The 144,179-nt window shown below is 42.6% G+C and overlaps 2 protein-coding genes and 1 pseudogene across 3 annotated transcripts; 1 reads left to right on the top strand and 2 right to left on the bottom strand.

The window, feature by feature from the left end:
- The first annotated feature begins 17,163 nt into the window (after window positions 1–17,163).
- On the top strand, window positions 17,164–21,269 carry Hey1 (hes related family bHLH transcription factor with YRPW motif 1). 2 transcript variants are annotated; one of them, XM_090338984.1, is made up of 5 exons: window positions 17,164–17,470; window positions 17,693–17,768; window positions 17,907–17,990; window positions 18,263–18,344; window positions 19,474–21,269. In XM_090338984.1, the coding sequence occupies exons 1-5, from the start codon at window positions 17,382–17,384 to the stop codon at window positions 20,082–20,084; spliced, it is 942 nt and encodes a 313-aa protein (XP_090195110.1). In that variant the 5' UTR covers window positions 17,164–17,381; the 3' UTR covers window positions 20,085–21,269. The 2 variants fall into 2 exon arrangements, with proteins under 2 accessions (XP_090195110.1, XP_090195109.1); XM_090338983.1 differs by having other exon boundaries at window positions 17,907–18,002.
- Window positions 21,270–39,852: 18,583 nt separating this feature from the next.
- On the bottom strand, window positions 39,853–98,599 carry LOC150058916 (small ribosomal subunit protein uS5-like; annotated as a pseudogene).
- A 437-nt stretch (window positions 98,600–99,036) lies between these two features.
- Window positions 99,037–141,205, bottom strand: Stmn2 (stathmin 2). Its single transcript, XM_090338981.1, has 5 exons — window positions 140,899–141,205; window positions 117,731–117,826; window positions 115,081–115,253; window positions 104,236–104,427; window positions 99,037–100,443 (listed from the first exon to the last, which is right to left on the bottom strand). Exons 1-5 carry the CDS (start codon window positions 140,915–140,917, stop codon window positions 100,384–100,386), a joined length of 540 nt encoding a protein of 179 aa, XP_090195107.1. The 5' UTR covers window positions 140,918–141,205; the 3' UTR covers window positions 99,037–100,383.
- Window positions 141,206–144,179: the final 2,974 nt, after the last annotated feature.

The raw sequence follows: 144,179 nt of genomic DNA, 5'->3' as shown, positions 1-144,179 counted from the left end.
AGTGGATTAAGAGTGGTAAGGGGGATGGAGAGAGGTGCAAGGGTTTTGAAACATTTAGGAAGCAAATAGACTGGATGTGATTTGAATGTGCTACATGTTTTATGGAGGAGGCTTTGTATTACAAATACTCTTTCTTTTCCCCCATGTTGACAAATCCAAAGGATATAGGTTATGAGAAGTAACAGAGGACTTAGAGTTGGAATTTGCATTAGTGTTTGCATGGATAGCAGTCCCACATTCTTGTCTATCTGTTCTGCCATAGCACTGGCTTCATCCTAAGGCTGGTTTTCCATCAAACCAAGTGATGGCAACCTCTACTCAGCTATTTACTTATACGAATGGGAAGAAAGTATTGCCTTCTTTCTCTGACAAGTCTGGGGCAAGGCTCTTCTTTGATTTCATTGGCTAGACTGACATAGACCTGCCCTCCACTGAGCCTATTACTGTCAAGGGAGATGAGATTACCACGGTGGATAATCATAAAGTGTGGGAAAAGTTTCAGGTGGGATAGATACTAGAGGACCAACTACAAGGTTCACTTACTAAGGCAACTAGGTAGCAAACTGCACATTTGCTGACTCATGAAAAAAAAACCTAAAAGGAACTGATCTTGGAAAAAGAGTTCCACTATGATGTTCATTTTTACTTTTTTTTTTTTTTTTTGCCAGTCCTGGGCCTTGAACTCAGGGCCTGAGCACTGTCCTTGGGTTTTCTCAGGGTTAGAGCTCCACCACTTGAGCCACAGCACCATTTCTGGCTTTTTTCTATGTATGTGGTACCAAGGAATAGAACCTAAGTCTTTGTGCATGCTAGGCAAGCACTCTACCACAAGGTCAAACTCCTGACCCCTGTTCATTTTTACTTTACATAAGAGTTCAAAGGATATTTTGTGCACGGAAATTTTCCAAGGACACATTCTTTCTTAGCTAATATCATGAGCAGAGAGGCTATACTGGCTCTTAGGAGCTTTTAATCCCATCACTAACTCAGATTCCAGCCTAAGCAAAGGTGGTCTTGCTATATATATATTGTGACAAAGTCACTGTGGGAACATTTTTTTTCTGCTTCCAAAGAAATACTCAATTTCTCCTTACTAACTCATTTCAATATTGTGCTAGAAGCTCACACAGAAGAACAGATAAATAAAGCATTGGTGGCGTCTATGACCACTTGGTAGTTTTCAATTTCCTGATTCAATCCTTAATGGGCTTTCTTATCTACCCAATGCTGTTATCGTGCAATTTTAGGAGACAGGAGTGCAGTGCAGACATTTGCTACACACACAAGGTTTAGCCTACGTTCCATGTGAGATTCACAAAAGTAAACCATCATCTTTGAGTGTCTTTTGAGTGTCCAATATGCGGCAGTTACGAGAATGGATGGTTGTGGTCACTATGTGGGCTCAAGTTTGAGCTCTACCTGTACAAACCATGTAACTCCAAATCAATTACTTACTGCCATTCTGAACTTCAGTTTTCTCATCAGGGAAGTGGGTTGATCCATGATGTTAACAACAGACTTTCCATCATGGTCTCCCTGGCAAGATAGTTTATACTTGAAAGACTTACTAAACTGCCTGGCACAGAGAAATGCTCTTTACTTCCTTAGCTGCTGGTTGATTTTCATAGAAATAAATTCTTGCTAAGAGTCAGTGGCTCACACCTATCATCCTAGCTATTCAGGAGGCTGAGATCTGAGGACCACAGTTCAAAGCCAGCCCAGGCAAAAAAAGTCTACAAAACTCTCATCTCCAATTAACAGGCAAAATGATGGAAGTAGAGCTGTGGCTCAGTAGTAAAGCTGGGAGCAAAAAAGCTCAGGGACAATGCCTGGGATCTGAATTCAATCCCCAGAACACACACCAAAACACACACACACACACACACCACACACACACACACACACACACACACACACACACACACACACACACACAAAACAAACAAAAACAAAACAAAACAAAACAAAAAAAACCCCAAACCGAAAACAAAGCCTAACCCATGGGGCGATGTTGACCTTTAGGACTGTCATTAGCGAAGCAACCATCTCAGCCTCTCTATCTCAGCCACAGGTACCCTTCACCTTGCTTAACCCATTACAGCTAATTATAGAGCCACCTTCATTTGTCTTTCCAGAATAAGCTAACGTACTTGATGTCATTTCCTGAAGCTACATTCTCTGGCTTCCTCTTTTCTACACCGGAAAAGCAAAAAGAAACAAATATTCATATGGAAGATTTTTTTCCACTCTTTTAAATGTTTTTCTGGAAGTTAATGTGGTTTGATATATTTGGAGATCACTAATTTAACAGTCATACTAGGGAAGCTGTTGGTGCTTTGCATTAGATACAAATATATAATACTGGGAAAACTTGCTGAGAGTTCAAATGCATTGTTTTAAGTTTATTTTTAATTCAAGACCTCACACATGTTGGGTACGAAGTCAGGTAGAAAAAGATAGGGTAATTCAAATGACTCCCCAGAAACAGGTTATGATTTGAGTGGTCACTCTGTGATGTAACAAAATTGTGCAGGTCTGTGTGAATGTTACCATCCTATTGGCCCCTATATATGGTCAACTAGCGCCATATGGTCAATGTGTTATAAAAACCCTAGAAACATAAAATGAGTCGGGGCTCTCAACTCTGACCCGCTGCATTGGCAATGCTTGTGAGTCCAGGCTCGAGCTTGCAATAAAAGACTCCCATGCGCTTACATTGGATTCGACTCCTTGGTGGTCTTTGAGGACCTCAAATTTAGGTGTTACAGCCTGTCTCCCTAGCCTACACTTCACTGGTAGTATCTTACATCTTTTACTGTTGGACTGCTGCAATTCTCAATCTTCTTTCCATTCCTCTAACCTAAATTTCAATCTTCCACACTACTGCCAAAATAATCTTTCTTAAAAGCCAGTCCAAATCCTCGCTACTCAGAGGGCTGAGATTTGAGGAATGTGCTTCAAAGTCAACCTGCAAGTAAGTGTGAGAATTCCATTTCCAAACCACCACCAAAAAAACCCAGGAAGTGAAGCTGTAGCTCAAGTGGTAGAGTAATTGCCTTGAACAAAAAAAGAAAACAAAAGCCTAGAAACAGCACGCAGGTTCATGGTTCAAGACCTAGGATAGGCACAAAAATAAAAATAAAGCCAGTGCAATTATTGTACTCTTTGCTTAACATTATCTGGGCCTTTAGGATAAAACCTAAACTCTTCCATAGCACTCTTAATTCTTGTGTACCCAGTTTCCCCCAGCCTATATCACTAGAGGCCCATGTCACCAGGTATGTTTGTACTTGCTCTTACCTCTTTTCATCACACCCTTTCTACCCCTGGCTAACAGCTACTTGTCATTTAAGTGTGGGTGGAACCATCCTGTATCCTATATCTTGTCTGTATCATTGTCCCTCCTTTAGCCCCACCATTTTCCCTACCAAGATTTCCAATTGTCATCCTTAATTGTTGGAGACTTTCTCCTTCACTGAATTTATAAGCTACTTAAAGACAGGCTTTCGCGATTTCATTTTCTGCATATCCAGCTGAGTTCAGGAGCGTAGAAGATGCTCAGAACACCTTTGCTAAATTGCTGACCTTATTCTTCATTCCTCTACTACTCTGCCACTTTTCAAAGAAAAATCTCCTCTTTGCTACTACTACATAAAAGGTGTTGTTGTTTTCAGCGAGACCTGATTTCTAGGAAGAAGTATGGAGAAGCAGAAACTTCCATTGTGAGAACCAGAAAGCTCTTAAATCTTTGAATGCAATTAAAAAAAAACAAAAAGCCAAGAACCAGCAAGCACCTTGTCTTTTCGTTGAGCCTCATTCACTGCGGTCTTCAGTCCTCACTGCTCCTCCCACCCCGCCCCAAGAAAGACCCTGCGCACTGCTGAACCGAGCTCGGAGGACACCTCACTGAGTCCCAGGTCGTGACTCTCCCCATCGCGGAGCGGCGCATGGGTTCGTTTTATTCGGTTTTTAAACGAGTCGACTAAAATACCCCTCCCCTCACTGGCTGAACACCACCCAAGGAAGGTGGTGAGCCAGGCGATCTAAGGCCAGTTTCTCCTTGACTCCAGCGCCTGCCACAGTCCCGGGTCCCCCGCGCGCCCCCTCCGCCCCCTCCCGCCACCCGGGAGGCGCCGGGGACAGGAGCCTCCGGGGCCGCCCGCCGGCCTGGCTGCCTGCAGGAAGTGATGGCGGGGCTTGGGGCCGGCCACTCGCCTCCCCGCCCGCCAGCGGCTCTAACTAATTAGCACACGTGACCAGAATTGGAAACAAAGTCGCCAACAATAGGAGCGTGGGAACCGGGGCCGCCGGGCAATTACAGCGCCTCCCCCCCATCCCTTCCCCGCCCCGCTCGGCCCCCGGGCTCCGCGGCCGTGTGACCCGCCTGACCCGCGCGCACGCGCGCACGCGCGCCCCTCCGGTTAGGGACCCCGGGGCTCCGGCCAGGGCCCTTGGGAGGTCAGGAACCTCTCTGTTCAGGGACAGCCTGGAGGAAAGAGGGTCACCAAGTGTTCTCTTGGTAAAATTTAGGGGCAGGGTGTGGACCCTCCGAGGGGTAACCCCCCCCCCCGTCCCTTCTCCTCCCCACTCCAGAGGGGGGTGATGAGAAACTGCGTCTGAAGACCTCATCACGGAGAACCTGCGTGACTGCGAACGGCTTGAGGATAAAATTCCTATACGGTTCTGCTTATGGGAAGCATATGATTTGATGGGTTTTTTTTTTAGTGCGTTACAGACACACACAACTGCCACAAACAAGGTCGATGTTAGCATAAACAAAAAAAAAAAAGGAAGAAAGCCAACAAGCCTGCGCTCCCCTCCCCCGCCCGCCCGCACCCCACCCCCGGCAAAACCACCGGGGTGCCCTCGGCCTCCTTTCCTGGCCCTGTGCGCCACACTGCCTCTTAGGACTGGTTTCTTTCCCTGAGCAAAGTCTTCCATAGATTGCATCACATTTCTGCCTTTCCTCTCTTTTCATGCCCAAATACATCTCCACTGCAGGGGCATCACCGCGTTTCCTTCACAGACACTGAGATTTTTTTTTTTGCCCTGTTTGGCCATTATGAATAATGCTGCTATGAAAATTCATATGCAAGGATCCATGTGAATATGATTTTATTCCTCTTAGACACAGGAGCTGAATTACACAGTTGAAGGCCAATTTCCACTTAACATATAAGAAAACGGCCTGGTTACGAATGGGTATAAATTCGCAACTGGTACCTGGGGTGTGGAGAGAGAGTTCCTTCTCCAGATTTTCACCAGTACGTGCTATTATATTGTCTTTTTTTCTTTCTTTTTTTTTTTGGCTGGAATCACTCTCCTGTACAATTAAAAGATTTGATGAACTCCTAAGGTCTTTTCTAGTGCTAAATTGCGGAAGCCTTTCTGAGCATAAGAATGGGACCTTGCATACAATATTCTAGAAGGGTCACAAATAGCAATTTGCTAAATCCGTTGCTAAAACACAATAGCATCACTGTTTTCCCGGTGAACGCCAAAGCTGAAATTATTTACAAACATGTATCTAACTGATAAGGGAGTTGCACAAGAATGCCCGGGTGAAGGACTGAGGGGGTGTGAGCCTCTCCTCCATGTCCCCAAATCTCAGCTTTTACTGCCTGAGCAGACAAGTCATTCCCATGCTGAATCCCACAGATTCAAAAACATCAACTAGCAGGAAAAGCATTACTTTGAATTGCGATGTCCAAACCCCAACTTATTTTCCCGGAGCCAGAGTGTTTGATCAGGTTTCAAGTTTATTTAGATATAAGCATGAATTCTCATTTATAGGAAACTGCCTTTATAATGACAGTTATAATGTTTCTGTTTACAGGACTGACTGCCGATCACCAAAGGGGTGGAGTACTATGTTACATTATTATTTTTTGTTTTTGTAGGCAGTATGCTGTATTTATAGCAATGAAAGAGGAGGGGAGAATCCCCTCCTGGCTTAACCTAGTTATTTCTCAAATTCAAAAATGACTGTCATAATCTTACATTTATTTCAATGTAGTATTTTTCTTCAACGAAGATACCCATTGCATATAATGATTAAAATACATTCCAGTTGGAAGAGGTTGTGTTTAGCTCAAATGAGAGACACGTAATCGATCCAGTTACTGCATCACCTCATTTGGTTTTGCACTGATTCTCAGTCCTAGCTGCACATTAGAATTACTTGGGAGGCTTCAAATACATTGTTTTGCCAGTCCCCAACCCAAACTAATTAAATCCCAATCCTAGTTTTTTGTTTTGTTTTGTTTTTTTGGCCAGTCCTGGGACTTGAACTCAGGGCCTGAGCACTGTCCTTGGGCTTTCTCAAGTCTAGAACTCTACCACTTGAGACACAACATCACTTCTGGCTTTTTTCATATATGTGGTACTATGGATGCTAGGCAAGCACTCTACCATTAGGCCAGACTCCCGATCCCCAATCCCAGTTTTTGTGTGTGTGTGTCTCTACTGAGGCTTGAATTCATAGCTTGAGTGCTGTTCCTTAGATTTATTTATGTATTTATGTATTTATTTATTTTGCTGTAGCGAGTCCTCTACCACTTGAACTATAGCTTTATATCAGGCTTTAAACTTTTAAAAAATTAGACATAAAAAAAATTAGACATAAGAGTCTCCATGCAGACTTTCATGGCCAGGCTGGCTTTGAACTCTCCAAATCTCAGCCTTCTGAGTAGCTAGGATTACAGGCATAAGTGCCTGGCCCAATCCCAGTTCTTTTTGGGGGGAAGGGTGGTGGTGGTAGTAAAAGGGCGGTGAGTGTGTGTGTGTGTGTGTGTGTGTGTGTGTGTGTGTGTGTGTAGGGGGGTGACATGGAGTTAACTGGAGTTGTATTTTCTGCAAGACCATCAATAGTTTCCAAGTGCAGCCAGGATGGGAATTAACCCTACCCAGTGGTCCTCAAGATGCAACTGAGGAGTTCCAGTCTAGATTAAAATGCAGATTCTCACGTCCAACTCAGACTTCCAGAGTTGGAAGCTTCAGAAGAATGGTGCCTCCCAATCTATACTGTAATGAAGCCTCATGGGCACTAAATGCTGAGAGCTACTGATGCTCTAGGTATAAATTCTCCACTTTTGGCTACACATTGACTCAAAGGAGAACTTCAGAGATTCAGAGATACTAATACTCAGATTCCAATCCCAGATATACTGATTTTAAATCAGATTTTTTTTTTTTGCCAGTCCTGGGGCTTGAACTCAGATCCTGAGCACTGTTCTTGAGCTTTCTCAAGGCTAGAGATCTACCACTTGAGCCACAGCACCACTTCCAGCTTTTTTTTTTTAAGGTATGTGGTTAAATTAGATTTTTTTTTTTTAAAGATCCTCTTTCCACCCATAAGATTCTAGTATATGAACCAAAGAGCAAAACCAGCAATTCCTTAACCAGCAGCTTTATATCAGCAAGGTGTGTGTCTGACATACATATTCTTGAGTTTAACCCAGATCCACTGAACCACATGCTGTGATGGCTAGGTTACCAAACCAGTGTTATATTATTTTTTATTCCATGTTATCCTAATCCTCTCCATTTAAGAATCACTGGTCTAGATGGCATACTTAAGTAGGATTTAAAATTGGAACAGAACTGGATGCTGGTGGCTCATGCCTGTCATATATTCAGGAAGATGAGATCTAAGAATGACTATTCTAAGGTAGCCTGGGCAGGAAAGTGTGTAAGACTCTTGTCTTCAGGGAGTGGAGCTGTGGTACAGCACTAGCCTTAAGTACAAAAGGTTCAGGGATAGCACCCAGGCTCAGAGTTCAAGCTCCAGGAAGAGATACTGTATAAACGGATATGTAGGGGCTGGGAGCTTAGCCTAGTGCTAGAGTGCTCGCCAAGCATGCAGAAAGCTCTGGGTCTGATTCCTTGGTATCACATACACTGAAAAGGGTGGAAAAGTGGGGCTGTGGTTCAAGTAGCAGAGCACCAGCCTTGAGCAAAACGTGTCCCAGGACAGTGCCCAGGCCCTGAGTTCAAGCCCCAGGACTGGGAAGCAAAAACAAAAACAAAAATCAAAAACCCTGTATATGTATATTATAGTCTTTGGGTACAACATGGTTTCTTGCAAAGCCATACACTGCAAGCCTGAGAGGAACATAACTTCTTGGTTTATATATTAATAAGTATTATTAAATTCTATTATTACTATTATACAATGTACTTTGTTTTGAATATTTTTGCCTTTGTAGAGTTGAATGATGTGCTCAGCGGCAGTTTTATCTTTTATTTGTTCATTTATTTGGAGCTCAGAGGCCTAAGCATTTCATTAACATAGGGAAAACAATGGCTTCCTTTCTTCTTTGTGGAGCTCTTCCCATGGGAAACAGATTTTGAGAGTCCATGCTTTAGTGAGATAGGCAGCAAGTTCCTCAGACATCCAACTCTTACCACCACCAACAAATTACCACCACGTTCAGTCCCTCAATTTAAGAATTTAACAGTAGTAAATTATAAAGTTCTTACTGTTTCAACAAACTTGGTTGATTTCAAAGAGACCTTGCTGAATACTGTGTATTTCATCTTGGTTTTTTGAAGGATGGACTTGAAGCTAAGCAACTTTGTTTCCTCCTTAACTATCCCATGGTGAGAACCTGGGATAGTAGAAATGAGCTTTGACTTGCTAGCAGCAGAGCAAGATTTTTCTTACTCAATGACATGCCAAGTCTGTTACTTGATGTTCTTTCATACTCCTTTCCCTGATTCTTTCCATCCCTTAATCCAGGTTCATTCCTAGCAGATTTAAACTCTAGACCTTCTTCTGTGTGGCTTGTTTGTATATTGTCTCAACTATGTGTGAAAACTCAAAATTCTCTCCCTCTCTCCTTCCCTCCCTCTCTCCTTCCATCCTTCCTACCTTCCTTTCTCCCCCTCCCTTCCTTCCTTTCTCTGTGTGCTGGTACTAGGACTTGAAATTAGGGCATTTACACTGTTCTTTATCTTTCTCAGCTCAAGGATGGCATCCTATTATTTGAGCCACATGTTTACTTCTGGCTTTTTGCTGGCTCTTTAAAGATAAGAGGCTCATGGATTTTCTGCCTGTGTTGGCTTGGAACTGTGATAGTCAGATCTAATTCTTTGGAGTAGCTAGGATTACGGTCATGAGATTACTGGCATCTTGTCTTCTGTTTCTGAACCTGAGTATATTGTCTTATCCCAGTTCACTCTCATTTGAAAGAACTCAAAGCTGAGCATGAAAATTTAGGAAGAAGAATATCTTTTGTCAGAAACAAAAAACTTTTCAACTCAAAGCTGTTTATGTTTTTAGGTTGGGTACTTCAGATATAAACTTGTAAAAAGTGCTCTTAACATTTGTTGTGCTTAGGGACCGAGGCAATGATGTAATGGCATGTATAAGCAAAGACAAATCAAACTATCTTCAAGACAAATCTATTTTGCTTTTCCAAAATCATGGCATGTATGTAAATCTTATGAAAAATCCTGCCAACTCATCTTTCTGGCTCTATTACATTTTTTTCTGTTGGCATAAAAATACATAATTTTATTTCCAAAGTACACTATTGACCTAGAGACCTTTTAGCCCTCCCCCACAAAGTACCTATCATCTTCCCTAAATATGACATTTGGGGAACAGCCTTAATATCTAGGCTTTGCATGGCTAGCAGAGTGGCTCCACAGAAGTGTGCTGGGCCCATACTATATGGGCCTTAGGAGGACATTCTAGGTCAAACTGCAGCAGACACTAAGTTTCTCCAAGCATACTCTCAAAAAGATCAAAGGAAGTGAGTTGTCTCCCAGTGGACTTGAGCAATTGGCTGAACTTGCAAAGGCTGCTTGTGTAGGGATCGTCACACTTGTAAAACTGGAGAAAGAGACACTGGCAACTGTGAATCTGGGGACATGGTGGGATAAGTTGAGGGAATAGAGAGGCTAAAAGAAGAATCTTGGGTTTATTTTTCTTATGTACCAATAAGAGGATCAGGAGGAGCGGTTTCATGGAAGTTGCGGGAGAGAGAAAGCAAGTATTTCACTGTCATTTCATAAGTGGCTCAAGAAGCAGGAGAAAAACTTGCAGACTGAAAGCCCAAGGTCTTCTTAAATGGTGAAGCTCACCAGAAAAGCTGGGCCCTGTCATTTGGAAAGGAACCTGTCCTACTTCATTTGTTTGTAATCTATAAGGGGTTTGAAAGAGCTGTGAAAAACAGGAAAGACAATCTCAATCTAAAGTTTTAAGGTTTTTTTTTTTTTGGTTGGGCTTTTTCTTTTAATTGTATTTTTTTTTTTTTTTGCCTTTTCTTTTTTAGTACTGGGGATTGAACCCAGGATGTTGTATTTGCTAGGCAAGCCCCTTGCCACTGAGCTATATCCCAGCCCAAGGGCTTTTAAAATGGGAAACATTTGTATCTTTAACTTAGGCCTTCCAATTACTGACTAGTAGAAATAAAGTACATTTTAAAAGTGTGGAAATAGGACCCTGAGCTATAGCAAAAAGGCCAGCTTGTAAAGATGCATTAAGATACATTTTCAGAAGTATTGAAATAGGAATTACCCTACCCCTGATTTCCATAACAAAATAGCATAGATGGAGTGACTTAAGTGACAGAATTTTATTTTTAATTTGGAGAGTCCCAGTCCGAGGAGAGAATGCCAATGTGTCAGATACTAGCCTGTTCATGGCTGCTTTGAGTATGTTCTCAAATGGCAGAGGGGAAAGAGAGAAAAAGGAGAGGGAGAGGGGGAGAACAAGAAACAGAGGGCCATTTGGGGCTTTTCTTCTTATAAGTGTATTAATCCCATTATGATCCAAACCTAAATATCTCCTGACTATCCTATGTCTAATACTTTGGGTTTTTTTTTGTGTGTGTGTGAGGGGACATAATTCAACAATGATTCTCAAACACCTTTATTTCTTTTTTCCTCTTATAACTAGATTACCTGGCTCCAGTAGACTTCAAGTACAAATGAGGTCACATTAATGCTCAAATTACAATTTCTTTTAACTCTGCCTGATTGGAGGGTTTTGGTCTCTAAGCTCTTAGTCTTCACTAGGGAGAACCTCACTATGTTCAGAACAAAGTTCACTGCTGCTCCTTAACTGTGTCCTCTGCAGGAAGTTTTCCTCCTGCCTCCAAACCAATCCCTTCTTAGGTTTGCCACTTTGTCCTGGCACTGGTGGCTATGCTTGTAATCCCAGCTATTTGAAGATTATGGGTCAAAGCATGTGTAGACAGGATCCTCAAACTCTTATCTCCAATTAACCACCAAGAAGGCAGAAGTGGAGCTATGGCTCAAGTGGTAGTGTGCTCGCCTTGTGCAAAAAGCTCAGGGACAGAACTCAAGTCCTGAGGTTCAACCCCACTTCCTACCACTAAGGCTGCTATCTTGCCATTTCTCATCTCACTGGTGTATCACCATAATCTCTCAGGAAACTATGAGAGACGTATGAGTCAATGGGTATATGGGTATGTGTCCCTTAGCCTGGATGCTCAAGGCTGGTGCTGTGCCACTTGAGTCACAGTACCCCTTTTTGGCATGTGTGTGCGTGGGTAACTGGAGACTTTTCTGCCTAGGCTGGCTCTGAACCATGATTCTCAGATCTCAGCCTCCCTCAGCTAGGATTACAGATGTGAGCAACTGAATTAACCTTCAAAGCAAACACCACTTGCCCATCTTGGGGAGTTCATTGTAAAGGTGAATTTGATGGTGACTAATCAATGGTCCATCTAGTGTTTGAGGCAGGGCTTCTGGAGAAAGCAGCAATGCGAGTTCTTAGGAGATGGGTGCTTACTCACGATTGCGGAATAAATTTTGGGTCACTTGCCTTGTGGTTTCTGATTTGAGATGTGTACATCAAGGATTCATTCTGAACTCTCAATGTATACCTTATTTATACACTATACCACTGCATACTCGGGCATACTAATAATGAATAACATGGAGAAGAATCTGATGCTGTAAATAAGTGGTGCTGATTGCTTCTCATGATATTCAAGGCCCTTACTTACTTAGAGATGCTGGTCAAACTTCAGTGTTGTCAGAAGACAACATTGGGCCAGCCCAATGCTCATAGTTCATGAACAGAACAGGCACATAGATAACTTATAACAGTTACTGTTTAGTTAATGTCTACTAATGACCATACTGGGATGTGCTTTATACAATTGATACTATTTACTTAAGACCTTGGAAGATAACTATTATTCATATACTCATTTTACAGATAAGATAGCCGAGGCTTAGGGAAGTTAAGTAAATGGCCCATCATCTAGGAAGCTTTTTTTTTTTTTTTTTTGGTGGGTCATGGGGCTTGAACTCAGCCTGGGAACTATCTCTAATCTCTTCAGGTCAAGGCTACCACCCTACCCTTGAGCCAAGCCCCACTTCCCATTTTCTAGAGGTTAATTGGAGACAAGAGTCTCAGGTCCTTTTGTGCCCAGGCTGGCTTTGAACCTTAATCCTCAGATCTCAGCCTCCTGAGTTGCTGACATTACAGGCATGAGCCACTGCGCCCAGCTAGGAAGTTCTTGTAAACATGCACTTTTAGGAAAATGAAGGGAAAACAGGATGGGAGTCATTCCTTCATGTACTTTTTATTATGAAGATCAAAACTGGTGGCTCACGCCTGTGGTCCTAGCTACTCAAGAAGGCTTAGATCTGAGGATCTTGGTTCAAAGCCAGCCCTGTCAGGAAAGTCTGTGAGATGCTTATCTCCCATTAACCACCACAAAACTGAAAGTGGCACTGTGGACCCAAGTGGTGGAGTGCTAGTCCTGAGCAAAAAAGAACTCAGGGACAGCAGCCAGGCCCCACATTCAAGCCCCAGGACCACCAACAAAAAACTAAAATTGAACTAAAATTTTATAACTAGAAAGTAGAATATGTGGTAGTATATTTCAACAGTCAATACATATGTATTCCCCACCTTTGTAACACATGCGACAATACAACTTATTTTCCATTTTTCAGGTGCTCTGTAGCTTTTGATAAAACCAGAAGGGAAGGGGGTAGGAAGACATTGAAAAGACATGGGCTTTTCTGCCTCATTGCTTCAGGTCTGGCTCAATGCCCAGCACACAGTAGGGGCTTTCTACAAGTTTATTGTGTGAATATGTAAACAAATAGGCCCTAAATGTTTCCAGTACAAACTGGCTTTACTTAAGTTGTTTGGAGAAAGACTTTTTGCTTCAGAATACACACAGTGATTTGTTTGGGAGCTTGGAGAGAGCCTGCCCTTTTCTGTCTTTGCCCCTGGAACACCATTCTCAGTGCCCCTTTGGAGATCACCTACACACACCTAGCACACTGACAGAGTGAAGACTTGTTGCAGTCTCAGGCTTTGATGAATAGAGGTTCTTCATTGTCTATTGTGTGTGCCTTCCACCTAGTTTGTGCTCCAGTAGCCTCTTTGCTGGGGTGTGGTGGGAGGATAAACTCCTTCCTGCTGTAGGTTCACCCCGAGTGAGACTCCCACTTAGGCCTGGAGAAAGGGATTCCCTTAATCTGGAGGATCTCTATCACAGGATCCTCTCCATTAGCACAGAGAAAGGCAGCCTGCTTCCCACTTTGCACAAGCAGAGGAAAGGTAAATACAAAAAGCATCACCTTCCCCTTTTCCTCTGTTGAGAAAATGATCCTTTCTCCAGGGGCTTAGCAGCCCTGTTCAAATGGGCCTTGAACTCAGGGGACTTCAAAGCAATTTTTAAGGCAATGATTTGCCAAAAGCCTCCTGGTCTCAATGCTCCTACTTAGCAAGTGCTGGGAAATTGGGCCCTATGCCTTTGGCTACTCTCTCTGGTCCCACTACCCAAGGGATGAGCCACTACTCCTTCCTGGTGATAACAGAACCTTCATCTCATCTGGAGCTGAAGTCCTGCTGGAATTCACAAAAGGCCTCCACAAGTTCAGAGAACCTTGCTTCTCCTTATCAGAGAGAAGGTGCTTATGAAGTGTTGAGGCACATACAGACATTTTAATTGAGTATTGTCTGACTTCCTCTTAAGGTTGTGAGTTCTAGAAGGGTGGGGCCTGTAGGCATCAAGGACCCTCTCAGTCCATTCCTTTTATGTATCTAAACTATGGAATATGAAGGACTGAGTCCCACATTATTCCTCAGGGGCAAGTAAAGCTCACGTGCTTGTCTGAAGGCTGTTCATTTTGATCTTGGTCTTCAGGGGATTATGGCCTCCACACCCCAGGGCGAGCATTCCACTGTGGGCCAGGCCAAGGACACACCCTAGGCCCCCAAGAGACCATTACCTATTTTTAAAAAATTGCTCCTTTGTTAAGCCCTATATAAACCTACATCCAAACCCAGTGTCCCCGACACAACCTCCAATCCCAAGGGCAGGTCTGGGCTCATCTCTGTTCCTCAATAAACAGTCCTTGTCTGATGACCATCAAGTCTAGCCTATCTTTCTCCATTTTCCTCTATTTTTCTAACAGTGACTTTGGGTTTCCTTTGCCTTCTCATGTGCTAGCTTAATGCCAAACACATAGGGGGCATCAAATAAGTATTTGTTAGATGAGTTAAAAAGAATGTGAGTCAATGTTAGAGGAGGTAGGATCACCTCGTTTTTGACCTTACACATGCACTGGTGATAAACAGTGGTACCTAAACCAACATGGAGTCAAGCAAGCATCCTTAACCGCACTCTGGCTTTCCATCTGACCCACTAATTTTCAGTTCTGCACAGCAGCCAAAATGGGCCACTGCAGAAAAGATTGACTAGCTGTACATTCAAAGATAGAAATTTTTACAGACTCTGGGACAGGGTGGCCTGTCACTCAGGGGAGGAAATGGAATGAATGTTCCAGGGACTTGGGGAAGGCAAAGGCTTGGGTTAGTTTCCTATGATAGCAACCTAACAGTATGATGTGCCTTGACTAAAAAATGGAAAGGACCCTGGGAGGGGAAACTGTAGCTCTGGAATACAAGGATCAGAACGCTCTGTCAGCTGGGAAGAAAGGCAGATAAAACAGGCACTGACATTGATCTTGGGGTAAGGAACAGGCAACATGTGGACTCTTAGGAAAGGGGTTTAATGCAGGAGGCGTGGCTAGTCCTGGCCTACCAAGCTTCAGACCAGCAGTTTAAACCCCAGGGGAGCTGGAGGCCAGGCCCCAGAAGACGCGGCAGGGAAGGTGAAGAACAATGAGCGCTTAAGTGGGAGCAGGTTGCGTAACAAGTGTGAGGAGATGGGGGGTGGGAGATGAGAATGGTGGATTAGGGTCAGGCCGCGTCCCCAAGTGTGCTCAGGTGGCCTTAAGATCAATAATTACCAAGGCATTCACACACAGTAGTAAAACCAAGGGAGGATATTCTTCGGAGAGGAACGCAGGGCACAGGGCCTATGTGCTTCTGATCATACAAAATATTTATAGAAATGAACTCCAGGAAATGAAAACAAGTTTGTTTTTAATTCACCGATGTTTTCTTTTTGTCATGTTTGTTCATGTCTTTGGGCGGGGAAAGGAGGGGAACAGAAATGGGGAGGGGGAGGGACAAAGGGTCAAGAAATACAGCCGGTCCTCACTACACAACTTGTGGGTGGCGCAGGAGAGAAAAAATGGGCGAAGGCAGGAATGACGTTGTCCAAAAGGAAATGTACTACTTACCTGACGTATGTAACCCCTTTGTACGTCACCTTTACAACAATAAAAAATAAAGATCAATAATTAATGAGGTCTAATCGCAAAGGTGAGACATTTCTTTCATTACCCTGGACGTTTATTAAACTTTCCCTCACTAACAGAACTGCAAACGACAGCGGTCGACCTGAGACAAATTGTGCTGGGCCTTTGATAGATAATTACACACAAAAAAGACTGCGATTTAGATTAAAAAAAAAACACAACTATTGTGTCTCCAAATCCTGGAATCATTAAAGCTTGAAGATTTAGAGCGATCTCTCTTTTGAAGGCCCTGCAGAATTTCCTAGAGCATTCGGTACCTGCCACAACCGAAGCCAGGAGGAGGAGGAGGTCTGTGTGTGGGTGTATGTGTGCGTGTGTCTGCTAGTGAGAAACGTGCGTTCCCGCAGAGAGGTCGGCCTCAGCTGCAGACGCCCGCCCGCCACCCAGTCGCCCGCTGAGAGGATCTGGCAGCCAAGTGCTGGGGGAAAAAAAACAAAAAAAACCCCAACATAATGAATATCTCCAGGGATTTCCTCCCCACCTCCCAACTTAGCTAAAAAAACAAAACAAAACAAAAAAAACAAAACCCAAAAAACAAGCGCTCTACTTTCCCGGAGCTGAAAAGTCCTGTACAAAAAGACTCTGGCTTCGTGGGAGAACAAGATCCCAGGAAAGAACATCCCCGAGCCCATGTCCGGTCCCTCCCGGAGGCGGGGGCCCTGGGATGACGGCCTCCGTGAAGGCATCGGGCGCTCCACTCTCCCGATTCCTTGCAGGATCCGGGGAGCCGCCGGCGAACGGCCCGGGAAGGTGCCGACCCCGGGCGCCTGCACAGCGCGCCTCCCGCCGCCAGGCACCGGCGGCCACGCAGCCGAGATTTACAGTGGTCCGGGTGGCGGCATCCGGAGCCCGCCGGCGCCCAGGCTCCGATTACAGGTTCACACGGACAGCCCGGCCCGCAGCCGCCCAGCTCCGGCCGGCGCGCCCTCGCGCAGCCCCGCTCCCCCGCCTGGCTATTCTTCTCCATTCATGCGGACGCCCAGGGCCGCCGCCGCCGCCGCCAGCGCGGCCGCCGTCGCCGTCGCCAGCCGCCCGGATTGGCTGGCGGCCGGGGCGCCGGCACTTTCCCACGGCCCGCGGCGCGTGCGGCTCACCGGCGGCTCTGCAGGCGCGGCCCTGGCGCGCGGCCAGGCCAATCCGGGCGCGCGGGGCGGGGAGGGGCCGCGGCCGACAACGGGCTGGTGTCCCGGCACGGCCTTCCGCGCCTCCCCGCCGCCGGCCCACCGCCGCCTGGGCCTCCCCCTCCAGCCTGCCCCCCCGCCCCCCGCTCCCCCCCGCGGAGGCCCGGCGGAGCCCCTGCGGAGTCGACGCACCGCCGCGGGGCAAGGGCGGGCACAGGGGGCGGAGGCGAAACCCGCCCTCTCCCTCAGCCGCGGCCCCGCCTCCCCCTTGAGCAGCTGTCAATCATCCGGAGGGGAAGTGGGATTGGCCAGAGGGAGGCTGTTGCCTAGGAGCCGCGGCCCCGCCTCCCCGCCTCCCGGTCCGCCTCCCCGCCTCCTCCGCCCTCCCCAGGGCCCAGGGAAGGGGCTCAGCGTGGGAAAGGGATGGTTGAGTTTTAACCCGAGGCAGAGCGCGAGCGCCAGCAGAGTGTGCGGAACGCCGGCAGCCGAGCGCGGAGAGGCGCCGCGGCTGTGAACTCCCCCCTGCCCGCCGCGCCGACCCTTCCCCGGAGACGCCCCCCCCCCCCCCGCCCCCCGTCCCCAGCCGCCAGCATGAAGCGAGCTCACCCCGACTACAGCTCCTCCGACAGCGAGCTGGATGAGACCATCGAGGTGGAGAAGGAGAGCGCGGACGAGAATGGGTGAGTCGGCGGCGGCGGAGCCCAGCGGGCGCGGGAGCACCGCGCGGGCGGCGGCGGCGGTGACAGCGGGCGCGGCGGGCTGCACGCCGCCCGCGGTGAGGGGCCCCAGGGCACTTTCCAGCCCGAGTCGTCCGCGCGGCACGCGTGCGGGCAGGGCTGGGGGGGGGGTGACCTCTCCCGTCACCTCCCTCTCTCAACAGCGATTTTTCTCTCTCTCTTCAGAAACTTGAGTTCAGCTCTGGGTTCCATGTCCCCAACGACGTCTTCCCAGATCTTAGCCCGGAAAAGACGGAGAGGCGTGAGTGCTCTTTTTACAGGGTTCCTTTATTCCCTTTTTATTTTCTGAGGGTGTTAATTAACGTTAAGACTCACGTTTCTTTTTGGAATGGACAGACCTAATGGGAATGTTCGCCTTTGTTGTGCCTGCTTCCCCTAGATCATTGAGAAGCGCCGACGAGACCGGATCAATAACAGTTTGTCTGAGCTGAGGCGGCTGGTTCCCAGTGCTTTTGAGAAGCAGGTAATGGAGAAAGTAGGTAGAGCTCTCCGTGTGGTTATCTCCACCTTCCGAATCCCTCCCTGCCCCCACCTCCCACCTGAACCCCACTCGTGTCTTGGAAAATAAGCCATATTGGGAGTGACGAACTCATACATAGCTACCAAACGGCTCTTGTGAAGGCAACTGACCTTGCTTTCAGTCTCACTTCTGGATGTACATACAGATCCTGGGCATATGGGTCTCTGTGTGTGTGCATACTTTAATCCTCCGCGTTGCTGTTCCTCTTCTTCTAGGGGTCTGCTAAGCTAGAAAAGGCTGAGATCCTGCAGATGACCGTTGATCACCTGAAAATGCTTCACACTGCAGGAGGGAAAGGTACAGCCCATTCGTCGTGGTGGGGGCTCTGCGTGGTCGGGGTGGAGGGAGCAGCAGGCGCTGGCCAGGATTGGTGCAGTGACGGCCTGCTTTTGCTCTGGGGGTGGGGAGAGAGCAGTGTGTGGTTGCCTGTCAGCTGCGCAGATTTTCTCGGGTGAATCCCTCACCCTAGCCCAGCCCGCTGCAAATTGAGCTAATTAATGCATCTTTCAGAACATGCCAGTTACCTGTGAGATACTCCAAAGTTGTGATGACCCTGATTCTAATCGGGTAGCCTTCACATGGGTCCACTGCTATTTTGAGGAAAAGCTTGAGAAATAGATGATGACTATTTTGAAGTATACGGATGAGTCCTGATTTCATAATACAAAGGTTTTGAAAATGAGCAGCCACATGACTCTGAAGAATAGAAACCTGTTGTGGTTTGAAGAAAACCCTAACAGAAGGAAGGAGAGTAAAGTCTAAGCGTCTTGTCTCCAGCGGGAGAATGAAGGCTGTGTTGAGGACCGCAGTGCCTAGAGAGTTCCAGCATGATAACTTACATCTGTGTGTCTAATGAATTTCACTGCTCTGCGGTTTCTCTGTCCTTGATGTATTTTTTTTTTTTGTTGTTGTTGAGTGAAAACATTAAAGGATGAACATAGTTTCATCTGCTGGGAGAGTACAATTCCAGTTTCTGCTCAGCAGCTTCTAATTGAGCTTTGAACTTGCGTTAGCAATGTTGATGAAGGCAGAGTTTGGTCAGCTCCAAAAGATGAATTTCCAGGAGGAGCCCCCCTCCCCCCAGTGCCATTTTTGTCTGTGTGAGGGTTCTGTCTCTTAGCTTCTTCACCCGACTCTGTCAGGATACCGCCTGAGCCACAGCTCCACTTGGGACTTTTTTTTCTTCTTCTTCTTCTTCTTTTTGTTGGCTAATTAGAGATGAGTCTCACAGACTTTCCTGCCCCGGGCTGGCTTTGAACCACGATCCTCGGATCGAGGCCGTGTCGGTGGCTAGGTTTCCTGGGTAGAGGCGCCGAGGCCTGTCGGAAGGCATACATGCGGTTCCCGCGCCGTGGGTGCCCTCGGGGTGAAGGGGGTGCGGGAGGGGATCCCAGCCCCGAGGTTTTGCTTTTGTTCGGCCCTCCAGGCTACTTCGACGCACACGCCCTCGCCATGGACTACCGGAGTTTGGGGTTTCGGGAGTGCCTGGCGGAAGTGGCCCGCTACCTGAGCATCATCGAAGGACTGGACGCCTCGGACCCCCTCCGCGTCAGGCTGGTGTCGCACCTCAACAACTACGCCTCGCAGCGGGAAGCGGCGAGCGGCGCCCACGCGGGCCTGGGACACATCCCCTGGGGAAGCGCCTTCGGACACCACCCGCACCTCGCGCACCCGCTGCTGCTGCCGCCCCCCCCTCCGCCGCCGCCGTCCCAGAACGGCCACGGGAACGCAGGCACCACCGCGCCGTCCACCGAAGCTCACCACCAGGGCCGGGCGGCCTCGGCGCATGCGGAGGCGCCCGCCTTGAGGGCGCCCCCTAGCGGCGGCCTGGGACCGGTGCTGCCCGTGGTCACCGCGGCCTCCAAACTCTCCCCGCCTCTGCTCTCCTCGGTGGCCTCGCTGTCCGCCGCCTTCCCCTTCTCCTTCGGCTCCTTCCATCTACTCTCCCCCAATGCACTGAGCCCCTCGGCGCCCACGCAGGCCGCAAACCTTGGCAAGCCCTATAGACCTTGGGGGACGGAGATCGGAGCTTTTTAAAAAGAACTTGTAGAACGAGGCGAGGGGAGGGGAAAGTTTAAAAGAATCTCCAGCTGAGCTGGACTATTGCCAACATCACCTTAAAGTCGCCAGTAAAAGTAAAAAAAAAAAAAAAAAAAGAAAAAGGTACATTTTCAGATACTTTTGTTTTTTTAAAGACTGAAGGTTTGTTGGTTTACTTCTTTCTTTTTACGTTTTTGTCATGTCATGTATTAGCAGTTTTTAAAGACTAGTTAATTTTTGCTTAAAACATGAAATTGAGGTAGTGAATATACATGCCGCCACAGTGTGATAGGTGTGTATTGTGCTTGATAATTCTTTGTAAGTCTGTCTGTCTAAAAATGATTCCATTTTGCCTGAGTTTTGGGAATCTTAACATTTAATGCTTTGCCCCCGTTTTTCTTGTATAGTTGTGGTCTGTTTTTAGGATTAATTTTTCCAAACCACTATGCTCAACGTTAACATGATTCTGTTTGTTAATATTTTGACAGATTAAAGTGTTCTATAAATAATATTCTTTGGGGGAGGGGAACTATATTGAATTTTATATTTCCAAACAAAGCGTTGACAAATCAGATGATGAGCTTTATCCAAGAAAGAAGACTTCGAAGAGTCTCTGCCTCCTACAGCACTCAGGTGAATGTACAAACTAGCAGAGTCCTGAATCCATAGGACAGAGTGCTGCTGTCTGCAAGGCTTGCCATTCTGGCAATTTCACTCTTAGGAAAGCATCACAAAGAATCACTGGTTGGTGAGTGTTGGCAGGGAAGACACAGAAGTCAGTTGCATAGAACATGCCTGCATTTACCAGTCCTAAGCAACGCAATGAATGTTTAATCTCACCGATCTCAAATTCACCAGTGTTCATCCTGGATAAGTGATCACGGCATGCAGGTGGGCAATTGGATAGTGCAGTGGAAGCTGTTAAATGTGTCACCTCGCTTTTCTGGAACTGCCACATTTCTTTAAACTGGAAAAGTTTATGTTGTTTCCCTGTGGGTGCATGAAAATGTGGTGGTTGAGATGTTGCAAAGGGCCTTGCTGCCAGCTTCGCTTTGATTTATTGAATTCGGTCTATGAAAGTGTCCTTTTTACGGGTTTGTTCCTTTAGCAGGTGTAGTGTCAACAGCCTGCACTGAACTGGGTTTGACATCTGTTGTACCATGTGTTATGACTAAATAAAAAGGAAACAAAAGTATTCTGCTGTTTGGATATGGCTCACATTGGCCTCCACTGGATTAGCAAAGTTATATCTTTTATTTTGTCTACTGATTTGTTTTCGTGTGTTTACCAATTTCATTCTTGGGCTTGTAGGTGGTCTGAGTATGTGCTATTAAATAAGGTGGCTTCGTTATGATGCAGAACTTTGAGCAGTGGTGTGGTAGAGGATGTGGCATTTCCATTGTGAAGTCAGATTACCTGGCCCTACTTTGGCCACTTGTGGACAAAGAAGACTGACATCAGGCTTGGAATTGCAGGGGTAAGAAAGAAGTCTGCTAAAAAGTCTTTTAAAATGGAGTTGACCATTTGACTACTGTTTTCTGAGAGCACTTACTGTGGTACTTGCACAATTTCACTCACTTGTGCAGAAACCCGAATGTATCTGAGTGCACTCCCCCTCTGCTGTGCAAAGGCTTGGAATTGGTGGCTTGATGAGCAATGGCAGGCTGTAATTTCGCACCTGCACAGCTCCAGGAAACTTCCCTTCTTTCCTCCTGTTTCCAAGGAATTTGCTTAACTCTTCAGTTGCACCATTCTCCTGAGCTACATCTGAAGAAGCTGGCTGCATCTGAGGAAGCTGACATATGCTTTAGTTTAGGGCAAAATGCTGCCAGAACAGAGGCAGTAATGTGGGCCCCCAGGGAGAAAAGTGCCTTCTCATTACCTTAAAAGTACTCTCCCTGCCTCTTAGCTCTGGAGGGGCTTGTCTTGATCCTGGGGGTGGTAAAAGCAGAAGGAGAAAACATCCTGGCAGACGACAAAATAGTCTTTCTTTCCCTCTGCTCACAGAGACAGAAGGCAAAGAGAAGTCTGAACTTGGGTAATGACTGCTGTGTTCTTGGGAAGGGGGGATGGAAGAGAGATTGGCATTTGGATTTCAAATGCTACATCCCACTCAAGCTTTTTGCTGGGTAGCCTCAGCACAGACCCATTCTCAACACTGCCTGTGTCATGTAGACACTGTCTATCATAAGGCTGTGTGGAAAGTGTTATGATCGTTTCTGCCAAGTGTCAGTTTAATTTTAGCAACTGCAGTTTTCAATGCACCACAGCATTCAGCTGTGTAGACTGATGAGCTTTGCAGGCTCTGAGAAAAGAGGTGTGGAGAAGGAAGACGTACAGCCTGCCCCACTGGTGATATTGGCAACGGCTGTCTCATCTGGGTGTGCAATACATTACATTGCTTCTTTCTGGGGAGGGGAGAGGAGAGAGTTCTTTTTGAGGTCACATACAAAAACATTTTGGCTTCTTTTTAAACCCCTTTCCAGGTGATAGATTCTTGGCCATAGTGTAGGTGGGATTGGGTGCTCCTTGGAAAGAATGAAATGACTTAAGACAGCAATTCCCAGACAAATCCCACTTCTATTGTGAATGCCTTAGAGGCATTAGTGTTAGTGGACTTGTGTATTATGGATGTTTATAGTTCCTTTATTTGTGGACACAACAATTTTTAGAAAACCTAAATATTGGCCTTGTGGGTAAAATAATATTAGTCATGAAGAGTACTAAAGGCCTTAATAATAACCACTTATTTTTTATTCTCCATATTACCATACATGAACAAAATAGAGGAAATAGGGAAGAGTTCGTGTATAAACAGCTGTATATTAGAAAAATCTCCCTAAGAAATATAATTTTAATATATTCAGTATAGTTAAATTAGGATATGATTTTTACTCAATTTTTTATTCCTTTCCCCATTCTGTTGCACACTGAAATCATAATATCTTAAATATAGATTACTTTAGGTTAAAATCCCCCAGAAAATGTTTTATCTTCTGGTTTATATACTCATCAGCCCGTCTGGTCTATGTCAGTACCTCAGCTTTGATGCCCTTATTAGTTCCCAGTGATGATATATAATTAAAATAACTTCAGAGCCCATCATGATCTGAGATACTGCTTCAAATGTGGCCTGATTTCTTTCACAGCCAGAGTTCCAGGGAAGAGGACATCTCCAGAAGGAGGCTGAAAGTACCAGCTCTCCCTTGAGTCTCATTTAAAGGCCAAGTCTACCTTTATCTAATTGGGTGGCTTTGCATAAGTCATAAGATTGTCTGATCACTACTTTTGTCATCTGCCAAGTGTAGTGGTTGGGCTAGATGGTGGTGGTGGTCCTGGGTGCTAGGGGACAGGGACAGGTTTAATGGGAAGAATGCCACAGTGTTAGGCCAGGTGAGTGGTAATCACAGAAGTCTGAATGACTTGCTCCCACACAGGAAGTCTGTTTTATTGTTGCCAGATCTTTCAAGTTTTTAAAAGCATCATCAGTCTTGATTTTTTTATATGGAATTATCCAATTTTATTGGTTGGCAACTCATTCACCAAGATTTATCTCTGTCTGACAGCAAGACAGAGTCACCGGGCAACAGCCATTTCTGTTTCTAGGGGTCTGACCTGAATGGCTCTCCAAAGGGCCAGGATTCTCTGATGTTCTTGTCAAGCATGTCCTTTGAGTTTGCTTAGCAAGCAATCACAAGCCTCAAACAGACAATGCAGTAAAGCCAATGGTGCATGTTTAAAATTCTAGCTGTATAGGAGATTGAGATCTGTAGATCACGGTTTGAAACCAGCCCGGGCAGGAAAGTCTGTGAGATGCTTATCCCCAATTAATCAGAAAAAGCCTTAAAAGGAGAAACAGCACACATAGTAGAGCACCAGCCTTGAATGGAAAAAGCCAAGTAAGAGTTATTTTACACCAATAAAATAAAAATAAACAATACTGTAATTAGGTAATTAGCAGTTCCAGGTGATAGCACACAAAGGGTAGAGAATTTGCTTCTTTTTAATTAATTTTTTCTGGGCTGTTTCATTTCCTGTAGATAAACTAAAGATTTTTTAAAAAGTATCCTTTTTTTTTGTTGTTCTGTCTTGATACTTCACAGAAATCTTTCAGCCACATGGTCCCTGTATGCACCTTGATATGGAGGTTGTCTGTCTGGTGGCCTCAGATGACAGAATCAGTAGGTTCTGAGGCTTGTGACTCAGCACACTGAAGTACTCACAGGCGCCCGCCGTCTGGGTTCAGGAAGTAAGAAGTCAGAGCAAAAAGCAAGCCATTTTGAACTTCATCTTGAAATATAATCCCTGTCATGCTTTTGATGAGCTGCAGGGCTTTTTTCTCAGATGCTGAAGAGTTCTGCGTGGGGTGGAGGCTGGAAGAAGGGAGGGGAAAAGCCCAGGGGAAAGAAACCCAGGCCTTTCTTTTTAGGCAGTCTGTAGGTTTTGACCATAGCTTGGTTCCCTGGAGTCTGTAAATCCCAGCAAAATCCCAAAGTAAACAAATGTCCTAGAGAGATGGCTCTGGGGAAGCTAGCAGGTCTCCAGATCCACTCTTCACTAGCTGCAATATCAAGCTTCTTTACAGTTTGGTTTTAAAAGTTTCCATTGTATTTGCTATTTATGCAAACATTCTTCAGTAAGTGTTTTCTGTTGGATCTTTAATATATCCTCAGGTGAAATGAGCATGCCTGAATTTGGAAGCTCTTGACTAAATTTTTGCATTCCTTTGTTTAAATATGTGATGGGTTTATTGGGATATAATACCCATGTCAGTAACTGAACATCTGTGAGGGTAGAAGTTTTAAGGTAAATGTTTAGCATGATTATTTGAAGTACATAAACAGAAGTGATGAAAGCCAACAGCTAATGAGAGCTCAGAGTAAGTCATGGCTGACAGTCCTCCATTCCTTTGTGTATGTGGGGTCATTTGTTGCTGCTGGTTTGATTTTTTTTTTTTTTTGGTATGGGTGCTGACATGGTTACTTGAACTTAAGACCTGGGTACTTGCTGTCCTTGAGCTTTTGTGCTCAAGGTTAGCATTCTACCACTTGAGCCCCAGCTCTATTTCTGGCTTTTTTGGGGAAGTGGGAGGGGTCTAATTCAGAGAAGACTGTCATGGATTTTCCTTCTTGCCCAGGCTGGCTTTGAACTGTGGTCCTCAGATCTCAGCTTCCTGAGTAGCTAAGATTTCAGGCATGAGCTACTGGTGTTCAGCCCTCCATTCCATTTAAAAAGGGTGATTCTGCTGCTGAAAATTTCAATTTTGCAAGCTAAATCCATTTGTTCAGAACCTCCAATTGCTAAAAAGCAAAGCTAAGATTTGGTCCACACTCCATACTTACACACACACACACACACACACACACACACACACACACACACACACACACACAATCTCATTGATTTCAACGTGGTAAGGGGTGTCCTGTGCTCTTTTTGGAGCTGGGGCTCTCCCCAGCTCCAGCGCTTCCTATGATACTTTTTAATGGTTCAATGGCATGAAAATATAGCAGATTCTTGGGGAGAAGATGAGTTTCCTGGGACAGATGCCATGAAACAGAGCTCATTCCACTTTGTGTTGTGAACGGTATTCTCCAGAGTTCCTAAGTCCTTACAAGGATGATGAATACATGGATACAGATATTATAAAGACATTCGTCTGCAGGAGCCAAAATATTCCAGGTATGCATCTCGAACTGCAAATCCAGCCCTCTGACCTCTGTGTTCAAAGTAAGCTATCCCAAGTTTTGAGACATGCAAACCTAGAGGGCACTGGACAAAGGTGAAAAACACTACTAATCTTGGGTTCCAGAAATTAGAATTTCCTGCTTTTAAGATGTAAATAAGCTGGATGCTGGTAGCTCCCACCTGTAATCCTGGCTACTTAAAAAGCTGAGATCTGAAGATCACAGTTCAAAGTCAGCAGGGCAAAAAGTATGGAAGATTCTGATCTCGAATTAACCATCAAAAAGCCAAAAGCAAGGTTGTGGCTCAAGTGGTAAAGTAGCTAGCCTTGAGTAGAAAGGTCTGTGACAGTCCTAGATGCTGACGTCAAGCCCCAAGACCATGTGTGTGTGTGTGCACATGTGCATGTGCACGCACACACACACACACACACACACATGAGTGAATAATATATAGATATCAATGTCATCCTTAACACATTCATAAATGAATGGGAATTTGGGTTCCCATCTTTGCTAATGCCAAAATGCTGCAGTGAACCTGCAAGTGTGGACTTCTCATAATATTCTGGTTTCATTTCCTTTGCACATTCTCCCAGAAGTGAACCTGTTGGATCACATAGTTGTCCTTCTTTGAAATGTCTTTGAGAAGCCTGTAGACTGTTCTTCCATTACTGGCTATTCTCCTTGGTGTCCATTCCCACCAACAGTGTGCAAGGGGTTTCCTTTCCTCTACTTCCTCACCAACACTTATTATCTTGTGTCTTTGATAAATAGCCATTCTGAGAAGTGTGATGTGATAGCTCTTTGTGTTATTACTATTATTTTTTGCCAATCCTGGGGCTTGAACTTTGGGGCACTATCCTGAGCTTTCTCAAGACCAGCACTACTTGAGCCACAGTCCACTTCTGCCTTTTTCTGAGTGATTTATTGGCGATAAAGACTCTCATGCACGGGCTGGGAGTTTGGCCTATTGAGTGCTTGCCTAGCATGCACGAAGACCAGGTTTTAATTCCTTAGTACCACATATATAGAAAAAGTCAGAAATGGTGCTATGGCTCAAGTGGTAGAGCTCTAGCCTTGAGAAAGCCCAAGGACAGCGCTCATGACCTGAGTTCAAGCCCCAGGACTGGCAAAAAGAAAAAAAAGTCTCATGCACTTTTCTACCCAGACTGGTTTTAAACTGCAATCTTTAGCTGTCAGGCTCCTGAGTAACAAGAATTACAGATGTGAGACACCTGTGCCTGGCTTAGAATTGTTTATTATATATATATATAAATATACAATATTTGTATTATGTATATTGCCAGTCATGGGCTTGAACCCAGGGCCTGAGCACTGTCCTTGGACTTTCTTGAGGCTAGAACTCTACCACTTGAATCACAGCATCACTTCCAGCTTTTTTCTATATATACAGTACCAAGGAATTGAACCTGGGCATGCTCGTGCATGCTAGGCAAGCATTCTACCACTAGGCCAAACTCCCGGCCCATAATCATATATTTTACAAAGAAAGCTAGTGAGATTTTTGGGGGTGTGTGTATGGACATTTTAACAATATGAAGTCTTTTAATCCATGATCTGATTATTTGTATCTTCTTTGATTCCTTTCACTAGGAAAGGAACTATAACTTTAGTGTATAAGACTTTCCTCTTTGATTAAGTTTATTAGTACTTTATTTTTCTGTTGTTATTATGAAAGGATTGTTTTAAAATTTTTTTCTTTGTAGATACTTTTTTTTTCTTTTTTTTTAGTTGAGAGGCTTGAACACAGACAGCATCGGGGAGCTGTCCCTGAGCTCTTCAGCTCAGGGCTACCACCCTGCTCTTGAGCCAAGCCCCGCTTCCTGATTAGGAGTCTCAGGTCGTTTTGTTCCCAGGCTGGCTTTGAACCTTGATCCTCAGATCTCAGCCTCCTGAGTAGCTGGGATTACAGGCATGAGCCACTGTGCCCAGCTACAATAAACGTTTTTAACTAGATCTTAGAGGAGGTTTTCTAATTTTTTTTATTTTTTATTTTTTTGCCAGTCCACGAGCTTGAACTCAGGACCTGAGCATTGTCCTTGGACGCTTTTTGCTCAAGGCTAGCATTTCGTCACTTGAGCCACTGTGCTACTTCTGCTCTTTCTGTGTATGTGGACCCAGGAATCGAACCCAGGGCTTTGTGCATGCTAGGGGAGCAGTCTTACCACTAGGCTATGTTCCTGGCACCTACATAAACTCTTCATAGCTTGGACTGGAAGTCAGCACCTTTTCTCTGTCTGCTTACCCTCTTTTTGATTTAGTAACACCCAGAAAGTTATGTTCTGTACTAGGTCTGGGCTGGGGTGAAGGGATAAAGTGAAGGGTGAGAAGGGAATAGAAACCACTAGGACATCTGAGGATGGTAATTCCTCTTGTGGGAATGCTGAGAGGCAGAAGGTTTGCTGTGTTTTCCTGTCCTATCTCTCCTCATGTGTCAGAAGAAAAGGTTACCAGTTTACCCAGAGTTCCTGGAATTGCTGCTGCATTTCCAGAAGCTTAGCTGGCCAGTGTGCAGAATAGTCCCTATTAATATTTTAGCTGGACCATCACACGACTTTCAGGTAAATTGTCTTTTGGAGCACACAGTTGGGTCTATGTATCCACACCCGATCAATTGCAGAGAACACCTAGGCCATTTCATTCCATTGACAGTGCCTCGTTACTGCAGCTTTCTGAGTTACATTACAGAAGAAGTGCCAGAGTTGGGTGCAGGAGTCCAAGAGTAGGGGAAACAATGGTTTTCAGGGGAGTAGATGGGATTGTAGGGTACAATTAAGTTGTAGCTGCTGTTAATCTCTCTTCAGCCAGAAAGAAGTTCCCAATGGAGAGGTCAGAATAAGGAATTATTATTATTATTTAAGATGGAAGTACATAAGACTAATTTCAAGCCTTTTCTTTTTCATTTATTGCCTTTGCAACCCTCAGAGCTTTAGTGAAAAGCATAATAACTTCCTGTTAATGTTGTTCCAGACAGTGGATCTGCATTTAGCTACATATCGAAGTGATTTGAGGAAATTCAAACAATACTGACATCATGTTCACACTCCAAATCAACTAAACTGGAAGATGGAGAGTCACTTCAAAACATCTCCCAGGTGATTGAGAGCAGTGTGTACCGAGGGTGGTCATTGAAATAGGGAGTTGATCTACAGCAACACAGAAGAGGCCAGCTGCCTAGACCCAGGCTGCTTTTGAAGGCAATCATGAACGCAGACAAGCAGGCCCCTTTACCTTGTTACCCCCTCATAGTGATTGGAGGATAAACTCTGGTCTTGATGGTCAGTCCCTTGAGATAATCTGTCATATTTCTGCGGATCTTGGAGTCTTACTTCTAAAGACAATGAACTATCAACTAGTCTCACCAGTTGTGATATTTTCCATTTGCCATCTCTGGCCTAGGGTTTCTAGACCTCTGCTGAGGAGACGGTAAGTCAGTTCCTGGGAGACACACAACTGTGAAACTTGCTGGGGAGAATGGCCGTTAGGACAAGAGAGTACACTGGTCAGATAATGAACAGCTGAAGATAGGTTCATGAAGGACTAATCAACCCTTGGAAAAAGATCCATTTAGCCCAGCCTAGAAGAATCTCCTCCTTTGTTACTTCTGGCCCAGCAACTTCGCCTGGCTCTGCATTCCTGTGGCACTGTTACCCAGGTCATCCTCTAGGTCACTTGGCTGGACACAGGAATGTGTGGCTTCAAGCAAATGCATTTTGTTTCGTAACTAGACTGCAAGTCTGATTTTTCTTCCACTATCTTTTTTTTTTTCTGGTCCTGTCACTTGAACTCTAGTCTTGGACACTGTCTCTGAGCTGGTTTTGCTCAAGGCTAGTGTTCTATTACTTGAGCCATACCACTACTTCCAGGTTGGGGGGAGTAGTTTATGGGAGATAAGAGTCTCACTGACTTTTCTGCCCAGGTTGGCTTTGAACTGTGATCCTCAGATCTCAGTTTTCTGAATAGCTGAGTTTATAGGCATGAGCCGCCAGTGCCGGGCTCACCATCTTTTCCTTTACATGAGATAGGAACTACACCTTGTTTAAGATATTATTTTTAAGTTTTCCTGTTTTATGCCTCTAATTTTTGATGTAGAAAGGTAAATTCGAATCCGTTGTTGGACAAAGAGAATCAGAGCAGCATTAGAAATATCTCTCTCTCTCTCTCTCTCTCTCTCTCTCTCTCTCTCTCTCTCTCTCTCTCTCTCTCTATGTATATGGTCTCATTTATCAGGGAGACAATCAGAGCCAGAGATCCCACGGGGCTTACTTCAAATCACCCCACTGAGAAAATAATTATTGAGCATGTCCTACACGGAAAGTCCTTTGCCAGGATTTAGGGCACAAAGGTAAAGCAGTATATGATTCTAGCCATCCCGTTTCCCCAAAATGGAGCGAAGTGAACAGGTTTCTTTCTTCCCACACTGTGAACTCCGTAGCCCCTGGGGTGGACTTTATGGTAGGTTCTGTACAGTGACCCCAAGCCAAAGATGGGAATGTTACCTTTGGGGAAAAAATTGGATATGGGACAAAAGGAGGAAGGGACTGATCACTTGGGAGAAAGGACAGAAGTTATTGTATTTACCTTTGTTATATCCTAGAGAAAAATGTATAAAATGTACACAAGAAACCCCACTGACTCTCACCTCTCCTGTGCCACACACACCAGGAGTATCAGTGCACATAGGACAAACTTCTGTGCTCACTTCTACCCAGGAAATCTTTGCAGGATGTATCCTCTGTGGCTTTAAAAATACCTTGTGTGTTTGCAGGCCTGTTTATATGGTTTCTGTGGGATGGGGGTGGGGGCAATAAAACAATACAGTCTCTGGGGGCCTCTGGGGAGAATCTCTGAATCCCCTGGATAGGAAGTTCCCTAAGAAATCAGGAGCCACTTAAATTCCCACCAAACAACAAAGTAGGTACAGCCAAGATAAAAGGAGAGTGGGGGTGGAGAGGGAAAACTAAACAAAACACCTCACCCTGGTTTAGGGAAGCAGGTGCACACAAATACAAACAATATCATTTCTTCTATTATTTGTAGAATTTAGGAACAAAACAAAGCAAAACAAAACAATACTCCTCCCCTCTGGGGTGGGGGTGGACCTCCGAGGATGTGCCAAGCAATGAGATTAAAAAAAAAAAAATAAGGTTGTTTCTCAGCCTATGGAACTGCAAAGAAAATAAAATTAAAATGGACAAATAGACATTGAGGTGATTGGGACCCCAATCATGTGACAGTGCCACTGAGTTTTATCTTTGGATAGGCTTGTGGATGGGCTTCTCTTCTCAGCATCAGTGAAGCACCTGAAGGGAGGGCTGCCTTTCCCTTCTCCTTTCCCTGCTCTGTTGGCTTTGAGGCAGCCTGCTGCAGGGCTGAGACCTTTCTGGGTGTTTGTACTGTGGGTGCAGCAAGGAGGCGAAGGGCTGGGTTGGGTGGCAGGATCAAGGGAAAAGCAGAGGCAGCTGTGTGGTGGACAGGACTGCAGGGACTTCAGGATTCTGGGACTGCTTCAACGCGGTCACAAGTTCCTATCAACTGAAATTGTTTTTTAAATTTTCACAACTTGTTATTGTAGGGGCTGGGAGTTGGGCCTAGTGGTAGTATGCTTGCCTAACATTCATGAAGACCAGGGTCAATTCCTCGGTACCACATACATAGAAAAAGCCTGCAGTGATGCTGTGGCTCAAGTGGTAGCATTCTAGCCTTGAGAAAGCCCAAGGCCAGTACTCAGGCCCTGAGTTCAAGTCCCAGGACTAGCAAAGAACAATGTTATTGTAAAGGTGATGGACAGAGGGGTTTCCAGATAAGTCAGGTAAGAGGATTTTCTTTGTGGACCATGTCATCCCTTCTCTTATTTCCTCTCTCCATTAACTTTGTAAAGGCAAATGAAACTGTAGAAGCTTCTGAGTTTACAAAATCTGAATTTATCCTTTATAGAAATGTTTCTGAAAAGTCTTCCTATTTTGTAAGTCCCAGTTGTTTTAAGTGCAGGATTATAATGACACACACATTTTATGTGGCTAAGATGAAATGAGCATGTGACAAATCTTCCCTGGGGGCAAAGGTTGGGGAATGAGTAGTTGGAGCTGTGACTCTTGGAATCTGGTCAGAGGTCCCATTGAATAAGGATAATAATGGTGCAGGGCCAGCCATTCCATTCCTTAAACCCTCAGAGACCCTGCAGGGATCTGGGAAGGCTGCTGGTATTTTATCACATAGTATTTTAAGGCTAGTTTGATCAGATAGCATGAAGAATTGCTCTTCATTTCTGCTGTAGGTCAGGTGAGGGTAAGAGGCCTGAGTGACAGTCCCCAGGCTGCCTCTGCCCCAGGATGCAGGCAGGTTTGTACTTGTCCTGGGGACAGTAGCTCACTGATGGGATGACTCCAGGCCCTTCCACAAAGCACCCAAGGGAAGAGCAAACTGAGAGAAACAAGGACAACCAGCCTAGAAAGACGAGAAGTAGTTCTGAATATAACGTGCTGTTAGTCACTTAGATTTTCTTCCATCTCCATCTCCAAGGATCTTAATGATAATGACAGCTCCACACTAGGACGGGGTGGCACTGCGCGCCTGTGGCAAAACTACAGCCCAGTGTGTTTTCTCTATAGATCACTATCAAAGCTGGGTAGAGAACAGAATTTTAATTTTATTTATTTATTATTGGTTGCAGGGCTTGGACTCAGGGCCTGGGTGCTGTCCCTGAGCATCTTTGTACCCAAGGCTACTGCTCTATCACTTGAGCCACCACTTTACTTCCAGTTTTTTGAGTGGTTAATTGGAGATAGGAGTTTCACCGAGAGGGGGGAAGGGGGAGAGGAATGTGGCTTAGTGGTAGAGTGCTTGCCTAGCATGCATGAAGCCCTGGGTTGATTCCTCAGTACCACAGAAAAAGCTGGAAGTGGTATTGTGGCTCTACTGGTAGAGTGCTACCCTTGACTAGAAGAAACTCAAGAACAGTGCCCAGGCCCTGAGTTAAAGCCCCAGGATTGGGATGGTGGTGGTGGTGGGGAAAATCTCACAAGACTTTTCTGCCTGGCCAGTTTGAATTACTATCCTCAGATCTCAGCCTCCTGAGTATTGAGGATAGATAACAGGTGTGAGCCACCAGTGCCTGAGTGCCTGGCTAAAAGACAACTAACTTCCCTCCCTCCCTCCCTCCCTCCCTCCCTCCCTCCCTCCCTCCCTCCCTCCTTCCCTCCCTCCCTTCCTTCTTTCCTCCTTCCTTCCTTCCTTCCTTCCTTCCTTCCTTCCTTCCTTCCTTCCTTCCTTCCTCCCTCCCTCCCTCCCTCCCTCCCTTCCTCTCTCCTTTCCCTCTCTTCCTCCCTCCTTCCCTCTCCATTCCTCCCTCTCTCTTCCTCTCTCCCCTCCACCTCTCTCTCAGCCAGTCCTAGGGCTTGAACGCAGGGCCTGGGCATTGTCTTTGGGCTTTCTCAAGGCTAGCACTCTACCACTTGAGCCACAGCACCACTTCTGCCTTTTTCTGTGTATATGGTATGGATGAATCGAGCCCAGGGCTTCATGCATGTCAGGCAAGCACTCTACTACTAGGCCATACTCTTGGCCAAGATGCCTTTCTTATAAGCACAGGCCATCTAGAACAGATGTACTGAGGACACAATGCTCATGTCATCTCAGCAGCTCTGAGGAGGCATAGGCAATTTGAGTATTACCTATTAACTAGGAGAGAAAATGTCATCTTGAGACCAGAAGAACAAGTGATCTATCCTGGAGTCACTCACAGAACCTGATCAGGAGAAACCGAGCTTGAGTGTGAGCACCACTGCGGAACAAGAACCATTGCATGTGGTGATGCTAGCTGTGCTGCAATAATTGATCATATCCATAGCAACTGTAGCATTGTCACAGCCAGGCTTGAGGGTTAGCTCTCTACATCCTTTATAATACAGTGTCCATTGTTATAGTTGCTCAGTAGATGAGGGAATTGAGTCTTCTGAGAAAGTAAGTAATTTGCTCAGGACGAGGACTCAGTTGTAAGCATGGGGTTTCAGCTTCAACCCAGTCTCTGCCTTTTGAGCCCTCTCCATAACTTCTATGTACATGGACATGGTCAAATAGCGGGAACAAATGCAACTAGAAAGATTGTCTTTCTGTTGCTCTTACTCTGATGGTTATTCTAACCATCAGATTGTTTGTATGACTTGCAACACAGATTACTATGAATGTTAACTTAATCTTCAGTCTTTATTTTTTATTCAAAAAGGTCTAGAGCTAAGCTCTGGGATATGCTTTACGAAGTTGTCATGTTAAAATTCTACAAGGAGCTTTTAGATGGAACTCTCAGATGTTTTCCAGGACTCTACTACTTTGTTGTGCCTCTCCATCTCTTGGCATTTTTCTTTTGCAAAGCCACAGCTTTTGCATAATTCGGCCTAATTGTAAGAATCACTCTCTCCATGGGGCACATTTAAGTAATTGGACAAAAGAAGAAGTTGAGTTTATTTCTGGAAAGTCAGGCCAGATTGTGAAGGTTGAACTGGGCCTCTCTGACTGAAAGGAGGAAATTGGAGAAATGTTCTGCCAGAACATGCTTACTTATGCACTGCCCTTGTATATACAATAGTCAGGGTTTATTGTTGGCTTAGCGAACCCAACCACACAGAGCCAAAGGACACAGGCCTCTTCAGGTAAGTTGAGCAGAGGTATTGGTATATACGCCATTGCTCAAACAGGAAAGAAGGTACTTCAAGTTCACGTGTCTGAAGGATTCTCTCACATATCATTTTTTTTGTTGTTGTTCAGAAGAATCCATTGAATAGGTTAGGAGTGAACTAGAATTTCCACAATTCAAAACTGGATGACTGGTAAAGGTTTCCTTGCTGAGCACATAGTTTGGCATTCCAATCTGCTCATTGTTTATAACTTATTTCATGGAAACGTTGACTGTGCAAAGGTACAAGTTGTGATTCTGGACTATGTATAAAACGGGATGGGGGAGGGGATCCGTAAGTTTAGGGGAGAACCTATTCTGTTTTGGATAAAAATAGTTCCACTCCATCTATTGCTTTGCAAGGAAAACATCAATTACATGGAACAATGTTCTCTGCTGAACATAGATGCCTCCTTGTCTCTGGAAACCTCCTTTGAATTTGCTTTGGACTGCGTTATGTCTTCTGTTAGGAGGAAATTATCAACAACAAGAGGAAATCCTGTACTAGTATTGAATAGTCCTTATTTTAAAGGTACTTCCCTTCTTGTGGGAATTGTATGTAATCAGAACAACACTATAAAATGTCTGAGTTGCTTTACAAGGTTTGACTTTCAGCCCCATTTTTTTTTTTTAAGACTGACTTATTGTGCTTAAGATATGGTCAATTGTTGGCCTACAGAGCATTCTTCTCTGGTTGCATGAACCTTGCTAAGGTGAGGCAGAGGTTAAAGCATTGGGTCGCAGGAAGCCAGAGGTCCTTAGAGACACTCGTGTATTCTAGAACACACAATGACAAATAAAGGCTAAAATTACTCTGGAAAGAGCCACTTGAGTCACACACTGGTTTCTTTCTGACCAGAGCTGACATGTCTTCAAGGTAAGGGAAACTGTGGTAAGCAGCCAAGATTCTCTATCCATAGCCATAAGATGGGAGGGGTTGGGACAACCTGGTTTGGAAGACCAGAAGTGAAAGAAAATTCCAAAACTTATTATTTTTCTGCTTTTAAAAGTAGCTAATTATTACCTGGGGCCTAGGTATTCTATGGAAGCAGGAGCAGCCCAAGAGAGCCCTGCTGTTGCTCCTCTGGCCATGAGTCTGATAAAGTCTATAATGTGTGATTGATGTTAGGCTCCTGGTCTGACCCACTAATATACAGCTTCTTAGACTTCCTGGGTGAGGTGTTTCCAACAAGGTAGAAGACAAACTGGAGCTCCCAAAGGGCCGGGGGGGGGGGGGGTGTCTTAGTTCAAAGTGGCTAGATGCAACGCAAAAGTTCTTTGAGATGTTGTACCTTAAAAATGTGTGAGGCACACATTACCCCAACAATAAAATACAATAAAAAAATAAGACCAAAAATGTGTGAGGCACTAGCCTTCCACTTCAGTATAGTATCAGTTAGTTCAAGCAACTGGTGGAAATCATTTTTCTTGGTGGGGGAGAGGGGTTCCACTGTCTGATAGGACAGTCACCAGCCACATGTGACCACTGAGCACTTGCAAATGTGGCCAGAGTGCCTGAGGATGAGAAATGTATCTCATTACATCTCATTTTCATTCTTTCAACTTTGAAAAGATTCAACCAGGACCTGTCGGTGGGTGGAGCTGAAAATCTGCCAGGTAGCTGTGGTGCTGACTGGCCACCATTTCCCTCGGGACTCATGATAGTGTTGGTAATTGCAAGACTTTGCTTCCCACTTGTTCCCGTGGGGGTGGGGTCCGAAGGAGGGAACCCTGCTCAGGCCCCAGTCCCTGGCGCTCCCGAAGCAGGTTTCCCAGAATGGCAGTGCATTGTGATTCCAGAAGGGAGCCCTGAAGAATAGTTGCCGCTGCCATTGTCCTCTGCAGAGAGCATCCTGCAGCTCCCGTTGCCGACAGCAGCTTGCACTCAGCATTTGCCAGCATTCTTCTGGCTTCCGCCCCATTCCTTGCACTGGTACTGACATTTCCTTCACATCTTTTTGCTAATGGAACTTGACAGTCACAGCACCACATATCTTTAGACAGCTCCATTTCCAGTTTCAGTAATGCCGCATCTCCCTCCCTCCCTCCCTCCCTCCATCCTTCCCTCCCTCCCTCCCTCCTTCCCTTTCTCCCTTCCATCTTTTCTCCCTTCCTTCCTTCCTTCCTTCCTTCCTTCCTTCCTTCCTTCCTTCCTTCCTTCCTTCCTTCCTTCCTTCCTTCCTTCCTTCCTTCCTTCCTTCCTTCCTTCCTTCCTTCCTACCTTCTTTCTGTTGTTTGCCTTTTGTACTTTCAGTTACCCACAATCAAGGTCTGAAAATGTTAAATAGAAACTTCTAGAAATAAACTTTATAGGCTGGGAGTGTAGCCTCGTGGTAGAGTGTTTGCCTAGCATACATGAAGCCCTGGGTTCAATTCCTTGGTACCACATACACAGAAAAAGCTGGAAGTGGTGCTGAGGCTCCAGTGGTAGAATGCTAGCCTTGAGAAAGCCCAAAGACAGTGCCCAGGCCCCAAGTTCAAGCTTCAGGACTGGCAAACAAACAAACAAAAACTCCCCCAAACCTTTACCGCTGTTTTTTGTAGTATAGCTGTTTTGGTAGTACCAGTCCTGAGGCTTGAAATCAAGACCTAGGCACTGCCCCTGTGCACTTCTGCTCAAGGCTAGTGCTCTACCACTGGAGCCGTAGCTCCACCTTCAGCTTTTTGGTGATTAATTACAGGTAAGAGTCTCATGTACTTTCCTGCCCTGCAAGATTTGAACCAAGATTCTCAGAGCTCAGCTTCCTAAGTAGGTAGGATTACAGGCATAAAGCACTGGCACCCAGCTTTGTTCCTAAGTCTTAAATTGTTCATTCTTCTAAATACTGCAATGAATTCTCCAGCCAAGTTTATGAATCATCCTTTGACCAGCATAGTAGCACTGTATGTATGTTACCTGCATAGAGTCACTTAGTAGTTGACTCAGTTTCCAGATCAACTGTCTTGGCATTGTGGATGTATTCAAATAAGCCCCATTTTATTTAATAATGACCCTGAAGCAAAATAGCAATAATGCTCGTAATTCTGCTATGTTGAAGAGGTGTGATGTGATTTCTTTAAGTAAACAGGTAAAAATTCTAGACTTAATAAAGACAAGTCATATGCAGAGGGTGCTAAGATATACACCCCAGAAACTATTTTGAAAGAGCCTGCACTCATACAACTTTTATTGCAGTAAGTTGATACAGTTGCTCTATTTTATTTTTTGTTATTATTATTCATTTTTTACTCTGCATGAATTGTAAATTAAGCCCCAGTGTAGGCATATGTGTCTAAGAAAGACAAAAATATAGTATGTGTAGAGTTTGTTACTATTTGCGATTGAAATTTTCCATTAGGGTCTTAGAATACATACCCATAAATAAAGGGATCCAGTCTACTATAGAGATTTCTTTCTCTTTCAACCAGACCCAAAAGTATTTTTTTTATTTCTTTGACTCCCAAGTCATTACAGTAAGCTTGGGGAAAGAAAGGCCAGAAACCTTTCGTGTTCCCCACTGGCTGAATAATTCCGATGACAGATGCACTCAGTTTGTTCAAAGCATCAAGGAAATCAGGTTATTCTGATTACTAGACAATTTTAGCTTCCTGAAACTAGCTATACCTTACCTGCCAAACGTAGGCTCACCAGTTTCTAGAGAATTTACCCAATAAGCAGTCTTTACTACATAGCTCTTCTAAATGGAATGTATACTTTCTTTGGCAGTTGTGAAGGCATTTCAGGGTCCTGCAATGCCTTTGAGTCATCATTATAAACAGTAATTACACCTCAATTGTCCAGCATGAAGTAATTATGTTTGCCTTTGTTTTCCAGCAGGTTGAGTTGAAGATAGACATTTGCTGCAAATAAAGTAATTTATAATTATATTTGTAATAATGGTTGCACTTTAATTTTTGGTCTGTATTTGAGTTAAACTTATTATTCTATATTCTTTTTTTTTTTTTTTTTGCCAGTCTGGGCTTGAGCTCAGGGCCTGAGCACTGTCCTTGGACTTTCTCAAGGCTAGAGCTCTACCACTTGAGCCTCAGCACCATTTCTGGCTTTTTTCTATGTATGTGGTACTGAGGAATCGAACCCGTGTCTTCATGCATGCTAGGCAAGCACTTTTCCACTAGGCCAAACTCCCGGCCCCTATTCTATATTCTTAAATGAAATAACATTGCTTACTTGGAATATCTTAAAATTTGCTTATCAGTGATTACACCAAAACTCAGAAAAACATTCCCTTTAGACATGAAAATAATTTTGGTACAACAGGTATAATACAGGTTGAGTACAAATCAGATTTGGAAGAATGAATCCTACATAAGAAAATGTGTTATTATAGAAATAATGTCCTCATCATAATAAATACAGAATCACAGAAGAATTATACCAGATTATCTGTGACCTTGTCACAATAAATGACAACTATGCTTTTCTTCCCATTTGTATATATGTATATATACACACATATATGTATATATGTCTGTGTGTATATGTACATTTATATGTATATATACATAAAATAGAATTATAGAGAATATAGCTATACATCAGGCTTCTCTTCCAAAATGGAAGAGTTGGTACATGGCGCAAAGAAAATCTGTCATTAATATGGACCCATATCTAACCCATTCAGGGTGACACTAAAGGATGAGGAAGTGAATTTCATCTTCTACTTTTTGACTTAGATTGACTGAGTCTTGATCCACTGGACTGCATGATTTAGAACAGCCACTGCCCCATCTCAGGCCTTCAGTTTTAGACTGAGAGTTACACTACTGACTTCTTTGTTTCTTAGGGTTTGGACTAATGGAATTACATAACCCTTTGTTCCGATTTTTTGGCTTGCTGATGATAGATCCCAGGATTTGTGTGTGCCAGTTCCTCTTGCCTATCTATATATCCTATTGATTTTATTTTTCTGGAATCATGACTAATGTAATGCTTGATATATGTTAATGGAGTTATTGGCAATTAAAGGATTTATAATTTTAATGGACAAAATAGTATGTTATTTAAAATGATTAAACTCAGTCCTAGAAAACTGGGAAAATGTAAATAAGGAAAAGTGAGGGAAAATTTTAAGCCCAACAATTGCAACCTTGTGATGTAGTTAGTAGTGTGTGTGTGTGTGTGTGTGTGTGTGTGTGTGTGTGTGTGTGTATACTACATAATGTATTTGGAAGGTATGTTATTTTTTTGGCAGATTTCATAACTTATTCCTTGGTGGTATTCCTTTTTCTTTTCCTTTTCTTACTCTTTCTTCCCCTTCCTTCCTTCCTTCCTTCCTTCCTTCCTTCCTTCCTTCCTTCCTTCCTTCCTTCCTTCCTTTCTTTCTTTCTTTCTTTCTTTTCTTTCCCCATGCTTGATTCACTTTATTATTATTTTTGTATAAAAATCTTAGGTTGTGGCCACAGCTGGAGCTTGGATCCTCTGCATGGAGAGGTTTTTCCACATCTTGGAAAAACCTGGTGTGGGTTTTCACAAGATGGTCAGTGGATTTCTGGGAAGGAGATTTGGTGAAGACGGTCTTTTTCCAGGGTGGGAGTCAGGTAACTGGAGGTCTTGGAGATGGCATCAGAGGTGGCCTTGGCAAAGTTTCCCAAGGTGGCAGCACAGCCCCTGGCTGAGGTGTAGCCGTCGTGGATACCAGCCATCACTCACAGCTTCTTGGGGACAGGAGCGGAAGTGCCTCTGGGGACAGGGAGGAGACGCAGCAGCAGGGAGCCACAGCGGCCTGTCACCTTGCATGGGTCCTGTGGGGCTTGCCTGTGGTGCTCCCCGGTGGCCTCTCCGCAAGGGGACAGTGGAGGGCGTGGCCTTGATGATGGTCCCTCTGTGGCAGTGGCAACCTCCTCAGAGCACTTCACACCAGGCCGTCAGAGCCACGGTAGTGGCCACAAACGCCTTGATCGTGGTGCGCTGGCCAGCGCGGGTGTGCTGGTCTTCCACACCTCGTCGTGGAGGGACGCCCGGGAAGACGTCGACCATGGCGGACCCCTCGAGGGGCAGGGAGGAAGGACGGATCCCCTCCAAGACTGCATCTTCATGTCCCCAACCAGGCGGCCCAGTTTGGTGACGGGAATCCATCCATTCCTTGTCTTTGGCCTTGCCTCCACGAGCCCCGTGGCTGCGACCCCCCACCACCTCGCCTCCAAGGCCTCCCAAGCCTGGGCCCCCTGGGCCCCCTGGGAGGCCCCTCCCGCTGCACCACCATTTGGTGTCTTCCTGGAGAAGAAGAAGAGGGTGTGTGTGTGTGTGTGTGTGTGTGTGTGTGTGTGTGTGTGTGTGTGTGTGTGTGTGTGTGTGTGTGTGTGTGTGTGTGTGAAGTTAGGACTTCAACTCATGGCCTGGGCATTGTCCTGGATTTTTTTTTTTTTTACTTTCCTGCCCCTGCTGGCTTCAAACTGTGGTCCTGAGATCTCAGTCTGCTGAGTAGCTGAGACTACAGGTGTGAGCCACTGAAACCTGGCTTCCATCTTTTTTTTTTTTTTAATTGTGATTTGTTCCTGCACAGGTACTTTTAAAGGTTTTAAAGGTTTGCTTGGCATAACCTCCCCAGATTTAAAGAACAGGCATCTACTTTATTTATTCTTTATCGTCTATTTATTTATCTATTCATCTATTTATTTTTATGACAGTCTTGAAGCTTGTGTGCTATTCCTGAACATTTTTGCTCAAGACTAGCACTCTACTACTTGAGCTACAGCTCTGCTTTTTGGTGGTTCATTGTAGTTATGAGCCTCTTTTATTTTCCTGCCTCGGCTGCTTTCGAACTAGGAAACTGAGCTTTTAGCCTCCTGAATAGCTAGGATGAGAAGCATAAGCCATGGGTCCCTGGGTAGGCATGGCATTTTTAAATCCTACATTAATTGTGCTTTTACTTGTGTCAGGTACTGTTCTAAATGTTTTTAACTAACCAACTAACTAACTTTTGGCTTCCCAGCTATCCAGAAGATTGGTTGTACAGTTACTTCCCTCTCTTGAATGACAATGTCATAAAGGCACAGGGAGGCCGAAGTGGAGCCGATGACAGGGGAAGGCTCAGTGTTTTCATGCAGGTGGCATCTACCCCAGACTCCCTCATTCTTCACTATTCTAAGATGCTATCTCAGGCACAGAAAATGCCTCTGGTGCCAGACAGTCAACTGAGCAAGCACAAAGTTTAAAGGTGACTGACACTTGCTTCAGGGTTCTGAGCCTGGTGGGAGGGAAGTGTGTATGTGTGTGTGTGTGTGTGTGTGGTGATTAGAGGGTTCACAAACAGACTAGATACTACCAAATGAAAATGCTTATGTATAGCACCAAAGTTTTCAAATTTGAAAGAATCTGGAAATTCAGACTTCCGTTTAAAATTTTTTGATAATTAAATGATGGCTCCTGTGACTTAGAAATAACGTTGCATAAAAGACCATTTGTAGAGAAATAATAGGTGGTGTCACAAGTTGTAAATGAGCCTGTGTTTTCCTTTAATTCTTTGCCAGTTCTCCTTTCATTTCTTTAATTTAGCTTTCTGCTTCTTTTGTTGAATTCCAGTTCTACAAGGTGATAAAAATCATTACATTTGTTATGAAAGATGCTTGATTTTTTTTTTTATACAACACAAACATGATTAGGAGTTGTTTCACACTTTCAGGCTGTACAGTGGTGAGTGTTTGAAGGTACTATTATTATGCTACCAAGTGTGAAAGGGGTGTGATTCAGAAAGTTCTCTTAAAATTATTTTCTTATTTCCAATTAAAAACAAAAATCAGACCCCTTAAAAATAATCTTCATTTTTCCATTTTGGAATGCATCATGATACATGCTGCTGCTCAATCAGAAAACCTCATATTCCAATTCTCTTTCCTGGCTTCTTTTTTTCTGGTTCATGCTGAATATCCAGTCTCGCTCACTGAATATCTAGGATTACAAGTACAAGCCATGGGTCTCTGGCTAGAAATAGAGTTTTTGTTTTCTCCAGTGCTTGGCTTTATCTCAGGGCCTGAGCACTGTCCTTGGATTTTCCTCAAGGCTAGCACTCTACCACTTGAGCCACAACACCATGTCCAGCTATTCTATGTATGTGGTACCGAGGAATCAAACCTGGGTGCATGCTAGGCAAGCACTCTACCACTAGGCCAAACTCTTGGCCTTAGACATAGAGTTTTAAGTCTTACATTAATGTGCTTTTACTTATGTCAGGTACTATTTTAAGCTCTTTAAAAAAAACTTTTGGCTTTATAGAGAAGCAAATAATTTTTAAAATTCTTTTTATCATATGAATGATATGAACCAACTAATATACTTCAAATTTAGTGCTTGTTAATTTTTTGTGGTACCAACTACTTTATTTTATTTTTAAAATTTTATCTATTTTTATTGTAAAGGTGACAGAGGGGTTATAGTCACATAAGTCAGGTATTGATCACATTTCATTTTGAACAGTATCACCACTTTCTGAATTTTCTCCTAGTATTTTTTTCCCTCCTGGACTGCACCCCCCTCATCCTGCAAGTTGTATAGTTCATTTTCAACATAGAGTCTAGTGAGTATCAGTGTCGAATTAGTTCATTAGAGATGGTGGGACAAAGGGTGAGTTTATTTAGTGTTCGTTATATACAAAGTCTTAGATTCCAGGTTATGAGAATGTGTGTTTTATTTGTCTATGTAACTTTTTCCCTAATGAAGTGAATCACCTTGGGTATAAACTAGATCTCGAGATCTAGCACCAGTGTCTCCAACTCTTACAGCTGTTATTTCTTATGTTTAATTTTAATATATTGCCATCACCATTCTGCAAAACACTTAATGTGACAGCCCAATAAGATACCTTTTTGAACTGGACTTGGTCTACAGGCCATTCATCAGTAGTTATCCCTATATGAGGGATGAGCTGGTCAGTTTACAAGGCACCAAAGTGGTCCAGGTAAAAGGTAAAGAGGTGTGAGTCTACATCCCAGGTGTGAGAAATGAGAAAAGCCTCAGTGTATGTAATGAACGGCCCAGGGCACCCTGAGGCTGGTTCCTTGTGAGGTAAGGGTTTTCTGTCACCTTCAAACACTGAGAAAATCTTTTTCCCTGTCAGCTGCTGTATTTATCCAGCTATCCACAGATGGGGCAGGGCTACCTGCAAGATGAGCATGGTATCAGCTAGTGCTGGGAGCATCTGCATTTAGCTACATGTTTAGATGATCCAGAGAACAGGAACTTGGATCAGTAATTGTACCTATGGAATTTTCTTTTTTTTGGGGCGGGGGGTTAGGGGGTGGAGAGAGGAGGAGTGTGGGCTTGAACTCAGAACCTGAGCACTATCCTTTTGTGCTCAAAGGGTAGCATTCTATGACTTTGAGTCACAATTCCACTTCTGTTTTTTGGGTAGTTAATTGGAGATAAGAGTCTCATAGAGACTTTTCTTCCGTGGGCTGGCTTGGAACTATGATCCTCAGATCTCAGCCTCCTGAGTAGCTAGGAATACAGGCTGAGGCTAATGACATTAAAATTAGATTTTTGTTACCCTTTTCAAGAGAGAACATGACCACCTGAAGGGCCAGGTAAAGCTGTGGGGGGAATGCTGATTCTTTCCTGAAGCTTCTGTTACAAGGTTATTATCATTATTACAAGTCTGTTATCTTGGAATGAGCTACTTATAGGAAGACAGCCTTTTCCTGTATTCCCTCAAATGTCAAAATACCATAAAGCACAGAAAATAAAAAAAAAATATGACTCATAGAGTGCTCTGTACTTCTAGGTTTGCATTTCTGATAGAAGTGTGAATTGATCAAAGTGATAGATTCTTGTATTGTCTTTTTCCTAGGTCTTGTTTCATTTAGATTAGATAATGAGAATAGACCAGTTCTTGTGCAATTTGAAGCCAGCTTCATTTCCTGGTTCTCACACACCAGCCTGACATTGTTGTGTTTGAATTTACAACATGGCAAAGGGATGTTTATGTCCCCGCCCAGACAGCTGCACTCATTGAAATAGAAGAAATGATGATGATGTTTATTTCCCGAATGGCAAAACCCTGAAACCCTTGGTCTCTAAAAATAGGTCAGTGTTTTACTTAGAGGTGCACTGGAAGTGTTTATCTAAACTCAGAACTGTCTCACAATAGTTCTCCAGAGTGGGTCTTGCACGGTTGTGTTTTTTTTTTTTCTTTTTTAAAACTAGGTCTTTGGAATTCTGCAGATTTTTTTTTGTTTTGTTAATCTTGGGGCTTGAACTCCAGGCCTGGGCACTGCCCCTGAACTTTTTCAAGGCTAGTGTTCTACCACTTGAGCCACAGCACCATTTTCAGCTTTTTCTGTGTATGTGATACCGAGGAATCAAACACAGGAATTTGTGTATGCTAGGCATGTGTTCTACCACTAGGCCACGCTCCTGGCCCCCCAGATTCTTTTTGAAACATTGGAAGATGTGGAATCATAATTACAAGAGTATTTTCATGTATTTGAAGAACACATTTTGTGGAGCTGTGGCTCAAAGGGTAGAGTGCAATCCTTCAACACAAAAAGCTCAGGGACAGTGCCCAGGTGCTGAGTTCAAGCCCCACAACTGAAAAAAAAGGACAAATTCTGAGAAATAATGGATTTATATGATCATTTCTCATGAATTCTCTAAATCTGAATTGATTGGATGATGCCCAAACTCTGAGTTAAGAGTTTCTATGGCTGCCTCAATTCCAAATTGCATTTAGGAATAAAACAGAGGGCATAGGGGAGTGAGACAATCAATATTCTTTAGTTTTGATTTTAAAAACATTCTACAACTTTCACTCTGTAAATCCAAAAATAAACACAGTTCTTTGGACAGGCTGAGCTGTCATGGAAAGGTTTTAAGCTGGTAATTATTTGCATAAGAGACAACTTTTCACTGTTTAGTAGTCTCTAGATCTAGTACCAGTATTGCCAATTCCTAAAAGCTCTATTTTTCATATTTAATATTCCAGGAGCTATTAGAATGTAAAAGAGAAGAAACTGGCAGGTCTTGATAAAGTCAGTAGATTCACTAGCCTTTTCCCCAATACATCTGAATTGGCTATTAGTTGTTCTCACTTTGAATTCTGTCTGAGCGAGCATATGCAGGATTCCCAAGTCAGTCTAAGAAGGTTCCCCTCGTTTCAATTCCAAGGACTTGTATAAAAGGCACTAAAAGTCCTGACCATTGTCTCTGTCCTTAGCATCATGCTAGCACTTCAAAACTTAAACCATCTATCTGGGCACGGATGGCTCATGCCTATAATACTAGCTACTCAGGAGGCTGAGATCTCAGGATTGAGGTTTGAAGTCGGCCTGGGCAGAACAGTCCCTCTGAAGCTCTTCAATTAACTACTCAAAAGCAGAAGTGGTGCTGTGGCTCAAGTGGTAGAGCAGGACCCTTGAGCACAGAGACTCAGGGACAGTGCCCAGGCCTTGAGGTCAAGCCCATAACCTCTAAAACAAAGTAAAACTAAACAACCCTACCCAAACCAAACAAAAAACGTAAACCATCTGTTCTGAGTGTCTTCACTCTGTTCTTAGATCTTGCCATTTCCCTTCCTATCTGGTGTGCTGGCCAATTCTATGTCCTGATGGATCTTCAAAGAGAATTCAGAGCATCTCTAGTCCTTCCTGCTTTCCTGCCCATGAAGCACACAATTCAATCATTAATTGTGTTTGCATTATTTTCAGAAGTAATGAGAATAATAAACGGTGTTTTCTTTCCAAATGTCTGGCTTCATTTGTATTTTATTTTTTTGCCAGTCCTAGGGCTTGAACTCAGGGCCTAAGCACTGTCCTTGGGCTTTTTCAAGGCTAGAGCTTTTTCACTTGAGCCACAGCACCACTTTCAGCTTTTTTCTATGCATGTGTTACCGAAGAATGGAACTTGGGTCTTTGTGTATGTTAGGCAAGCACTCTACCACTAGGCCAAACTCCTGGCCCCTTCATTTGTATTTGTGTATAGAGCCTAGTAAGGTCTTCTATGCTGCCTGGTAGAGGGATTTCCTGCAGTGTAAAGCCAAACACTTTGTCACAAGGACTCACAATGCCAATCTCCCACTTTTTTTTGTTGTTGTTGTTCTTGTTGTTGCCCATGGGTATTGAATTTACTGCTTGGATGCTGTCCCTGAGCTTTTTCTGCTCAAGGCTAGTGCTCTACTACTTTGAACTCCAGTGCCACTTCCAGTTTTCTAGTGGCTAATTGGATTAAGTCTATAAGACTTATGGGTAGGTGTGGTGGCTCACGTCTGTAATCCTAGCTACTTAGGAGGCTGAGATCTGAGGACTGTGATTCAAAGCCAGCCCGGGCACTAAAGAACGGGAGACTCTCATCTCTAATTAATCACTAGAAAATGGGAAGTGGGGCTGTGGCTCAAGGGGTAGGGCAGTAGCCTTGAACGAGCTCAGGGACAGCATCCAGGCTCAGAGTTCAAGCCCTCAGCTTCCCTTGGTAATTAGGATTATAGGCATGAGCCACTGATGCCTGTCTACCACTAAAAACTTTATGTCTGTATGTGCCATTCCTGGGCTTTGAACTCTGGGACTGGGTGTTTTTCCTAAGCTCCTTTTGTTCAGGGCTAGAACTCTAGGGCTGGGAATGTGGCTTAGTGGTAGAGTGCTTACCTTGCATGCATGAAGCCTTGGGTTTAATTTCTCAGTACCACATTAACAGAAAAAGCCAGAACTGGCACTGTGACTCATGCTAACCTTGAGCAAAAGAATCTCTGGGACAGTGGCCAGGTCCTGAGTTCAAGCCCCAGGACTGGCCAAAAAAAAAAAAAAGGCTAGCATTCTACCACTTGAGCTATAGCATCACTTCTGGCATTTTCTGTGATTAATTGGAGATAAGAGTCTCACAGACTATACCATCCAGGCTGGCTCTGAATCACAGTCGTCAGATGTCAGCCTCCTGAGTAGCTAGGATTACAGGCCCGAGCCACCTGGTCCCACTATTTTTCAGGAAATGTTGGTGGTTTACCATGGCACTTACTTTTTCATTTCATTCAATTTCTCAGAAACATAAGTTTACCTGAATGTTTGTTACTTCTGGCGCTTGAAAAGGGTGGGCATGGAAGGATAGAGAGTGGGGAAAGATAAGTTGGATTTGGCCAACAAATGCCATGTGCATGCATGGAAATGTCACACTGCACCCCACTGAATACATGCTGATGAGAAATTAAAAAGAGCTGACTTGAAAAGTACCCAAGTCAGAGCATCATAACCCAGGACATGATAAGGACACTTGCTCAGCCATGTTCATCTCTGCACTATTCACAATAGCCAAACAATGGAAACAACCCAGATGCCCTACTGCGGATGAATGAATACAAAAAATGTGGCGTGTGTGTGCGCGCGCGCACACACATACACACACACACACAATGGGATTCTACATAGCCAACAAATAAGATAAAATAATGGCATTTGCTGGAAAGTGGATGAAACTGGAGCAAATCATGTTGAGTGAGATAAGTCAAGACCAAAGGAACAAAAGGCACATGGTATTCTTTTTTTTTTTTTTTTTGCCAGTCCTGGGCTTGAGCTCAGGGCCTGAGCACTGTCCTTGGACTTTCTCAAGGCTAGAGCTCTATCACTTGAGCCTCAGCACCATTTTCTGCTTTTTTCTATGTATGTGGTACCGAGGAATGGAACCCAGGTCTTCGTGCATGTGAGGCAAGCACGCTACCACTAGGCCAAACTCCCGGCCCTACATGGTATTCTTAATAGGTGGATATTAGATCCAAACAGTACAAGAGCAATGACTCAATATTTGGGTACTCAAGGTCAATCACATGAACGTGGAGCTATAACTATATAAACATAAATAGTTATGAATCTCTGATGGGATATATACTCTATAGACATAATGATATATTATTTAGGTCAGTATGTATCTATGACATACAAACTCTCAGCTTAATTTTAAGTTTGTTCTTAAATTTATGTGCCAATGATGGTATATAGATTCCATTCTTAAATACTTATTTGTTAAACTTGACATTTGAAACATGTTGTAAAAAATCAGTGTTAATAAAAAAATTACTGGGCCGGGAGTTTGGCCTAGTGGTAGAATGCCTGCCTAGCATACACGAAGACCTGGGTTCTATTCCTGTGTACCACATACATACAAAAAAGCTGGAAGTGGTGCTGAGGCTCAAGTGGTAGAGCCCTAGCCTTGAGACAGCCCAAAGACAGTGCTCAGGCCCTGAGTTCAAGCCCAGGACTGGCAAAAAAAAAAAAAAGTACTCAAGTCATTAATAAATTAAGTCAAGTGGGGGCAGCAGCTGAGAGGACTAGAGTCAATTTCTTGATTCCTGGCTGATGTGCTCTTTCTCTATGAGTGTGTGGGGACCACACTCCTCTTGTCTCATGGGCTCTGCATGCCCCTGGGACCTCAGGAACCTTGAGCTTAGAACAGAACACCCATTCCTCTTGATGTCTGGATGGTTACTGCTCTCATGTTGTGGCTGGTTGACCAGCCCTACTATGATTCCAGCCCACAATGCATGCAGCTGGGCTAACAGGTTTTTTTTTTTTTTTTTTTTTTTTTTTTGCCAGTCTTGAGGCTTGAACTTGGGGCCTGGGCACCATCCCTGAGCTGCTTTTCCTCAAGGCTAGCACTCTACCACTTGAGCCACAGCACCACTTCTGGCTTTTTCTGTTCATGTGGCACTGAGGGATCGAACCTAGGGCTTCATGAATGCTAAGCAAATATTCTACCACTAAGCCATGTTCCCAGCCCTGGGATAAGTCTATTTACAGTGATTTGGCCTACTTTCCCAGATACCAATTTTATGTTATCTTAATCCTTCCTTTTTAATATCATGTATTTATCATGGTATTATTTAAAGTTATGGAACCAGTCTGGTGCTTATCAATAGATGGACCAATGAAATACATATATATGTACATATGTAAGCATGTATATAAGTATATATGTGTACATATATGCATGTGTGATATATGCATACATGTATGTATGTGCATATGTGTATGTATGTTATGTACACATAAAAGGCTGTCATATATATATGTTATATCTTGCATATGAAACGCATAATACAACCAATTACTTCATAAAATCAATATATGCTAATAAAAATTTAAAAAGTATTCATATGGGTAGCTTTCTAAAGCATTATGACAACAAATGGAGGGACAAAGGGTAAACAAATGCAGCAGTGGTAGTCACTGAACACTAGGTTGAAAATGAACTATACAACTTGTGAGTGGGCATGGGAGGGAAAAACTGGGAGAGAGTGGGGAAGGGGTAACATTGTCCAAACAGCAGTGTATGTTTTTTCTGTTTTTGCTAGTCCTGAGGACTGAACTCAGGGACCGAGCACTGTCCTTGGGCTTTTCTCAAGGCTAGTGCTCTACCACTTGAGCCATAGCACCAGTTCTGGCTTTTCTATGTATGTGGTACCAAAAAGTCAAACCTGAGTCTTCAGGCATGTTAGGCAAGCACTATATTACTGGGACAAACTCCTGGCCCCAAAGCAATATACTTTTGTCTGGTGCTGGTTTTTAGGCTCATGCCCATAATCCTAGCTGCACAGGAGGCTGAGATCTGAGGATTTCAGTTTGAAGTCAGTCTGTGAGACTCTTACCTCCAATTAACCACCAGAAAGCCGGAAGTGGCACTGTGGCTCAAAGTGGTATAGTACTAGCCTTGAGCACTAAAACTCAGGGAAAGCACCCATGCCCTAAGAGACAAACAAGCAAAAACAAACAACCCCCCGCCCCCAAAAGTATTCTTTACCTGATATATGTGTCTGCAACCTGTCTGGATATCACCTTTATAGTAATAATTTAAAAAAGAAAAAAATAATGACAATAGCAAGATGTGCTGCTATGGCATCCTGCCTCCTTAGGAGAACATAGAATGTTTAAGTAATATTTGCCACTGGATGGCCTGATGGCAGAGATTCAGGAGAATGCTCTGAAGACAGTTACCTTTCCTATGAAAATTTAAAAAAGTAATGAACGTTTCTTAAGTTGTCAGTCAATCCTAAACATGAGCAAAAACAGGTAAATTCTTTTTTTTTTTTTTGCCAGTCCTGGGGCTTGAACTCAGGGCCTGAGCACTGTCCTTGGGCTTTCTCAAGGATAGAACTCTACTACTTGAACCACAGCTGCCTTCTCCTCCTCTTCCTCCTCCTCCTCCTTCTTTTCCCTAGTTCAAGGGACTGAACTCAGGGTCTGAGCACCATCTTTGGGCTTTCCTCAAGGCTCATGCTCTACCACTTGAGCTATAGCACCACTTCCGGCTTTTCTATGTATGTGGTGCCGAGGAATCGAACTTGGGTTTTTGTGAATGCTAGACAAGCACTCTATCAGTAGGCTAAAATCCTGCTTTATTGTTGCTTATCCTCTCCTTTCTTTTTCTTTTCTTTTCTTTTCTTTTTTTTTTTGGTTTGGTCATGGGACTTGAACTCTGGGCCTGAGGGCTGTCCCTGAACTCTTCAGCTCAAGGCTACTCCTAGAACCGCAGTGCCACTTCTGGTTTTCTGGTGGTTAATTGGAGGTAAGAGTCTTTAGTGCCTGGGCTGGCTTTGAACCTTGATCCTCAGATCTCAGTCTCCTGAGTAGCTAGGATAACAAGGCATGAGCCACCAGTGCCCAGCTCTAACTTCTTCTTTCTATGCACGAAGATCGAAAAGACAGGTCAAAGATGAAGGAGCTCCAGGCACCTATTCTGGATCACTACATTGGAGCTCATCTCTTGGGGGAAAGATGAGGCAGCAATATCTGCAATATAAGATACCTATATCTATAAGAAATAGAAGGGCTGGGAGTTTGGCCTAGTGGTAGAGTACTTGCCTAGCATGTGTGAAGACCTGGGTTTGATATCTCAGCACTGTATACATAGAAAAAGCTACAAGTGGTACTGTGGCTCAAAAGGCAGACCACTAACCTTGAGAAAGCCCAAGGACTGTGCCCATGCCTCCCACAAAAAATATACATATATAAGCAACATAAGCAATGTCTGCAATGTAAGAAAGAATATAAGAAATGAGTTTTCAGTGGTTGGTGTGGAATGGTTAGGCAACTTTGAAAGAAGGCAAGAAAGATGGGCGCAGTGGCTCATGCCTATAATCCTAGCTACCCAGGAGGCTGAGATCTGAGGATCGTGGTTCAAAGCCAGTCTGGGCACTGAAGACTCTGAGACTCTTATCTCCAATTAACCATTAGGAAGCTAGAAGTGGTGCTGTGGCTCAAGGGGTAGGGTGGTAGCCTTGAGTTGAAGAGCTCAGAGACAGCGCCCAGGCCCAGAGTTCAAGCCCCATGACTCACAAAAAAAAAAAAAAAAAAAAAAAAAAGAAGGGAAGTTTGTGGCTCAGCCTCAGTTCTAGTTAGAAAGACAGCACTAGTGAAATCTCTTTGGCTGGGCCTGGTGTCTGCATGGCCTCTGTGGGAGAGTTAGCACGCTGCTCTTTCCTTATTGTTTCAAACAGGACATGACCTGCAGTCATTTAAAAGCTGTTTTGATTTCTTCCTCCTTCAGACAGTTCATCCTGCCTTTAGCTGATTTGCCTGTAAGGGATGAGAAAGGAAGGAAACTAAGGCAAGAAGGAAGGAAGTTTCTTCCATACAGTCAGTGACCTGTCTCCTTCTCAGGACCCAGGACACACAAGTATTCATTGGGTGTGTCTCCCCCCTCCCCCGTCCCTCTCTACTTCCCCTACCTCCCTCCCCCCAGCTCCTCTCAGCTGGCCACACAGCAATCCCACCTGCAGCCCAGGCCCTGTCTCCTTTCCAGGCCAAGCTGGACTGGTGGCAGGAAGCAATGAAGCAGACCTAGCAAGAGACCCAGCAGTCTCTTCTCTGATCCAGACATCTTGTCTTCTGCCTGTGTGTCCATCCCTCTGCTGAGGGCAGAGCTGCTGCAGTGCGCCTGTGGGCCGGGGCACCCTCAGCTTGCCCCTTCCCCACAGTGCATCCTGGTTCCTAAATCTGCTGCTCTGATTAGGGGAAGGGATGAGCCCAGAAAATGCTAAAATCCAAAAACATCTCAAATTTTCAGGGTTGGGGTGGCCTGCAGGGCGAATTTCAAGGGGCATGAGTTTGATCCCCAAACCCCTATACCACCCTAATTGTTTTGGGATAAAGGTGATTGATATACTCTGGATATTTTTTTGCGGGGGAGGGGGGTCGGTTGTGGGGCTTGAACTCTGAGCCTTGCTGCTATCCCTGAGCTCTTCAGCTCTTCAGCTACCACCCTACCTCTTGAGCCACAGTGCCACTTTCTGGGTGGTTAGGTGGAGATAAGTGTCTCACGGACTTTTGTGCCTTGGATGGCTTTGAACCTCGATCCTCAGATCTCAGCCTCCCAGCTAGGATTACAGGCGTGAGCCAGGCTGACATCTTTTTAAATGAGTTCTCTGACTCTTCTCCTGTCACTGGCTTGGCTGCCAGGCCTTGGGCTATAGTGACTGCCACCGCTGCTAATTAGCAGACTCCAGTTGTCTCCTGAGTTGCCAGAGTTGTCTCCATGGCATTCAGTAGCAATTGTCTATATGTTGGTACCAATCCAAGTCGGGGGTGAGGACCAAGAGAAGGTCACCAATTTGGCACCCTTCAAATGGATAACTTTTATTCTGTGCATTCATTTAGTGGGGCAGGGGCAGATGTGGGAAGAACTTTTTCCACTTAGCACTCAAGAACTTTGTCTCTTTTGTGGAAAAGGAACAAGTCTGCATTTTGATCATTTCTATAACCAGTCCTAGGTGATGATCTAATTTAAACTGGGTTACAGTTTTAAGAGTCATTGTGAATTCTGTGTAGATTGAAGCTTCTGACAGTCGATGGGGCTCCGGGCAGCTCCAAGCATTGCTGGCAGCGGGAACTGTGTGATGCACAGTCTTCGTCTATGACTCCAACAAGCTCAGTTTTCCCATGTAAAAATACCTTGCCAAACCTTTAGCCATGAGATGCAGCCAGCACATCATGAAATCTAGCTGTTAACAATAAGAGAACATTTAAGCAGCATTCTGGTTTCTGGAGATCAGGAGAGTTTCTTGGAGGACCTTCTCCAGCACAGATTAAAATGACCTTTCAAATGTGCCTTCCATCTTATCCCTCAGGACATGTTCCTACTCTCATAAATTCTGCTATAAAGATAATTTTAGGATAAAAATGTCATTTTTTATTTCATCTCCAGAAAATTGATTTTGACATTTCCATCCTTATATGAAGATGTTGCTAGAAGACTGGCTGGGCAGATGGGTGACTCATAGATGTGTGTGTGTGTGTGTGTGTGTGTGTGTGTGTGTGGTCTAAAGAAAATAAAATGATGTGGCGAAAGCCTTTACAGGAAGGATCTATCTTATGATCTAGGTTTTGAAAGGGTACAATGGGATCACAAAAGGTGGCCAAGTGAATTTGGAATTTTCCCAGTTCGAATGCAAGGTTGGGAGCCAGACCTGCCATGTGTCCTGGAGCCACGCCTGTAGGGTATGATGCTGGAGACCGGAGATGACTTGTCTATCAGGAAGAGGTGTCTTGTCCTGTGCCTCCCAGAGCCACTGTCCAACCTCAGCTAGGGCAGCACTGCATTGTATTTTATATATTATTGTTGTTGCCATTGGCATTCTCATCATTGTTGTTGCCCTCCTCCTCCTCTTCTTCCTCCTCCTCCTCCTCCTCCTCTTCCTCCTCTTCCTCCTCCTCTCTTCCTCCTCCTCTTCCTCTCCTCCTCCTCCTCCTCCTCCTCCTCCTCCTCCCTCCTCCCTCTCCCTCCCTCCTCCTCCTCCTCCTCCTCCTCCTCCTCCTCCTCCTCCTCCTCCTCCTCCTCCTCCTCCTCCTCCTCCTCCTCCTCCTCCTTCTTCTTCTTCTTCTTCTTCTTCTTCTTCTTCTTCTTCTTCTTCTTCTTCTCTTTTTGCCAGTCCTGGGGGCTTGAACTCAGGGCCTGAGCACTGACGTTGGGCTTTCTCAAGGCTAGAGCTCTATTGAGCCACAGCACCACTTCCAGCTTTTTCTAAGTATGTGGTATTGAGGGATTGAGCCCAGGTCTCCGTGTGTGCTAGGTAAGCACTCTACCACTAGGCCAAACTCCCTGCCCTTCTTGTTTTTTTAATCCTCCCTTGGCAGGTGCTGGGGACTTGAATTCAGAATTACACTTGATTTTTTTTTCAGATAGAGGCATAGTTTTAAGCCATTCTGGAAAGACAAATATGAGACTCCTTCTCTAATTAACCAGCAAAAAGATGGAAGTGGAGCTGTGGCTCTAGTGGTAGAGCATCATCCTTAAGTGGAAAAAGCTAAGGCCCTGAATTCAAGCCCTAGTTCTTGGTCTCTTTCTCTCTGTTTCTTTATGTCTCTCTGTCTCTCTCTCTCTGTCTCACACACACACAGAGCTTTCAAAGAAACATGGCAATTTTGACCTCTGTGGGAAAATGTGATCTGGCTTGTAGTCAACATCTTTTATGGGCTCTAAGGGCTGTTAACTTGGGAGGCAGCAGGGGCTATGGTTCTGCTGCTGGTAAAGCCAGGCCCAAGTGGTAATTAAACATGACCTTATTGCTTCCAGACCATCAGGGACAGCTGGGTGGGATCTCATTAATGGGATCTTGTTATTCTGAGTTTTGGGAGAACAGTATGGCTGGGAGCTGGAGTGGTGGGTAACAGCACTAGTTACATACCCTTTTCGTTAATGAGTTCTAAAGATTACAAATACATTGGCTTTGTGTGCTGACACAGCCTGAGGGAGGTGTGGAAAAATCATCACTGCTCAGCAACTGGATTTTCAGAGGTAGAATGAGACACGGGAGTCTGCAGACTCGAATCCCCATAGATCTGGAGCTGAACGATGTGGCCAAGACAAAGCAGGCTGGGTGTGCGTATAGTCTACAGTCCTCTTGGGAGATCCATTTGGGAAACCTGCCACCTACTTAGTGAGTCCAGCACTTGTCACCATGTAATCCATTAAAATTATGTTAATATGATCTGATGGATTTACCTGCTTTCTCCAGCACAGAAAGCTCACAGGTTCCATCCAGCTGTGGAAAGTTCTGGGAGAGGAAAGTGCAACCAGGAAGCTCAGTTTATCTCTGAAGAAAATAACACAAATTTGCCTGGGCAAATGTGTGAAGATTTTAGTCCCAGAGCTACTAAGTTAAAACACCTGTGTAATACACACATACATACATTTACAACCTAACCCAAATGCCATATGAAGAAGTCTGAAACTATGTTCTCTTTTTTTTTTTTTTTTTTTTTTTTTGCCAGTCCTGGGCTTGAGCACAGGGCCTGAGCACTGTCCTTGGACTTTCTCAAGGCTAGCACTCTACCACTTGAGCCTCAGTACCACTTCTGGCTTTTTGCTATGTATGTGGGGTACTGAGGAATCAAACTTGGGTCTTCGTGCATGCTAAGCAAGCACTCTACCACTAGGCCAAACTCCCGACATTTTTTTTTTTTTAGCAGTTTAGTTTTTCTTTTATTTATTTATTTATTTATTTATTTATTTATTTATTTATTGCCAGTCCTGGGCTTGGGCTCAGGGCTTGAGCACTGTCCCTGGATTTTCTCAAGGCTAGGGCTCTACCACTTGAGCCACACCACCACTTCTGGCTTTTTGCTATGTATGTGGTACCGAGGAATCGATCCCAGGTCTTCGTGTATGCTAGGCAAGCACTCTACCACTAGGCCAAACTCCCAGCCCCTATGTATTTTTTTTTTTTTTACAATAATTCACTCACAACTCAAATGTTGCTCAAGAAATTTATCTTATTTTTACTTGATTTTTTTTCTTCCGGTTGTGGGACTTGTACTCACAGCCTGGGCCCTGAACCTGAGCTGTTTTACTCAAGGCTAGTTTTCTACCACTTTGAGCCACACAGGTGCACTTCCAGTTTTCAGGTTGTTCATTGGAGATAAGAATCTCACAGATTTTCCTTCTCTTGGCTTCACACTGTGATTTCAGCCTCCTGAGGAGCTTAGATTACAGGGGTGAGCCACCAGTGTCTGATCTTGACTTGAGGTTGTTTTTTTTTTTTTGCCAGTCCTGGGCTTGAGCTCAGGGCTTGAGCACTGTCCTTGGACTTTCTCAAGGCTAGCACCCTACCACTTGTGCCTCAGCACCACTTCCGGCTTTTTGCTATGTATGTGGGGTACCGAGGAATTGAACCCGGGTCTTCGTGCATGCTAGGCAAGCACTCTACCACTAGACCAAACTCCCGGCCCCCCTTGACTTGAGTTTTATTGCTGCTCTGCTAGTATAGATTAGCTATTTGCTAGCTGGTCCTAGGAGTTGGTTTTATTTTTTATTTAATGGAAACCATGAGCTGTTTAACCAATTGTTTTAAATATTTACTGAACATGGGGTGCTCCAGAGACTTGTGGTTCACATCTCTGAGAGTTAGTTGTTGTCTTCCCTGTCTTAAGAGAAAGGGAAAAAGGCTTGGAAGGCTCAATGATTTTCATTCAAGTCTACCATCTGGCTAGAGCTACAATTCACATGGAGGGCTTGTGAATGAGAGGTCCACAGAGATACTAGTGGCCTTTCCTAACTCAATATCTTCTTTTTTATTGTTACCAGGCTGCAAAAGCCAAACACATAGTCTATTTTTAGAAAATACACTGAGTATAATGTAGGGTGTTAAAAGGGATTGAATATTGAATTCAGTAATAGCTTCTTTTTGTTTTCATTACTTTTAATTCTTCATTTCCAAGATTTAGTTACTCTTCTATCTTTATCTTCTAGAATGATCTATTTGTTTATATTCATTTACTTATCCAATAAATTATCACACACACACACACACACACACACACACACACACATACATCTACACACATGTATTTGAGACAGGGTCTTAAACTGTAGCCCAGCTGGCTTCAAACCGATGATCCTTTTACTTTAGCTTTTCTAGTGTTGGGATTACAGATATCTGCTACTACACTTTCAAATAACTTTCTGACGAAACATTTAGAGAATGTGATAGTAAATGGGAAGGAAATGCCTATGCAAAGAAATTATTATATAGACTCAGTAATTTCTAAAGCTTTCTATAGAGTCATAAAACTTTAGAAGTGGTGTCATTTCTTATTTCTGCCTTCCTTATGTCTCTCTTTCCTTTATTTCCTCTTCCTCATCTTCATTGTTCTTCCTTCTTTTCTTTTAGGTATAAAAGTCTAACCTTCATGCCAAATTTTTGGAATCTATGCAAATTTATTTTTAAATTAATGAACTCAGTTCAACATATTGTAAAGAAAGGTTTTGGAGGATTTTTCCATTCTTTAGTCTGATGTCATTGAACTTCAGCTGGCTTTGGTTATAAGAGATGCAATAGTTTTATAACAGATCATATTTCCAGACACAGTGGCAAATGAAAAGTGCTATAGGAAATTTGTAAACAATATAATTTTGACTCCTTGTCAGGACAACATAAAATGACCATGTTGGTCACTGTTTTTCAGTCGCACACATTCTCTGAGCCTAGGAGATGGGTTAAATCTTTCAAGTTGAAGAGTTAGCCCCAATTTCTCCTTGGCAATCAAACAGTTATGTCTGTCATCTTTGGAAGCTCAGTAGCAGAAACAGAAGGTCTTCTAGGCAGACCTGGGAATGAATTTACCTAGAGTGAAAGGGAAGTGTTTGTTTAAAAATTCATTATGAAAGCTTAAGGCTTGTTGTTTAGGGACACAATTCTGTAGTGTAAATCTAACACTTAAAGAAATGAATTGGAGCCGGGCGCGGTGGCTCACACTTGTAATCCTAACTATTCATGAGGCTGAGATCTGAGGATCACAATTCAAAGACAGCGCTGGCACTAAAGAACGTGAGAGTTATATCTCCAATTAATCACTAGAAAGTGAGAAGTGGGGCTGTGGCTTGAGGGGTAGGGCAGTAGCCTTGAGCTGAAGAGCTCAGGGACAACCCGCAGGCCCAGAGTTCACACATAGAAAAAAGAAAAAAAATGAGAAATATGGGATAAAGAAGCCACACTGATGGACCCTCAGAAGTTCTGAAGCCATCCAGATTATCTCATTGGAAGGTCCTAGTGCCTTTTTGACCTTACTCAGCTCTTAAAAGTTTGCTAAAAGTGACCCCTCTTGGACTAAATAAAGGTTACTTTGATTTTTCATTGTCATTGTAGCATTGATGAATATATGCTTATTAGTTTCTCTATATTGTAACAAATTCCCTTTACACCTTTTTTAGGCCCTATTTTTTTTTAATTTTTATTTTTTACCAGTCCTGGGGCTTGAACTCAGGGTCTGAGCACTGTCCTTGGGCTTTTTCCTCAAGGCTAGAGCTCTGCCACTTGAGCCGTAGCACCACTTCTGACTTTTTCTATGTATGTGATACTGAGGAATTGAATCCAGGTCTTCGTGCATGCTAGGCAAGCACTCTACCACTAGGTCAAACTGCCGGCCCAGACCCTATTTTTATTTTATTTTTAAAAAAATCATACACATGACAATAAAACATTTTGCTTGCATATCTCTGAAATGAATTTTGAACACTAACCATCTAAACCAAGTACTGATGGCTCACGCCTGCAATCCTAGCTACTCAGGAGGCTGAGATCAGAGGATTGCAGTTCAAAACCAGCCTAGGTAGGAAGATCTGTGGGACTCTTACCTCCAATTATCCACCAAAAACCCAGAAGCAGTTAAAGTAGTAGAGTTCTAGCCTTGAGCAAGAAAGCTCAGAAAGGGCCTAGTTTGGACTAGTGGTAAGGGTGCTTGCCTAGCATGCATGAAGACCCAGGTTCAATTCCTTGGTACCACATACGTAGAAAAAGCCAGAAGTGGTGTTGTGGCTCAAGGGGTAGAGCACTAAACTTGGGAAAACCCAAGGATAGTGCTCAGGCCCTGAGTTCAAGCTCTAGGACTGGCCAAAAAAAAAAAAAAAAAGCTCAGGGACAGCACCTAGGCTCTGAATTCAAGTCCAGAACCAGCACAATAAAAACTATCTAATATTGTCACTAAAATTTTGAATAATTATCAAAGATTTGTTGAATACTACTATTTCATATATATTGATATTTAAAATGAATGATACTCCTTATTTTAATGAATCTTATAACATGTAATCCAATGAAATTATGACCTGTTTAAAAATGTATGAGCAGGTTTTGCTATAGCAGTAATTTTTTTTTTCTGATACATGAGCACTAGTGTTTTATACCTGTTATTCTAGCTACTCAGGTTGGTGAGATGTGAAGAGTGTGGTTCAAAGGTAGCCGGGTTAGAAAAGTCCATGACAGTCTTTTCTCAAATTAACTACTAAAAAGCCAAAAGTGGAGCTGTGACTCAAGTGTCAGAGAACTAGCCTTGAGCAGAGAAGCCCAGGGACAGTGCTCAGACCCTGAGTTCCAGCCCAAGGACTGGCACACACACAGATACAAACAGACAGACAAACAGACAGACACACAATATACTGATTTAAAATTTCTTTATTTTCTGCTTTCTAGACCTTGTATCTCTTTTCCTTCTCTTAGAATTTTAGGTTAATATTATATGCTTTTGTGCTGGAAGGTTTTCTGTTGATCACCCTGGTAATGTTTTGAACAACGCATGTATATGTTGGTTTTTTTTTTTTTTTGCCAGTCCTGGGCCATGAACTCAGGGCCTGAGCACTGTCCTTGGACTTTCTCAAGGCTAGAGCTCTACCACTTGAGCCACAGCACCACTTCTGGCTTTTTTCTGTGTATGTGGTACCAAGGAATTGAACCCGGGTCCTTGTGCATGCTAGGCAAGTACTCTACCACTAGGCTAAACTCCAGGCCCTATATGTTGTTTTATATGAACAAAAAGTTGTATTTTAAAAGTGTTTATATTGGATTATGGTGGCTATTATTGCAATTAAACCAAAGCAATAGATTATGGTGGCTATTACTACAATTAAACCAAAGCAATACAAAATTCTGATGAAAAACAATAGAGAAATACAATTCTCAAAATATTATAATTGTTAGCACACACTAATAGTGCAAACAGGTGAGTTTCACTGGGAAAAGAGCTTAATAGTGAGCTAGTGAGTCGACTGTGGATTCATATTTGTGACACTGTGATTAAATGTGTCTTTTTAGGAACTCTTTTGGTTTATAACCCATTGCAGGATTCTGGATGAGCAAGAGCTAAGCCTTTGCTCTGAAGCAAGCAGAAAAGTGACCATGGGAGGCAAGTTGAGGAAGGACTGCCCCTTTTCCCAGTATGACAGAACAGCTTTGGCAGAATGGAAGTGAGGTTCTGAAGCTGAATCCCTTTTGAAGTAGCCATGGCTACCACACTGAACAGAGGGAGTGGTTTGGAGTCACCTCCCATAGATGAGGTCAATCAGTGTCTTGGGTCTAACTTTACAGGTGCAGCATGGATGGATTCTGGTTGGAAGCCAGTCCATGCAGAAAAGTCTGTGAGGCTCTTAAGTCCAATAAGACAGCAAAAAGCCAGACATGGAGCTGTGGCTCAAGTGATAAGAGTATTAGCCTTGAATGAAAAAGCAAAGCCAGAGTACAAGCTTTGAGTTCAAGTCCCCAATCTAGCACACACACAAAAGATTCCATTGAAATGGGGCACCAGTGGCTCATGCCTATAATCCTACATACTCAGGAGGCTGAGACCCGAGAATTCTGGTTTGAAGCCAGCTGGGACAGGAAATCCTGTGAGATTTATTGGTAATTAATCACCCTCCCATCTCCAAAAAAAAAAAAAAAAAAAAAAAAGAAGAAGAAAAAGAAAAAAGCTAGAAGTGTAGAAGTGGAGGTATAGCTCAAGGTATAGAGCACTAGCCTGGAGGACAAAAGTTCAGGAACAGCATCCAGGCTCTGAGTTCAAGCCCCAGGACCAGCACACACACACACACACACACACACACACACACACACACACACACACACACACATTTTATTAAGGACAAATCCATTAGTTAGGTTGATCTTGTTTTTAAATAACTGTTTTGCATCTCAACTTCGATCCTGTACGTATCATGAATTCCCAAGGTTGCCTTTTTTGATTACCAGTGCACCATCTGGTAACGTGTGCACATATGTCTTATATTGTATTTCATGGATTTAGGGAAGACAGGGATTTGTTTATTAAGCCCATGGTAACTGTGAACTAAGAAAATTTAGGAGAGAACACATAAAATGACTTCTTAGAGAAATGTTTATTTTGTTGTCGTGTTTTGTCATAAGAATAGAACTCCTCTTACATACAGAGGAGTTAGTGGTAGGAAAAACAATGTAGCTGATGGTTCTAAGCACAAAGATGACATGCTGGATACTTGCCAAGAACAGAAGTTACAAGGTAGTGCATCACTCTGGGAGCATCTTGTTACCACTCTACCTTTGGTGAGGATCACAGGAGAAAACAAAACAAAACAAAACAAAACAAATTCTGCAGTCCAGAAAGACTGCACCCAGTTTTAAAAAATAAGAACCCATGTTTACCTTTGATCTTCTTATCTATTATCATCGTGGAAAGCTTACTATTACAGAATTGGGATGGGTGCCCCCTCTCCTGGGAACATCTGCAGTTTTTGCTCTGGTAAATGGGTCATACAATTAATTTTTCCAAAAAAGCCACACATAAAGCTTAATTCAATTTAGCCACAAAGTCTGGCTTCCAGGCAGACTCTTGTGTGTGACTCCCACAGGTTTTCTGGAGTTGACTTGGAGCGTGCTTGAAGGGGATTGCATCAACTCACAATGGCTGTGCATAGAAAATTAAGTGTCACCTTACTCTTCATGAGGCTACATGCCTTGGTGCAAATCTCTGTGGCGAAGCTGCTTCTCATGAGATATTTCTGGTAGAATATCCTGCCAGTTTCATGACACTGGAGAGAGAGTGGAAAACTCATGAGGAAAGGAAAGTGCACTTGGGCTCCATGGGCTTTAGTATCTGCCGAGTGGTCATGCCCTCCTCTTTCCCAAGCCATAAGCTTTTGCTGCAAGAAAAAGCCTTCTTCTTCGGTTGCTCAGCAACCACTGCACCTTGGCCAGGAGGACATCTCCTGCTGGGTTCCAAGAAAATCCTGAAAGTAAGGGAAGGCACACTTAAGAACCTTCTGTTTCGTGGGTGTATTTAGGTTAGAAGTTTCAAGCTGACTTGGTTGCCTGGGAAGTCTAAAGCCAAAGTAGGCTGCCATTTTGAATATGCTGTTTTGTTAACCTTGTATAATGTAAAAACAAAGCAAAACAACAAACTCTAACTGGTGTGGGTACCCAACCAATGTCTCTGGCCATTGCATGGGATTGTGATGGAATGTTTTAGCGCTGTGCTGTGTGACTACTCTCAAGTCTTCTCAGTGGTTCCCATGATGAGGTGGGTTTTGAGAATCTGGGCAGTCAGAAGAGGGTGAGATTTTCTTCACTGACTGAGGGAATGCTCAATTTTATGCCTGGTTTCCTGGCCAAGCTCTGTTTCCTTTGGTTCTATGTATCAACTCTGCCTGGAGAAGGACTTCCTGCTGACCTCAGTGTCTGAGGGTGTGGCTGTGGGAAACAACTTAGCTAGAGGATTCTTAAGTCTGTTTCATAGAAAAGTCACCGAGCACACAGGTTAGAGCTGGCATGGGTTCTCTGCTTTGTGTAGTTCTCAGAGGCCCAAGATTCTTCCAGAACAACACTCTAGCACCTCCGGGGCAGAGCCCTTGTCCTTAATATCAAAGGTGGGAGCTGGTGGCTCACACTTCTGATCCTAGCTACAAAGAAGACTGAGATCTGAGGATCTCAGTTCAAAGCCAGCCAAGGGCACAAAAAGTCCGTGAGACTCTTATCTCCAGTTCACCACCAGAAAGCAGGAAATGGTGGCGATGTGGTTTAATGTGGTAGAGTGCTAGCCTTGAGCTGAAGAGCTCAGGGTCAGCGCCTAGGCCCAGAGTTCAAGCCCCAAGACTGACAAAAGGGCCCACAGTGAGGCTTGGCTTAAGTGATAGAGCACTAGGCTTGACCAGAAAAGCTCAGGGACAGTGTCCAGGCCCCTGAGTTTAAGCCTAGGACTGACACACTCAAAAGAAAGATGATGGCAGCACTGGTCTTAAGGAGTGTGTTGAAAGGGGTGAACTTGATTGGAAAACAATGTTAAAATATATGGAGATGTCATATTGTTACAGTATCTCACTTTGTTATCTGATATATTGAATTTATTTGTATTTGGTTATTTGAAATTTGATAGGGAAAGGGGGAAAACCAAGATGGGGGGTGGGTGGTGGGTGGGGGGAGGGTGATGGGTACCAAGACATGTGAAAGGGTATCAATGTATGTGAATTAATGCACCTTCTATCTGGCAAATATCATGTAACCCTTTTATTAATTACAATAAAAAATATATGGAGATGTAACAATGATTCCCCACCCCCACTCTTGTCTAACTGATATAAGCTAATAAAAAAGGATGCATTTTATTCACAGTAGATACCTGTGACTCATGCCTGTAACATTAGCTACTCAGGAGGCTGAGATCTGAGGATCATGGTTCAATGTCAGCCCAGGCAGGAAAGTCTGTGAGACACCTGTCTTTAGCCACCGGAAAACCAAAAGTGGTGTGGTAGCTCAAAGTGATAGAGGGTTAGCCTTGAGTGAAAAAGTCCAGGGACAGTGCCCATGCACTGAGTTCAAGCCCAGTTACGAAAGAAAAAAGAAAAGAAAAGATAATGGCACAGGTCTTACAGATAGCTGGAAGAGTAAAGTGTAAAAAAGAAAGTGAACGACATTTATCTGTCTCAGGATTTTATGCCCACTAGTGCTTGCATCTTATTGATTAAGACAGTATGAGGGAGGCTGGGCAAAGTAGCTTATATTCTGGGCAGCATGTAATAATTAGGAATTATTTGTTGATAGGCTATCAGGGTCAATTCAGTCTCTGACATAGTAAAGTAATAAGCTTTCATACTATTTAAAGTGAGTTTATATTAGAGTAAGTAGGAAGGGATTTGTTAGTCTTACCCTTTTCCTTTCTCTACCCTCCCTCCCGCTCTCCCTCCCTCTCCCCTCTCTCTTGTTTTCTGAAGACAAAGTCATACTGTACAGTCCAAGTTGGCCCTGAAGTTGTGATCTTCCTGCTTCTTCTCCCAAGTATGCTGGGATTACAGACATGTATCACCACTCCCAACCAATACACCTTTCTAACACAAAAACAAGAGAACCCTTCTTTCACTGTTCTGTTCATCCAGACACTGAAGTCCTGGAAACCTCAAATGAACCATCCATCAGGATAGTTGTGCCTGTTTTCCATCTCTCTCACCTTACGTCTTCCAAAGGTCAGAATGTAATGGCACAGGGGTAGTCTAAGTTAGTGATGAAATACATTATTTTCATTAGATGCCTACCTTTTTGTAGGACTAAAAAGGATGAGACTTACTTGCCCTCCGAAGGAACAGGAATATGTGTTATATGATTTGCTGCTACATCCCAACTCATGATATGAGGTCTGCTGTATGGTAGGTATTCAATAAACACTTGTTGAATAAACCAATGCCTTGATGAATGGGAAGCTATGTGGAGGACTCCAGGGCTGACATGTGCTGTGTGCTCAGCCTGGGGAAGGCCAGCTTATTTGCTTAGTAGTTTTGGGGTAATGCCTCCATTGAGTTATTATAGCAAGGACATGCTCTTACACATTTTACGCACTTTTTTGCAGTGCCGGGGATTGAACTCAGGGCCATGTGAATTCTAGGTAAGTGCTCTTATCACTGACTTTCACATTCCTGCCTTGCACATTCCATACAGATTTGTATAATTAACCTCCATCTTGTCCCATAAAATTGCGCTCCTCCCCCCCACATAAGAAGCCTGCTACAGTAAATTTCACGTGGTAGCAACCACTCGGTCTTTTCTGAGTCTTAGTTATGTTTTCCCAAAGCAGTGTACTGCACTCTATGGGCAATTAATTAAACGACCAGATGTGTTTTAATGAAATATGTCTACATATGTCTTCATGGGTATTTGCCCCAATTAACACCTTTTAAATCTAAAAAAAAAGAGACAGAGAAATACAATCAGTACCCCACAACTTGTGGGTAATGTTTAATTGAAGAACTAGCAAATATTTGAGAAATGTTCCAACCAATGTAAAGTGTGTGTGGAATACAGTTGGGCTTTTTTAAAGGGAAATACTTAATATCTATTAAGTATCTAGGAGCAATGAGAAGAAGAGGAATGTCAGAGTAGTCATGGTGATAATGGGACACTAATGAGACCCATGTGTGCAGCATGCTCTCTCAGTGGGAAAGGGCACAGGCTATTCTAGATGGAATGTCTTCTGGGGGAGGGGTGACAGTCCTTTAAGAAGCTTTTAGACGCCACTTCATAGAAGAACATCAGGTCCCGCCAGTAGGAATAGCAGGGACCACAGAGAGTATCGGGGTGGCTATTTTTAGAACACATTATCTACCTGTATGAAAATACCTACAAAACGCACTACTATCCTTCTAACTACCATTATTATTATTTTGTCATATGTGGGGCTTGAACTTAGGGCCTGGGTGCTATCTCTGAGCTCTTTTTCTCAAGGCTAATGCGCAACTACTTTGAGCCATAGCCCCACTTCCAGTTTTTGAGAGGTTAAGCAGAAATGTGAGGCTCATGGAGACTTTTCTTCCCTGGGCTGGTGTTCAACTGCAATCCTCAGATCTCAGCCTCCTCACTAGCTAGGATTATAGGCATGAGCCACAGGTGCCTGGCAAAACTGATTATTTTGTACAATTAACACACATTAATGAAATGAAAGAAAAGAGGATAAGATGGGAAGCCATTACAAGTTATTTTCTTTTAGTGAAATATGTTCAATTTTTCTAAATTCCTTAGGCCATGTAGACCCTAGCTTTATGTATCAACCTTAAAGGGCATAGTGATGTACCAGGTAGTGGCTCAAGCCCGTAATCCCAGCTACTCAGGAGGCTGAGATCTGAGGATGGAAGATTGAAGTCAGTCGGCAGAAAAGTCCCTGTGAGACTATTATCTCCAATTAACCACTCAAAAACTGGAAGTGAGGCTGTGGTTCAAAGTGGTAGAGCTCTAGACTTGAACAAAACGACTTAGAGACAGCACCTAGGCCATGAGTCAAGCCATACAACAACACTGTCAGTGAGGACTTTAGAGGTTAGGTCTTGTGTGTTTTGCAGGAGTGAAACTGAGTGGGAAATTTTGGTGTCTGTCAATCTCCATATGGCCCCTACTGCATTAGAAATCTTAGACAAGTCTTACACACAGTTTCTTAATTCTACTCTGCTTTTTATAAGGAAAGCATCATCATTCCTTTATCTCCTACTAGGGTGCTAGAGATTGTAATGTGTGTCACAAAGATGACCACAGTTCAAGTTCTTTAAGGAGGCAGAACCAAGGAACTCTATTATTAAGATCAAATAAAGTTTGTTGTTTTCTCTCAATTTATATTGGAAGAATATATTTCTATTTTCTATTCCACACCTATCTACCATTATTAAAAAGTTTATTAAGGAAAAAAAAGGACAGGTCCCAAGCTAAGAATTAGTTCAGTAGTAAAGTCCTTACCTAGCTAGGAGAGGGGAAGGGGGAAAGGATAGGGAGAGGGAAAGCCATTTTTAGACTCATTTGGAGGAATGTGAAAATGGAGTTCCATTTTTAGACTCATTTATCTCTATCTTCAAAGGAGAAAAGTGACTTACACTTTCAATTAGCTTGTTCTACTACTCGAGCCACATCTCTAGGCTGGCTTCTTGCTGGTTAATTAAGATGGAGTGTCACAGACTTTTCTGCTAGGCTAGTTTTGAATTGTGATCCTTTAATCTCAGCCTTTTAGTGTCTAGGATTCCAGGTGTGAGCTACTCAGGCCAGGTGAAAGACAGCGTTTTGAGGGTAGTAAGGTAATTGGACTGTTTTTTAGGGTGTTTCCCTTTGGAGGTGCAAGGCTGAATTGGTTAGGGAAGATGGCATGGGTAGCCAGAGTGTGTGATGAATTTATGTTCAGTAACCATCACATATAGGATAGTAAATGGTAGAAGAGAGGTAAGCAGAAGGAACTCCTATAGATTATACACCTTTAGGATATGTCTCTAGCTTGGGACAGGTTTTTGTTTCTTCCTAGACATCATCTCTTCTTATCATCTATGATTTATTCCCAAGAAAGTGTCAGATCACATGCTGTGAGCAGAACTGGGGAAATGAAATATCTTAAACAGTTGCACTTTTGTCTCTTCTACTGTGATTTTTGTGGTCTGTACATTAAGGACACTGAAGGTTATAGGAGGGTTGTCTGGAAGTTAACATCCGTAATGGACAAACAGGAGAGAAGAAGCAGCAGAAAGAGCCATCCAAGTACCTACTTGAAACTAGCTGCTTTCAACACCCGGACTCCCTGTGATGAATCAGCCTCCTGCCCACCAACTTCCTGGAGACTCAGGAACTAGGAATCTAGTTTCCCAGCTTACTTTTAGTGCTGAAGTGGCTAAATTTTCAGCAAACTGTTCTATACAGCCTCAGAGCTCAGCCAGATTTCTAAGATTAAAAACCTGGCCTGGAGCCTGTGACACAGACATAGAGGTGAGAGTTCCGGTGGAAAGCAGCATCTTCAGGAAGAAGCCAAGGGCAGAGGAAGACTAGCAAGCTTGGCAGTTGGGAGCTCCTGTGGCAAGATCGTGCAAGGAACTGGGAACTCTGGAAAGTCAACCCCAGTTCCCTGGGATGACCCAGGGACTCATTCCTGCTGAATCATAAGGAGATTTTTACTTTGCAAACCAGTAGTAAACTTCGTGATGAAGAAACTATACTTAGTATGACATTCGCATTTAACTTCAAGGTTCACATCATAAAGTGCAACATTTGTCCCCATGTGTGGCCACAGAGAAAGTAGATTCTGCTGATTTTAGTTGATAAATCGTATTTATAAAATATATTAAGAATGTTTCTTCAACCAAAGCTACATGGCAGATTGGGAAACAGGCCATTGTGCTGGGTGTGGTGGCTCACACCTGTAATCCTAGCTACTCAGGAGGCTGAGGTCTGAGGATCAAGGTTCAAAGCCAGTCCGAGGAACTAAATGGCCATGAGACTCTTATCTTCAACTGATCACCAGGAAACCGGAAGTGGTGCTGTGGCTCAAAGGGTAGGGCGGTAGCCTTGAGCTGAAGAGTTCAGGGACAGCGCCTAGGCCAAGGGATAGGGCGGTAGCCTTCAACTGAAGAGCTCACGGACAGTGCTGAGGCCCAGAGTTCAAATCCCATGATGGACACACACACAAAAAAGCCCATTGTTCTATATTAAAATGCATGTAATTATGCAATTCCAAGAAAAATAGGAGAACCAAACAAAAAGTAATGTGATACTTAACGGAAATAAAAAATAATCAGTATTTAATATTAATTAAGCATATGACCTGTGTTTAATCTATTTTTTGTTGTTGTACCAGGATTTGAACTCAAGGTGTCACTCTCACTTGATTTGCATGCTTGTTCTCCCTTGGTTTGCTTGCATTGCTGGCAATCTATCAGTTGAACCATGCCTCCAACCCTACTTTTCACTGGTTATTTTGAAGATCGTCTCCTGAGAATTCCCTTCCCAGGCTGGCTTTGAACTGTCATGACCCAGGTCTTAAGATAACTGAACAGTTAGAATAACAGGTGTGAGGTGCCAGTGACATGCTGTATATTGCTTACTTTGGGGGACTTTGCTACTTGTGGCTTCTGTTGATTTACTTAGGTTGAGTTGTGGATATCTTTTCTGTTCAGTTACCATAAATTTAGTCTCTGTAGCCCCTGGTAGAATTTAGTCTCTAATACAAGATTTTAAGGAATTTTCTCAGGCCTCAAAACTCATTTATCTTCTTTCTTCCTGTTCCCATGCCTCCCCACTCCCTCTCTTCTTCTTTCTTTCTTTTCTTCTTGTTCTATTTATTACTTCCTAATGTAAAGAATTCAGGTAAAGTCATTAATTTATTCAGTGGTGCTAAGGCTCAAACCCAGGTTGTCATGGCACATTCTCCAGCCAGCAATTAGGTTTAAACAAAGGCAACAGCTAAAACTATAGTACATGTTTTGTGCTGGGTAAGTAATGGGAGGATTGAGTTTTAGGTACAGAACACTTTCTGGATTATTTTTGAGCCTTTGTATAAATAGATCAATAAAAGACTATTAGGGAATATGTACGTGTACATACATACATACATATTGGGTATGCCTTTAGCCATCTGAATATGTCCTAACAACTTGGGTAGTATTTAGCCACGATCTCATGTTTCAGAATTTAATAGCTAGCAATTGTTAACTTTTCACTGTGGAGTACTCTGGAATCTTTCATCTGGGAGTACTAAGTATCTGGACAGGAGCATTGAATGGGCTTCAGGGTGCAATCCCTGTGTCAAACACTGCATGTGAGCAGTGAGAAGGGAGGAAGAAGAGCAGGCACCAAGTTGACCATGAAGATGAGTGTTTTTCGGAACTTTCCCTCTTGCTGAGTGAGGAGATAATGCAGGCAAGCACATGTCTTTCAGCACCTGTGTTGTTTATGGCCATTTATTTCTGCTTAACTCTTCAGTAACCTCCAGGAGCTGTTGCATGGCTAATAGTTCTGAAGCAAAGATAGAGAAATGAGCCTTTCCCCACATGGAGCCGGCATCTTCATCCTTGGTTTGCATGATTGCATCTTACCCTCTTTCCCTCCCTTTCTTCCTCTCTTCAACTCTCCCTCTCTTTTTCCTCCCCCTCCCTCCCTTTCCTTCCTCTTTCTCCCTCCCTCCTTCCCTCCACTGATTTTCCTTTGGTTAGAGTGGGCCCCCTTTAGAGCTCATCTTGGTTTGTCACATTCTTTCACATAGTGACTCCTAAAGATATCAGGTCCCCCCTCCTTTTTTCCCCCTAGCAGCTTCTGGCAGCCAGCAGCTATCATCAGATGCATTTCAATTTATATTTAGTGTCTTTGACACCCTTAGCAGGTTTTTCTCACCATGAGGTGAACGAGGGTAGAATGATCAAGCTAGAAATCATTTTCCTGAACACTTCACAAGGAGTTGCTCCTACTGGAGCATGCTCCTGCGTCTGAGTAGCACTTCTGACAAAACATTCAAAGCTATCTTGGACAAAGGCCTATTGATCTCAGCATGTTCCTTGGAGGCTACCACTTCCCTGAGGTTGCTGAGAGCTTGTGGCAGACAGCAGTGAAAGCCTCCTGGAAGATGTCTCCTTGACAGTCTCCTGCCTCAGCTTGGGTATAGGAAAGCTAATTTTGGTTCAGATTGGGTTTTCCTGGTTGCCCTCTTCTCTAACAATGAGAGTAAATGTTCTTTACTTTGGCCTTGGAGTTTCCCTTGGAGTTGGGGAAAAATGTTTACATTCCTAGCAACATGTATGGCTTCAAATAGGCAAGTTGACTGCCAGGCTAAGGTGCTTATGGGAAAGTCATGTTTCTAGCTGAAATCAAGTTTCCTTACATGTGACGTGTGGGTGCAATGTCGATGACAGGACAAAGTGATAATACAGCAGAATGTGTTTAGAATAAAAAAATATTAAGGCTAGAGGCTTGACTCAAGTGGCTTAGCAAAACCCTGAAGCCATGAGTTCAAACCTCAGGACCCCCCCCACCCCTCGCAAAATGACTGAATTGTGGTTTGAAAAGTATAAAAAAAGAAAAGTTCTGAAAGTAAAAATATCACTGGGTGACAGTAGTTCATGCCTGTAATTCTCTCTACTTAGGAGGCTGAGATCTGAGGATGGCCATTCTAAGTCAACCATGGCAGGTAAGTCTGGGAGACTCTTATCTCTAATTAACTCCCGGTTAATTGGAAGTAGGGCTGTGACTCAAAGTGGTAGAGCAGTGGCCTTGAGCAAAAAAGCTCCAGGACAGTGCCCAAGACTTGAGTTCAAGCCCCATGACTGACAAAAAGAAAAAAAAGATATGAAATATCCAACCTCCATGAAATTTCCAGGTCTCTGTAAGAATCTAGTTATCTAATGCTCACTTTCTCTGGAGTTTCCTGAAAGCAAGTTTCTTCTTGTATCTTCCACTGCTCCCACTGTTATGTTGTCATATCTAGTGGCTTGGCCACGCATGTTCATTCTTCTTCTGCAAGAGTAGAAGATATCATAATCTTCATGATGATATGCTGTTTGGATTACAGTCCCACGTTGGACTAGAGGTGTGGTTCAAGAGGCTAAGAGCCTGCCTAGCAAGCCCAAGGCACAGAGTTCAATCCCTAGAACTGCCAAAGTAAATAGATGAATACAGTAATGACAGTCTTGATGTGTCATCAAGCCTGTGGCTTCATGGATGGCATGAGTGCTTTAGACAAGAGAGTGTAGGGGGTTGTGCCCTGGGTTTACCTTGTAAAGACACTGAAAAGATGCCATCTGTCAGGGACAGACCCACACCAGACACTGTGGGTGCTACAACTCTTAGACCTGGTCTCCCCCTGCCTCCAGACCATCAGCAGTGAAGTTCTGTTGTTTGTAAATGACTCAAAGGTATTGTATGATAGCAGCCCACATTGACTAAAGAGTTTCCCCCCCCCCTTTTTTTTCTTTTTTTCCCAGTCTTGGGCTTGAACGCAGGGCCTGAACACTGTCCTTGGATTTTCTCAAGGCTAGAGCCCTACGACTTCTGGCTTTTTTCTATGTATATGGTTTCGAGGAATCGATACCAGGTCTTCATGCATGCCAGGCAAGCATTCTACCACTAGGCCAAACTGCTGGCCCAAGACAGTTTCTTCTAGTCTGTTGATGGTCTTCTAATTTTCCTTATGACATGTTTTACCTAATTGGCAATCTTTGAATCACTTAATCTCATTGCAGAAATGTTCCTTTGGTGATGGGTGGTTTTCTACTCTGTGCTAGTCCTTTTGTCATTTACTGTCTTTTCTTTTCTTACTTTTCCTCTCATCATGTTCAGAATACTTATCAATCCCGTCATTTCTGACCTTTACGCTAATGATATCCACAATCTCTCTCTGTGTCTTTCTGCCTGTCTGTCTGCCCATCATTTATCTCCAGCACCAGCCTCCTACCTCAGCTGCCCAGTTTTCCATTAGACACCTTCATTTGGATCTCACTTCCTCATTTTTGTAGACAGTGTAAGAGTAAATTTTTTGTTTTTAACTTGCACACTTAATTCTTACTGTATACTTCTTTGACTTTCTTTAATGCACTTGATTCTCTGCATTCAGATGTAAAGGTTTTTTGTTGGTTTTTTGTTTTGGTTTTTTTAATTTGGCTCCCAACTCTTCTAAGCAAAGGATTTATCCAAGTTTTCTCAGCTCACTTCTTTCTTCCTTGTGACCATCTCATCCTCCTTGGTCCAACAAATGCCACCTTGTGAGGAAACACTATATTTTGACTTTCTTTCTTTCTTTCTTTCTTTCTTTCTTTCTTTCTTTCTTTCTTTCTTTCTTTCTTTTTCTTTCTTTCTTTCTGTCTTTCTTCCTTCCTTCCTTTCTTTCTTTCCTGGGCGCTGTCCCTGAGCTCTTCAGCTCAAGGCTCAAGGCTACCACCCTACCCCTTGAGACACAGCCCCACTTCTGGTTTTCTAATAGCTAATTGGAGATAAGAGTCTCAGGGTCTTTAGTGCCCAGGCTGGCTTTGAACCTTGATCCTCAGATCTCAGCCTCCTGAGTAGCTAGGATTACAGGTGTGAGCCACCGCACCCAGCTTCTTTTCTTTTTGGTGCTGCTTCAGAGGTCTGAACTCAGGGCCTTGGTGCTGACTGAGTGCTATCCCTGAGTGTCTTTTGCTCAAGCTCCCTCATCCATAGATTGTGATTAAAAAAAATTGTATACATAGGCGGGCATGGTGGCTCACGCCTGTAATCCTAGCTACCCAGGAGGCTGAGATCTGTGGATCTCAGTTCAAAGCCAGCCCAGGCACTAAAGACATGAGACTCTTATCTCCAATTAACCATTAGAAAACCAGAAGTGGGGCTGTGGCTCAAAGGAACAGCAGTAGCCTTGAGCTGACAATGCCCAGGCCCAGAGTTCAAGCCTCATGACTGCCAAAAAAAGTATACATTTTCTATAGTTATGAAGAGATAAATGTTATATATAGAAAACATATATATGTATATATAGATAGATATGTGTATATAAAGCCAGTGTAGACATACAGTAAATATAAGTTAGAGTCATTATTATCTAACTTCTTCTTTATAACAGAATACTATTTTGAATACTAAATATTGGAGGCTTTGTGTTTTGCTCTGTTAAGGGAGTGACAATCTTTTTTTTTGCTAGATCTGGGGCTTGAACTCAGAGCATGAGCACTTTCCTTGGACATTTTATTTTATTTTATTTATTTATTTTTTTATTGTGATTCATAGAAGGGCCCTTGGACATTTTTTGCTCAAGGCTAGCTCTCCAGTCTTTGAGCCACAACACCACTTCTAGCTTTTTTCTGTGTATGTGGTACTGAGGAATTGAACCCAGGGCTTTGTGCATGCTAGCCAAGCACTCTACCACTAGGGCACATTCTCAGCATTGACAATCTCTTTTTTTCTTCTTTCTTTCTTTTTTTTTTTTGCCAGTCCTGGGCTTGGGCTCAGGGCTTGAGCACTGTCCTTGGACATTCTCAAGGCTAGCACTCTACCACTTGAGTCTCAGCACCACCTCTGGCTTTTTGCTATGTATGTGGTACCGAGGAATCGAACCCGGGTCTTCGTGCATGCTAGGCAAGCACTCTACCACTAGGCCAAACTCCCGGCCCTTTTTCTTCTTTCTTTGAAAAATATACTGACCTTCTATAAGATTACCACCTTGACTTTCTGGCTTATTTATTTTTTTATTGTTCTAGAAGAGTAAGAACAGCTTTATTATTTAAGTAGTTATTTTCCCCTCACCAAAATCCAAAATGACCTGGTTTCAAATGGATCTTCTCTGCAAGCAAAATTTGAGAATACATCTTATGTCTGTTAAACTGTGTGCCCTTTTTCTGTTGGCGAAGAAAGAGGTGTTTAACTGTGTAACAGTTTCTTTCCCAAAGAGGAAGATTTCCTGTTTGCTTATCCACACATTACATCATATCACCAGAACATCCTTTTTCTGTCACTATTGTGCTGGGTTCTTTCTGGGTAAAACATTACCTTTGGCTTACAGCTTGTGCAGTTTGGTCCCTTGTACTGTTCTTGTCACTAACTCTTTGACTTGATTTCTTTCAGAACATAAGAAAAGTCCCTTGCCTGGGCCATTCTCCATTTCCTGTCTCCTCTGGTTCATTTATTCTCCTTTATAAACTCCATCTGGTTTGTTAGTTTTCTTCGTGTCAGTTCCTAGGCTTGAACTCCAGGCCTGGCACTGTCCCTTAGCTTTGTCAATTAAGGCTGACAATCTACCACTTGAGTCCCAGCTCCACTTCCATGTTTTTTGCTTTTTTGCCCAGGCTGATCTTTAGATCTTGAGATCTCAGCCTTCTGAGTAGTGTTCAGGATATGAGCCACTCTGCTTATTCTTCTACATCTATGTTAACCTACCCTTTGCTAAAAAGTATTTGCAATGCTGAGATTTCAACTAGTGAGTTGAAATCTCCACTAGGAGTTTCAAATATACCTTTAATTGAGTATAGTGAAAGCTAAGCTTGCAAATCTCCTCTCACATTTACCCGCAGCCCCACCCCTCCTCATGCCAGCCATGGCATGAGCTGGTGGCTCTCAAACAAATACTATGGTGTAGAAATGATAAACATCCAAAAAGAATAAATGGTCCTTGGCATGTCTTTTTTTTTAATCTCCAGGATCAATTGTCCACTCCGTTATCCTTGTTCTAGTTACCAAATACTTCTTTTTGTCAGGCCTTTCCTAGGTTTTATTTTGGTCATTGAGGCACGCTCCTGGCTTTCTGTGGAGAGTTGTGTTCTACATTAATCTACCTCCTTAAAGCAATGACAAAAAATATGGATGTTCCAGCCTCTTCTTTTGCTCCTTTAAAGACTTCCCAATGGCAAAAGATACCATTTTGCTCAACTTTTGCTATGAGTTGCAGCCATAACTGAACCACTAGGACTTTTCCTGACTGTGCTTTTGCTCACTTGCTTTCTTCCACCTAGAAGATCCTTTACTCAAGAGTCTGCCTGAAAGACACCTGCCAAAGTTACCCTTTCATGATGTGCCTCTGTGTTCTTATGCTCAACTTAATGATTCAATCATCAGTCAGTCAGTTTATCAATCTATCATCTACCTACTACCTACCTGTACATGTATGTATGTACATGTGTCTGTCTACTTACCTAGCTATCTATACATCCTCTTATCTGTCTGTAAACAGTCTGATCTTCAATGTAATAATAGATATACATATGCATATTATATTTGTCACTATGGGCACATCACATTAAAAATGAATGACTTGAAAATATCTAGTTACTAGGTCTCCTATTAAGAGTGAGTTTTTTATGGGCAGGCATCACTGTGCATTATCCATGTCCCTCTCTTTGAGAATGATGATTTACATGTTGTACATGACCCAATCACCATCAGAGAATAAATTAATAGTCAGAATGAACTTTACTGTTTATGACAGGAGTGTAAATTTACCAGGACAAACACAGCCCACTTACCTACACTGTGGCATCCTTTTTGTGCTTGGCATTTGGCTATAGTAAATATTTATTGGAAATCACTGCAGAACTCTGCCAGAGAAATAGAGTCTGCATTGTGTTGTTTCCCACACCATCTAATGCTTTCATTCCCTTGGGATGAACCATAGTCTATGTGTTGCCTTCTGTGCTGTGACTTGCGCAGAGCTTGTTTAATGAATGGCTGTCAACCGAGTAACCAGAGAGCAAAGCCCTGGACAATTTCCTTCCAACTTTTATGACATTTTATGTGTCGAACAGCAGTCCCTGCCTCTTCTCCAGTGGCCTGCAACTGAGGGGATTCCTAAGTTTTTGGGACACCCTTCTTGGGCCTGAGCAGGGTTTCTGTGTTCTTCTTTTGCACCCTGGTGTGCTCAGGCAGGAAGTACTTCAATAGGCATCTCTATCACACTCAGTGATCACTCACTGACTTGCCAAGAAGTGGCAGGATTCCAGAACTTGTTCATTCTGGCCTATGGTGGGGGAGGACTTCCAGGCAGCCTGTCAGACTCAGGTGGCCATTTCCCATTTGCCCAATCAGCAGAGAGCCCCTCTGTCTTCTTATGTGTAATTGGACATGATAATTGCCTCTAATTTTTTTCAATGAGGCTAAACAGAATGAAGGAAGCAAGGGCACAACCGCCCCAGAGAAACCAGAGAACTCCTCTCCCAGGATTAACACCTGAGCAATGAAATTATAAATGATTAGGAAGTAGAGATCTGTTCTGTTAGATAAGGATAATTACAGCACTGCGAATAGGAAATACCGACTTTTTCTCCCCTATCTCCCCCCTTTTCTCCCCTGGGTATCAAGGCCTGGACACAGTGCTTCAACTTTTTTGCTCAAGGACGGTACTTTTCTACTTGAGCCACAGCTTCACTTCTGGCTTTCTTCTGGCTAATTGGAATCTCAAAGATTTTCCTGTCCTGGTTGACATTGAACTGCAATCTTTAGATCTCACCTACAGATGTGAGTTACCAGTGCCCAGTTTGTCTTTTGTTTTAATACATTTTAACCTGGTTGTAGTATTGTTATCTTTAAGGATTGTGTTTTCATTGGTGATGTCAAGGGAATGAAGAATATTTTTTACATCATCAAATGAATAAAGATAATTTTATCCTTCAATAGAAACAACAACCAGGAATGCCTCTCCTCCATAATGACAGCTGGTGTGTGTGTGTGTGTGTGTGTGTGTGTGTGTGTGTGTGTGTGTGTGTGGAGAGAGAGAGAGAGAGAGAGAGAGAGAGAGAGAGAGAGAGAGAGAGAGAGAGAGAGAGAGAATCACCTGTGGTCTCACAGTGTCCCCTGGTGGTCAAAACATGATATCTCACATTTCAACCAGAAAGCATCCAAAGGAAACAGCTGTTTCTGCCTCTCTCTGCTCCTGTTGTTTTTCCTTTGTCCATCTGGAGATTTATGTGCCCGTAACTGCCATGTGTACTTTTTTTTTCTTAGCGTTTATTAAAGTTTATTTGGGGAGATGTTTGTAGGATTTGGAATCACCTAGTCAGAACTACCATAAAAGCCTTTTTTTAATTAAAGAATTTATTAACATTGATTTTTACATCATATTTTAAATGACAAGTTTAACAATCAAGTGTTCTAGGAGGGAATCTCTATTTACAATCACTGGGACTTAGTATTTAGAACTTAATCAAAATTAGGCTAAGGGTTTGTATGTCATAGAAACATATTAATTAATGAAATAAAACATTATGTCTATACAGTCATAGGTTTTTATGTCTATATAGTTATGTTTAGATTTCCATTACCATGTCCATAGATTTGGGTATGCAGTTATTGAGTCCTTGCTCTTGTACTCTTTGGATTTAATAGCCACATATTAAGGATACCATGCGCCTTTTGATCCTTAGGTCTTGACTTGTCTCACTCAACATGATTCGCTCTAGATTCATCCACTTCCCTGCGAATGCCATTATTTTTTCTTCTCTGTTGGCTATGTAGAATTCCATTGTGTATATATACCACATTTTCTGTATCCATTCATCTGTAGTAGGGCATCTGGATTGTTTCCATCGCCTGGCTATTGTGAATAGTGCAGAGATGAACATAGCTGAGCAGGTGTCCTTATAATATCCTGGGTCATGTTGTTCAGGATAGATGCCCAGAAGTGGTATGGGGGGATCATAGGGAAGGTCTATTTTCAGTTCTTTAAGAAACCTCCACACTGCTTTTCAGAGTGGCTGCACTAGTCTACATTCCCACCAGCAGTGTAGGGTTCCTTTTTCTCCACAACCCCGCCAGCAACTGTCATTGTCTGAGTTCAAAATCTTGGCCATTCTTGTTGGGCTGTTTTTATTTGCATTTCCTTTATGACCATAGATGATGAACATTTTTTATATGCTTTTCTGCCATTTTAATCTCATCTTCTGGTAAGTCTCTCTTTAGTTCCCTTGCCCATTTAGTGAATGGTTTATTGGGTTTGAGGGGGATTAGTTTCTTGAGTTCCCTGTAGATACTGGATATTAAGCATTTGTCAGATGTATTGTTGGTGAATATCTTTTCCCAGTTGGTTGGCTGTCTCTCTACTTTTGCGACTATGTTTTTATCTGTACAGAAACTTTTTAATTTTAGGTAGTCCCATCGAGTCTCTCTCCAATCTGTTGTGACCCTGGATTCTGTTCAGGAATCTTTTGCCTGTGCCTATGAGTTCCAGTGTCTCTCCTACTTTATCCTGTAGCAGTTTCATGGTTTCTGGTCTGACGTTGAGGTCTTTGATCCACTTTGAGTTAATGCTTGTGTATGGTGAAAGGCTAGGGTCAATTTTTAGTTTTCTGCATGTGGCTGCCGAGTTTTGCCAGCACCAATAATTGAATAGACTGTGTTTGTTCCACTGTATATCTTTGTCTCTTTTGTCAAATACAAGTTGCCTATAGGTATGTGGTTCTATTTCTGGGTCTTCTGTTCTGTTCCACTGATCTTCTGGTCTGTTTTTGTGCCAATACCAAGCAGTTTTTGTTATTATGGCTCAATAGTAGAGTTTGAAGTCTGGTATTGTAATACCACCAGCATTGCTCTTTTTGCGTAGAATTGTTTTGGCTATTCTAGGTCTTTTCTTGTTCCATATGAATCTTTGGATTATATCTTATATATCCGTAAAGAATGTCTTTGGGATTTTGATGGGGATGCCATGCGTACTTTTATTCTTCTGTAGACTTACTTGCTTTGTCAAATGCTTAAGGAAACGTTAGAGTACTCTATTTTCCACACATTTTGTTACCTCTACCACAAACAAAAAAAATTTAGATGAATTATTTGAGTTGATCTTTCTTTTATTTTCTAGCAGACCATGACTTATTATTTCCACAGCCATTTATTTGTTGTAGATTTCCCCTTACTTGTGTCTGAGGTGCATGAAGAGGGGTCCCCTGACTGTTTTCTGTTGTTCCTTTTTTATATTTATTGATTGTCAGGGCTTGAACTCAGGGCCTGAGCACTGTCCTTGAGCACTTTTTGCTCAAGGCTAATGCTCTACCACTTGAGCCACAGCACAACCTCCAGCTTTTTCTGTGTACGTGGTACTGAGGAATTGAACTCGGGGCTTCATGTCTGCTAGGTGAGCACTCTACCACTAGGCCTCACTTCCAGCCCCCATACTCCCCTTATTATTTTTAGTGTGTGTGTGTGTGTGTGTGTGTGTGTGTGTGTGTCTGTGTGTGTGTCAGTATGAGGCTTGAACTCAGGGTCAGAGCACTGTCCCTTAGCTTTGTCACTTAAAGCTGGCACTTTGGGGCCAGGAGTTTGGCCTAGTGGTAGAGTGCTTGCCTAGCATGCACAAAGACAAGGGTTCAACTGCTCGGTACCACATACATAGAAAAAAGCTGGAAGTGGTGCTGAGGCTCAAGTGGTAGAGCTCTAGCCTTGAGAAAGTCCAAGGACAGTGCTCAGGCCCTGAGCTCAAGCCCAGGACTAGCAAAAAACCAAAACCAAAACAAAAAAAAGCTGGCACTCTATCACTTGAGCCATACCTCCACTTCCAGATTTTTGGTGGCTAATTGGAGATAAGCGACTTTTGGACTTTTCTTTCCTGACTTTGAACCATGATCCTCAGATCTCAGCCTTCTGAGCGGCTAGTTTCACAGGTGTAAGCCTAAGCTTTAGAAGTTAGCTGTTCCTTAATCAAGTTTTTGGAGTGAGTGGATAGACATGAAAGGAAGCAGTTGTGATGTGAGTGTTGTTTTTAGTGGCAGCTCCAGAGGGGAATCCGATGAAGATGGAGGCAAACTGTCTACCTATGTGGAGGTGGGGGGAAGGAGGGGGGCACGTACAGGCTCCCACAGTGTTGGGAGCCAGAGTGGAATCAAACTGTACCTTGACTTGCATCAGACGATGGCTATATTGTCTTATTGCTTTCTGGCCCTATTCTATGTAAATGACCTGAGAATTACCATATGAATGTAACACCTGGAGGTTCCCTGGGAGAGGAGGAGGGAAGAAGGGGGAGGGGAAAATAAACGCGGCAGTCTAGTCAGTCTTTGCCTGGACTGCGGACATCCCGGACCTAGTGTGTCTGTCTCTCTTCTTTTTCTTCCTAGTCCTTGTCCCCTATTTCAGGAACCCCAATCTGCGAACCCTGGTTTGCTGCCGGTTGGCCCCGGCATCTGGCGCCCGAACAGGGACCCTGAAAATCTGGGACGAAGGTGAAGGACCCCTCCCTGTGGTGAGTAACACATCGTAGGACTATTAAGAGAGTATAGTCAGGAGTAAAAATTATGGGTCAAGCTAATAGCCATGGGTTATTTCTACCGATCTTAACAGGCCTATTTGAAGCCCACGGAACGTGGGTGGAAGAGGGGGTGCTTCAGAGCTTCCTACAGTTTCTCAAGGAGGCATGCCCGAGGTCTATAGAGGAGGAATTCCAAAAAGCCTGGCAGCGGATAGGAAAAAGAATTCAAGATTATTATGATGTATATGGCCCCGAAAAGACCCCAGTAGAGGCTACTACTGTATGGAATTTAGTAAGTAAATACATAGATCCTCTACATGAAGATGCTGAACTTAATCTTGAATTAAGGGAACTTTATGAGTTAAAGGACCCTTCTGAAGAACCTGAGGCTGAGCCATATGCCGCAGCCCAAGAGAGTCTAAGTGAGATCTTGAAAAGGGAACAACAACCAGTAGATATTGAGTATCAGAATTCAGGTTTGAATATCAAGGAGGAAAGTTATGATGAGTCAATGGAGGGCCGAATGGCTACGATGGAGAAGAAGTTAGAAGAAATCCTACATTTTCTATCGAAAATGGGGACAGAGCAGAGAGCCCCCCCAGAAGTAGGAAAGAAATATGACCCTCAGGCCACTATGGTGTCTGATTCTAAACCTTACCCCTCACACCCACCGCCTCCGGCTGCAGCCTTACGGCCTCAATCCCTTTCTCAACCTTTAGGCAAGCCTAAAGGCCCTAGCAACAAGTCCCTTTTAACAGGCACTACAACCAGGCACAGTGCATCGCAATTAAACCTGACTCAGGCTGCTAGAGAGAGGGAAGATATTTCAGAGCCTCGATGCTTCCCTAGTTTAGTTGATCATGATGAACAAGTATACCATCAACCTGTTCCTGTTAAACTATTACAGGATTTAAAAAATGCCTGCTCCCAATATGGGCCAACTGCCCCTTTTACTCAAGTAATATTGGAGGCCGCGTGTGCTGGTATTGCATGCCCAAATGACTGGAAGCGGCTTGCCAGAGCATGCCTTAGTGCGGGAGAGTACTTATTATGGGAGACAGAGTTCACTGCACAGTGTCGGGCTAAAATTGAAACAAATAGGTCTAAGAACCTGCCTTACACTGTTGATCAGTTGTTAGGAGAGGGAACCTATAAAAACACCAAAGATCAATTGGGTTATGCAAAGGAGGCCTATTTACAAATAAATGCTGCGGCGAGAGAGGCTTGGAAAAAGTTACGCAATTCCAATCGTACAAAAAATCTAGTAGAAGTTAAACAGGGACCAAATGAGCCTTATCTAGAATTTTTGTCTCGATTAATGGAGACTGCAGACCGCCTAGTACAAGATGAGAATGCAAGGGAGATTATAGTTAGACACATAGCCTATGAAAATGCCAACGCCGCCTGTCAGGCAGCTATCAGACCCCATAGGAATAAGGGAGGAATCACGGACTTTATTTCACTGTGTGCTGATATTGGACCCTCCCATGTACAAGGCCTTACTTTAGCCGCCGCTCCTCAAGGAAAGACTGTTAGTGAGTCTCTAAAATATAGAGGTCAGCGGCATTCTCGGGATGCTAGACCCCCAGGGCGTTGCTTCTCTTGTGGACAAATAGGACACTGGATGACACAATGCCCACGCCAGGCCAGGCAAAAGAGAGAAAAATCACCTGGCACATGTCCACGCTGTGGTAAAGGGAAGCACTGGGCTAAAGATTGCAGGTCAAGAACAGATCGCAATGGCCGCCCGCTTTCGGGAAACTGGAGGAGGGGCCAGCCCCTGGCCCCGCAAAACCATGGGGCAGTCCCTCCCTCTTCTCGGCCACAAGTGCATCTTCTAACAACCCCCCAAGATCAGTCTCCGGCCTCCTCCGTGCCACCCCAGGAAGTGCAGGATTGGACCTCTGTTCCTCCACCTGCTCAGTATTGACCCCAGAGATGGGGACACAAGCTCTCCCCACGGGGGTCTTCGGCCCCCTTCCCCCGGGAGTGGCTGGATTGCTGTTAGGGCGAAGTAGCTCAGCCCTTAAAGGGATACAGATTACACCTGGCAAAATTGACCAGGATTTTACTGGAGAAATCAAAGTTATGGCCTCTGCCCCGAAACACGTGGTATCGATCCCAGCCGGTCAAAAATTAGCACAATTAATACTTGTGCCTTTACCTCCCGGGGAGACTGCTAATTCCCCATGTGGACAGAGAGGATTTAGATCTTCTGATATCTATTGGGTACAAAGCATAAAACAAGAGAGGCCTGAGATGACTATATTTATACAAGAAAAGCCCTTTAAAGGAATATTAGACACTGGAGCAGATGTGTCTGTGATATCTAAAAAACATTGGCCAGCCCAATGGCCCCTGACAACCTCTATGACTTCCCTACAGGGGGTTGGGCAAGCAACTGACCCACAGCAGAGCAGTGCGATCCTTGTTTGGAGAGATGAGGAAGGGCACTCTGGTCATTTTCAGCCATTTGTCTTGGATCATCTGCCAATTAATTTATGGGGTCGTGATATCATGGAAAAAATGGGAGTGTATATGTTTAGTCCTAGTGCTGCGGTCACTAAGCAGTTACTTGATCAAGGCCTCCTCCCCTTTAGGGGACTAGGCCGAGCAGCACAGGGGGAGCTAGAGCCACTCCAACCCCAGTCTCACCCTACGAGACAAGGATTGGGGTATCCCTTGACGGGAGCTGTCGTTTGCCCTCCCCCTCATGCTGATCCCATAAATTGGCTCTCTGAACGACCGGTATGGGTTGAACAGTGGCCTCTTTCACTAGAAAAGATCATTGCAGTACAGCAGCTGGTACAGGAACAGCTGGACTTGGGGCATGTGGCCCCTTCTAACTCTCCATGGAATTCTCCAATTTTTGTTATAAAGAAAAAGTCAGGTAAATGGAGGCTGTTACAGGATTTGAGAAAAATAAATGCCACAATGGAACTGATGGGGGCCCTACAGCCTGGCTTGCCTTCACCCATGGCAATCCCAAAGGATACTTATAAGATTATTATAGATTTGAAGGATTGTTTCTATACTATACCCCTGGCGCCTCAAGACTGTAAGCGCTTTGCCTTCAGTGTCCCCTCTGTTAATTTTAAAGAACCCATGAAGCGATATCACTGGCTTGTGCTCCCACAGGGCATGGCAAATAGCCCAACTTTATGTCAAAGTTTTGTAGCTAGAGCCATTTCTTCCACTCGTGAAAAATTTTCTTCTGTTTATATTGTTCATTATATGGATGACATCTTGTTGGCTTGTTCTGACCCTATCGTCGTACGACAAGCCTTTGGACAACTAAAGCAAGATCTGAGCCTCTTTGGCCTTATAATAGCAGCTGAAAAGGTTCAGGAACACCCCCCTTTTACATATCTAGGCCATATATTAGGCCCACACTATTTTAAAAGCCAAAAAATACAATTAAAAACTTCCCACTTAAGAACTCTTCATGATTTTCAGCAATTCTTAGGAGATATAAATTGGCTTCGGCCTTATCTAAAGCTCTCCACAGGAGAGTTAAAACCCCTTTTTGATCTCTTAAAAGGAGATACCAACCCTACATCCTTGCGTGAATTAAATCCTGACGCCAGGAGGGCCATCCAAATTGTAGAAAAGGCAATTTCCCAGCAACAAGTGACCTATTGTGACTATTCTAAACCATGGGGAGTTTATATTTTAGCTACTTCTCACTCCCCAACTGCTGTATTGTGGCAGGATGGCCCACTTTTATGGCTTTATCTACCATCAACACCCGGCAAAGTGCTGACCCCCTACTACGAATTGGTAGCTAATCTGATACACATGTGCCGAGTGGATTCCCGTAAATATTTAGGTCAGGAACCTCATTTTATCTGTGTCCCATATAATTTACAACAACAAGATTGGCTATTCGCCCATTGTGATTCTTGGGCCATTGCTTGGGCCAATTATACGGGAAAAATTTTGCATCACTACCCGTCTAACAAACTTCTCCAATTTGCTGCGTGTCATACGTTTCTATTTCCTTCCATAGTACAGGCCTCGCCTTTATCTTCTGCCGCTTTGGTATTTACAGATGGATCCTCAAATGGAACGGCTGCTCTGACCATTAATGGGAAAACTCAATCTTGGGTTACAGGTTTTTCCTCCGCCCAAGAGGTGGAATTAGAGGCTGTTTTACAAGCACTCGTCCTGTTACAAGACGAGCCCTTTAACTTATACTCAGACAGTCAATATGTAATTCGTGCTCTTCAAGTCATAGAAACTGTTCCCTTTATTGGAACTACTAACTCCAATATTCAGACCCAATTTCGCCAAATACAAACTTTGCTTTGTTCTCGCAACCACCCCTGTTTTTTTGGCTTTGTTCGAGCTCACACTAATCTTCCTGGCCCTTTAAGTGAGGGCAATGCAGTTACTGACTCCACCACCAGAGTTTACTTAACTCAGGTTGAACTTGCTAAGCAGTCACATGCCATCCATCATCAAAACAGTCGAGCCTTGCGCCGACAGTTTAAATTATCTAGAGAAGCCGCGCGGCAAATAGTTAAGACTTGCTCCAACTGTGTCCCTTTTCACCAGCCCCCCATTTAGGCATAAATCCACGAGGACTGCTTTCTAATCACATTTGGCAGATGGATGTCACGCATGTTCCATCATTTGGCCGATTAAAATATGTTCATGTTACTGTAGATACTTATTCTAATTTTATCTTGGCCACCCCCCTTGCTGGGGAAGCCACTAAACATTGTATCTCTCACTGCATTCGATGCTTTGCTGAGATGGGGATTCCCTCGCAAATAAAAACAGATAATGGCCCTGGCTATGCAAGCCGAGCATTTCAATCCTTCTGCCATTCCTATAATATCACTCATATTACAGGCATTCCTTACAATCCTCAAGGTCAAGGCATCGTGGAGAGAGCTAATGGATTATTAAAACATCAAATTGCTAAAATACAGAAAGGAGAGTCATATCCCGCTACCCCTGTGAATATACTTAATCATGCTTTATTTGTTTTAAATTTTTTGAATTTGGATTCAAATAATTTATCTGCTGCTCAGCGATTCTGGGAAAAAAGAGCGCAGCGTCCTTTTGCCTTAGTAAAATGGAAGGATCCCCTAACTGGTGCTTGGCATGGACCCGATCCTGTTCTAACCTGGGGTCGAGGGCATGTATGTGTTTTTTCACAAGGAGAAAATGACGCCCGCTGGCTGCCTGAACGCTGCGTTCGGATCGTGGAGAGTGACAGTGGCCATCCAAGCAGTGACTCACTGGGCCTACACCCCCAACCCTCCAGTGGTGCATCCTGCGACGTGGGAAGGACCTGAGTTATTTGTGCATGTCAATCGGGACTGCTACTGATCCACTTGTTCCACACATTCATATGAGCTGTGTTTCTCCTCCTTTTACTATTATGTAGGGACCTTTTAACATATTTATTGACTCTACACAATTTAATATGTGACATTATTTTGTCTTTACCAGCCCTCTTCTTAATAACCTTTTTTGTAAAAGATGCCCAGGTGAAAAGCAAAGGCCTCCAGAGGTAAGTAGAAGTCGGCTGACCCCCTTGTATGTCAGCGTTTTATTTTATTTTATTTTATTTTATTTTTGTTTGTTTGTTTGAAAAGGTGCACTGTGGGCCTAAAACAGAGGCCTGGGTGGTCAAGGGACGCCTTGACCCCCCCTCCCCTTCTGAGTTTCTTGTCAATAACAAGGCATACCTGAGAGTCCCACCAGCAAGACATGTCTAAATCTAAAAATAACTGTTTGGTGAAAACATTCATTTGAGCTCATGTTTTTTGTGTTAAGTGTATCTGATTGAGTCCAATTTTCTTGTTATATGTCAATGTCTGATTATTTAAAAGTCTCCGTTTGTCTTGTTCGTGTTACATATTTTTCCTTGTCCAGTTTTGTCTTTAAAATTGGTACCATTTCTAAGTATGGATCCTTATGGTTTTTCTGTGCGTACTCAAGCACACATCCTTGTTATTTATTTGAACATTTCTGGGCCTGGTATGGCCCCTCCCAATCCGCTGCAGCTGAGGTGAGCAGAGGCCAGACAAAGCAGCTGCAGGCTTCGTTCAGTTTCCTTTTTCCTACAACCTGCTGAAGTGACAGTCTAGAGACACTTGGTGACAGGACACAGACTTGTCTTAGTTCTCCTAGGTTTAAGACTCCCACCCAACTTTCATCTGCAAAAAGTAATATGTCTGATATCAGAAACAAACTCTGGAAGAATAAATTTCAGCTAAGTTGCCTTGTTAGAAAGCTTTGTTTAAAAACAAAAACAACAAAAAACAACAACAACAAAAAAACCCTCATGGTACTAAAATTTCCGGAAAATGAACGGCCGATATTAATTTTGCGCACTTTAAGATCTTTGAGTATGAATGTGTGTACGAATGGGTGTGAGTGAACATGTTCAAGGTTAAATTGTCAGCATGCTGTATAAAACAATGGTTGAGCTCATTTGAAACACAAAAGCAATTGGGTAAATCTAAGTCTAAACTTCAAGAAAATTAGTAGGTTTGAATGTTTCCTATGTCTCAAAGGATTATTGCATTGTCTTAAAGAAAAACTGGTAAATATTTTTCTAGATCCTGAAATCTGCATTTTATTGCAAGGCATACAACTGTTTACATTGTAAACATTGTATCCTGTTTAGCACAGAGATGTTAGGGAATTTGGGATTTATTACTTTAAGTTAAAGTTTGGAAACATGTATTAGAGATTTAAATGTGAAATTGTTCATTAACGTCAGAAATTTTGCCTGTCTGTCTTTTCTTGCAAATCTGATGGTAAAATGTGGATAATGTGATTAGTATTTTAAAGGAATGTTTAAAGGTTTATCTCCATGCTATTGGGTGTATTTAAAAAAAAAAAAAAAAAAAAAAAAAAAAAAAAAAAAAGAGAGGAAACTAAGTCCAGACCTAGACTTTTGGTGCACTGATGTCTATAGTTCTTGCATTAGGGAAAAACTGTTATTTGAGTTTAAATTGTTGTTGGAGTTTAAGACAGTAATCTAAACTGCAAAAAAAAAAAAAAAAAAAAAAAGCCCTTTTCTAAAAGGCAAGAGGAGTGACTTGAGCCCTAGGGGGCCTGAAGGCAGAAGGAGTTCTTTGTGCCCTTAAAGGTTTTTCAATTGCAAATAAAGGCTAAGGTGTTGATTGTTTAAGCCAGTATCAGCAAAAGTTTTAAGAACATTGGAAATGGGTTTCTAAACAATATTTGAAAGTGAAATTGTCTTAAATGTTTAAAGAAAGAGAAAAAAGGAAAATCAGGACTACCAAAGTAATTGCTTAATTGCTATTTCAGCTTACTCTTGTAAGTTACTTTATAGCAATCTCCAGAAGGCCCATGGAGAAGGACAGCAGATCCTCATTCAGATGTAAGTTTGGCCCTCACCAAGTTCCAGGTAAGATCATGCTTAGAGACTATTTCTGTATTGACCACCTTGTTGCTTCTAATTGGAGTAAAGTGGCCTTTTGTAGACTCATTGATCTGAAAGCCACAGTTTTGAGCCTGCCCGGGCAAAGCAAAGTCCCTGTGAGACTGTGGTGTCTAATCTGCCAGCAGGATGCTGGGACAGAGTTGCTTTGGAGCTCGAAGTGGCAGAGTGCTAGCTCTGAGCTGAAAAGCTGGGGGGAAGCACTCAAGCACCAAGCTCGGGACTCACAGTGGCAGGGCGCTAGCCTTGAGCTGGAGAGCTGAGAGACAGCGCCCAGACCCTGAGTTCAAATCCAGCAACCAACAAAGTGAAATGCCAATGGGATGTTTATCCCTGTGTGGAGAGACACTACCGGGACAGGAAAGCCTCTGCTTGGATGGCAGAGTTGGTGTCAGATCTTAGAGTCACTTGTGCTTGGCCATTCAAATTAATCAGAGCCGGGAGGTCATAGAATAGTTTGTAAGCATGCCTTACTAATGCCCGTGCCTTTCATAACTGGGCAGGAACTTGTCAATCTTCTGTGATAGTGGGTAGTTTAAAGTCCTAATTGAGCGAATTTTTTTATTTTTGACACCAGCCACAAATTCAGGAAAAGTTTGTGGATCTGAAGCTTGTGTCTCTATTAATCTGTTTAGATCTGACAACTGAAGCATTGTTAAGGTTGCAGAAATTTAGTTCCCCAAACAATCAAGAAAAAGCCTTTGCAAATGGGTGCTAGGTAGGCTGCGCTGTTGTGGCCAAGGATGGTTTGTGCAGTTGTTGAATGTCAAGTATGATTTCTAGTTTGGAGTAGATTGTTGTTCCTGGTGTCTAATCCTTGCAACCCCTTGATAAAACAGGCTAGGCTTCTTAAGGTCCCTGGTCAAGCATGGAGACGGCGCCCCTGAGTCAGCTTGAAGAAGTCACGGAAGTTGAATCTCCGCCCATCAAATCCCCGTTGGACCAAGGGACCAAAGTCATTTTTGGAAAATGTGACAGGATAAATTAGGGGTATAGAAAAGAGTAAAAATTGCACTTGTGTTTCTTTTAAAATGAAAAACGGGGGACATGTTGGGAGCCAGAGTGGAATCAAACTGTACCTTGACTTGCATCAGACGATGGCTATATTGTCTTATTGCTTTCTGGCCCTATTCTATGTAAATGACCTGAGAATTACCATATGAATGTAACACCTGGAGGTTCCCTGGGAGAGGAGGAGGGAAGAAGGGGGAGGGGAAAATAAACGCGGCAGTCTAGTCAGTCTTTGCCTGGACTGCGGACATCCCGGACCTAGTGTGTCTGTCTCTCTTCTTTTTCTTCCTAGTCCTTGTCCCCTATTTCAGGAACCCCAATCTGCGAACCCTGGTTTGCTGCCGGTTGGCTCCGGCACCACAGGAGGCTGTTTTGTATCTAGGAAGCAAGAGGAGGTTGGTACACAGGGAAAGGGCGAAAAACCTTCCCTTGCAGACACCATAGCGTGAGAAGCAGTGTGAGCGTGAAGTTCGAGGGAGCCCTGACATCCATTCAGTGGAGCCAAAGAGCGATGTTCCAGCTGTGGCCGGCTGGAGGCAAGAGTGTAAAAAAAAAAAAAAGAGAGATTATAGAGTGGATGCAGTCGTGTTCTTAGATTGTGAAATCTCCATCCTAGATCCTCATGTTAGAATGTCTGTTGAATGACTCAACAAATGTTCCTGCTAGTTACTGAGAAATGCTGAGCTGAAGTTGTGGCAATGAAATTCTACAGTTCTGCAAACGTTCATTCAGTGCTTGCTGCATGCTGACTTCTGTGCCAGTTTCATGAATTGAGTTCTCCTTTTGTTCTGGGATGATGGTGCTATTTCTCCTGTGGGGGTTTCTTGTACACAGACCCACATTGAGTTCCTTCCATTTAACCTACACTGTGTAAGTTTTCAACTATGAAGTGAGAAGAAAATGGTCAGAAGAAAGTGGTCATTGACAGATGTGTGGTTTTTTTTTTTTTTTTTTTGCCGGTCCTGGGCTTGAGCTCAGGGCCTGAGCACTGTCCTTGGACTTTCTCAAGGCTAGAGCTCTACCACTTGAGCCTCAGCACCACTTCCGGCTTTTTTCTATGTATGTGGTACCGAGGAATCGAACCCGGGTCTTCATGCATGCTAGGCAAGCACTTTAACCACTAGGCCAAACTCCCGGCCCCGACAGATGTGTTTTATACATCTATGTCATGTTTTGTTCTGCACTGGGAATTCAAGCACTGGTGGATGCTGGGTAATTGTGTTCTACCCCTCAAGTGGCCCTCCTACCAACCTGTTTGTAATTCTCTTCTGAATTAGGGTCTTGCTAACTTTGCATGGGCTGGCCTCCACTTGTGGTTATCCTGACTCTGCCTCTTGAAAAGATGGAATTACACATGTATTCTTCAAACCAGGTCTCAGTTATATTTTAAATATAGTTATGGTGTCTTTCAAAGAGAAACTCATTCTTTTTTGCTTTTAGAATCTCAACTACAAAGTTCATTTTCAAAATACATTTGAAATGACCATCATTTATAGCATAGAATTTACCAAGTTGTTACAGTTTTGGTTGCAATGTGTTACATGAAGACTGGCTTGTCAGTCCTTCATGATTACTTTTTGTTTCTTTTTGCCAGTTCTGGGGCTTGAATTTTGCCCGGGCACTGTCCTTGGATAATTTTTGCTCAAGGCTAGTGCTCTACCATTTGATCCACAACACCAACTTCTAGCTTTTTCTGAGTATGTGATACCAAGAAATAGAACCCAGGGCTTTGTGCATGCTACGTGGGCACTCTACCACTAGGCTACCCTACCAGCCAAGATTACTTTTTAAAGCCTGGCACCTGTGGCTCATACCTGGAATTCTAGCTACTAAGGGGGTTGAGATCTGAGGATTGAAATTTGAAGTCAGCTTGGGGCAGAGAAGTCCAAGAGACTCTTATTTACAATTAATCACAGAAAAAGCTGGAAGTGGCACTGTGGCTTAAGTGGTAGAGTAATAGCCTTGAGCAAAAAGAGCTTAGGGACTTTGCCTTGGCCCAGAGTTCAAGCCCCAGGACTAGTAAACAAACAGAAAACTAAGTAAATAAAAATCCAAGGCGAGGAGTTAAGCCTAGTGGTAGAGTGCTTGCTTAGCATGCACGAAGACCTGGGTTCTATTCCTCGGTACCACCTACATAGAAAAAGCCAGAAATAGTGCTGTGTCTTAAGCTGTAGAACTCTAGCCTTGAGAAAGCCCAAGGATAGAGCTCAGGCCCTGAGTTTAAGCCCCAGAACTGGCAAAAAAAAATAGTATGAAAAATATTTTGTGCTGGTACTGGGGCTGAGCTCAGGGTCAGGGGACTTTCCTTCTTCTTTGTTGCACAAAGGCTGGTGTTTCACCAGTTGAACTATATCTCCACTTCCAGCTTTATGTTGGTTAATTGTAGATGAGAATCTCATGGATTTTCCTGCCCTCACTGGCTCCAATCCTCAGATCTCTCTCTTTTTTTGTGCGTCATGGGGCTTGAACTCGGTCTGGGCGCTGTCCCTGAGCTCTTCAGCCCAAGGCTACCACCTTACCCTTGAGCCAAGCCCCACTTCTCATTTTCTAGAGGTTAATTGGAGATAAGAGTCTCAGGTCCGGGCTGGCTTTGAACCATAGTCCTCAGATCTCAGCCTCCTGAGTAGCTAGGATTACAGGCATGAGCCCCTGTATCTGGAATTAGGCTAGATTTTAAATTAAAAAGTTGTCATTGCCAAGATTATGGGCTGCAACAGAGAAAGGAAGAGACAAGTGACATTATTGAGAAAATTTCCACATTCCCTATTTTAGCCATTCATTTTCAATGATCTCCACTCAACAAGTATTAGCCTTCTGCCATAACCTGACACTCTAAAGATAATGGATAGTGAGTGATAGAGTTTTCCAGAAATTAGAGGAAGTAAGGTTGCTATATCTGATAAGTGAGAAGAGTAGTTCAATCACAATTTTGTGAAGTCTGATAGGGAATTTAGACTCTCTTCAAGGCAGAGTAGATCTCAAAATGCATTTTAACAAAAAGGAAACACTGTTGGCCAGAGTGAGAAGAAGGGATTGAAGATGGGTATATTAGCCCTGTTTCTAGTGCTTTTCTCTTTTTCTTCTCCTGCATCACTCATTTTAGAAAAATGACAACTTGGCCAAGTTAGTTTGATTTAGATACCTTCATCAGCCTCTGTAATGGTCAGTAAGGGCAGCCGTTGCTCATGTTCAGTAGATTTTTCTCCTCCTGTACCTCGGCACTTGCTTTACAGCTCTGTACTAGAAGAGATGTTTCTTTCATGTAACATCTGTTTGGGAAACTGTGAATACTCTGGAGGGAACTCTCTTGGTGCTTGGCTTCTCCCCATTAATTCTTTATGGTGCATAATTTTCTCATTAATCATTTGTCTCCCAGTAGATAATGGGGGGGAAAAGGTATATATGCAAAATCGTGTTGCTAAAGACTTGCTCATTAATGAGTAAACCAATGGGTTGCATAAGGAAAGTTGTCAAGAGCTGACTGAATTGATAAGTGATTCTTTCTATTGTTCTTCATTAGTAAATGTGCGTGACTGATATGTGTGTGCACACAAAGCTGTGAGTAGAAATGGATTTATTTATGCCCCATTTGATTCCAGACCACATGTATATAGGTATAGTTCCTCATTATAGGCAAGGGGGTGTTTTTTCTTTAAAAATATTTTCAGATATATGATTTTTATTATGTATATATTGTATATGTACAATATTTTATTGCATATATTATATATGTTTATTGCACATGTTATACATATTGTATATTATATATGTAGCATACAAGAAGATAAAAGTGTGTTTGACCATTAAGCCTCTCATAAAACTTCTAAATGAATCTTAATAATCTAGTCATTATTACTGAAAAAAAAATCTTTCAAAAACTCTTTGGGATGAGTTTAGTATGAAGTTCATGAAAGACAAGCTTATACCTTCATTCTTTCTAGATAAAAATTTCTAATATGCCTAATGCTTCGAACTTTGAAAATAGTATGTTCTATCTATTAGGAGTTAGATGGGTTTTTAAATTTTACTTTTAGTTAATTTTGTTAGTTTTTATTAAGTAGCTAAACAAAAGAGGTCTCAATTCACAGACATTATTTTTAGGGCCCAAAGTAATCAATTATTTCATTTGCAGTACAATCTCTGAGATGTGTACAGTTATTAACCTTTAGCTTATAACTAAGGAAATGGCCACACATATGTGTGTGTGTGTGTGTGTGTGTGTGTGTGTGTGTGTGTGTATTTTAGCTGTTTGCTGTTGCTGTTGGATAATTTACAGAATATCAATTCCTCAGCGTGAGCTTGTGGGCTAGAGATGCCTGGAGACTGGGGACAATAATCCAGAGGAGGCTTTCTTCCTTCATCACTGGTGCATTTCTGTCTCTTGGGAGTTACATGGGATGGGACGGCTTATTTGGGGCAGTAGACTATGATGTGGACCGCCTGTAGGTGGACACTGTAAGAAAGGGTGAATCACTGCCACGCAGGCACACTTCCTTCCCCACAGTGGGCAGCAGAGTCAGCTCCACTGGCCTTCGGCTACACAGGGAGAAATGACTCAGCCCAGCATGGTGGTCCAGTGGGTACATAGCATGAGAGGGAAGCCAGTTTCATGGTTTTAATTCACTATTATTTAAAAATACGCCTAAGTCCAGTTCCTCAAGACTAAACATAGGGCTGGGAGTTTGGTCTAGTGGTAGAGTGCTTGCCTAGCATGCACAAAGATCTGGGTTCGATTCCATAGAAAAAGCCGGAAGTGGTGCTGAGGCTGAAGTGGTAGAGTTCTAGCCTTGAGAAAGTCCAAGGACAGTGCTCAGGCCCAGGACTGGCAAACAAAAAAAAAAAAAAAAAAAAAAGACTAAACATAGAGCTCCCCTATGACCCAGCAATTCCATTACTTGACAGTTACCCAATCGTCCAGAAATGAGGACATACTAAATCCACTAGCACAACCATGTTCATTGCAGCAGTATTCACCATAGCAAAGATATGGAACCAACCCAGATGTCCCTCAGTTGATGAGTGGATCAGCAAGATGTGGTATTTATACACAATGGAATTCTATGCTGCTGTCAGAAAGAATGACATGGCCCCATTTGTAAGGAAATGGAAAGACTTAGAAAAAAAATCATATTAAGTGAAGTAAGCCAGACTCAAAGGAATGTTGGCTCAATGGTTTCCCTCATTTGTCCTAATCAGTAGAAACCTTGGGCTCTCCTAGCAGAAATTCCCAATAGAACAAAACCCAGAGACATAAGGCCATATAGGATGATGATAAATGAAAGGACCTCCAGGATATAGAAACAAAAGCCATATAATGAGTGATTGTTGTCCTTAATGTACTATGTTATCTCTCAGCTCTTTTGCTGTCCCTTGGTTATCTTATATTGTTACAGTATTTCACCTGGTTATCTGATATATTGTATATATGTGTATTTGGTTATTTGAAGTTGGATAGGGAAGGGAGGAAAACAAGATGAGGGGTGGGGGTGGGGAAAGGGAAATGGGGACCAAGACATGAGAAAGGGTATCAATGTATGTGAAGTAATGCACCTTCTATCTGGCAAATAAAAATGTAACCCTTCGATTAATTACAATAAAAATATATGAAAAAATATGCCTAAGTCAATCTTTCTTGACTTAAACTATGGTAAAGATAACCCAATATAGAGAATACAATGGGTATACAGAGGCCAAAATGTCACGTCATGGCAGAGTGAATAGTTTGCTGTGTAGGAATAGCTTTTCTGGGAAAGAGAGAGATGTAGGTGCTTCAATGTCATGAGAGGGCCTTGGATTTTAATCCATTAATAAAGGGGAAGGCTGGTAGAGAAAAGACCTCATCATTGTGTGAGGGCAGACTGGAACAGAGACACGTTTTGAGGTTGAAGATTAATACTTCTAATGTAAGAAGAATTAGAGCAATGACTGGGGAATAGTTGGTGTGTGTGTGGGGGGGTGGGGGATGATGTCAAACTGCTGCTACTTGATGATCAATTGGCCATGTCCATAGGGAAAAACGGACAGTCTCTGACAACTCTGACATCATTTGAGGGATTTCGCTTTAGGCTCTGTTTGCCTTAGCAGTTTCCAGCAAATAACCTGATTGAGAAGTCAAGGATGATAGTATCGTCCAGAGCATGGAAGATAAGTAACAGTTGCCTATGCCAAGCACACCACATCTCTCCCTTCTCACTCTTTCCCTTTGGGAGGGGGGAATGCTGTGGATAGATCTCTATGTTATATTCTCTGCAGTGTGTATGGGGAGTGGAGGGGTGGTAGGCAAGGAGCCCAAAAGCAGATGCTAAAGTTTGAGTCTGGAATGTTTTCCAAATGCCCATGCATTAAAGACTTGGTTCTCTGCCCATGTTTCCATGGGAGAGTTGTGGTATAGAATTAGCAGAGATGGAGCCTATTTTGAAGTCACTGGAGACATGCCTCTGAAAAGGATTATGGGACTTGGTTCCTTTCTCTCTCTTTAACTCCCAGCCATGAGGTGGGCAACGCTGCTTCTCCTGCATTCCCACTATGCAGTGCGGCCTCCCCACAGGTCCTAAAGAAATGGGGTCAACTGACCACGGGCTGGAACCTCCACCATGGTGAGCTAAGCCAACCCTTGATCTTTATAAGTTTCTGATTTCTGGTAGTTGCCCTAAGAACAGTTAGTTCTCAGCAGAGAAGAGCATCTAGCAATATTCAGTCTTAGTGTAGAGAAGATAAGAGAGTTGGGTGAATCATCCAGTAAACAGGATTTTGGAAAAATTTCCCAGAGTGATTCAAAGACATTGGCACAATTTAGGCATAGCAGAGAGGAAAGTCAGGCTCAGTGAAAAAAATCTGGAATCAGAGCATTTGAAATGGAGCCAAGGCTGGGTGGGATAAGATACTAAATGGTATTCCAGCTGCAAAGAGCTCTCAGGTGATTTCTGAGAGGGCCAGGAGCATCTTCAAGTGTTGGGAGCCCTTCTGAAATAAAGTGTTGTGAGAAAGGCCAGCTCAGTGTCACCTACCTCACCTGCTTCTCAGCCACACACCAGCCTCTGAGGGCCTCATTCCTTCTATTATTTTGTCCTGCAAGTTGTACTTGGTCATTTTTCTTCTTGGATTCCTTTGTAATCCACCTCCAATGCTCGCCCTTCCTTCCTTCCTTCCTTCCTTCCTTCCTTCCTTCCTTCCTTCCTTCCTTCCTTCCTTCCTCCCTCCCTCCCTCCCTCCCTCCCTCTCTCCCTTCTTCCCTCCCCCCCGTACCCCCTCTCTCTGAAAGTGGCCAAAGTCTGTTGAAATGGGAAGCTTGGCTCCCACATCAGACTCTAACTCAGAGTTGAGGAGTTTCAGGTATAGGGCTAGAAGAAGAAGGGAATGAGAAAGATTAAGGAAGTTGGGGCACACTCAGATCTTTCCTGGGACTAGGCTGAAACAGTTTTTGCTTCCTTTATGGTCTGGTGTTTCCAGTCCTGGTGCTGGTAGGTATCTTCAGACCAAGGGCTAAGGCTGCAAAGGAGACAGACACAGTGAGGACAGAGAGGCCAAGCTGTGTGGCCTGTTCCAAGTATCATCCAATGCCACATCTGCAAGCCCTGCAAACCCTAGTGAAGAGAAACAGTTTCCTTTTTTTTTTTTTTTTTTTTTTTTTGCCAGTCCTGGACCTTGCGCTCAGGCCTGAGCACTGTCCTTGGACTTTCTCAAGGCTAGAGCTTTACCACTTGAGCTTTTTTTTTTAATGTATGTGGTACTGAGGGATCAAACCCGGTTTTTGTGCATGCTAGGCAAGCACTCCTCCTCCCCCTCCTCCTTCTCTTCCTCCTCTTCCTCTCCTCCTTCTCCTCCTCCTCCTCTCCTCCTCCTCCTCTCCTCCTTCTCCTCCTCTTCCTCCTCCTCTTCCTCCTCCTCCTCTTCCTCCTCCTCTTCCTCTTCCTCCTCCTCCTCTTCCTCTTCCTCCTCCTCCTCCTCCTCCTCCTCCTCCTCCTCTTCCTCCTCCTCCTCCTCCTCTTCCCCCTCCTCCTCCTTCCCCCCCCCCCTCCTCCTCCTTTTATGCTGGTCCTGGGGCTTGAGCTCAGGGCCTGGGAGCTGTTCCTGAGGTGTTTTTTGTTTTTGTTTTCTCCCTCAAGGCTAGTGCTCCACTACCTGAGCCACAACTCCATGTCTAGCTTTTTAGTGGTTAATGGGAGATTGTGATCCTCAGATCCCAGCTCCCTGAGTAGCAAGGATTATAGGCATGAGCCAGTGGCATTGGCTTGAATGAGTGTCTGTGACACCTGCCCTCTGTGGTACATGCCCAGAGAGAAGCAGCCACCAGAAATCAACACATGTAGCTCTCTGTGCTCATGGCAGGGCTTCTCATGTGAGATTGAGAGTGTTCTTGGCATCCCGTGGAGACAGCCTTACAGTGCACACTTTCAGGCTTTGCAGCACAGCCTTCACCATCAGAAAATCTGGGCACAGGGCTTTGCCATCTGTTTTTATTAAGCCTCCTCCCTCAAATACTTCTGAGGCAACACTAAATTTGAGGACTACTAGTTCAGGGCAGCATCACTGACAAAACCTGTCCTTACTGGAGAGGTAAGAATTGGGATGGTGTGCCCAGGAACTACTAGAAAGGAGAAAGAAAATGATTTGAAGCTGGTATTGTTGCCTGGAGTGAAGCACTTACCTCTCTTAGCTGTCTTAGCTTCTTCCTCTTTGAGAAGAGGCAGTTGGCCTGGTCAGCAACTTCGGCTTAGAAATGTGTAGCGGTATATTAGAGGTTTGCCAGTTTTGTTTGTATGTTTGTTGTTGTTAAGTTTTGCTGGTTAATTGGAGATAAGGGCCATTAGCTTTCCTGCCCTGGTTGGCTTTCAATCATACTCCTCAGATCTCAGCCTCCTGTGTCACTAGGATTTAGAAGTGTGAGCCAGTGCTGACCGGCTGGCAATTCTTTGTAATCTTTCAAAAAGCTTCATGGAAATTATGTGTGCCCTCATTATGCTTCCCGGACTGGCCAGTATATCCTGCTCATGACTTGAAGATGAATTAAACTTCCACGAGCTAGTGATCATTTATATTCTTTTTCTCAGGGCTTAATCATAAGGTCTGGTCCAATGAAAATCACAGAAGTAATATCTGCAGATAAATTTATTTTTTTTCTTTCTTTCTTTTCTTTTTTTTTTTTTTGCCAGTCCTGGGCTTGAGCTCAGGGTCTAAAGCACTGTCCTTGGATTTTCTCAAGGATAGTGCTCTACCACTTGAGCCTCAGCACCATTTCTGGCTTTTTTCTAAATATGTGGTACTGAGGAATTGAACCTGGGTCTTTGTGCATGTTAGGCAAGCACTTTACCACTAGGCCAAACTCCTGGCCCCCTTCAGATTAATTTATATAAAATCATTTGTGAGAGAAAGATTTTATTCAATGCCAGTCAGAAGCACTGATCTGTTAAGTAGAGGTTTCATTCCTATAAATATTGAAGGCAATTTAATACAGTGGCTGGTTAGGGTTACTATGGATCAGAAATCTCCAGGGCTTCAATGATTTATGATTTTCTGCTAAAACTGGATGCTGTTCCTTTAGCCTGTAAGACCCATCTGGGTCGCTGTGAAACCATGCTGTGTCCATGTGTGAGCACTGCTTTTTGGCTGTGCACAGCCCCGTAGTGGGCCAGGGAAATCTCATTTCAACAGACGGCCTGGGCTGGGGGAGGCGTCCTGGAGCCCCCATGAGTGAACCTGAGCTGTGCCAAGAGCTTTCCAGTGCTGTAACGGGGGCCTTCTTCCTCCCCACTACCACCAGCAACCTTTGGCTTCTCCTTCAGTCTCCGGTGCTGTGAGGGGAACAGGTTGAAGGCCTCTCCCACTGTGTCAGCCTGTGGCAGAGAGGAGGAAGAGAGAAGTGGACCTGCTGTTCCAGAAGGGAAGTGACTCAGCAGGGCCTTGGCTGCCTTAAACTAATTACTGCCTCTCTGTGCTGGTGACATGGTCACACCCCAAAGCCTCCTCTTCTCTAATCTGAACGCCACAGTTAGAACCCCATGGGGTGAGAGAACAGACCAAACCTTTATTAGTTCACAGAACTCCAATTCTTTATTAATCACAGCTTGCTCACAATGACATACAGGAAAAGAGCACTAATGAGGAGTAAATATGCAGGCAGCAACCTTCAGGAGTTGGGAAGAGTTAAGGGAGAAGAAACGACTTCAAAACTGCGATAGGTACTTATGGGTGGGTTTTCTGGTGATTCTCTTAGTTGGCACAAATGCCCTGCCTAGACCCCCTGAACTGCATCTGCTTCACAAATGGAGTGATTTATATATATAATATATGCAATATATATTATATATATATACAGGCAGGATTGCCTCACACTGGGGAAGAAAGACCAGCTTGTATGAAAGTCCACAGTGTTTTGTGATTTTGTTTGTGTTTGAATGCAACAACCAGCTCACAGTTTCCAAGTGGAAAAAAAAAAGGTTCAGTAGCATCATGTACTTGTACTATAGGTATAAGCTTAAAATGAACATCATCAACCATGGCATCCACAAATAAGCCACCCGACACGTTAATTAATTCATTCTATTGAAAGAACTGAAACTAGAGAAGAAAGCCCATGTGATGAGGAGTGGTTTCACGGCTGCTTGAACCACTCTGGCTGGGATTTGTGTTCCGCATTTGAAAAGGTTCAGCCCTCTGCTTCTACCCAGACTGATCTCACAGCTGTCCTCTCATCCATCCCTTTCTAAAGCCAAAGCACATTTGTAGCACATAACCATTTGAAGCAGAAGTAAATGCTAGGACTGGTGGTTTTTTCTTAGCCTGGATTTGTAGATTCTAGGCAGTTGAGTGGATTATGAGCAAACAAATGTGGAAGTCTGTGTGTAGCCACAATACCTGGGGTGCAGGCATGGTCTTAGTCAAGCTCAGAAGTGACAAAGTCATCTAGGTCATTAGGCAATGGTGGGTTTGTAGCACCATAGACTGTCTACTGACCTCATTTTGTTTTGCAGTTGGAATGAAGAGGGCAGGGAATGGAATTAGACTTGGGGAGCTTCAAAAAGAACAGACCTAGCAAATTTCATTTGAGTGGAAAGACACATCAAAAGCCTGTTACAGGACATGTAAGATTATGAAATAACTTGCATAATGCAATACTTGTATTTTTTAACAAAAATGTAAGTATTTACAAAATAAGATCCAAGGTTTTTTTTTAAACATCAAGCAAAACATTCTGCAAAGAGACCGCATTGATTTTTTTATTTTTGATTCTGTTTTTGTTTTTGACTTTTTTTATAATGAGTTCTTCTTTAAACCATGTCATACATTTCCCATACTGATATCGCATGATCCATTATAATATAGGCAGGGGGATTTACTATTGGTTAGGGGCGTGCCATACCCTCCATCGCTTCAGCCGGACAGTTCAACCTGGAGTTCCTTGTTTCTGCGCACCTCAGCAGCGTGCCTCTCCTGCAAGACACCGAAGGGAGAATGTCACTGAGCGCATGCACGCCACGGGGAAGTAACATGGCCTGCCTTTTGCTTTGCTTAACATTCACGTGGCTGCAGGGTAACCTGGCTTGCTGTTTACATAAAGGCAGGAATTCTTAACACAAACTGTGCAGATTTTACAAAAAGGCAAGTGAGGGCCCCAGGAAATGCCACATTATAAAAGATCTTATAAGACTTAGAGTGATTTTATTTTTTATTTAGTACTGGGTTTCATGTGCTTTCCTTTGTAAATGCTAGGCAAATACTCTACCACTGAGCTATATCCACAGTCCTGGCTTTTAAAGTGCCTTTAAAATGAAACTTAACAATTTTTTGGTTGAAACTATGACGAAAAGTCAAATGTCTAAGTGAACTGTGAATATGACTTTTGGATAAAATCTGAGCATAAAGATGAAAGGTACCGTGGTGGTTCCTCTACCATTCTAATGGTGTCTTTTCATTTTTCTAGAGTTTAAAGGAAAGTATAATAGCTGGTGGACACTTGGGAAAGGTTAGATTTAGGAAGAACACATTTTGGACTGCTTTCTAATGTCTTGACTTGATCATCAAGGCACTTTACAACCTGAATCCAGGACGTTTCCAGGCTTAGCCTCTGCTCCTGTACAAATACTTGAAGATTCTCTTTTCTTCCCACCCCCCCCCCCCCCCCGCTTTCTTTCTTTCCCCTTCCTTCCCTTCCCCCTCCCCCCCCTTTTCTGATTGTGGGGCTTGAACTCAGGGCCTGGGTGCTGTCTGAGCTTTTTTGTGCAAGTCTAGCTTGCTACCACTTTGAGTCACAGCACTACTTCTAGTTTCTTGGTAGTTAATTGGAGATAGGAATCTCACAGACTTTCCTGCCTGGGTTGGCTTTGAACTGTGATCCTCAGATCTCAGCCTTCTGGATAGCTAGGATTACAGGAGTAAGCTACCAGCTCCTGTGATTTTCAGTGCTTGCCATGTCCAGTCTCCAGCACTAGGTGATGATCATAAACTTACTCTGTAAGGCTTGTCACAGTCCTCTTTCTCTATAAAGGTTTTCATGAGACCACCATCAACTGTAATCTTACTTTGAACACATGCATAAATAAATCTTCCATTTTATATGATAATCATTTTGTTCCAACTTAAGGAGAATGCTCGTGTGTGTGTGTGTGTGTGTGTGTGTGTGTGTGTGTGTGTGTGTGTGTGGTCATGGGACTTGAACTCTGGGCCTGGGCACTGTCCCTAAGTTCTTCAGCTCAAAGCTACTATCCTACCCCTTGAGCCACAGCCCCACTTTCCATTTTCTAGTAATGAATTGGAGATACAAATCTCAGGTTCTTTAGTGCCTGGGCTGGCTTTGAACTTCAATCCTCAGATTCCAGCCTCCTGAGTAGCTAGAATTATAGATGTAAGCCACCATGCCTGGCTAGAGAATGCTCATTTTTGTCTCATTTGTTATATTTAACTCTAAGCCCATTGGGAAACTGGACTTAAAAATAAAAAAAAATATATTCTACTTGCAGTCAGCACATGTTTGATGGTTATTTATTTACATGAGAAATAAAGATGCCAGCCTTGGGTTGGGAGCTCAACTCTTGGTCCAGTATTTATTTTTTGCGAGTCCTGGGCTTGAACTCAGGATCTGAGCACTGTTCTTGGGCTTTCTCAAGGCTAGAGCTCTACCACTTGAGCCACAGCACCATTTCTGGCTTTTTCTACGTATGTGGTACCAAAGAATCAAACCTGGATCTTTGTACATGCCACTACCACTAGGCCAAATTCTGGGCATGCAGTGTATTTTTGTTTTTTTTTGAGTAAATAGCCATAAATATATCACTAAAGCACATTATAGGCATTCAGTGTTCATTAACTTGAATTTTTAACTACTAATTGTGATTTTACTATTTGGATATTATATTTAATGTTGTTTATCTTGACTTTCCTTCATGCAGTTTCCTTTTATTCAGAGCCAATGACTTTGACCAGCTCTAAAATAAATCTAGCAAAACTCTAATAACTTCAAGGAATCCACACTTATAGGATCCTTTGTGTTATAATTCTGAGCATCTAATGAATACTTAGTATAAATCAGATCCTCAGCAATAACTAGTTCCCCTATGTTAATTACCCTAATCTTTATGTTAGTACTTCATTGGATACTGTTTTACAGATGAAGCTGGAGCCCATCCAGGATGAAGTTCTCATATATCCTGGTGTTCTGAGCTGAAATGGAACCCCAGAAAGTCTGGCTCTACAGTGCACCCACTTAACCACTGCCCTGCAAGCTCAGCATTACTGTGCAGGGACAGCTGTACTTGAGAACATGGAAGAATTGTCCTGTGAGGGTAATGTTCCCAGAGAAGAAAGAATAGCATGTACTTCCTCCAAAAGCATAGACTGGGAGGAAGCAGGAAGTTGACTCTACAGAAGGAGTTTCTAAAGCAATTTTATTTAATTGGCTCAGATGAGCTTTTTAAAATGTATATTCAAAAACTAGGAAGAGATAAAAGGAATGTATAGAGAAATCAAGTCCTGCTGGAAAATGTTGTGGAGGGAATAAGCACAGATGCAGCTCATTCTTTTTTCTGCTCTGCCATTATGAGGAAAAAGATAGAGCAGGGTCTTTTTCTCATGCAAAAAGAGATTCATTAGTGAAAGCTGAGTTCTTACAAAAAACAAAACAAAACAAAACAAAACTAAGAAAAAGACCAGTTTCTCCTTGCGTGAAACAAAACAGAAGAGCAATCACAACAGAAAAACAGGCTCAAGTCTAAAGCTTCATAAAAATGCAACATATTACAACAGGAAAAGTTATAATAATAATAATTATTATTCCTTTTTTTGGGGGGTGTTGGGCTGATTCTATGGCTTGAACTTAGTGCCTAGACATTGTCCTTTAGCTTCTTCTCTCAAGGTTAGTGCTCTACCACCTAGCCACCTCTCTACTTCTGGCTTGCTGGTGGTTAGAGATGAGACTCATAGACTTTCTTGCCCAGGATGGCTTTGAACCTTGATCCTCAGATCTCAGCTTCCCTAGTTGATGGCATTGCAAGTGTTAGCCATGGAGGCTAGTTCCTAATTTTTAAGCTTAGTGCAGATTCTGGAAATTGGACAAAACTCACTGAGGTTTAGTTTGTTGGGGCTAGGTGCATAGAAGGGGAAACTTGTTAGAGGAACTCTGGCATGGTTCTTCCTGACTGATGGGTGGGTACATGCCGAGCGCTGAAAAGTGCACTGGGACATGATGAGTGAGCCATCTCCTTTGCTATGGTTCCCACACAATCCCTTATGGGTTTTCCTATACAAAGAGAATGGGCTAACCCAGGAAGCTGTTTAGAAGTGCCCTTGCCTTTCCTCACAAATATATTCTTTTCCAGTTTGATATTTACGTTAAATACACGTATTCAGTAAGCCAAATAGTATTTATATTGCACTAATATATATATATATATATATGATATACGCTACTATCATAATATTGAATACTTCCAAGATAGTATCTTTTTAAAGTAGGTTGGTCTTAAGGTTTGTAAACAAGTCTACCTTTGAAAAGCATGATCCTATTTACCACTGGTAAATCGTGTACAAACCCCATGCAAACGCTGTGTTATTTCTTCAACCAAGTCCTGCATGGTGAGACCTTGATCTTGTGGTGGTGGAGGGGAGTTTGTGGCCTGGCACCTGAAGCAGATTTTGACTAAGCATCTTGGCTCGTGGGAAGCATGGGGGATCACTCAACCTGTCTGTCCTACAAATGCATCCACGTGCTCAGGACTTTGTTGAGGTTACCTTTTCCTGCAGACGTTCAATGATAGCAGCTAGATTAGCCTCACGATTTTCCTTAATTTGTTCCATTTTCAGGATCAGCTTCTCCTCCGCCATCTTGCTGAAGTTGTTATTCTCCTCCAAAGCCTTCTGAAGGACCTCACGCTCATGCTCCCTCTTCTCTGCCAATTGTTTCAGCACCTGGGCCTCCTGAGACTGAGGAAGATAAACACAGCCAGCTGATAAATCTCTGAATGCCTACAGGATTAGAGGAAGTTTGTTCTTTTCAAAGGAGACTTAACTTGCTCCTACTGCTCTGACTTCAGTTCCACACTACACCCAGTGTAGAGTTCTATAGAATGTTGTTAGGGAAATGTGGCTAGCTTAATTTCCAAGCTGTGAATTTTTTTTTGATGGGGGAGGAAGATTGTCTTAGAAGAAGCATTTAATACTCATTCATTTAAAAAATTGCTGTTACTATGTTATCTCTTGTCTCTTTTGTTATCCCTTGGTTATCTCATATTGTTACAATATTTCACCTTGTTATCTGATGTATTTTATATGTCCTTAATTGGTTATTTGAAATTGGATAGGGAAGGGTGGAAATCAAGATGGTGGGGAGGGAAATGGGGACCATGTCATGAGAAAGGGTATCAATGTTTATGAAGTAATGCACCTTCTATATGGTGAATATAATGTAACCCTTCTATTAATTACAATATAAAAATCTAAAATTTTTTTCTCACACAAAAAAGTTGCTATTAAACATTTATGTAACAGAAAGTACTGTAATAAATCTCTGGATAGCAACATTGCATCGGAACCTGACAACACAGGTGAGGAGTCGGCCATATTTCCCTTTATTTTCTGTCTTTTCTCTGCTACATTATTTCTTGAACAGCTCCAGTCTGGACCCTAAAATGAGCTTTTTGATTTTTGTCAATCAAATTGTCAAATCACTTTCTTTTTTCTTTTTTTTCTTTCCTCTTTTCTTTTCTTTCTTTTGTGGAGTATTGGAGCTTGAACGCAGAGCTTTGCACTGGCTAGAGCCACACCGCCAACACTTTTTACACTGGTGATTTTTGCTCTATGTTTTGTGTCGGTATGAGGCTTGAACTCAGGGCGTCATGGTCTTGCTTGGCTTTTTGCTAATGGATGTTGATCTACCACTTGAGCCACACATCCAGATCCAGTCTCTGAAGACTCTGAGATCTCAGCCTCCGGTATGGCTAGGGTGATAGGCGTGGCTCACCAGCGCCTAGCTGCACCGATTGGTTTTGGGATAGAGTCTTGTTTCCTTCCCAAGCCCCGCAACTGGACTGTAATCCACTTATGTTAGGCTTTCTATGACAGCTGGGATGACAGGCATTTGCCACCAGGTCCAGCTTCTGTTGAAATGGAGTCTTAAGGACTTTTCCTCCAGGCTTCTCTGGACCCACAATCCCCCTGATTCAGCCTGATCTCAACCACACAGCTAGGATAACAGATAAAAGCCCAGCTATTGGTGGAGAAGGTGTCTCTTAAACTTTTCTGTCCAGGCTGGCTTTGAGCTATAATCTTCCTGGGATTCACAAGTGTAAACCACTATTGCCTAATGAAATTCATCTTTTTCTTTGTCTGTACTCCTTCTCCCCATGGGCTCCATTGTCTTTGGAGATCTAAAAACAGTACTAACAACACCCACTTGGCCACAGCTAGCACTTGGCCCCTATGCACTGAAACCCCATGGTTGTTACTTTGATTAGAGCAAACAGCATTCACAGTTAGAGGTGCTTCCTCCAGTCCCTGTCCCATTTGGGGAACTGCAATTCTCTTCCAGCATCAGGAGTCTACCCGTCTCTAAGGCGATTGATAAGCCTACTGGTGCTGCCATTTACCTCTGGAGGTTCTGATTTCAAGATTCTCTGGTGAGGCCCAGGAATCTACATCTTCAACAAAATGGCCTCAGTGATTGAAATGCAGGGGAAACCAGTTTGTTTTGTGCAAAAGGCACTGTTGTCCTCAATGGCAAATTTGAGCCTTAACTTCTTTGCTAATCTTGGATGAGTTATTTTTGCCTCCCACTATACAGAAAAGAGCAATCTTATCCAGTATTAATCTGTCCAGGCTAAGACCAAATGATCTCGTATTTACTGTTCCTGATCAGTTTCTCGTGAGTGACTGATGCTCTGAGGTGAGTGCTCACTTCAGGGGAGGTTCTAAATAGGTGAATATGTAAATGATGGTAGAGAAAAAAAAATCCCCGAAGGACCTTTTAAATATTAATTTCCATAGAAAGTATCACTGGGAAAACATGGTAGTTGATGGTAGTGTTTGTGGTGGGCCTCAAAAGGAAAAAGGAAACTCATTCTCTTTACTTACCATTCTGTAGAAATGGTAAAATCAGACCATGTTTTTTTTTTTTTTTTTAAAGGTTTGTTTGATGTGTCTATTCCAAAGCCTGTGGCTTGGTGAAGGATTAGGCAGAAAATCCTGGGTACTAGCCTGCTTCTTGCTTGTCCAGCCTGTAATGGTTTTTAGTGGATATCTCACATTGTTCCTTTGTGTTAGCTTGTGTGAAAGATTATATGAAAGGCATAGAAAATTGTAACATGACCAGAATTCACAACTGAATGGAGGCTTTCTAGAAAGAAAAGTTAATCACTGAATTACCTGCTACATAGTACTTTCCCCTGGTGATAAAAGCAGCCTATACAGATTTTGCTTATGTAGGGTTACCAAGATTAATATAGATTGGGGACAGGGGGGGAAGAGGGAAAGAGGGAAGAAGAGGTTGAATGGGGAGGAAGGAGAAGGAATTAAGAGGGGAAATAGGAAAAGATGAAGAGAAGGATTCAGGGCTCTTATGGTTGCGTACAGTTTAAGTCCTTTTCTGAAAGTTACTCATCCCTAGCCACGCACTGTGAACTGAAAGGCGTCATGTGAATAGGCAATGTCTACTGAAAGGATAAATATTAATAGGCAACTCCACAGTGAATTGAGCCCCATAATGAAGAGGAAACCATTTCAACCCTTCATTCCAGCAAGTTCTCTATCTGGAATCTCCAGGCCAGAGGAAGAAGGCTGGTGGTCACCAGACAAGGGTGTGATGTGTTCAAGAATTAGGGGTTGGATGGGATCCTATGATTTTGTGTTCTTTCTTTTTTTTTTACCCCTACGGTTTCTTTTCAAATGCTCAGATTCTCCTGGCAGCATTCCCAGGAAATAAAACCAAACCAAGCAAATCCAAATGAAGCAGAACAAAACCATTCAGAAATCTTCCAGCGGGGTGCTATTAAATTTCTTTTCTACCTGAATGTATGATTAAGTAATGTGCATTTGGTTCATGTGCCACACCTGCTAAAGGCAGCCAGAGCGTTGTTCAGCACTGGCAGCTCCTTCCCTCCCCTTCTCCTACCTGAGGGCCCCCATGCTGCCCTGACAGGATCCCCCTGGCTTTTCCATGGTCCTTTGTTTCTAGTAGCCTTTCTGCAGGAGCTCCTGTGACACAGGGAAGTGAGCCCCAACTTGGGACTGTAAAAGCCCCTTTCCATCCTATTGCAGGGAGTGCATGGGCTACCGTGTGGAGATGGGATTCACCACAAGGAGGCGCTGTCACACTGACTCTGCTCAGAGACCATTACATGGAGCCCTGAAAGTACTGAATGTTCATTTCCAGAAAGTCCAAGTAAGTTCAGCAATGTGTTTACTTGTGCTTTCACTTAATGTTCATATTTGAGCCTTAATTTTTTTTCAGTAGAGCCAAAGTTAAGAGGAGCCAACAGGAGAGGAAGGTTGAGAAGGGGATGCATTGAAATGAAAAGAGTAACATAGCAATACATGCCTTTGCAAGTTTCTTGCCTTGGTGGGACATGGTTGGTTGACATCAACAAATATTCCTCCTGTCTGCATTAGGAGCCATGGGAACTCATATTGTAAGTCGTGACTATTGCATTTATAGCAATGCAGGAATGGCTGGCTTTGAGCTAGTACTTTTTTTTTTTTTTTGGTTGGTTGTGGGACTTGAACTCTAGGCCTGGGCATTGTCCCTGAGCTCTTCAGCTCAAAGCTACTGCCCTACTCCTTGAGCCACATCACCATTTCCAGTTTTCTGGTGGTTAATTGGAGTTAAGAATCTCATGGACTTTAGTGCGCAGGCTGGCTTTGAACCTTGATCCTCAGATTTCAGCCTCCTGAGTAGCTAGGATTACAGGCATGAGCCCAGCTGGGCTAGAACTTTTGCATCCAGTGGGGTTACAAGAGATCTCACAATGGAAGTGTGAAGTGCATTTTTTTAGTCCTATTAACTGAGTGATAAAGAAACAGAAGGGAATATAGAGTATTATCACGCAAATCTTTTGCTACTTGGATGATAAAGACATCCATGGCTGTTCTCTTCTGGATGCCTGGCCTTCTACATGGAAGGGAATCTTAAATCCACCATTATATCAACTAATGCATTTATAGGCTCTACAACGATGTTTCACATGTTTAAAGATCAAATCCCTGAAAAAATACTAAGCTGTGGAATTCTTTATGCTGGAAAGCATTCTTCATGGAAAAAATACTTAGGGGAAGTGGCACTGTGGTTCAAAGTGGGAGAAAAAACTTAAGGATTTGTTTTTTGGTTCCTCCTTGTAAATAGTCCATGCTTAGGAAAATTACTTCATGGAGTTGGTTGCATGGGGTGGGGCTTACCTCTTCTGGTGACCAGTGCACCTCTCCTGAAAGTCTGAACCTCACCTCTTCAGATGGCCTAGCCTAGCATCTGGATAACTACCGCTGCCTACAATGGCTCTAGCTTTATCCCTGGGGAGAAATTGGGTTTCACATGATATAATTTAATCCTCAGTTATACTATGAAGAAAAATAGTATTCTAGTTTTTTTTCTACTTTTGGTCCTGGAGCTTGAATTCAGGCACCTTGGCATTGTCCCTGAGCCTTTTTGTTCAAGGCTAGTGTTGTACTATTTAAGCCACAGCTCTACTTCCAGTAGAGTAGTTGGTAGTTGTCTGGAGATAAGAGCCTCATGAAATTTTATCTCAGCCTCCTGAATAGCAAGGATTACAGACATGAGCAAGCAGTATTTCTAATTAATGAACAAAACCATTAATTAAAAATAGTCCTAAATATTGCACTAAAACCTGACCTGACATGAGTAGAGCGAAGACACATAACATACAAAGTTGTGGTAGAAGTTACGTGTTTCCTCCTTGTTTAAATAGGTAGTATTACATCATGCATTGGGTAGATCAGCAGAAAGGGCTGAGAAGGGGGTGGGAAAGGTGTGATTTGCTAAAGGTTGTTTGAAAGAAGCTGTTCAAAGATAAAGGAGCTGATGTTTGAGGAACAGTTCTAAAGAGGGTGCACCTTTCCCAGAAGGTTGCTGACTTGAACAATTAACTATCAAGATCACAATCAGAGGATAGGATGCAACTGTGGAAGCAAAAATCGTTCTCTTTAGTCTACTGCTGACATAGAAACGGAGGCACATTACATCTAGAGAAGCCCCTTACATGAGCTCAGGATGGCTGCAATCACTATGAGAGGTAAGAGAAGAGAAAATAACGAGGCCTAGAGGATCAGAATGATTGGACATTTAGGAACATTTCACCATTTTTTCCTCCCAGGGAGGTTAATTACTATTTTACGATTTGAATGGCTGTGCACATGAAATGGAAGATAAAGTTAACTGGTACATTAAATTTATTTCACTGAGACTTAAGACTAGGTTTTAGATAGCAGTAATTTTCCATTCATGTCTGAAATAAACATGTTCCTCCCACTTCATTGTTCTGTCCTTGTCCACCATGTTGGGGAACTGTGTCATTTGGAATGCAGACCTCTATCAAATGTCAAATGCCCCAGGACACACGTGCCTGCACACTTGCAGGCTGGAGTTGGATGTGTCCATAGCAATTGGCTTTTCTGCTCACAATGCGTGGTGGTCCATCTGCAGTCACAAATGGCTTGTTGACATTAAGACTATCCAGAACAGTTACATTAACTAAGAATGGCAAGATTCACTTTGTGTTGGAAAGCCAGAAGTGAAAGAAGAAATTAATAACGAATAAAATACAAAGCACTTGAGAATGAGCCATTCTCATTCTGAAGCCCGTCTGCTCCTAGGAAGAGATTTTGGGGGTTGTACCTAAAATGGGGAATCTTTACCCAGGAATAGTGCCAGGGAGGGCTCTGTGTTGATGATGTAGGTTTGTGTACGTGTGTGTGTGTGTGGGGGGGTGCCTTTCTCAATAGTCAAATGTGAAAAGTCAGCATAGGTTTATATAAATCCACAGCTGTAAAAAACATCTCTTTTCTGGTTTCCATCTCAGTTGCCCTCAGAACTTCAAGAGACCCAAGCTCCCTGTGCAGGGGATATCAGTATGCGAATTAAATCTCACTTCTTTGACAAGTGTCTTTTAATTTAATCTAATCTATTTTAGGATGCAGTGTTGCCACGTAACTGTTCATCATTTTTTTCTATAATACTAATTGTTTTGAGTCACATGTAGTTGGACTGACCTACTTATGCATCTATAACACAATATACCAGACTGTCTATGCTGTCTACACTCTATGTAGTTTGATAGAGTATTTTTGGTCTTTAAAAGCATTTATGAATTGACTTGTCTGGTAGCATTCTGCTATCTAACTCTGTTAGCCAAACTATCTTCTTTAGAAACCTTGAGTTGCTAGACTCATTTCTGTGAGGTTCAGAACTAGATGGATTTTTTTAGGAATGCTGGACAAGGCACTTGTTCTATGTGTTAGGTTGATGGACCTCATTCTCACATAGCTCCATGATGTAGAACCTAGCACAGGTCTTATTCTACTCATGGGGAAAAGAAGATAAGCAGGTGAATTGCATGAGGGCGTAGGTAAACGATAGATCAGAGCTTGATGACACTTAAAAGTGTGTGGTATGATCTGTTGTGGTCATGATAGACATATATCTCTATTTTTATGGAGTCTGTAATATAATTGGAGAGAAAAGTTTTAAAATAGGCAAATTCCTGCACATGTTAGCCACAACAACTGGCTGAACTAGATGAGTTCATACGGATGCAATCCTAGTGCTTTCTTAGGACTATTGGGAAAGAGAAATCCTCTTTCTGCTGGAATTACTAAATTAGAGAAATCCTTTGGTACCAACTAAAGCTAAACTTCCTTGATAAGGAAGCCAATCAGAAGCAAGAAGAAATGATTTCTGATGGTACAGTTTAATCTTGTGGATCCTGTGCTGCTTGCTCCCTTGTTTCTACCTTTCATAGCACCAGGATTTGAACTTGCAGCCTGACGCTCTGCCACTCCTAGACTTTCGAGGCACACACTTGCTTTTTGCTTTAACTAATTGAACTACACTTTTGTCCTCTGCACGTCTTTGCTAGGATATTTACTGAGATATATGCACTAGCTAAAGGTTTTAATGAGATTTAACAGTTCTTCAAATGGGCACTAATTAAGTCAGTACAATCCGATAGAATAAAATCAATTGATGAGTCTCTTTAAGTTAGTACTTTGTTTTAATTAATTATACTTTATTCTAATTAAGACTCTACTACTAGAACATAACCTACATAGTGTCTTTCATAAAGTGTTTTTTTTTTTTTTGAGGGTCGTGGGTCTTGAACTCTGGTCCTAGGTACTGTCCCTGAGCTTTTTTGGCTCAAGGTGTTCTACCACCGGAGCCACAGTGCACTTCTGCATAATGGAAATTTTAACAAATAATAAGAAGGATATGATACAATCATGCTTTGAAAGGGCTTCAAAATGTCTTCTAGCTGTGATGAATTTCTTCTGCAACTTAAAGGTTTACTTGTGTAATTGTTGATAATTTATTTCAGACAGAATGCAGTTTCCTTAGACTCATTAGTTACTAAAGAGAGTGTAATGGGTGTTCTATAAGTTAGCACTTAGTTAATTTTGATCATCTCCATTCTTTTCCTTTCAATAATTTTCTTCAAATTAAATCTATTAGAAATACCATCAATAACCTTAACCATAATGCTGACTTTTGGTTTTTAGACTTGATCTCTGAATTTAATGACTTCATGTTCTGATCTCAGTGTTTCAATTAATGATTAATTTATGGCCTGTACCTTCCTCCTGCTGATCATGGTAAGCTGCATATTATGGCAAGAATATAACTTGACGCCGTGCCTCTTTGCCCCGGGGTTGAGTTACTCAGCATGTCTACTGCAGCAAAATTTTGATGGCCTAGAACACTAGATTATTTATTATAGCTTTACTATGAGAAGAAAAGCTATGAGTAATTAAAAGGTGATAATTAAAAAATGATTTCTAGGGGCTGGAAGTTTAGCCTAGTGGTAGAGTGCTTGCCTAGAATGCACAAAGACCTGTGTTCGATTCTTCAGTACCATATACATAGAAAAAAACCAGAAGTGGTGCTGTGGCTCAAGTGGTAGAGCTCTAGCCTTGAGAAAGACCAAGGACAGTGCTCAGGCCCTGAGCTCAAGCCCAGGACTGACAAAAAAAAAAAGATACTTGAGTTAGTGTCTCAATTTCCTCTTTTTTTCTTATCTGAACTGAAAAATTCTTTGAAAAATTGCTATTGTTGTTATTAAGTAGTTGTACAGGTTGTACTGGAGACTACAACTGTAGTCTCCAGTACAATAGTAGTTGTCCTGTACAGTTGTACAGCAGTTGTAGAGGTTACAATTGCATAAGTCAGGTCAGTTTCCTTTTTTCCTTTTCGGGAGGGGGGTATGGATTGAACTCTAGGCCAGGAGGTGGCGAGGGAGGTGCTCTGCCCACACCTGGTAAGGCAAGCCACACCCTCGTCCTCCTTTTGTTTGTATTTTGTTTTTAGATGGAAGGTTTGGTAACTTTGGCTTGTGATCGTTTCCTCTGCTTTCTGGGGAATTGGAGTTACAGGTGTGCACTACGCTGCCCTGACCAGTTTCCTCTTTTTTTTTTTTTTCTAAAAGTCTGTGATTATAATAGTATTTGGTAAAAGAGCATGTATGTATATGTGTATAATATCATTAGATACCTCGAGATTCTCATTCTTAAATAAGAAATAGAAATTGGGAGTAGTCATTTGTAGTAATTAGTACACACCTAGGACTCTCCTAGCAGAGGATTACAATAGTGCAAAACCTAGATACATAAGGTCATATAGGGTGAGGCTAAATGACAGGATTTCCAGGATATGGAAACAAGAGCTTTATCTTGTGTGATTGTTGTTCTTAATGTACTGTGCTATTTCTCTTCCCTTTTGTTGCCCTTTGGTTAATCTCATATTTGTTACCTGGCATACTGTATATTTTTTTATTTATTTATTTGAAATAGGAAAGGGAAGGGGGAAAACAAGATGATTGGGAGGGGGAGGAAAATGGGGACGAAAACATGAGAAGGGGTAGCAACCCACCTGCTATCTGGTGAATGTAACCCGCTGTACATTACACTAATAAAACAAGTTGGGAGTAGTATGTTATATATCATAGGAAGATTTTTTCAAACATTAAGATTAGTATTATATAGAAATTTAATCTGAGGGCTTCAAATCTCTCTCTCTCTCTCTCTCTCTCTCTCTCTCTCTCTCTCTCTCTCTCTCTCTCTCTCTCTCTCTCTCTCTCTCTCTCTCTCCATCTATATCTATGGATCCCTCCCTGGCTACATATCTGCTTGTTCTGATTTCCCTGATGGATAATTCAGTCATGAAGAGAAGGACATTTTTCTTTCTTCCTGCAGTTTCACTGAAGTGTTTAGTGCTGTAGCTGGTATTTCTTTTTAATAGACAATATCCTCACCCAATGCAGTTTCTACTCCTAGAAGACTGTACATATACATAGAGTATATCTGCAGTGACAGAGCCTAAGAATATCTGGAGTATACCTGAGTCTAGGAAGACACGATGAAACATTCTGGGAACTAACGCTATAGAGAGACAATTCTATTTCTGGGCAGTCAGAAGTGCCTGCAGGGGAGCAACAGCCCAGCACATGGCTGGAGCGTGTCCACCCACACAGAATTCTATCGTCTAGGGTTGCTTGGATTTCTTACTGACCTCAAATCTAAAGGCCCTTGGCTTTTCTTAGCATTATTTTTGGAGAAAAAGATTTGGATAGAAGTTTAAGGCTTTTATGAAAAATGTTTGTACCAGAAGCAGGAACCAATGGCAAAAAAAAAAAAAAGAAATGAATCCCCCTGAGGCTTGGAAGTGGGCAGAGGAAGATCACCCAGGGCCTCCTAGAAGGTTCTTTGGTTGGAAGGATGAAGTTCAAGGGCCCTGGGAAGGAAAGGCTGAGCTCCAGCCCTCTGGATCACACTTCCTCCTGGGAGCTGATAGTGCTAAGGAAAGCTCTGCATTGTAGTAGGGGTGGCATGTGGACCCTGAGAAGGAGGAATCTCTGTTCCTGTCCCTTGGCCCCAAGGAGTTATCTAGAGCTGGAGCTCTGCCGAGGCATGCAGAAACCAGCACAATGAAGCTTCTTGCTCTGTCACAGCTCTGGTTTGGGCTAGAATCAATTTCTGCAGAATTGCGAAAATGTTTACCCCAACAAGCCTGGCTCTGAGTCTACCGGAGACTGGTACATGGTGTGAAGATGCAAGCCAGTCTTCCTCCCTGGACACCTCTGCTTGAAGTATACTATACGTGTGTGTGTGTGTGTGTGTGTGTGTGTGTGTGTGTGTGTGTGTGTGTGTGTGTGAGAGAGAGAGAGAGAGAGAGAGAGAGAGAGAGAGAGAGAGAGAGAGAGAGAGAGAGAGAAAGAGAGACAGAGAGAGAGAAAGAGAGACAGAGAGAGAGAGGCAGAGAGAGAGAGACAGAAAGGCAGAGACAGAGACTGAACAAGGAGGAAGAGGAGGGAGGGAGAGTAGGGAGAAGGTAAGGGAAAGGAGAGAAAAGAACTTATAGAAAGTTACCTTTCTTCTTTCCTCAGCAGCCTCCAGCTTCTTCTGGATCTCCTCCAGGGACAGGTCTTTCTTCTTTGGAGAAGCTAAAGTTCGGGGTGCTTCAGAGACAGGAGATGGTGGCTTTAAGATCAGCTCGAAAGCCTGGCCAGAGGCTCGTTTGTTGATCTGCTTCACTTCCATATCTGAGAAAGTGGGAGAAAGTTAAGCTTGAGCAGCCAATGGAGCACTGATAGTTTGGAGGATGCAATTAATTTAAACATTTGGAAGTAGCATTGTTATTCCAGGAGATAAATTAATGATACTTGTAATTTGCCTATGTTGTTTTGGATGTATAAGAAGTCTCTTGTAAGCATAATTACAGATGTAGTTTAATTGAATAGATATTTGCAGTGTTGATAAATTTAATAATGGCTATAGGGAGTTCAATAATGATAGGCATATTTAGAAAAATAGGTTTTACTTGAACCTCCCGTTTCCTTTTGAACAGATGAGGTTTTTTTTTTTCTTTTTTTTGGCCAGTCCTGGGACTTGAACTCAGAGCCTAGGGACTGTCCCTGAGCTTCTTTTGCTCAACACTGGCACTTTATCACTGCCACAGCACTACTTCCAGCTTTTTCAGTGTATGTGGTACTGAGGAATCAAGCCCAGGGCTTCATGCATGGCTAGGCAAGCACTCTACCACTTAGTCACATTTCGAGTCCATCAGATGAGTTTTGTATGAAAGCCAAGTACTATGGATTTATTTATTTACTTATTTATCTTTGAAATATCCTGGCTGGAAGTGTTTTTCTATTAGATAATGAAGAAAAGAACAGAGTTCTCACATATAATGAAACATATGGACCTAAGAGATACGTTCCTATGGCAGAGGAGTGCAAGGGCTGCTAGAAACAAGGTAATTTCTTGAACATTTGGACAAGCTTGACAAAGCTAATGCTCATGTGTGAGTTTCCTGATGGCTGGTCAGGATGCCTGCTACTCTTAAAGACCCAGCACTTGTAGTATCCTTTGTCATAGGCATCCTTGCCTTTACGGTGCTTACTGTCTAAAAGGGGTGATAGACAAGACTCTACTGTCTTGTCTTTGCTCTTATTTTATTGCTACTTACAATACCCTCTCAAAGTGCTCTCCGAATAGGAGCCAGGGAAAGAGGCATTGTGGAAGAGGAGGGTGAAGCAATCTCTATCTCTGATTCATAAGTTATCTCAGCCCTGCTGAGACTTTCACAACTACTAAAGTTGTAATCTCATAAAATATAATCTGTATATTTTAAACAAATAGCTCACTGGTCAGTTCTGATTTTAACTGAGTGGTTTTGTTTTGAACTTGACTGTATCCTCTGAATTGGGGTCACTGTTCTTGCTTGTGATCTGAAACTGTGAGGTGAGGCCATTTTCTGTGGTGAGTCACAGGCATCCCATGTTGACTGAGAGCCCTTAAGAACACCAAAATAAAAATAAAACACACCCTTTAGTTCTTATACAAAACAGTGGAGGATTTGCATCCAACCTTCAGGACATTTTAGATTGACACTAGATGACTTTTAATACCTAGCACAATGTAAGTGCTACTTATACTGCCTTGTATGGGAAATAATGACAAAAGTCTCTCAATGTTCAGCACTGGTGCAAATTTTTGTTGGGCATGTGTGTATTTGTGTGCGTGTTGGTTTTGGGGCTTGAACCAAGACCAGGGCCTCCCATGCAACCAACTCCACCACACCTGGCTACGTTTAGGTTTTTTACACTTTCATTTCTACATCTGAAAGATGGAGGTAAAAACAGTATTCTTATGCTGGCTGTGGTGATCCACAGCTGTGACCCCAGCTACCTCAAAGGCTGAGGCAGGAGGAAGGAAAGCTGGAGGTCAGCCTGTGATATGAAATGAGATATTGAGTGTGCTTGGTGCTGAGTGCTAGCATTGAGCCATTTAAACCTCACAGCTCTCCCAGAAGGAGACTCTTGCATTAACTGCAGCTCCTCAGAATCTTTGTGCCCAGGACACCTGGAGTGTGGCCTGCACTGAGAAAGGAACCCAAACCAAATGTAAGGACTCATAATAAATCTAATCTAAAATGCTGAACTCTGTCATGTTAATTGTCATACCGACTCTTCAACTTTGTCTTTTAAAAGCCTCTCTCCCTGGGCCTCAGTCATAAGTCATGTTTTAGTTATTAATCCCCTTGTTTTTATTAGCTTATCCACATTCATGAGCAAAATATGAGTACTTTATTAAGAAAATCAGTGATAGTTGTTGACTCTCTATCTTGAGTATTATAAAAGCATTTTTTTCCTGGCACATTAAATTCTAGCATAATTGCAGCTTAGCATTTATATCATTTGTAAAATTTTTAAAAAGGGCTTAGAAACTTTGTGGATGTTGATGTGTTGGATGTGGTTGCATCTAATAATTATTCCACTTTCTTTTTAAAATTTTTTTATTTATTAAAGTGTTCCACTTTCTTGAGAGAGAGTAATGCATTTTTATTAGTCTCAGGTTCAAACGGTTAGGAACAACAGGCAATCCACCAGTCCCTGTGGTTGGACACATCGGGTCAAGTGTGAGATGCACAGCATTGTGTCACGGTCTGTGAGAGAGAAGCAGTGTCTGAACCTTTGGGAGTCAGCGCTGGCAGGGTGGCTCCTGCGGTGGCACTCACCATCGTAAGTGTAGATGTTGATGTTTCGGGGTTCCGGGTAGAAGCAAGAGCAGATCAGTGACAGCATCGACAGCTCCTTCATTTTTTCCTTGTAGGCTGAAACCAAAGACCAGAGATTAGGATCTTTCATTTCTTGAATTTTACCTCTTCACGCGTCTCTAAATTCGGATAATAATCACAACTACCTGCAGCCTGAGTATTGCCAGGAACCTCTGCCATTGCTTTCACTCACAGACTGTAAATGAATAAAGGATGTAAACAGAACTCTAAGGGTGTATGTCCCCTTTCCAGGGGACATGAATTGCCTCTGATGGCAAAGCAGAAGGAACTGAGATCTGGCAGGATAGGAAGGGAAAAGAAGAGAATTAGGGATGAAAAAGAAAGAGATATTAATGGAGAGGACCACATACTAAGTCGTGTATCCAGGTTACATACTCAAGATTCAGGAGGGCTGGGCTCGAATCACCACTGTTCACTTGGGCATAGATATTAAGCAGATCTATCCTCCAGGGGCCTTTGTTTAACTTTCTTTCCCTCCCCAAGTGCATTTTTCTCATCTCTCTCAGCATTTCCCACACACACCTGGGTGTGAGATCTGACAAGGTTCCTTTCCTTTCTCTGCAACCCAGTCTTAGCAACAACTTCACAGAGCAGCTGCAGGAATTCAGAGTGGGCTAGCTCTGCTTTCTTACTTAAGCCCTATTTCATTTTCTCCTTCCCCCTCTAGGGGCGTCCTTCCCGGGTAAACTTAAGGTGTTCTCATGACTATTGGTTATCCCCAGGACAGATGCGTCCCGATCAGACCACTTAAATAGAGGCTAAGAAGGTGGGAGGTCTTCTGACCTTAGGCGATTATTTAATTAATGAACAAATGAAATTAAGAAGCTTCTAAGAGATTTAGTCAGCAATCCATCACTCCACCACCAGATTGATAAATGAGGTAAATGAGCCTTGCAAATGCCAAAGTCAGTGCTTAAGGTGGGGCTCTGGATAAAATACGGCAAATCAACTTCTCTCAAAACTGCCGAGATATCTTCTAACTTTCCCTTTAGGATGACACATACTAGACATAGGGTTGGGCCTGTTTGCATATAGTTGAATGTTAGACAAATATCAATTTTATCAGTTTTATATTTTTCCACTTAACATGTAAGAATATCTAACTTATCTCCTTCCAAAAGCAATATAATTTGCCATGTAACACTGAAGACCTGGCAATACTCCTGATAAGTTATTTAATAATAATGATAATAATAATAATTATTATTATTTTGCTGGTCCTGGGGCTTGGCTTGAATTTAAAGCTAGGCACTATCCATAAACTTTTTGCTCAAGGCCAGTACTCTACCAGTTCCACTTCTGGCTTTTTTGGTGGTTAATTGGTGATTAGAGTTTTCATAGACTTTCCTGCCTGAGCTGGGTTCAAACTACAACCCTCCTGAGTACTGAGGTTTAGGGTTGTGAGCCACTAATGCCTGAACTCTATTTTTGCAATTTTAGAAGCTTAAACCATACTTCTTAAAGTTTTAAAAATGGTCATTTTAGGAAAGGCAGATTAAGAACATGAGTGAAATTCAGCAGAGAAATAAAAAAGGAGGAAAGAAATAGGCTTATGCATGAGTTTGACACTGATGGCTCATGCCTGTAATCCTAGCTACTCGGGAGGCAGAGAAATGAGGATTTCAGTTCCAAACCAGCCTGGGAGAAAAGCCTGTGAGAGTCTTATCTCCAAGAAACTACCAAAAAGTCAAGAGTGGAGCTGTGGCTCAAGTGGTAGAGTGTTAGCCTTGAGCAAAAGAAGCTCAGAGACAGAGTTCAGGACCAGGCCTAGCACACAAAAAACAAAACAACAACAAAAAGCAAAATAAGGATGCAGGAATGATACTTTAGAGAGAACAGATAGAAAGTAATAACTAAATTTGGGCCAAGGATTTGCAAGAGTACAAAGGGAAGAAGCTCAGTGGAAGATAAATGGATGGGCAAGGGAGGCTTTCTAAGAAGGTGTAACTAAGTGAAGGCTCCTCAGATGAGTATTTTGATTTGAGGAAAACTGGATGTGAGTGGAGACACTGAAATATAAATAATCTGAGTAAAACAACAACAACAAAAGAACCCCCAGCAAATGCAAAGGGCTATGAAAATATGTTAATAAGATTTCACCATTGCTATTTCATATTTTGAATTGCCAGTCACTTTTTCCATTGTTTTCTTGGCAAACAATGAATGTTCATCTTTTCACTGTATGTCAACACAACGTGGTTGTTTGAATACATGTTTGTAAGCATTTTTAGTGCTTGGCTGCATTTGCTCTTAATTATTAATGTTTTCAAGTAAATGCATCTCTCTAGAGAATTCATTTAAAATTCAACCCATATGAAGTATAATGATTCTATAGCAGTAGTCACTTAAGCTAATGATGTGTGAAAACTAATTGTAGTTCCATTCTTCCAAATGGCTACAATGAACCATCAGTAATTGTAACAGCTGCTATTTGTTGAACACAAACAAAATACATTTGCATGCACTTTCTCATTTAATCCTCTTAACAATGCTATTAGAGAGATACCGTCAAGGTATTCTAATTTGTCCACAAGGACAGGTGAAGGGCCGGACACAGAGTGGTTAGGTAACTTTCAGTTCAATGGATTGTGAAGTTCAGTTTTGATAAAGATCTGTCTCACTCTGCTTGCTCCTAATGCTGCCCATACCGGCAATTTGCTGATGTTCTACTCCTGTCTTCACTGTGTATGTGTTTCTAATAAGAAAATGATATATAATATGATTTATTTTTAAAGTGTCTAAGACTTTAAATTTTTCTCTTTGACACTTCTTAGTTAATTCACATGCATATTATTCACTTGTTATTTAATCTAGAATTGGTAGTATTATGAAAATTTCTTCTGTTTATTCATCCTGGGAAAAATTCTATTTCAGTCCCAAATTTTGGCTAATGTTAAATATTAAAAAAAGAATTCATTAGGATTTTGTTAGCATATAAAAGCAAAAAATGTTCCCATGTTCTGGGAATATCATTATTAGACTACTTTTGGGAGAAAATATCTCAGTATCCAAATTAGATGTTTCTGTGTTCTGACACACTGACATTCTTTTTCTGGCACAGCTGGGGTTTGAACTCAGGGCTTCTTGCTGGATAGGTAGGAGGTCTACCACAGAGCCACACCTCTAACCCATCAAATTGCCATTTTGAGATGACTATAAGGATGCAAGCAGATCATGACCTGCATTTAGGCTGGCTCCATGGTTTGTTAGCACATTTCCTTAGATATTTTTCCTTTTCCTCGTTTGCTCTGCCATGGTAGTCTAACAGGGAGGTTTTTCTTAGCAAGTCTTAAACAGTGATTTTGAATCAAACATGTTTCTTATTTTGAAAGTTATCTGGGGAAAGAGTAAAGGGGAAAATCAGATATTACAAATGCAGAATCAAAATCTCTTGTATTTGGTTTTCAGCAATTAGATTTGCTTAGATTCTAATAAAAGGGATCAATGTTCTTTGTTGGAGACTTACCAATTCTTATGATATTTCTTATCTTGTTTAACATAGTTTTGGAAACCCCATTATTGCTGATACTGACCCCCCCACCTCCAGTACTGGGGCTTGAATTCAAAACCTTGCCCCTGCTCTAATTACCACTTGAGTCATATCCTTTTTACTTTAGTTATTGTTTTCCACAGCGAAGATCTCTTTTTCCTAGAGCTGGTCTTGAACTATGATTCTTCTGATCCTTTGCCTTCTGAGTGGCTGGGATTATAAGCCTGACCAACTATGCTGAGGGTGTTCTTCAGTGATGAAATAGACTACCATGATTTTGTTTATGATATTTTTTTTAAATTTGAGCTTAGGTGTTACTATATGTAGCAAAGGCTGTTCTTGTCTTCAACCTCTCCAGTGCTGAGATTGCAGGTGTGTGCCATTGTACTTTGAAAAGAAATATTTTTCATAGTACTTCGTCTTAACTCTAGAGCATAAGAATATTTTGGTTGAAGATGTAACAGTTAAAAAGAAAATAATTCAGATCTTTGAAGTCTTATTTTAACATCTCAGATCAGCGATATGAGGTAATGTTCCAGATATTTCTGCTATGATGATGTAATGTTGATGGCTTTAGTATAAAATTAGATTTTGTCTCCATTTACTCTGCCTATCTCTCCCTACAAGAATTATGGTCTCCAAAGCCAGGGAAATTCTGAAAGATTCATATTTTGAGCAAGCAAGGCATACCATTTTTTCTGTAAGTTATAGCCATCAAACCAAGTAAAGGAACATTTCAGAAGGTCATAGCCGTATAATTCATCAGTGGGTTTTACAGAAACATATGTAGCTCTTAAATTTCAGTTCAATGGACTTTGGGCTTTGACAGTGGAGAAAAAGAAAAGAAATTGGGTCACACAACTCAGGCCTTGTGATTAATACTCTAGAAGAAGCAGTAATTCATTTCATCCTGAGATCTCACCTTACTCATGATTCATTACATCTCCTTTTCCCCTTATCCTCCTAAATACTTCCAGGCAGCAATGATGAGCTTAAAGTGCTGTGATTTTAGCAAGATTGGTTGGGACTTACATCACACAAAATCAAGGTGAACAAAACAGCTTGTGATCAGACTAAGAGGAGTCCTCATAAATGGTTGTCTATGTTTCCCTGCACACGGCTTTCTGAGGTGGGGGCTCTTGGGTGGTAAATGGAGGCTGCTATGACTATGTCTGGGTTGTTTCTCCAAAATGGCTGAATATGACACCATCCTGCTCCAAATGTTTCATTGCTTTTTAAATTTTGGCTGAAGAGCAGGAAAGAAATAAAACCCCTTTACATCCATTATTAATTCAGCCAAGCTTGTACTTCCTATGCAGAATGATTATTACATTTGTAGCATCCATATTCAGAATCACAATTGTTTTGGTCACCAATGATGGTGACCTCTAACTTGTGATCTTCCTATTTCTCTGATGTGCTGGGCTAACAGAATATCCTATGCCTGGCTAAGGGCTAGTTATTATTATTATTTATTCTTATTCTTACTATTTTTGCCAGTCCCAGGCTTTCTTGAGGCTAGAGCTTTTCCACTTGAGCCACAGCACCACTTGCTGGCTTTTTTAATGTATGTGGTACTGAGGAATCGAACATGGGTCTTCGTGCATGCTAGGCAAGCACTCTACCACTAGGCCAAACTCCTGGCCTCGGTTATTGTTTATTATTATTATTTAAATATTTGTTAGTTTTATTTTGATCACTCTGACAAATTCTGAATTAAAGATTTATAGACTTGGTGTAGTAAATGGTTAGGTAAGATTGTCTTTCAGAATGAGAAGACTGATGTTTTGCTAGTTCTAATCAAGTCATATGTCCTATGATCACTGTGTGTTTAAGAAAAAAGAAGGAATATGTCCATGTATAAAAATGTTCATATATATGGTACTCACTTATAGAATTGAAAATTGAATAATGGCAAGGTTTCTAATTATCTATGATTATAATGATTGCAGTCATTTTAGTTTTGAAGAACTCTGGCAGTATATGCCAGAGTCAGAGAGTCTGTGAGATGCATATGAGGCATTTTAATGCTGCTTCCATAATGCAATTATCCTCAGCATTCATTTGAGACACAGATACAGTGTGCAGGAAATTTTTCATGCTAACCCAGATATGGCATTGAAAATTGCATTTTCATTTTGAAATTCAAATGCTACTCCCAGGTTTGCCATGTAAAAGACTCATTTTCTAAAATAGGTCTCATCAAATTATATACTAGAACTTTAATTAGTTTAATTTTCTGCAAGGAACCCAAAGCCATCTATGAAGCAAGTAAGTAATATACCCAAAGCCTTTGGGGTTTTGTGCTACTGAGCTTACATTCCAAAAACAATCAAAATGTACGGGAACACTTAGTCAAGGAAGAGTTTTCCATGTTTCCTTATTTTTTTTCAGCATAGTTTGAGACAAAACCAGCAGATTTACTTGGTAGGAAATCTGTCAAAGAAACATGCACAAATGTACTAAAGGTAGATGAAAATCTACTCAGTACCACCAACCATCAGGAAATGGAACTCAGCATGGTGGTAAGGTATCAGCTCTTGCCTGCCAGCGTGGCCATTATAAAAAAGATGAAGGAGAAAAGACAAGAGGTGTTGAAAAGGAGACAGACAACAGGAAACTGTGGTGGTGCTGGTAAAGTATAAATTAGAACAGTCATAATGGAAAGCAGTGTGGTGGCTCCTAGAACTAAACACTACCCAGCAATCCCACTCCTAGGTATATATTTGAAGAAAATGAAACGAGTATGTGGAAGACTCATCTGCACTACTAAGTTTATTGGAGCATTATTCAGAACAGTCAAGCTATAGTCTGAAGATATGGTATGAACCTAAATGTGCATCAGTGGGGGATACACACACACACACACACACACACACACACACACACACGTGTGCAGGTACATGAACAATGGATTATTCTGACATTGGTGATAACATGAATGAGTTTGGAAGACATATGTGAAGTGAAATAAGATAAGGACAAACACTGCTAGTTAAAACCTAGCCAGATTAGTTGTCATGCGACTGAGACCTCAGCTAAGTGGAAGGTGGAAGTTGGAAGATTGGTATGCAAGGGTAGCCTGGGCAAATATGTTAGGGAGACCCCATTGCAAGAGCACAGGTTAGATGTGGTGGTACAGTCATAATCCAGTTACATGGGAGGCACAGGTATGAGAATGGTGGTCTGAGGACAGCCTTAGCAAAAGCGTGAGATCATACCTGCAATCAAACAACATATGTGAAAAAGGGCTACCGATAATGGAGACAATAAACTATCATATTGTGTAGAAGACCTGCATGACTTAGAAACTATTCTTTCCAAGAGACCAGAGGTCAGGTCAGGATGAGCTCCAGTCACCCGCCCACCTCTCATCCCGTCCTGGCCCTGGGGGACCTCCCCTGGGGGGAGCGATCCTGCCCTTCACTGTAGGACTTGGATTATAAAGAGGTACTTGTTTCTGGATGTACATGGTCAAGGAAACAAGTGCTATTGTGTTAATTAAAGTAGTTTCAATGAGTCCAGTATCATTGTATCTCCTATTCTGGATTAGTGCCTTTTGGACAGTAGACTGTTCTGTAATTAAAATGTAGTATACTACTTTGTTGTACAGTTTTGTTTTAATAAAACATTTCTTTTTTAAAGAAACCATTCTTTCACAGGTGGATTTCCAAATGCACCCAATATAAAAATAAGAATGACAGTGGGATGGGGGCCCTTGGTTCATATCCAGTACTGTTTATTTTCTTAAGGAAATAAAGGCACTGTGGTGAATTTTGGTTGCTTTGGTTATTGCAGTTTTGTTTCTCCCTTTCATGAGAACTTGTACCAGATGAGATTGGCTTAAAAGATCAATGATTTCAAAAAAGATCCACAAAGTCAAGATGAATTCAATTTTTTTTTGTCATTATTGTTGCAGTGCCAGGATTGGAACTCAGGGACTCTTGTCTGCTCAGCTGTCACTCTAACACTTGAGTGTGCACACCTCTTGTCTTCCTGCCCCCCCCCCACAACCCTTTTGCTAGTTATTTTGGAGGGGTCTTACCAATTTCTCTACCCAAGCTGGCATTGAAACTTGTTTATCTCTCTGGACTTTGTTATCTGCAATTGGCTTTTCAAAGCTCAAGGTTTTTTTTTTTTTTTTTTTTTTTTGCCAGTTGTGGGATTTGAACTCTGGGCCTGGGTGGTGTCCCTGAGCTCTTCAGCTCAAGGCTACCACCCTACCACTGGAGCCACAGCCCTATTTCCCCTTTTCTAGGGATTAATTGGAGATAAGAGTCTCTCAGTCTTTTGCCTGGGCTGGCTTTGAACCTTGATCCTCAGATCTCAGCCTCTTGAGTAGCTAGGATTACAGGTGTGAGCCACCACACTGGGCTCAAGGTTGTTTTTTTTTTTTTTGCCAGTTATGGGGCTTGAACTCAGGGCCTGAGCACTGTCCTTGGACTTTCTCAAGGTTAGAGCTGTACCACTTGAGCCTCAGCACCACTTCCGGCTGTTTTCTATGTATGTGGTACCAAGGAATCAAACCCGGGCCTTCATGCATGCTAGGTAAGCACTTTAACCACTAGGCCAAACTCCTGGCCCCCTCAAGTTGTTTTTAAACAGAGTAATTTTCCCATTAATAAACATTCATCTGTAAAGATGTTGCTGCAATATCTCTTTCCTTTTCCCAGGATACTGGGGATTGAACCATGAAACCCCTGGAAGCTAGACATGCAATCTAGCAGCCTACCACTTTGTGTATCTTGTTTGTGAGACAGGCTCTCCCCAGATTTCCCTTAACTGGTTTCAATCTTTTGAAACTGTTGCCTTCACCTTTTCAATAGCTGGGCTTACAGGCTTGTGCTAACATATCGATGACAGCTTTTTTCCTCCCAATCTCCCTTATTTTAGATAAACTATTTTTTGGTATCTCATATTAAAGGGAAAAAACCCAAATTGTTCTATTTATGTTTTACTCATTACTTCTTTTTCATATCTTTTATTGTAATTAATAGAAGGGTTACAGTTATATTTGCCAGATAGAAGGTGCATTACTTCACACACATTTGATACCCCTTCTCATGTTTTTATCCCCATTTCCCTTCCCCTACCTTCTCCCCTCATCTTGTTTCCCCCCCTTCCCTTTTCTGTTTCAAAAAATCCAAATAAACATATATACAGTACACCAGATAACAAGGTAAGATACTGTAACAATATGAGAATAACCAAAGGACAACAAAAGAGATGAGAAATAACATAGTACATTAAGAACAACAATCACAAATTATATAGCTCTTGTTTCCATATCCTGGAGGTCCTTTCATTTAGCCTCATCCTATATTGCTCATTACTTCTTTGGCTGATTCCCAACATTAATACTAGCTAGATGATAGATATAAGTATTGTATACAATCTGATAAATGCTTCATGAAGCAACTCATATCATTTCAAATTGTAAAATTATCAGGGCAGATTCTGCTCTTTCTTGAACAACATGAAAGATCTATTTTGGACTTCAAATAGTCACTTCTCAGGCAGAGTGATACATAAAACATAAGCTTTTGTGATACCATCTGGAACTCCCTTTGAATTCATAATAGTCTTAAGTGATGAGAAAGATTACATGTTAGGTGTAACTGGATGAGACTGGAATATTATTTCCAGTGGCAAATATCATGTTTAATAGTTACAAACATTTCCAATAAAAATGAAGGCAAAAATAGAAATTGATTATAATCTATTTTTAAAATGCCACTGTAAAATATGTTAATTATTCTTCCTGAAGCCTTTGTAAAGTCCGATGCCAGATGAATGCTGTTTTGATTTTTCAAGATATACTTTTGCTCTGCTAACTTCTTATAGATATTTTTAAACAATAGCAATAGAAGATTAGTGTTTGCTGAATCACTCCTGGTTGAAAGGTATTTCCTTCATACGAGATGGGGAGAATAATACTAAAGTCATGTATCTATCGCCTTTTCCCTACCAGGCATGAAAGGAATATTCCATTTACGCTGTTTGCTGCAGTGTCTTTGCTGAGCTCATCTACTGATGGGTAGAGAACAGGAAGGTCAAATCCATGCGTCAAAAAAAATACCTAGCTGAAAGAAGGATAGTGAAAATGGATGCTGGAGAGCAGGAATCCAGGCTTAGGAGCCAAGGGAGGTGGCACAGTCAAGTGAGCTAAGAGCTGGGGGGAATTTATGTGTTGGGAACATTTAAAGAATGTGGACATGCGTGCGTGCGTGCGTGCGTGCGTGCGTGCGTGTGTGTGTGTGTGTGTGTGTGTGTGTGTGTGTGTGTATGGAACCTCAGTGTACAATTTTACACTTTAATGCTTCTGGAACCGTTTTTATTTTTATTGATGTGACATCCTGGGTAGAGATGGCTTAGTTTTACTGGAAATATGTATATTTTTGAGTAGAATGTGTTTTAAGATAAAAGGGAAGTGTAATTGAAAAAATATATGCAAGAAAAATAGTCTGTGCTTTCTGATCCTTCATACCTTCTGTGCTTTGACTAGTATAAAATGTCTAACTATTAAGTTGTAGCATTGCTCATAGTAGATTTATATTGGAGACATATAGCATCAGCAGCTGCATTGTATATATACATACATATATACATATATATATATATACATACATATATATTTGGTGTCAGTCCTTAAATTCAGGACCAGGGCACTGTTCCGGAGGTTTTTTTTTTCTTTTTTTCTCAAGGCTAGTGTTCTACACTTGGGAGATAGTTCAACTTCTGGGTTTTTGATGGTTAATTGGAGATAAGAGTCTAATAGATTTTCATGTCCAGGCTGGCTTTGAACTGTGATTTTCAGATCTCAGCCTCCTGAGTGACTAGGATTACAGGTGTGAATTACTGGTACATGGCTCTAAGTAATTTTTATAGCTCTGTTACTGATGTTGAAATTACCAGGAAAATTTGTGAGTCCCTTTCCTTTCCACAGATTAGATAAGCTTATAGACAAGACAAAGGGTACAGAAAACTAAAAGAGAAAGGAAATAAAAAAAGGGATAACTGCATACAGGACATACTAAGAGCCTCTTATTTCCGATTCTTCGAGTTCATTTTGATATGCGTCATTACATAAAGGACTTAATTTAATTTTTTGTTGATCATGGGGCTTGAACTCTGGGCCTGGCATTGTCCCTGAGCTCTTCAGCTCCTTCACTTGAGCCACAACACCACTTTCAGAACCTCATCTTCTTGCTTGTTTTTTTCTCTCAAGGCTGGAGCTCTACCAATTGAGCCACAGCTCCACTTGCAGCCTTTTGCAATAAGATTTTGGCATAAGAGTCTCAGGGACTTTTTTGCCTAGACTGGCTTCAGACTGTGGTTTTCAGATCTTAGCCTCCTAAGTAGCTAGGAATGAGTATGAGCCACTACCACTGGACCTTACTCTCCCCTTTTGTAGTAGTGAAAACTGCAATAAGGAATGATGGCTCAGTTGTTCAAGGAATCAATCCCAGGTAGCAACAAATCTTTACTAACCTAAGCACTCGAGGGGAACTTAGAGTATTGCCTTTTACTTTTTACAGACTTTGACTCTTCTGAGGCCCATGATTAGAAATTTTTGTTTATTTTTTAACTGTTCTTTTTTTGTGTGTGTCTTTTCTTTTTGGTACTGGGGATCGAACTCAGAACATTGTACTTGCTAGGCAAGCGCTTTGCCACAGAGCTAAATCCTATCTCATGATTAACTCTTTTTGCTTCTTACAGGTTTACCCTTCAACTTTAACCTCTGAAGGAAGCTTTGAACCAAACTTTCAGCACCTTTGAGAATTCTGGCCAAGGCTACTTTGTCTGGGCAAGGCTTGTTCAGTGTCAGGTAGACTCAGAGGATGGAAGGACAGTGTGGTTCCAGGAGGGGCCAATGAGACTTAGAGGAAAGGTGAGTACTTTCCTGGTTGGTCTACAGCTGTGTCTACTGCTTGGTGGTGGTGGTTGGGGCTTGGCCATGCTGACTCTCTAAGATTAATGACTGCCATGTTGAGCCAGGACTTACCATTGAGGCTGGGATCTGTGAAAAGTTGAACAGGGGCTATCACAAAAGCTTGAGTGAGTGAACTGCCCCTTTAGAGTCTGTCTTCAGGAAGGCTCAGGGATGCTCAAGGGCAGTTCTCATCACAAGCTCTTCAAAATGTCAAGTATTATTGTCTGAGGGATTCATTCAAGACCCTGGTTTGCTTTTCATTATTTAGGGCATACTGAAAAACAAAACAAAATAAAACTTCAAAATGCCTTAGCTTCTGATTGTGTGCTTGATTGCTCTTTCTAAATGCATGCCTGTTGCTATATACATGGGCATTCACATATTAAGAAGTCTTTATCTTAACACATGATAGAAGAATGGAGCCCCTGCAATAATATCGCACTTGGCAGATACTAATCTCTGCCATTTGCTTTCTTGGTCTCTGATAGGGACAATGCTGATAGAATGGAACAAAGGACAGGTGCAGAGAAGTTACATTGTCCAAAATCAACTGGTGAGAGTAAAGGGAAACCTCAGGGCTTCTGACTCCTGTGATCTTGTCTGTGTAGCATCACAGCTCTGGTACAGAGATGTGGAGATGTCAAGGGCTTGGGCTTTGTTTTTAAGTCTTGTTGCATTAGTCAGAGGAGGTAATGCCCGTGTTGGGGAGCCATGTTGCCCTGGGCATGCCCCTGGTCGATGCTCTGCTGCTTCATTTACTTCGAGTGTGTGATTCTGGCCCAGCTGCAGTAGCCCCACTGGGAGCTGGTTTGAAAGGCAAGTCGTGGGCCCATGCCTCAGCCATGGAATCACAACATATGGGAGTGGGGTCCTAGCACCCCTCCCTCAAGTGCTGCTGAGGCTCAGGAAGACTTGTAAAATTTTAGCTAAAAGATTCTCTGGCTGATATAACGAATGATTGTTGTCCTTAATGTACTATGTTGTCTCTCATCTCCTTTGCTGTCCCTTGGGTATCTCATATTGTTATAGTATCTCACTTTGTTATCTGATATATTGAATTTATTTGTATTTGGTTATTTGAAATTTGATAGGGAAGGGGGGAAACCAAGACGAGTGGGGGGTGTGGGGGGGAGGGTAATGGGTACCAAGACATGTGTATCAATGTATGTGAATTAATGCACCTTCTCTCTGGCGAATATCATGTAACCCTTTTACTAATTACAATAAAAAATTAAAAAAAAAGATTCTCTGGCTGGATTGGCTACTTGTTTAAACCATTCAGTGCATTTTAGTCCTTCCTAACTGATGCTTTCATTATAACATGCACTGTGTTGCAGTTATAGATAGAATGGATAGATAGATTGGCATAACAAAGGTGAACTCTTATATTCCTAGTTATAATTTGTCATGATTGCTATTCTTTTATTTCTGGTATGTAGAAAACATTGTTTTCATCAAAATATTAAATTTCCGAATGGTGAGGACCATGTTTGTTTATATTCTTACAATATCTCACAGTTTCCTTATTGTGCACATTTAAGTATATGATAGAGGATGGATTGCTCACTTATCAGTTTCATATCTATATCTAATCCATCTTGTCATCTTTGCCTTTTCCTTTTTTTTGAGGGTGCCGATATTGGAGTTAGAACTCAAGGCCTTTCATACCTGTTTGGCTTTTTCCATTCAAGATTGGCACTGTACCATTTGAGCCATACTTCGACTACTAACTTCTTGCTGGTTAATTGGAGATAAGTTTCCTAAAATTTGCTGCCTGAACCTTGATTTTCAGATCTCAGCCTCCAAAGTAGCTAGGATTACAGGTGCTTAGCTTTATATCTGTTTTCAGTAGACCTTTTAGTCCTGGCCCTGAAACTTACAATGAATGATATTGATTGAATAAATTATTTTCATACTCTTCCTATCTCATAAAGGATAATGTGAAAATTAAAAGAAGAAACAACTAATAAATGTTTTCTAAAAACTACTAGGTCCTCTATAGATATACCGTCCTGTCTAATAATTATTAGGGAACCATTTTCAACCTTCTATGCTCATCTACACTTTAAGAGGAAAAAGTTGTTCTAAAGTAGAATGAAGATGGGAGTGAGAATCATGTGACATAAAAAACTAGACTTTTTCATATGTTTTAACAATTATGAGGAAGACACTAATTGTGATCTTACTTTACAAGGAAGCCCAAACTGGAAGATTAAAATTAGGCTGATAGTTAATAGTTTTGTTTAATGGAAATTAAACTTTATGGCTTCAGTCATAGGAAAAATGTGGAGGCTAATAAAAACTTAAACTTTAAATATCTCTTAGCATTATTTGGGGGACTAGTCATAAGTTGTCTTTATTCTGATATAGACATACAATTAAAAGATGGACCGAAGTGCGCTACTGATGATCTTTCATTCTGCTTAATACTTAAGACAGTGGAGAATTGTATAAGCTCCACCTTCCTAGATTCAGTGGTTTAGCTTGAAGAACTGTTAAGTGGGCATGTTGCAGGCACTGCTGGAAAGTGTTGATAAAAAAAATTATTCTTAGACACTATTCTCACTCTATAAACATGAATGACTTAATGTTTTATTGGACAACTATAATTTTATAGTCTTGTCACGAAAACAAAATTTAGAACCTATATTTTTTTCAGAGAATTAAGTGTTTCGGTCTCAGGGCCAACATCATTACAAGTGAGAAAGACTATAAACTGTTTTCGTGATGGTTTTATAGTATAACAAGTGGCTTTTCTTAAGTATGAATCTTAGAGAAACTTCATTTCAGATGAGTAGCAAAATGTGTGCTGGATGTATTAATTAACCTTTACATTCACATAAAAGTGTTTTGTGAGAACAAATGTACACAAAATGTTATCTTTAATCATGACTAATAAAAATGGGTTATTACAAACACAGGTTTTACTACTGCAAATGTCTCCTTGACAAATGACAGGGCCTGATTCTTTTATTAAAGATAATTAAAAATGTTTCACAAGGGTTTCAGAGCTTTCCCAGTGATCTCTCCAGCTTGTCTGCCTGCTTTTGAGGTAATAAGATGAAGAGCATATTGAGTAATATTTAATAGTTATATTAAAAGTGGATGCCTGGGCTGTATGTCTCTCTTTTCGGTCTAAATTTAATCCATAAAACATAATATCCAAATTAAACATCTAAGGCATATGAAAGGAGTTAAGAATCCATTTTGAAATGCTAAGCAACCATGATGAGACTAAGGAGATTAAATCAGTTGTTTTTTTTTTTTCTAGAACAGTTTGTCATAGTGTATTCATACTACAAATCCATATTGTGCTTTAAGCTGAGTTTACCGAGAATCATACATTACTACTTCCAATGTCTCAAAACTCTCTTCCTCACAAATTTTAAGTGATGATACTATCTTAATAAGCCTCGGATAAGCTAACCCTAATTTTCAAAGTACTTCTTCCAAGTGAGTTTGCATTCAGAAAGGCACAGAGCACCTCAAGCTTGTTAGACAATATGGCAGGGTTACAGGTTTGACCTCTGTGGTGGGAGCAGAGCTAAAGCAAGGAGTCTTAGGTTCCAGATTGAATTCTGCATTCAGACTTGGGAACTAGCTTTACCTTTCTGTGCCTCAGTTTCTTCAGCTGTACTAGGAGTGCCCTGGTTAAGATTGTTAGGTGATGAACATAGCATGTGTGACATGGTTAGCCTCATATGTATGTAAAAGCCATTTTCTTTACAGAGATGGACAATTCATATCTATACTAGAAAAATGATTCTTAAAGGGGCAGGAAGTTAAGCCTAGTGGTAGAGTGCTTGCCTAGCATGCACAAAGACCCTGGTTCCATTCCTCGGTACCACATACATAGAAAAAGCCAGAAGTAAGCCAGCGCATGGCTCACGTCTGTAATCCTAGCTACTCAGGAATCGGAGGATCAAGGTTCAAAGCCAATCTGGGCACAAAAGGACCTGAGACTCTTTATCTTCAATTAATCTCTAGAAAACAAGAAGTGGGGCTTGCCTCAAGGGTAGGGTGGTAGCCTTGAGCTGAAGAGCTCAGGTACAGCCCCCAGGCCCAGTTCAAACCCTACGACCCACAGACACACCCCCAAAAAAGCCAGAAGTGGTCCTATGGTTCAAGTGGTAGAGCTCTACCCTTGAGAAAAAGCTCAAGGATAGTGCTCAGGATCTAAGTTCAAGCCCCAGGATTGACAAAAAGAAAAAGAAAAAAAAAGAAAATCGATTCTTAAAAAGAAAGCAAGAAAATTATTGATTAAAAAATGAGTTAGGAAGACTTTTTGGTTCAAGGTTTGCAAGGTCATTTTCAAGTGTTATTTGCACACATGTGACAGAATGCTGCTAGGAGTAAGCTTTAAAACATACAATTCTATGCTAATGGGAGAGAAAAACTAGGAGAGAGCAAGGGAAGGGGTGATATTGTTCAAAAAGAAATGTACTGCTTGGCTGGGAGTTTGGCCTAGTGGTAGAATGCTTGCCTAGCATGCATGAAGACCCAGGTTCGATTCCTTGGTACCACATACATAGAAAAAAGCCAGAAGTGGTGCTACGGCTCAAGTGGTAGAGCTCCAACCTTGAGAAAGTCCAAGGACAGTGCTCAGGCCCAGAGCTTAAGCCCAGGACTGGCAAAAAAGAAAAAAAAAAGAAATGTACTGTTTACCTGATGTATGTAACTGTAACCTCTCTTTATCTCACATTTACAATAGAAATTAAAAAATTAACAATAAGGGGCTAGAAGTTTATCTTAGTGGTAGAGTGCTTGCTTAGTATGCATTAAGACCCAGGTTCCATTCCTCAGACCCACATACATAGAAAAAGCCAGAAGGGGTACTATGGCTCTAGCGGTAGAGCTCTACCCTTGAGAAAGCCTAAGGACAGTGCTCAGGCCCTGAGTTCAAGCCCTAGGACGAGTCAAAAAGAAAATTAAACAAAGACAAAGGAAAAAAAACAAAATATAAATTCTTAAAATGCTGTCTCGGTACACCTTTCTTCCTTAAGCCATGTTGGAATTGCAACAATCGATCTTCCTAGCTTCCCAGAGAGACTGGTGAGCTATTAAGGACCAAGCAATGTATAGCCCGGAGACTTAATCCAGTCTCCTGTTGACTAACAGTATATTCTACCAATTCCCTACTCAGCTGTCTTTGGGATGCTGTTTTCGGTGCTTTATTTGGGAAATACTGTATTTCTAATTTGAGACATTTCATGTAGAGTAGCACATTTTTGTTTGCAGGGTAGCATTTCAGGAATTGTAGTAATGCGAGCATGGTAAAGTTAGCATGGTTAACCACCCACTTGCTGTGTGGGGAACTGACACATGATATTTTTGTTGATATTCTTGGATGTTTTTCCCTCTCTGGGTTAGCTTTCATAGAAAGGAACTATTAAATAATGGAAGTCTTTTTCTTTTATTTTTTCTTTTATTTTTTGCCAGTGCTGGGCTTGAGCTCAGGGCCTGAGCACTGTCCTTGGACTTTCTCAAGGCTAGAGCTCTACCACTTGAGCCTCAGCACCACTTCTGGCTTTTTTGTATATATGTGGTACTGAGGAATCGAACCCGGGTCTTCATGCATGCTAGGCAAGCACTTTAACCACTAGGCCAAACTCCCCCCCCCCTTTTTTTGCCAATTATGGGGCTTGAACTCAGGGCCTGAGCTTTGTCCTTGGACTTTTCTCAAGGCTAGAGCTCTATCACTTGAGCCACAGTACCACTTGTATCTTTTTTCTATGTATGTGGTATTGAGGACTTGAACCCAGGTCTTCATGCATGCTAGGCAAGCACTCTACCACTAGGCCAAAATCCCATCCCCAATAATGGAAGTCCTTTGAGGGCTGAGTAACCAAAAGGGAAAAAGTAGAATATAACGTATATAAAAGTACAACTGTGATCAATAAATTCTTAGTCTCGTTTTTCACCTTTACTGGAAATACTGTGAGAATAGTTTAGGAAATATACATTTCACTGTGGCTCAAATCTGTTTTGTCTCTTCTTGCAAGGTATATGTGGTGAATTAGTTAACCATTAACGGTAACTGAGGTTACAAAGTTTGGCATATTATTGTACATCTTAGAAGGCTCTGGATTGAACTTTTACTCTGTAATGCTAGACCTATGTATCTGTTATCTTTTCTGAACTGTGTCACCAGCTACATTAATTTCATAGACAGACACATATTCAAACATGGAATCAAACTCTTATGTATGCACATTTCTGTTGAGGGTGTTCTGTGTGTCCTGCAATATAAATTGCATTCGGAACAGCTTAATGAAGACAGAGCAGTGACACAGAATATAAACCCCTGAGGAATAAAATCCCTGCAGATGACTTTGCATGTGAAATATTCTGCAAAGATTGCCATGAATTTAAAAATGTTAGGGCATGATACTAGGACTTATTATGAGTGGGTGTATGCATATTATAACAATATTATGAAACTGAGGGTTTGGTGGTCAGAATGATCTTTGGATGAACATTTATCGGGAATGAATATATGGCTTTAACCCAGGCCTAGAGTTAGAATTTGAATTTTAATGAAAACTTGGGGTGATTCATAGTGCCTCAAAGTTTGAGGAACACAATAATAAGGCATAATTAAATATTTTACAGGTAGATTATAGTTATATAAGGTATGAGAGGAAAAGAATTGCTTTCATTCAAATGTTAGAGAGTTTTTGCTCTAATTTTGGACTAGAGTAATACAAATATTATAAGGTTTTATTGGTAAAACCTAATTTTGGTCAGCACTCAATACTTATCAAGTACAAGTGATATTTATTGCATGCTGACAAAAATTAAAATGAAACTACACTGAACTTGGTTTAAAAAAAAGCATCTTATAAATGGAAAAGAGAAATGGAAGATAGGACAATCAGTACATTGTTAAAATGCTCTGCTCCTAAGTATCATTATTTATCTACCTGCTTTTCCTTCTGGCTTGGAACTTCCTAAAGAATACTCTGACTTTCATTGCAATACCAGCATAGGGTGCATTTAAAACATGAATAAATAAGCAAACTGATTTTAATTTATTCATTTACTTAAGATCTAAAACTTCTGTTCCTAAATAATACTGCTATAGCTACCATTTATTTTTTTGCTATTTTTCATAACTTAACCACTATAAAAGCCCAAAAGTAACATAAATGTCATTATCATAGAAAGGTAATTAAACTAGAAAGTAAAATCATTTGGGAATAATTATGCAGAGCCATGCTGACTTGTAAATTACCATCATTCATCTTATCTCATTGAAAAGATGCAAATACCTTTCTCATCCACTATGGCAAAGCATGAGATTATTTTATTGAATAAACAATTGAATGATTCCAACAAAAGATTTTATTAAATCGTGAATTTTTGAAGCTAGGGTTAAAACAATCTTCTACTTTAGAGAGAGAAAAAAAAGATTGTCCCCTAGTGGGGAAAAAAGTTAATGCAGACTCCAAGGTTTTCAACAGAAAGAACCAGGAAATAACCAGGGTTCTGAAAAAAACACACACAACACCAAACAGCTAATCCTGTATTATCTTCTGGTCTTGCCAATTTTTGCTCCTTTCCTACAAAGCCATAGATATTGTGATAACAGAACCAAGTGTGCCTTTACAAAACCAAAAGGAAACGGACACGTGTTATAGCTAGCTCTCAGCCCTGTGGGATTGACCACACCCAGATCAGTTTTGTGCTGCTTTCTCCTGCCATATACAAGGAAAGAGCTACAGGGTGAAGAGAGAAAAATAAAACAAAACAAAATATGGTGGTTGTCAGCTTAGAAATTTCTAATCAAATATTCAATTCAGTGTATACATTCATTCAACTTCCATTTTATTTTCAGCCCCTCAGATTTAACTTAAAAATTGTCTCTGAGAGCTACTGTTAGGTAGTCACAGAACTAGTTATTTTGATCCTAACTTAGAAAGAGACCATTTTATTGTATGAATCAGCATTATGGCACCAAGTGGACATTTCTTAAATATAAATGCAATGCAACTGTAACTTCTTGAAGCATTTCTACTGCCATTGAGTGAGTTGAGGATAGTTACATTGTGCTACATGATCATATGCTCATTTCACCATCTGTCCATTAGCAATTAAAAACTGAAGGAAATAAAAACTGTAATGCAACCAAATTTTCACGACTCAGTGAAAAGGCAATTGTTCTAACAATAAACCACTCCCTATCCCTTAGTATAATTTACTACACTTGTGTAAGTCATATTACAAAACCACTCTAAATGTCGTCTCAACGAAGTTTTAGATTTTAATATCACAGATCATCTAATCAGAATCATCACTTAGCACTATCATTTCTTTCACGGAATTGCAACATGCATAGACAAACACCAGCAAATCTGTTCCCCTGTATTCTCAAGGGATGTCTGCTGGGTCATGCTGTATTTCCTCTAGTCCCAGCTACCCACTGCGAATAATGGGGTTGGGGGGGGGGAGGTAGGCTATTAATTGAAAAGCTTCCTTTATTTCCCCTTCCTTCTTATCCTGAAATCCTGATCAAACCTTCGGCTTTTAACCTCCAATTATTTTCATACTTATTTAGAAGAGGCCCACCTCATTATAGAAGAGAATAGGCAATGTTTCTATCTAATACCATCATGCTGAATACAGTAATTGTTTAATGGATTAAGAAAAAAATTTTGCCTTGGTGATTATGTTTTGTTATCGGAATGATTGCAAGGGCTAGCATGTAACGCTGCAGAGGTCCTGTTTCTTTCCATGATTTGCTAATGCGGCTTAATTATGGCAGGAAGGATCTTTGCGTTTGTCCTATTTGGGGTGAAATTTTTTTACTGCATGGCGGCTACCATTTCACCATTCCTGTTTCTGTGTGGAATTGAGATCGTTATCAAGGACCAGCAATTCAAAGAATAGTTTTTTTTTGGGGGGGTGGGGGGGAGTGGGAAGGGAGAGGAAGAAACCAGTTAAAATTTTGCATATAGCTCCATTGAAATGTTGATAACTATAACACCGTATGGAAATCGTCACATCTCGGTTACACAGATGACTACATTTCACCCACAGCATCGACCAACGCCTCTCTGCGGGGATTTTTCTAGCGATGGCTGGCACACACCCTGCCCTGAACGAGCACCTGCACACATGTCCCATCCATATGCACATACACAAAAATGAATTTGCTTTGTAACTTAAATGAACAACCTTGGGGTGCGTGGCGGGGCGGTGGGGGGAGATTAGAAGGACGAAAAGTGGGTGTAAGGGTTTAATTCTAACTCAAAGCAATCCACGCCTGCCTCCTTCCTTCCTTCCTTCCTTCCTTCCTTCCTTCCTTCCTTCCTTCCTTCCTTCCTTCCTTCCTTCCTTCCTTCCTTCCTTCCTTCTTTCCTCCCTCCCTCCCTTTTTTCCTTCCTTGCGTCCTTCCTGAGAAAAAGGGAAGGAATGGACCTGTGGTCACGGAATAGCAGTGATTTGCCATCGTAGTCTGTGGCCGCCCTTCTGCTGCAGAAGGAACCTGGGTGCAGGTCGCGGAGTGAGGGCGGCTCCCAGGCCCCTCTCGCCCCATTTAGGACCCTTCGGCATAGGACTTGCGAATGGTGGCAAGCCGGGGTAGCTCAGGACACTGCGCAGAAGCCTGGCTCCCCTGCTGCTCCAGCGGGGGCGAGCGCGCAGCCCTCGCCGAGGGGGGAGCGCAGGGCGCGGCGCGAGGCTCTGCAGGGCTGGCTGCGCTCCACGCGCGCGATCGGTCGCCACGTGCGCCCCCACCCGGCCAGCAGCCGACTGTTCCCCCTCCCCGGCGGGGAGGGGTGGGCCGAGCCTCGCCCCGCTGCTGGACAGAAGGTCTCTCCAGAGTCCCCGGTGGGGGATTGCATCCTAGAGAAAAAACGGGAGCGAAGGGAGGAGGGGCTGGTGAGCCTGGGGAAAATGTCACGGAGTTCTGGAGGCTGTGAGGCAAACCTTCCAGCGCCCCGAGGGAAGGCGGGGAAGGGGGTCACCTGTGTGGTCCCGCGGCCTGGAGGGGTGGGGCTGCGCCTTTGTGTGGCTGGGCGGGGCACGAGCTGGCTTTCTCCGGGCAGGCAGGGCCGGAGGGACCGGCCAGGTGTCCGCACACCTTCCTCCAGGGGTGCCAGGGGCCGTGGTGCACAGCCGGGCTCCCCACTCCTCTCCACCCCAGCAGGCCAATGCGCACCCCACGTGGGAAGGGTGGGGCAGGGCGGAGCCGGTCAGACTCCCCTTTCCCGCAGCTCACCTCCCCCCCCCTCAGATCCCGCAGCGGGGTTCTGGGGCAAGGGTGCTCCGCCCCCTCTCCATTCCCCTGCGTGTCCATCCCTGCCCACGGGCACTCGCGGAGCCACACCGATGAGGCAATGAAGGAGGGCCCGGTCCACCTCTCTCTTATAGGTTACACCTGGCAAATTGCCAGAATCCGGGCCTGTCTGACCTACAAAATGGAAATTTCATGGGTCTCAACTTAAGCCCTTGACCTCCTTCGCGTTCTACTCCGTTTGCTGGTCTTTTTCTGTATTATTGTTTCCACGCTTATCTAGAATCCAGAAGATTTTCCCCAAGCCCATGGAAGGAGTTGGATGATGAAAAAAAAAAAAAAAAAAAACAAAAACCAACAAACCCTTTATTGATGGTCATGACCAAGTCCTATCTAATGTGCTCCAGAAAAGTGTTTGCTCCCCTCCCCCAACAATGAAGGCAGGGTGGGGCGGGTGGGCTCTGGGAAGCCGAGACCAGGAGTCGGAGGGCGGGGTGTGGCGCCTCGATTCCGCACCGCACCGCACCGCGCGGCTGGGGCTCCCCCTGGTCCCCGGTTTCCATGGCAGACGCGGAGACGACAGCGCGCAGGGTGGGGCTGTCCGCATCGTGGGCTCCGCGCTGCAGGTGCCCCCGTAGCCCCGGCCACCCCCACCCCCGCCAGTCCGCACACAAAGAAACCCCACCCCGGCGTCCGCCCCAGCCGGGTTCCCCCTACCCCCACCCCACCGCGCCATTCCCCGCCCCTGCAGCTGCCCACCCGCGCCCTCCACGCCCTCCCCGACTTCCTCTCTCCTTCCCCTCCCTTCCCCTAAAACAAAGGAGCCCAGGTCCTACCCCACCCTCCCCCGGCCCCCCTCCTCCCCGCACCGCGCCCCAGGACTAGCGGTTTTCCCAAGGAGACAATACCATAAAACGCGCCCGGTCCCCCGCCGCCGTCCCCACCCATCTCTCCCACAGCCTCCGGGGACCGCTTTGACTTCGCAATTTTTCCTTTCTCCAACCTCTCCCATTCCTATCTCCCATTTCCTTCCTTCTTCCTCCCCCCCTCTTTTTTTTGATTTTTTTGTTTTTGATTTCTTAAAGTACGGAAGAGCCGCAGGACGTTACAAAGCACTTTCTGAAAATGTTCCTTCACCCCACGGAAGGCGGTTCTCGCAGTAATCTAAAGGCAGGAAAGCTAAACGCAACCAGTTCCCTGTCCGCCGGCAAGGGCGACCACTTACCTGCTTTGATCTCTACAAGAAAAAGAAATTCGATTTAGATTTAATAGATTTGTTCCCCCGCCCTCCCTCCCCCCACCTTCCTCCTAATCGCCTTCCATCCTGAGCTACATCCACGTTCTTTCCTTTATCAAGTAGCCCCGCATGCCTCCCGTGGTCTGGAGAGGTGGAAAGGTGGGCTTCCTCCGGGTGGAGAGCCCTGGAAGAACCAAGGAGGCTTCCTTACCCATTGCTGTCTTAGCCATGGTAGCCGGGGTGCGGATGGCCGAGCGCTGGCGGAGGCGGAGGAGGGTCCGGCTTCAGCAGCGGAGAGAGCGAGAGAGGAGACTGAATAAGGCACTGAGTCTGCAGAGTGGGACCGTGCTAGAGAAAGAGCGAGAGGCAGGAGCCCATGAATAATTATCACTCCGAAGCTCAAGCAGATTGGCTCTCAAGGTCCCCTGACACGACTCCCGCAGAGCCAAATCTCCAAGCATTAAATATTGATCGGCCAATGGTGCTGGAGTACAAAGTACCAGAATGCAGTTTGAAATGGAAATCAGTCCTTCCCTCGCAGCTCCCCCTGTTCTGGGGACCTCGATAGTACAGTCCAAGTAGAGTGGAGCCTTATAGCCTCGACGCCTCCCAGGAGCCAAGAACTGGGTTGTGTCTACCTGTGAGTCAGAAGGCTTGATTCTGGTCACACGTTTCATGGCACCAATAGGCATAAAGAAAAGGGCAGGAATTCAGAGGCCTGAGAAGTCCTCACAACACGCAGCTTAAATTAGCTGACCCCCCCCCCCCCCATTCAAGGTTTCTCTTTCACCTTTGGCGCTGTCCTTGGTTTCACAAGGAGAGCCAGGGTCTGGCTGTAGTGGCAGTTCAGAGCCAACTTGCACTCATCTTCTACTTTCTAGCTCAAGCTGGACTTAAGGAGTCCCTGAACTCACGAGTGTCTCTCCAAAGAAGAACCTTAGAACAGGAAGGCCCAGAGAAAGGGGGCTGTAGGTTGCTTGGGAATAGGGACAATAATTATGGTTCGCCTGGGTACCTGGTGAGAGTAAGTCTGTAGCCTCCTATTTCCCTGGTCTGTCCATCTGGTTGCAGAGCATTGGGGGAGGGGGGCACTGTCCACTGCAGATGCTGTCTTACACAGGTGGTGATTTTAGTGACCTTCCCAAGGCTTGAAGGAGAACAATATAGAAGTGAAAACGTGGACATGATATTTCTGAGAACCAGAGAGACTCCATTGATTTATGTCAAGAAAACAATGTATTAAAATTTCAGATTAAGCGGTGTGGTACCTGAAAATCTTTGAGACCAGGTGCAAAGAGTGACTTTCATTACAGAAAGTCCATCCCTTTGCATTTAATGAAATACCAGGCATTAATTCATTTCCCCTCATTTAATTATTTATTGAGCATTTATCATGCTCAGCACTGAGGATCCAGCAATGGGTCTATTTTAGGACTTGCTCTGATAGAAGTTTTAATCTCTGTTAATTTCACTGTCTGTAATCTCATTGGAGCTGTCTAAATCCATGCAGAAATTGTGATTTTGATTATTACAAATACCAAAGGATTGCTCATTAGAATGCCTGTAAAAGCTGAGAGAGCAGTATATGTTGCAACCACCAACATACATGAAACACCATTAATGTTTCATGCTATTCATAATTAAGATCTTTTACATGAATAAATAGGTTTTTTCTTTAGTAGCTATCTATCAAATCATATTTCATTTTTTTCTTTTCTGTACTTTTAAAAATGTAGTTTAGACTTTCTTCAAAGGTGTGATCCTCCTATCTCAGCCCTTCAGTCATGTTATTGCAGGAATGTACCACTATACCTGGTCTCAAAATTTTGCTTTAGCATTACACACAATAAATGCTTTCAAACACAATTGAAAACAACAGAGCTCTCTCCTTGGTGCTGAAATAATTTTCTTCATTGCCTATTCATTTGTAAAGATGATTTTAATGCTATGGGCCTCTTGCTAAATGATTAGAACCTACTGGAACTGGAGCAAGTCTGACCTGCTGAATCATGGGGAAAAACCTGAAGTGGAGATCAATAAAATTATGTTTTGAGCAAGAATATTAGAAATCATCGTTCCTGTCATTGTAGAGGTCTGTGACTATGACGCAGCAAGAGAGCAATATGGAAATTGGCAAGGTCTAGAAACAAATAACCATTTTCTTCTTTCTCTGTATTCATTTACCAATATAATGTGAGGGCTTAATTCCCTGTCAGTCAGATGAGGGGACTTCATTATGTCTGGGTGACTAATATTTTTCAAGAATTCCTTTTCTCCCCACCATACTCTTCTTCTTTAGGCTGCATATCATTTCTATACATTTGTCAGCTGCATTGGGGAACAGACTTCTAAATCATGACATTAGTGTCTTTAACAATTACAATTGGCAGGTCAATGAGATGTATTGTGTTTCTTGTTGCTATGAGGGAAACAAAACAAAAACACTCATCTTACTGTCCTAATTTTTTATTTTCTGGTGAGTACTGCTGATACATAAAAATGCAAAGAAAGCAAAATTCACAGGGACAAATACCATATGTCAGACTCTTTAATTTTCAGTTTCTGAGTACTAGCCTCTTAGTTTTAACTGTTTTATATTAAAATAGGGTCAAACAGGCATTGGATGGGCTAATATGACTCTGTAGAATGTAAATCTGAAACAAAATTATCGACTAGATAAGAAAAAACCAAATAAAGGACTGAATATCATCAATTATTGGTTAACATTTTCTTTTAACACTACAATGTACTGTCATGTATTTGGTTTTGGAAGAATAATGGAAAAATGGAAGCAGAGAAGTTATTTTATATTTAGTACTTGGGTCACTTATTTTTTTCTTTAGCCAACACATATTTCTTGAAGTGTTAGGCTTTTATATTATGAAGGCAGCTAAGTTTCTTCCTGTTGTCTAAAAATAAAGAATAAAACAATCTATACTTGGTCATAAAGTTATTAACTTTATAAGAATATATCACATTTTATTTAGAGGACTTTTGCTTGCAAATAACAGAAAAAGCTAAACTGGCTGTGAAAGTAAATGATTAGAACTCACTGGAACAGTAAAGGGTGATTTGATAGCTTATTTAATTACAAAGAGAGAATAGCTTCCTGTCAGTTTTTCCTGAAGCATTTTTTTTTTTTTGCCAGTCCTGAGTTTGAGCTCAGGGCCTGACCACTGTCCTTGGACTTTTTCTCAAGGCTAGAGCTCTACCACTTGAGCCTCAGCACCACTTCCAGCTTTTTTCTATATATATGATACCAAGGAATTGAACCCTGGTCTTTGTGCATGCTAGGCAAGCACTCTACCACTAGGCCAAACTCCCAGCCCTCCTGAAGCATTTTTTAAATGGGTATCAGTGAACATCTAAATTAGAGAATAGATCCTCAGTAAGTCAGTGTGCAATAAGGACAGTGGTACCTATCTGGTATGGTCTCTGTTGATAGAGAGAATACATTTAATAAATGGATGTTTTGGTATATGTGTTGATTTC

The sequence above is a fragment of the Megascapheus bottae genome, chromosome 9 (assembly GCF_031878675.1).
Source record: "Megascapheus bottae isolate mThoBot1 chromosome 9, mThoBot2.hap1, whole genome shotgun sequence".
NCBI classification, from domain to species: domain Eukaryota; kingdom Metazoa; phylum Chordata; class Mammalia; order Rodentia; family Geomyidae; genus Megascapheus; species Megascapheus bottae.
Note: the sequence above shows the minus strand (reverse complement) of the source record. Positions and strands in the feature narration are given on the sequence as shown.

Coding starts and splice junctions, on each gene's coding strand:
- Stmn2 (XM_090338981.1), bottom strand. Junction 104,428..115,080: donor CTGCTGAGGAAAGAAGAAAG/GTAACTTTCTAT, acceptor TATCTTCCTCAG/TCTCAGGAGGCCCAGGTGCT. Junction 100,444..104,235: donor TTGAACGTCTGCAGGAAAAG/GTAACCTCAACA, acceptor GGTGTCTTGCAG/GAGAGGCACGCTGCTGAGGT.
- Hey1 (XM_090338983.1), top strand. CDS start 17,382: ATGAAGCGAGCTCACCCCGACTACAGCTCCTCCGACAGCGAGCTGGAT. Junction 17,471..17,692: donor GAGAGCGCGGACGAGAATGG/GTGAGTCGGCGG, acceptor CTCTCTCTTCAG/AAACTTGAGTTCAGCTCTGG. Junction 18,345..19,473: donor TCACACTGCAGGAGGGAAAG/GTACAGCCCATT, acceptor TCGGCCCTCCAG/GCTACTTCGACGCACACGCC.